Raw genomic sequence first — 144,179 nt, forward strand, 5'->3', positions numbered from 1 at the left:
TTTGCACTATCTTAGAATACTTTATTCTGTCTGAATGTTCATTCTATCAAACCCTATGCATAGCATTACATTTAGGCAAAGCAAATTGAAAGACAAATGATTATGAGTTAATGATTCACTTTCTTTCAGAGACTGTTAGAACAGGGGTCAGCAAACATTTTCTTAAAGGGTCAGGTAGTAAATATTTTAGACTTGCAGTCCATCTAATTCTGCAGTTAGGGAAAGCAAACACAGATTAAACATAAATGATGGGTATGGTTTTGTTTCAGTAAAACTTTATTTACACAACAGGAGTCTGCCCATTGACTATACAGAGTTTGTGGACCCCTATGTTAAATGACTCCAATTTTAATGGGATGAACAAAATGGATGAGATAAATTTCAGGTAAATTTGGCAAATTTACCTCTTTCCTTTTAAAAACTTTTTTTTTTTACTATAGAAATATCCATATTCCTGTACTAACATAACGACTTTTAAAAAATGACAAACTCTAGCATGCAAATTAAAACACATTTGGCTCTGTAATAAGCTGAACAACTTAAAAGAATCCTCGTATTTATTTTTTACACAGCACAAATGCAGGTGACACACAGTCCATATTTTCCCACAAAACTTATAAAATTAACAACTGAGAGTCTAAATTCTTATAATCTTCTGCATCGCTCCTAGCTATACGCTGTATGGAATCCATTCCACAGCAGCAGAGGAGAACCTTAACTTTAAGCACCAAGCTTCTGGCATTACAACAAATATTTTCTTTTCATTCCCTAGTACATGCAGTCAAACTGCCTATGAATAAATACCAATTCACTTTAGTTTCAATGGAGAAAGGAAAACAGTTGGGAAGCCAACATTATTCTTAAGTCTAAAAGTGATTCCACCTCTTTACCTTGTATTTTCTTCCATAAAAATTTTAACTTTTAATGTAGTTATATTAAATAGGAACATAAATTTAATTATGAACATAATCCCTTTCAGATTCATCTAACAGTTTAGGATGTTCATAAATCCAGAGGAAAACAAAAACATGATCTCTAATCTAGTATAACCTGGTAATTTTTATTTAAAGTTAAATTTAGAATTTTATAGCAAAGTAATACAGTCTGTGTGTCCAAATTATGGTTCAAAAAATCCTTAATTTATGAACATTAAGATACAATGCGAACCCCAATACATTTCATAGAAGTGTGTGTTTGTTTTCTGAAGCAGGATTCAATGGGCATTTTTAGATTTTGCTCACATCAGCCCTATATACCCGAAGATTACTGGATCCACTAAATGGACAATGAAAACTGGTTGAGGCTGCTGCTGAATGCTTCAACAGGAATCTGATACACAGACACAGATTTCATTGTTATAGTCAATGCAACTGAAGTCTTCCTTAAAACTGTGCTCCTGATGGGCTGAAGATAGAGTAATGGACTGTTAGTTCTTTAAGCCAAAAATGCATGGATCTACTGTACAAAGGCTTCATTCTCTGCCTGTAGTTAGCAACTTGAGGGCCTTCTGTAGATTCTGCACAGCAGTGCTGACATCTTCATATTGCAAAGCACTGCCAGCATATTTGCAGTATTTCTGGGCTCTAGCAAAGTCCTCTGGAGTTAGACGGATCTCCCCTAGAAGAAACACAGAGTCTTAAGATATCTGTAGGAATCTAGAAAGTATTCTGTTAGGTTAGGTAAATGCTTACATTTAAAATTATAGAAAATATTTAAGGTTATATAAAAACATGAAGATTTTTTTCAACCCTAGGTGTAAATATTTAACTAAGTATTTTCATGCTTTTCGCTTTTTTCCTTATTAACATAAACCATACATATGCCAATACTAATAACTTTTTTGAAAAGATTTTTAATCCGTAAGTCAAACTAGAAGCCTTTCTATTTTGATAAATTAATAGCAAAAAAATTATAATCTGTGTAAAAAAATGACAGTGGCTTTGGTGTTTATACTAGAACAGTTAAGCCTCTCTTTTCATGGAATAACACACACAGACTAAACCATCTGACCTTTATCTGAGCTAAAATATAAATATAATTCTCTGTAAAAAAAAATAACATTTAAAAAAATTACATAAGTCATTTAACTTTTTTAGCATGAAAGTATTTTTTGTGCCCCCATATAAAAATCTTTACAGTTTAATTATCATTAATATAAAATTAAACACATGAACAACCTTTATAAATTATGTCCAAAATTTATTCTCAGCAAGTTTTCCAATTTCCAATCACATATGATTAATATGGGTAGAATCTGAATAAATAATCTGGGTAAAACCCAAAAAACAACTTCACTTAATCTAAAGTTTTGAATATATATTTCTAAAGATGAAATTAAAAACTGACTTTGTGTCCTGAATTTGAAATACCATTTTCTTCAGAATTCTTTATAAGGATATTAAGAACTGATCAGAAGGCTGGGACACAGAATATAACAAACAATATATTTCAAATTCTATTTATAAATGAACAGATTTTTTATATATATATATATTTTAAAGACTTTATTTATTTTACAGACAGATCACAAGTAGGCAGAGAGGCAGGCAGAGAGACAGGAGGAAGGAGGCTCCCCGCTGAGCAGAGTCTGATGGGGGCCTCGATCTCAGGACCCTGGGATCATGACCTGAGCCAAAGACAGAGACTCAGATAATATATTTTATATATGATTTTATTTTGTATTTAATATTATTTTTTAAAAGATTTTAAAATATTTAAAAAATATGTTTACAATATATTTTAATTCAGTTTATAAACATGTACTTATAAACAGACTATCTTTGTTTAGTTGCTTTCAATTTTGCTATTACTTAAGGATTTCAAAGTAGGTAGTGTCTCCAGGTATCTAGACTCTAAATTCTGATCCAAATCATTATTTTCTAAAATTTTCAAGAGTTCTGAAACAATGCATCCTAAAGTTTCTAGGTCAATGCCAGGTACCTATAAGAACTGAGTAACTTTAATGAATGAATATAAAAATGCTGTCCGTACATTATTTCCTATATTTTAAAACAGAGTTCATACAGAATTAAACATCAATGAAATTCCATATTTTAAGATGATACACATAGATCTACGTTACAGTAATTAGCCCAGTGTGTTACATAAAAAGTCTTCAAAAAGTTGTTGAATATTATTAAAGATCATAATGGTTGGTCTTTACTGTTGTGAATTAAGAGATTATATATTCCAACTTTGACAGACCTTGTTTCAATTTTCCTGCATTTCAGTTTGCTTAAAAAACAAGAAAGACAAATCAATAAACTAGTAAAATGCAATCATTGCAATCACCACATTGCATCACCACTGCAATGCAATCACCACAAATCTTTTAGTATTTTAGTGCCTTGGCATTTGTTACCTATTAAACCTAAAAAACAATTAGTCTGCTGTTGTTCTGTTGAAAATTTAGTCAGGACACTTTAAGTTTATTTTTTTTTATTGAAAATACCTACTAGATTCTTCAACGGTTTCTCCAAATATATTAAGCAAGTTTCTAGTCCTGTAAAGCTATACATCCTATCTAGGTGAGGGAAACAATGCTGAAAATTGAGTTTACCCCACTACTCATTTTGTGCTTTAATAGCCTGTCTTCTTATCTCAGGGCAATCTTTAAATATATAGGGCAACCATATAGAATTTATTGGACCTGCTAGAAGAAGGTGCCATGGTTAGAACTCTTATTTTTATAGCATTAGCCTTAGCAATGTTTTGCTGACATACCACTCATTTATTAATGAGATGTATGTAGTGGAAAGAACTCCATTACTATCTTAGTTTTTTAAGCTAAACTTATCCACCAATGATAAAACTATAAAACACAAATATTGCACTTTTCATGAAATAACAATTTCAATATTCAGAAAAAGTGAATGAAAATATTTTAACAGAAAAATATCATTACAGATGTGTAATACATATAGCTTATAAACATGTATGAAATTACATAACTATCATATAAAATATAAGCAAATAATCACCAACTTAAGGACTCAGATACAAAATGTAAGTTATAGATTTAAATAGAGATGCTAGACTTATTAATTAAAAATATAAAGAACTTAAAAAGCCATGTCAGATAGTTATGTTTGCTATTCTGTAACACTTCAGGTTTCCCTTCGTTTAACAAATATCATCTAATCGGGTGCCTAGGTGGCTGAGTTGGTTAAGCAACTGCCTTCCGCTCAGTTCATGATCCCAGAGTCCCGGGATCCAGTCCCACATGGGCTCCCAGCTCTATGGGTAGTCTGCTTCTCCCTCTGACCTTCTTCCCTCTCATGCTCTCTCTTACTCTCTCTCTCAAATAAATAATTAAAATCTTAAAAAAAACCCCCCAAAACCCAAATATCATGTAAAAGTCATTAATAATAAGACATGTGATTAAAATTTTAAATTAAATAAAAAGAAAATCTGCTTAATTATGATTTTTAACTCAGCATTTGAGAACTAGATAAAGTAGAAAATACATAAAAGGAGAAGAGAACAACTGTTCAATTTCAGTATATACAAAATAGTAAATACTGCTTAGTGCACCCAAATAAAAGCTGTTTTTTTTCTATTATTAAAATTTACTAGAGGCCATATCAGACAGACCAGAGAGAGAGCATACAGTGGACGTAAAAGGTGTCTGAGGGATTAAAGAGGTTGTCTAAAAGAATCTCTTTTCTGAACTCTAAGCTTAATACAGTTGCCGATGGTTTCAGAGAAGACTATCTTCATCACAGGGCTGCTTTTCTCCTCTACAGGGCAGTACAAGAAGGCAGAAGACAGCTACAGCTATTAGTCAAGTTCCCTTTCACTGCAGAAAGCGCCTGGGTCAGCACTGGATCAAAGATAACCTTTTTGGTTTTAAGAGAAATCTCTGTACATTCAGTAGACATAAGCATCCATTTCTAAGACTGATTTATCTAATGTCATGATAGATCACAGGATACTTAATTTTAAAAATTTCCAAAATGGGTCTTTAGAGATTCCTACTTACCTAGGTAATTTTAAAAATTCATGTCAGGGACCTTGGATATCTGATCCTAGTGTACTCTACTGTCCTCTGACTTGAATGGAAAGCATGGGCAGAATAATTGGGGAATCACCTGATATGCAGTAAATCTTGGTGGTAAAGATAAAGCTCAGAACAGAACCCTTATATCCAGGCATTACCAAGATATGTTCCTTAGAAATGGCAACACTAGAATGATTAGAGGTAGAATTTGATTAAGTCAGGCGCTGTGCTAAATACTTCTCAGATATTCCATTATTTTTTTTTTTACAGATTTTATTTATTTATTTGACAGAGAGAAATCACAAGAAAGGCAGGTAGAGAGAGAGGAAGGGAAGCAGGCTCTCCGCTGAGCAGATATTCCATTTAATTCTCAAAAAAATTCAGGAGGTAAGTGGTTATTCACACTGTAATACTATATAGAGAGGTGTAAGTTAAAAAAAGAAATGTTCTGCTTCAAGTAATTCCATTCTCCTTTCCACAGAAAGCCACAAATTCACTACAGAAATGTTTAACATATTAATACTAACACACATACACTATGGGTATTAAAGGTGATAAATACTAAGCACTAAAGAGAAAAATGTAACAGGAGAAGGATTCAGGGAGTATTTATTAGAGGTGGTGGTAACGAGACAGTGATGGTTATAAAACTATTAGTTCTGGTCTGAGTATTATCTAGAATTTTTCTATGTACTTAAACACATACATCCATGCAGGAAGAGAATTTTAATATTTTTTTTCCTAAATAGGGTCATACTATACATAATGTTCTGCAGCCTATTTTTTTTGTTTGTTTTTGTTTTTAACTTAATATGCTTAGGAGATCTTTTCATGTCAGGTACTATATTGTGTGTGTGTGTGTGTGTGTGTGTGTGTGTTGTATGTATTTTAATACCTAATCAGCATTCCATGTGATGAATGAACCATAATATCCCAATAAGCACTTAAAAGATTATTTTCGACTATTACGATGACGTTGAAATAAAAGATCCTTGTAAATTTTGTGCCTATGTCTGAGTATTTTATTAAGATGGTGGAATATAGCAGGTTCAAAAAAATTACATTTGCAATTCTGACAGTGACAGAATCCTGCTGAAAAAAACTTTACTAATGTACATTTCCCACCAACAGCATGTGAGAGTCATTCCTTAGGTTTTCAATGACACTATAGATTATTGATCCTTTAAAATATTTTTTTATCTATTGACATAAACCCAAATCATTCTAATTCTCAATTTCCCTAATTAATAATATGGTTGGGAAAGCTTTTATGTGTTCACTGCATATATGCATTACCTATCATATTCTCTGCCTGTTTTTTTCCTACTGAATTGAGTTTCAGTTATTCATTTGTAGGAGCTCTTTATATACGCTCTGGACATTACTTCTTTATTTTTAAATCTCAATTTCTCCTGGTCTATTAGTTGCATTCTAACAATGTAATGGGGAAGAAGGAGTATTCTGTGGTATGAATTTATCATTTTTCATTTGTCAAACCTGTTAAGATACAACTAAATCAGATACAAGTATTGAGAGATAGTATCTAATATATATATTTTTCTCATAGCCAATTTTTCTTTTTTTTTTTTAAACATCCTATTTGAGAAAGAGAGAAAGAATGAATGGGGAAAGAGGCAGAGGGAGAAGCAGACTCCCCACTGAGCAGGGAGCCCAATGCGGGGCTTGATCCCAGGACCCTAAGATCATGACTCCAGCTGAAGTCAGACACTTAACTGACCGAGCCACCCAGGTGCCCTCTAGATAACCAATTGTTCTAACATCACTTTTGAATATATATTCTTGCCACACTGATCCAAATGCCACATTCATCATTAATTTAATTCTTATAACGTGTGGTCTACTTTCCAGAGTCCCTACTCTGTTTCACTGATCTATCTTTTTTCAGATATTTTCACATCAGATTTTAGGTGGATCTTTTAAAATTAGGTGGGACTCCAGAGGGGAGTCTGGAAACCAAGTTTAACAGAAGAACATAGTATCCATTGGGCAGGTTATTTGGTCTGTCTACTGATAAGATAAATATATTCCATTATGTTCTTGGGTAATTTGCCAGTTTATAACAGGTTCCTTTTTGTTTTTTGTTTTCAACTATGGTCAGTTCCTCTTTTTGGATAATCTAATCATTTAGTATAGATAAGGAAGAATCATAATCATAAGATATGGTAATTTTGGACTAAAGTAATCTAGTATCAGCTTCCGTGATAGCTTTAGCTATATGTTTGTGCCACTATATCCAGCAGTATACCACAAAAAAGGAACTGTAAAAAAAAAAGGGGGGGGGATACCTTCAAATTTAGATATTTTTGATAATATGAAACAATCCTGGTTCACTGGAGAATCTAGTGAACACAGACATTCAAAGAAATGTGTAAACATTTCACTATATAATACTTTTTTTTTTTTTAAAGATTTTATTTATTTATTTGACAGAGAGAAATCACAAGAGAGGCAGGCAGAGAGAGAGAAGGGAAGCAGGCTCTCCGATAAGCAGAGAGCCCGATGTGGGACTCCATCCCAGGACCCTGAGATCATGACCTGAGCTGAAGGCAGCAGCTTAACCCACTGAGCCACCCAGGCGTCCCCACTATATAATACTTTTAAGGTATAATTAGAAAACAACACCCAAAACAAGAGATATAATATGTCTCAAAAAATCAGTCAGCTGACTTACCCTGGGAAACCGTACTGAACAGTGCAGGATCAATAGCCGGAACAGTCTGCGGAGTAGGCTGGATAGTATTACTTGCTACACCTGCATCAGAAAACCACAAATGGGCATAAAAATTATACCTCTTAATTATACACCTGGAAAATATTTAAAGGATCATGAAGGAATTTCCATTTCCTAATTACCTTTTTGAAATCTTAATGAATTTTTTTTTTTAAAGATTTATTTATTTATGGTGCGCCTGGGTGGCTCAGTGGATTAAGCCGCTGCCTTTGGCTCAGGTCATGATCTCAGGGTCCTGAGATCCAGCCCCGCGTCGGGCTCTCTGCTCTGTGGGGAGCCTGCTTCCTCCTCTCTCTCTGCCTGCCTCTCTGCCTACTTGTGATCTCTCTCTCTGTCAAATAAATAAAATAAAATCTAAAAAAAAAAAAAAAAAGATTTATTTATTTATTTGACAGAGATTACAAGTAGGCAGAGAGGCAGGCAGAGAGAGAGGAGGAAACAGGCTCCCCACAGAGCAGAGAGCCTGACGCGGGGGTCGATCCTAGGACCCTGAGATCATGACCTGAACTGAAGGCAGAGGCTTTAACCCACTGAGCCACCTAGGCACCCCGAAATCTTTATGAATTTTACTCTGACACACTTATTTGAAGTTGGAGCCTGGTAAAGAAAATATGCAGGAACATATATTCTGAGTGTTTACATACACACATGTGTAATGCAGATGGTGGCATGTCTGCATACTATACTATTTCATGCATTTTTCACTAAGCTTTAGCAGTGATTCTCGATTGATGTTACACATACACATGTATATATTATATACACATATATATACACAAGTTCATTTATAGAAAAAGTTAAAGAAGTGTAACTCCAAAGTCAGCTTTCACACAAGTTTTAAATTGACCAATTCAATGACTATCTTTTGCCTGATTTTTTTTTTTAAGATTTTATTTATTTATTTGACAGACAGAGATCACAAGTAGGCAGAGAGGCAGGCAGAGAGAGAGAGGAGGAAGCAGGCTCCCTGCTGAGCAGAGAGCCCGATGTGGGGCTCCATCCCAGGACTCTGGGATCATGACCTGAGTCAAAGGCAGAGGCTTTAACCCACTGAGCCACCCAGGCACTCCTTTTGCTTGATTTTGATAAGTGCTAACCAAATATATTAAAGGATCACCACCCAACATTAACTGTCCCCTCAAAACTTACTTTTAAAAACACGTCATTACATTAAAAAAAAAAAAGGAATGCAAGATTTGAGAGGGATCTTCAGAGACTACCTAGTCAAGCCTAGTGCTCTGAAGGAGCTGTACCTAAACCATAGGTAGGTGATGATTTATTTCTCGTATAATGTTAAAAAAAAAAAAAGGTAAGTCTACAACCTGCTCACAGATAATTCTAGATATCAAGCCATCCTTTGCTAAGTAATTTGTGTTTGTGCCGAAATTAAAATTTTTGAACAAATCTCTTTCCCTATGGAGAAGGAGTATTTTTATTGACCAGCGTATTGTATTAACTTTTAAATGCTTATTAGTACATCTTCATATAATTAATTACGCAGGCACTATTAATTAATAAGAACAAAACGGAATTTGCAGGGAGAAAATTCAGTTATGTAGTAAAATTTTATTTGAGCAATATTAAAAAAATAAGTAGTGACAGCAGAGGCTGCTAAACACGCCTCAAGCAGCAGTAAGAAGATGCTGCTTCCATTTGTCTTGATGCACATGAGCCAAGGCCCGTCCTTACGGCAGCCATCATGACATATTCCCCTGGGGGCCTAGTGTACAAGCCCAACATAAGCTCATAAATACTTGTTAAATTAGTAAAAGTGGCTCTTAGTTTACGTTATTCATTTATTTTTTTTAAGATGTTTTTCTTTCTTTCTGGATCTGGAAAGGTCTCATTTGTCAATTCACAAATGGACAGCAGCTCCAAAGACTGCAATATGTTGGGAGTCATGTGACCATAAAAACATTCACGTGGAAGAGTAGAACTGTGTTGGAAATTTCTTCCTTTCTATTATTTAACAAAATAGAAGTGTCAACAAATAACTTCTGGTTAAGTTTTAAGAAGATGGTTACATAGTCCATTAAATGGGATTAATACACATTCAAGAATTAAATAAACATTACAAGATTTCTAATTAAGTATCAAATTTAAATTGTTCTATACTCTACATAGTCTGGGAATTCTGAAAAGGGAGAAATGGGTGTTGGTTAAAAAACTAGAGAAGATTATCCAGAATTATAATTAAAAAGAACCCTTAAAGGAGTAGCATTTGGAGAGGCAGAGAAAAAGGGAGAAAGCCACACTATCTCCAAGGAACGCTATAAGCAAAGTTAAGAAAATAGGAGGATTGGGCTGAGTAAAACCTCAGTCTAATCAATGGAAAAGAGCGCTGACAGAAATGGTCAGGACAAAATATTAACAACTTTGGAAGCTGTATAACAGGAAAACTCAAATGCAGTACTTCTCATGCATAAAAGAACAATAGAAGAGCTAAGTTTTTGATCTACATATGATAAGCTGCATTTATAATAAAAAGGCCAGCATGAATTATAACATAATTCTAACATTTAACCTATTTAGGTTTATTACCGAGATCTTCTTCCTCAATATTTATAGGCTGTATAAAGCATGTGTTTCAAGAGAAAGGACAAACCATCCACTCTATCGCCTCCTCCAATTGTCCACAGTGGTTAAAGCACAGAGGCCAACACTCTGCCTGCTTAAACAATCGCTCTCGCTGCCCTCCTTGCAGCCCCTGTGCTTTTTTGTGGAAGAACTAAAAACCGTATATTAGTACATACTATTCTTTTCAGCTATCTTGAGGATTTCCCTTTGATAAAAGTGCATCCTGGATCTTTATATGAGGGAAAGTAAATCAATCTTAAAGTGAGTAAGAGGGGAAACATCTGCTATATTTATAAACTAAAAATGTTATTTCATTTGCTATTAGCCAACTGAGAGTCTATTTTTTTAACTGTTTTAAATATAATAGAAAAAAGTAGATGTCCATGTTTTACATAGCCCATGTTTTAAATGTAATAGAAATAAAAATCTGCCAGCTAAGAGGAGATTCCAATATCTCAAACCAATTTTAAGGGGCAAAATATTGTGACAAAAGTAGATTCTGTTTAACAGAGATTTAGTTCCTTGGAGGGAGAGACATAGAAAAGGAGGTGCCAAAAACACGAAATCAGAAAGATATGGGTTCAAATTCTAGTTCTGTCATTAATAAATATGTTTATGTGTTTATTTTCATGGGATAATTGCTTAATTTCTTTACAGTGTATGAATTAGGGATAGCAATATCTAATATAGTTAATACAGTTGCTGTAAAATTAATTTATAAAATAACTATGATAATTTTGTAAATGCTAAGCCTGTAAGAGTGTACATAAAGTAACAAGACAGGACCTCCCTCACCCTAAAGAAGTTCTCCAAGGTTTTTGGTTTTATGTGCTCACTCAGAGAAACAAAAAAGAAAAAAAACAACAAAAAAAAACAAACCAAGGCTCAAGCCAGAGTTAGCTGGAGCAAGATGAATTGTTCATGCCAGAAAACCTTCTAATAGAAGACTACCTCCTCAATATCTAAGTCTATGTATGTCAAGGATATTCTAAGCAGGACATACTGTTAGTGTGAACATATGAAACTACTAAGATGTTACCACTTATATAAAAGTAGCAATTTCATATTTTTCAACCGAATACAGCCCTCCCAGAAGTAAGATTTCTCTCTTCTATATGCACACTGTATAACTATATATAAAATATATGTATGTATGTGCTTGTACCAGAATTTTGCCCTACAATATGTTGTCTAACATGGTAGTGCTTTTAGACAACTTTTTTTTTAAGGTCAATATCCGACCCCCAAAGGTGACACTTCCCTTGATTCACAAAATGATTTTAAGTGTTCATTAGCTTGCTCTTAAATACCCTGTATTTGGCACAGAGATAGGAAGGAAGAGGAAAAAAAGGAAAAGGAAGCTAATTTGCTGAACACTGATTTTGTGATTAGGCACAGTTAGTGAATTTTCAAACTTATTCTCTAATAATTAAAATCACCATGAGAATATGATTTAATTTCATTTTAGAAAGAGGCAAAACCTAGGTTGAGAGGCTGCATAACATTTGAGTTTGTGGTTTAGAAAGGAGCAGGAACTAATAACCAAAACTGTTTGACTTCGAAGTGCATTTTATTCTCACTTTGCCCTTCTATAAATATGGTATATCAGAGGCTCCTGGTTAGTGTTTAAATTCACTAGAATAGAGTAGTATTTACCTAAGGCAAATGCATCTAAGTAGCTGGTATTGCTTTTATTAATCTACACTGGAAATACTGAATATTTCTGTAAGAAAATAAAATATTTATAATAGTGTTCTGTGAAATTTTACTTACAAAACAAACTCAAATTGGTTTGTCTAATAAACTCATCATACAGACCATAAAGCAAAGCAAAGTCAGAGTAAAATATACAGAATGATGACACAAAAGAGATCAGTGTTAAAATAATCACATTCATCAATATTCTTCAAGACAAAAATAATAGCCGTATTTGTAGATAATACAAAGTTAAAAGTTTGAAAAGAGGAGGAAAGAAACTAATAAAAACTGGTGCTATGATAGTCAAGTAGAGAACTTAAATGCTATTCAACTCATGCAAAATGACCTAAACTGAGGCTGAAAATTTCAGTCAGTAATGGTGTGGTACTTAATAGAAACCTTAGAAATTAGGGCTCAAAGAATGATTTTCATTCTATGAATTAAATATTTTGAAATGTTTATACAGTTTACTACCACAGATTACATTTATGCTGAGATAAAAGAAATATTTTAAGAACAATTTTTGGAAAAACTTCAAGATGCAAATTATGGCTTTAAATGCCCTTCTATTTGAAGGTAAGGGCAATACTTTGTCAATAATACAAGTAAATGGAACAGTATCTACAATTTTAAAAATTATCCTTTATTTACTGATACCCACTCATTTAATAGAGACTAGTGTTGTTAGATCTTTTCCATGAAAAACAGACATACAAAGCTGATTTATTCAAAGATAGTAGCTATCACTTCCCTTTTTTCCTTCAGTCAAGTGTTTATAATATTAAAAGAAATAACACACACTCCTTCTTTTCAGTTGTCTGTGATTCTACTGCTACTGAGATTTTGTGCCTTAATGTCTGCTCCCTTCATTAACAGTATCTACGTTGAGGACAGAGATTGGGTGCTAAGGAAATAAGGCAAGAAAAATCAAATCTTGCTGATACAGTGGGACACTGATCAAAACATACTATAAGAGAAGACCCGCATACCTCAGTACTACTCTTGAACAGTGAAGGGAAAGGTAACAGACGGGAAGAAAAAGAAAATAGTACCACACACGAAAAGCACAGAAGCTATTCTTGGTAATAAAATATAGAGTTTATAGTAACGTTTGTAGATGTTTGGTCATTTCTCAAAAAACGAAAGGAAAATTAACATTCAAACTTCAACAAAAAGGATGTAACATTGTTTTGTGGGTTCAAATAGAATTTAAAGATCTTATCATGCTTTATGACCATCATGCTTAGGCATAAACACACTAAAAAGTGCAGTCCTTATTTATGAAAGGAGAGTTCAAAACTTGTTAAGCTTTAATTTCCTACCTGTGCTGTGAGGCACTTCTGCTGGCGTATTAGCAGGAGCGTGAGCGCCGGGAGGAATCTGTATTCCAGTGAAGCTGCTTGACGGCATGCTGCTTGGATCATAAGCTGAAGATGATGGCTGAGGTGGCTGAGTCGGCAGGGATGTTGCTCCAGCATCTTCATTTTCTTCAACATCTATTATATAATATATATGTAAAGTTAAACTAGGTATTTTGAAAGAAAAATGCCAAACATTCTTATTTTGCTATACAGACATGACAAACAGATGTTTGGATGCAATTCTATTTAATGCAATTGATAAGTAAGCTCTAGCTCTTAAAATAATAGTTTTAATTGTTTTCTTTCCTTTTATCACTTAATTGTGCCTGACAATATGATTGTCACTTCAAGGTAACACTTTATAATTCTATAAAATCTTTTCTTTAAACTTACGATAAACGGTATTTTTGGCAAAACATGTCACATTTATACTATCCATAGCCTATTTTTCTGACAGCTGCCCTTTACTCTTTTCATCATTCAACTAGCTATTAAATGATTACCTATGTGTTTGCTGTTCAAAGTATTAGGTTAATCAACAAAAACAAAGGAATGAGATTTCACAGAGCTACCTGCACAGAAAGGAATAATAAGAGAATTTGTGTAGAATCACTTCTCGGCCTTTTGGCTAAGATTAAGTGTAGAGACTTTGTGTTTTTAAGTTCTGAAGTTCAGACTTAAAATATACTATCTTATTAGCTGAATTTGAAAGCTACTCTGGGAAAATTAAATAGTGACAGTCTATTTAAAATAAGTCATTTTTAGTAATCTTCATAATTTAAAATGTAAGTGAGAGCAAGAGATTTCCGAAATCAATTTATTTCCTATCAAATTTTTAAATAAGTTTTTTTGTTTGATCGTAATATATTACATATTCAATGTGGATAATTTTAATCAACCAAAAAACCCCTACCTATTCTGAGATACACATTTTACTAAGTAAGCCTGTAGATGTATTTATACTTTATATACACTAAAATAATTTTCTCCTATATTAGAGAACTCTAACATTCATACGGCCTGGGAAGGAGCCCCTCCCTCTACTTTTTAAAGGCATTAGAAAGTGACTAAATGCTGGTAGAAACTAGAGTGAAGATGGCCCTTTGGAAAGAAAATCTCACCAGGCAAGGTTTGCTTTCATGTGGGTTTTCACCTGCAAGCACTCAACAATCTGTGCAAAAGAAAGAGTTGCAGAGAAGTGAGCCTTGAAATGTGTGTATAAACCCCAACTGAATACTGTATGACCCTGAACTATGCATGCACACTCCGGGAAGATTCTAGAGGCTCCTGGTGAGAGCAATAGCCTTAAAACTGAAAGAAAGACACGCAGTGTTTGAGTTCAGGCATGTTAACTTCCTGCTAGAACAAGAACCAAGAACTTGGAAGAGGAAGGTGAGAAAATGCAGGGGAGCTACAAGATGTTATCAACAATAAAAATTAATAGAAATATGGGGTGGGTAGGTGGGTGGGAGAAGAAAATATGACCAGAGTTAGGAGAAAGTCTACAGAAGACGATCCTCAAATGACCTAGATATCAAAATTAGCAAAAAAATAACATTAAAGCGGGTTCAAGGACATAGAGAAAAATGTAGTCATAATGAATGAAAGAGGAAAAACTCGGGGGACCTGGGTGGCTTAGTTGGTTAAGCAAATGCCTTCGGCTCAGGTCATGATCCTGGAGTCCCAGAATCAAGTCCCACATTGGACTCCCTGCTCGGTGTGGAGTCTCCTTCTCCCTCTGATGCTCTCTCTCCTCTCATGCTTTCTCTCTCTAGCAAATAAGTAAAATCTCAAAAAAAAAAAAAAAAAATCTTAAAAAAAAGAAAGAAAGGGGAAAAACTCACCGGGGGGGGGGGGGGGACTGTAAGAGGAGACAAAAACAAATGGGACTAACAGAAGACAAATGATAAAAATGACAGAATTAAATCTAGCTATAGCAATAATTACATTAAATGGACCAAACACTATTTTAAAGAAGGCTGATGTTGATAAACTAAACAAACATATGAACAAAACCCAAACCAACCTATATGCTTTAAGACTCAGACATGCTTACAGTAAAAGGATGAACATGGATAAACTATTAAATACCAAGCAGACAAAAGCTGAAGTAGCTAAATCCAGTAACAGACACATAATGTCTCTCTGTGCAGATAACATGGCTTTCTACAAAGAAACTCCCAAGAAATCTATAAAACAACCACCAGAATAGGTAAATTTAGCAAGGTTGTGCAATACAACATCATTATACAAAAATCAATTGTATTTCCTACACTAAAAGTAAGCAAGGGAATGAAAAAAAATACTTGGAAACAAATTTTAACCAAAGAGGCACAAAATCTCTACTCTGAAAAATACAAAATACTGTCGATACAAATTAATGAAGTCTTAATAAATGGAAAGATACACCATATTCATGCAATGAAAGACTCAATTTTGTTAAGGTATCCATTCTCCCTAAATTGATCTATAAATTCAGTGCAGTATCAATCCTAATTTCAGCTGTTCTTTAACAGAAACTGAAAAATCTACTCCAAATTTATGTTGAAATCAAAGGACATAGAATAGCTAAGAACATCTTGAGAAAGAAGAGAAGAGTTGGAGAACTTGTGCCACCTGACTCCAAGGTTTATTGTAAAAAGGTAGAGGGCCGTGTGCCATTGGTACCAACCAGAAAAACATACCAATGTAATTGAATAGAATCCAGAAACAGAATCACATTTAAAAGGTTAATTGAATTTTTGACAGAGGAACCAAAGAAATTCAACAAGGAAAGGAAAATGCTTAACAAATGGTGCTGGAATAATAGGCTATCCTTATGGAGGAAAGAATCCTGAATCCAACCTATCTCACACTGTATGCATGAAAAAAATTTAAGGTCTTTCACAAACAAAAGTAACAGCTCGAATGATAAGTCTTCAGGATTAAAAATATGAAAGAATTTTTAAGGTAGAGATAGATAAAGATTTCATAAGACATAAGAAGTAGCCATAAAAATTTTAAAATTATAAACTACATTTTGCAGGATTAAAGATTTTTGGTAATTAAAAGAAGGTAAAAAAACAAGTAGAGAAGCAATAGACTGGGAGTAAATATCTGTAAAACATGCATCTGACAAAGAACTTCTATTCATAATTTGTAAATAATTCTATAATAAAATGACAGCCCATGAAAAATGGGCAAGTTTGTTAATGGTTACAGAGGTACTCACAACAACTGAAAGGTAGAAACAACCAAAATGTTCTTCAATGGATGAATAAATACAATGTGTATATGCATACAATGGAATATTGTTCAGCCTTTGGGAAGAAATTCTAAAACATCTTGTAACATGGATGAACCCTGAAGACATTACAATAAATGAAATAAGCCAGTCACAAAAGGGCTGATACTGTGTGATTCCACATACATGAGGTACCTACAGACAAAGACAGAAAACAGAATAGTGGTGACCAGAGGCTAGGAATGGATAGGGTAAAGGGGGCTTATAGTTTAATGGGTATAGAGTTTCAATTTGAGGAGATAAAAATATTCTGGAGTTAGATGGTGGTGACAGGCTGAATAATATGAATGTGCTTTTTATGCCACTGAGCTGTACATTTAAGTGATTAAAACAGTAAATAAAATAGTTATGTATAATTTACCACAACAAAAAAGAACGGGCAAAAGATTTAAACAGATACTTCACAAACAAATATATATGAACATTCAGTAAACACATATAACAGAGTTCAATATCATTTAGCCATTGGGGGGAAAATGCTAATTAAATCACAATGAAGAACTACTATACATGGATCAGAATGGCTAAATTTAAAAATACTGACAATACGAGGTGCTATTCAAGGATACAGAGGGATAGAAATTCTAATGCATGGCTGATGAAAGTATAAATGGTACACTGACTTTAGAAAATGGTTTGGGAGCTTCTTATATATATATATATAAAACCCAACAGTTTTATTCTAGTTATTGACCCAGCACAATGAAACACATGCCACCTCTTTACATATAATGTGAAGTATGTCTAAAAACCAAACGCATTTAAATGTCAAGCAGCTTAATTCATCATAACCTCAAACTAGAAACAGCCATACATTCATTGGCAGATGAACTGATAAACATATTATGGTATCCATACTACGAAATACTACTCAGCAGTAAAAAAGAGTGGACTATTGCTATACAAGACACCAATGAATCTCACAGATACAGTGTTGAAAGAAGCTGGGTGCAAAACACCACCGTGGGATTCCATTTACACAATGTTCTAAATCAGACAGAACTAATTTTTGATTAAAAAAACAACTAAATTAGTTGTTTCTCAAAGTGGGAATGGAATGGGAAAGAGTATGATGTAATTTGGGGGAGGGTAATGGGAATGTTTTTTATTTAGAGGGTGTGCGTGTCAAAAGTCACTGAGTCACTGAATTACATACTAAGCAAACAGTAAACTTTTCATTTGTATCAGTAGATGTTAAAGACAGTGTGGTAATTTTTTATTAAAAAAACAGGGTATTTACATGGTCTCAAAAGGACTTATTCCCCAGTTCCCCAGTAACTTATTAGTAACACAAACAGCTTATTAATAACAAAGGGAAAATCATTTTAAAGTGTAATAACCCAGAGAATACCACATTACTTGAGTGATCAGTTAATATCACCAATATTTCACCAATGTTATATAACCTTCCAATGTGACATAGGAGACATAATCTCACCCTGGTGTATTTCTGCTAAGCATGCATAACTGTAATCTAATTATGAGGCAACATCAGGCAAACCCAAATTGAGGGACAGTCTATAACTAACCTGTACTCTTCAAAAACACTGGGCCAAGAAAGACCTAGAAAGGCTGAAGGACCATTCCAGGTTAAGGGTAACTAAGGAGACATGAAAGTCAGATGCAGTGGTTAATCCTGGACTAGTGCCACAAAGGAGATTATTAAATCAACTGAATACTTTTGAACAAAGTACTGAGAAGCAAAAGAGCATATCTTCAACTCATTTTCAAATACTTCAGAAAGTGTATATATGTAAAATTATATCCTCTTGTAGAGCCATAAACCATTTCTGAGGAAATACTGTAAAAAGCTATGACATTAACACTAGATTAGGGAACTTTAAGATTACATTTTAGGTGACTAATATATTGACTTATTTTATATCTCCTATGTTCTCCAATTACAGGTCTTAATTAGCAGCAAATATTTACTGAGACTAAAAAATGTTGAAGTTAACTGTATCTTAGGGTTTTGTGCTCGCTTCGGCAGCACATATACTGTATCTTAGGGTTTCCCCAAAGAGGGGAATTTTAGATTAGTAGAAATATGATAAAAGATACTACATTTTTATTGAATATAGGTTAATAACAACCACTTAAAAATAGCATCATTTTGCAGACTGAGTTGACAGACATGCAAACCTAGAGTTTGAATGTTAACAGAATTCCCTTCAGTTGAGCCTTATTTTTTTCCTGGAACACTGTTTTTGTACTAATCATATGGTTTCCTTATGTACTTTTTGACAATATGACTTAATTCCACATAGCAGTATTTTCAGACGTATCTTCCCTTTTTTCTTACTCTAAGGTGTAATGTTCATTATTTTTATGGTTTTACTAGAAATATAATTCCAGAATAACGGAGAATTAGACTTTTGTTAAACATAATACATTTACCCCTAGTGTTAATTTAAGAACACAAGAGAATATAACGGTATACTTGGAAAAGAAGAATCAAGGTTTTTAAGAAGACTTTTCTCTTACACATTCAGATTTAACGACATAAACTATTTAAGAGCCATAAACCATTTCTGAGCAGACACTGTTAGATGTTATGACATTAACACTTGATTAAATTACCAGGTTACATTTTGTTCTTTTGAAAAAGCATAGTGAAAATATCCTTCTCTATATTTTAAAGGATTATTGGTATTCTGTAACTCCCAATTTTCTACTACTTAGAGTTTCTATAAAAACTGAATAAAAATAATGAAAGAAATTATAAGCTCCATGTAAGCTTAATTTTTGGAAAACATAACAAAAATTATATGTATCTAATTATCTAGTAAGTTAGTATTATAAAAAGCCTAAAAAACCCATATCACAACAGAAGAGTTCATGATAATAATTAAAATGTATACTTTCAAGGACATAAGTTAAAAATGTTAGTATTAGCAGTCACTGAAAGAATATCTAGAAAAAATAACATTATTTATTAGGCATATTAATATATCTAAAATGACACATCTGAAATGCTACTAAAGCCAAATATGTTTAAAACAAAAAAATATATTTGCATGGTATATTTAAGAATATATGTATAACCACATACAAGAAGTATCTCCCAAATCAGATGTTAGAAGGTAATGATAAGTACAACATGATTGTATTTACTACAAATACGTGTGTGTAAAAGGTTACTTAAATACCATCAGGTAATAGAAGTTGTTCAGCTTCAATTTCCAATTTAATGTAATTACTAAATGTGAAGAAATGTTTCATCTTTGGCCTTAGTTCTTAAAGTATCCATCCGGCCTGGGTGAAGAAACATTTACTTTGGCTTCATTTCTTGCTTTTAGGTTGACAACTCCAAAGTTCTTTTAGCCCAGAATTTTCTCCTGCAATCTTTAGATGAGTATGTAATTGCCAGCTGGAGTTCTGCATGTAGTAATCAAATGAGCATCTCAGTATCTTTTCTTGATTTTTCCCACCAAACCTGCTACCTTGTATTAGTCATTTCTTTGAAAGGCTGGAAACTTAGGGATCATCATCCATTTCCTCCCTCATTAAAGTGTTCTATGTTCTACTGATTACATTTCCTTCTCTTTATCCCCATGTCAATATCTCACCCGGGCTTTTGTTTTTTTATAATTTAGATCACTAACAGCCCCTGAATTCTTCTCACAATCTGCAGAATTATCTTTCTCCAATTCACTCTCAAAAATCACCCCTCCCCCATATACACTGATTTTATAGTCTTAGCCAGATCTCAATTTGCCTCCCTGCTGCTTTTGAAGTGTTTTTGTTTTGCTTTGTTTTTAAAAATTTATGCCATCCTTCCTTTTCATTTACCCAACTTAATTCAACTTTTCTTTTGAGACTCAGCTCAGGCACAATCTCTTATTACCATGTACTATAACTGCTTATTAAAACTTTTGTACCCCGTGAAGATTTAAGCTCTTGTAAGGATCATGTCTTTTTAAAATTTTTTTTTTTCAATTTTAAGATTTTATTTATTTGACAGAGAGAGAGAGAGAGAGAGACATAGAGAGAGCACAAGCAGGGGTAGTGGGAGAGGGAGAAGCAGGCCTCCCGCCAAGCAGAGAGCCCGACGTGGGGCTCGATCCCAGGACCCTGGGATCATGACCCGAGCCAGAGGCAGACGCCTAGCAACTGAGCCCTGGTACCCAGCTAATGCTGACAAAATGACATTAAAAAAGTAACGTTTCTTTAAAAATGAATGAAAAACAATTACATTTTAAAAATGCAAGAACAAGGATATGTCCTGGGAAGTGGGAGTTCATTCCAAATTTAGGTCTCTACATCATATCTGAAGCACAGAAATGTACCCCATAATATTGGTACTATGTTCTCAAGAGAATGTGAAATTAATAGTTTTAATGACTGGCTGAGAAATTTTCTTGTAAAACCGGTTGAAGGGAAAAAATTCATCTGCTTAAATGCAGAACAAGAGCATAGACTTTAGAATTAGAAGATCTGGGTTCAAATCCTGAGTTTCATTAACTAGTTATTAGAGCTTGAACAGGGATGCCCAGCTACCTTCAGAAGCTATGAGAACTAAATTAGCTAATATATGTAAAATATTTAGCACAATGCCCAATATCAAGCGTTCCATAAATAATAAATATTAACATAAATTATGAAAGTACTTTATTAAGTGCTATATATTTTATAAGACTTCATATACATACATAAAATAGTTCTGCAGAAGTTCAAAGGGGAAAACATCATCACAGATAGGCAAGATTCAGATAGGTAAAAAAAATAAGCAATTTAGGAGGGAGGAATGGTTTTATAGTTAAAGAAAGAGATGAAGGTCTCTTTTCATCCAGCTCTTAACATCTATGACTATAATAAAGAGAATATATAAGTGCTATGAAATGAACTGTGTCCCCTCAAAATTCACATGATCAAGCCCTAATCACCAATGTGACTATATTTGGAGATAAGCTCTTCAGAAGGTAACTAAGGTTAAATGAGTCATAAGAGTAGAGTCCTATTCTAATAGAATTGTGGCTTTATAAGAAGGAAAGATCTGTTTCTCTCTTGGTCGTAAGAGAACAAAGAGAAGGCTGATGTCTGAAAGCCAGGAAGTGGGCACTCAAGAGCAAAAGAACCCTGCTCCACTTTGGTCTTGGACTTTCCAGCCTCCAGACCCCTGAAAAAATAAATGCCACCCCAGTCTATGGTGTTTTGTTATGGCAACCTGACCCACCCAAGACAATACAAGAGAGGAACAGAAAATAAAACTGGTAAAATAGGTTGATGCCACATTGTGGTGACTCTTGCTTGTAGCCTGAAGATCGTGGGTATTTTCTGGTGGATACTTGTTAACAGTAGGACAGACATAAAACATTCCTGATTACGGTCAGTATTAAAGTAGGAAAGGAAGTATGTAAACAACACAGGCACTAGGTATAAAAAAAAAATGAAGAAACAAAATACCAAACAGACACAGGACTCAGAATAAGAGGGCCAGGATTCAAGTTCTAGTTCTGTTTCATGATTCTATGTCCTTAGGCAGGCCCTAACCCATATGGGATCTCAACTTACTCCTGTGTACAACAGTAATAACATAAACTATCCCCAAGGGATTTCCGAGGGTATGAATAAGCGGAAATGATCTGTAAGCTTTAAGACACTATATGAATGCAAGGTATTTATTACAGAAAATGACTGTAAGAAAAATTCTATGTGAAAAAGACTGTTAAAACATTAGATAAGGACATATCATGAAGTGTTTTTCACAAATAGATAACAAAAAGTTAACCTGAAATGCTGTATGAAAGCTTGCATCTCTAGAAGATAAACTGCAAAATAATTTAGAGTATTCATATATAAAACTGTAATGTACCTTTTTCACCAAATGGCATTGTAACATTTTAAAAAGTCCTCTAAATAATAAACAGAACAAGAATGTTTTCTTGTCTTCCCCACTTGTTCTCTCCTCCCATCTCCTTTGTCTTTTAAAGGCAGGTTTATTGAGGTATAATTTACATATAATAAAATTCATACATCTTGGGTATACAATTTTGACATAAAGCTTATACAATGTATAACCACCACTTCCCCAAGTCTTTCCCATGTTCCTTTGTGGTAAACCTCTCCCTCACCCCAAGTACTCAACTTACCTGATTTATGTCCCTAGAGCACTGCCCTCTCCAGAAAGTTATATGAATACAATCATATAATACATATGTAGCCTTCTGTGTTTTGGCTTCTTTCACTTAGCATAATGCTTCTGAAATCAGTCCATACCATATTGCTGCAAATATCAGTAGCTGATGGTATCTGGATTATATTTCCAGTTTTTGGTAATTACAAATAAAGCTGCTGTTAAGTTATGTATAATCTTTTGTATGGACATATGTCTGCATTTCTCTTGGGTAAAAAAATACCTTGAAGTGGGGTTGTCAGATATTGTGTCAACTGTATTTTTAATTTTTTTAAAAAAATTTTTTCTTTATTTCTTATTTTTTATAAACATATCATGTATTTTTATCCCCAGGGGTACAGGTCTGTGAATCGCCAGGTTTACACACTTCACAGCACTCACCATAGCACATACCCTCCTCAATGCCCATAACCCCACTCCCCCCTCCCAACCCTCCCTCCCCCCAGCAACCCTGTTTGTTTTGTGAGATTAAGAGTCACTTATGGTTTGTTTCCCTCCCAATCCCATCTTGTTTCCTTTATTCTTCTCCTATCCCCCTAACCCCCCATGTTGCATTTCCACTTCCTTATATCAGGGAGATCCTATGATAGTTGTCTTTCTCCAACTGACTTATTTCACTAAGCATGATACCCTCTAGTTCCATCCACGTCGTCGCAAATTGCAAGATATATTTTTAATTTTATAAAAAACTGCCAAACTGTTTTCCTTTTCTTCTCCCATGAGTAATGTGTGAGAGTTCCAGCTACCTGGCATTCTCATTAGCACTTGGGACTATCGGTTTGTTCAATTTTAGTCCTAAATTCTAGTAGGTATGATATAGCTTGCTATAGTCTTAATTTGTTCTTCCTTAATGACTAAAGATTTCAGCATCATTTCATGTGCTCATTTCCTACCCATTCATTCTTAACTGATATATGGAAATACTCAACATAGTTGTTACATTTTGTTATGGATACTTAATATGTACAATATATTACTATGCAGAACTGCAATATAACTGTCATTTGAAAAACTGTGAGGACAGCACATATATGTAAAAATCACTAAAATGGCCCATAAGAACTAAATTATTAATTTCAGTGTACATTCATTTGCTGGGCATTGAGAAAATTGAAAAAAAAAAAAAATCTAAGAGGATTAATTCCCATGGAAGAGTAGTGCCAACAAGCCATCCCCAGAACCAGGAACAGCTGGTTTCACAAAAAAATTTCTAGAAAACAATTAAAGGACAGGAAATTCTAAGGTGATTCAAAATGTTCCAAAGCATAAAAAAATACTAGAAATATTCAGATTATACTTATGGAGTAAGCAGAACATTGACACCCAAAAGTAAAACTAGACCAGTCTTACTTATGAATGTCAATGCAAAAATCCTAAATACAAAACCCAAAACCAAAAAACAGAGCCACATGAGGTTTATTACCCAATGTAAAGCGGTAACAATACAGCAGTAGTGAAATGAATCTATTAATATAAGTAGTAGTGAAATGAATCTATCAATATAGCAATTAAAAAACCCAAAACAGAGCCAAGTGAAGTTTATTATTATTAACATATGATGTATTATTTGTTTCAAGGGTACAGGTCTGTGATTCATCAGTCTTACAAGATACACAGCGCCCAAGCGAGGTTTCTTACAAAATGTAGAGCTGGTTCAATATTAGGAAATCTTTTAACAGAATTCACTACAGAAACAGATCTAAGGAGCTGGATTAGGCTGGTATCAGCCAACTCTGGCCAACAGGTTGGCTGTCTGTTTTTGTAAGTAAAGTTTTATTGGAACAGAGACATGCTCATTTGATTACATATTGCCTATAGCTACCTCTGCAGTGTAAGATCAGCTGAGAAGTTGCCACAAGACCTCATGACCTAGAAGCCTAAAATATTTATTATCGAGCCCTTTAAGAAATGTTTAAGAAATGTTTAAGAAATTCGTGCATTCAATGACCATTTTCACAGATGCCTAAAATTTGTATAACAAAATACAAGGATCACCTAGAATTTTAATGCAGATTACAGTGATTATTCTCCTAATAGTTAATTTCCTTTATGTTTAATCAATAAAAACAAGTGAAAAAGGTCCTTCCTTTTCTTTTCAATTACACACTAACTGAAAGGTGAAGTGAAATGGTAAGACCTTTATTTTTTCACAATTTAATTTTACAAAACTACTTATTATGTAATGGTTAATCTTTCATGCATTTATTAAGTCAAAACAAAACTCAGGTGCAGAAGTGTCTATATTACCCATAGTAAAAAAAAAAAAAAAGGAGGCTATATATTCCTATTTATTTGTAAATTCATAAAAAATCATCTGTAGGGGTGCCTGGGTGGCTCAGTGGATTAAGCTGCTGCCTTCGGCTCAGGTCATGATCTCAGGGTGGTGGGATGGAGCCCTGCATCGGGCTCTCTGCTCCGCAGGGAGCCTGCTTCCTCCTCTCTCTCTGCCTGTCTCTCTGCCTGTGATCTCTCTCTGTCAAATAAATAAATAAAATCTTTAAAAAAAAAAAATCATCTGTAAAGGGACACAAAAAACTAGAATACAGTATTTATTTATCTGGGTTTGGTAGAATCTGGCCAAATGAGGGATGTGATGGAAATGAGAAATTCATTTCATTTTTTTTATATCCCCTATAAATTTTGAACCATGTGAATGTACTACCTACCCTTCGGACAAAAAAAAACAAAACAAAACAAAACAAAACAAAACACAAAAAACCCTCACCTCAAATAGATATGTAAAAATTAATAGTGTCCTTTGTGGTTTGGGAATATTTTATAAATTATAAATGGATTACCTGTTCTATGTAAGAATGAAATCTGATTACAGTTAAGAGATGGCCAGGCCACCTTGTTGATTAAGACAGATATTAGAGCAGTTTGGCCTTAATCTCTCACTGTCCCTAAATTTACTTTATACCTAATTTTCATGGATTTTGGACCTGATGGAACAAAAGAAAATGTACCATTTCTTCAAAAAATCATGGATAATATTCTGAACAATTATGATTCTACTAAGCCATTTTACTTAAATAAGTAAATACATACCATTATCTTCTTCAATTCCAACAGGCCCTGCTTGAGGAGTCTCTCCATTCTTTAAACAATTATGGATATATGTTGCCTTCCACCTTGCATATTTTCTGTGTTTCACATTCTAGAAGGAATATTTTTATATCAATATTAAATTTTATATCAATATTAAATTCCAGTAACAAGTCAAATAAAAAGATACATTTATGATAACCTATGGTATTTCTGAGATAAAACCCATTTTTGCATGTTACATCTCTGAAACAATCTGGCAACCTCCCCATCCTACCACTGGATTCTACCAAATGTCTAGGGCTCAAGAGACCATAAAAAGCTATCTTCCTGAAGCACATACCTAGTTCTTGCTTATGATTCTGTACTTCAGAAAAGGTCGGCAATGGAAATATGAGAGTGTCTATCAGCAAAACTTGTAAATCTTATGCACAGGGGAGAACCAGGCTAAATGATGGAATTCCAAAATTAATATAAAGATATACAGTAGACTGAGCTATTTCCACCAAAGAAAGAAAAAATGGATCTGTACAAATCTATAAAAACACATCTGTGAAAACAAAAGGAAAACTAAGATGATGCAGTGGTTAAAACAAACACTAGACAGATAGCTAAGCAAACTTGACCTTCTAACCCTATAGCATGCTACTTACCCGCTCTGAATCTCAGTTACCTCAATTCCAAAAAGGGGAAAATAAGACCTCGTGAGGTTGTAAAAACTGAAAATATCAGTAAAGAACCTGCTAGTTGCCTTTTCTTCTTTTCTGCCTCAAAATTTATGCTACACACTATAAAATTAAGATAAAAATCTGCCTCAAAAATATAAAAAAGTAAAATCTGTAAGAATTTTGGAGGGGTAATTTTTAGTTTATATTTTTTAATTGACATTTATGATACTCAGGGACTGGTATCAACTGGCAACTTGTTAGAAATGCAGAATCTTTCAACACATCCCAGATCTCGTAAATCAGAATCTGGACTGCAACAAGATCCCCAGGTAATCTGTATGCACATTAGAGTTTGAGATAAGACACTTTTCATTATGTTGAAAACAACTGTAATGTGCCTTTTGCAAAGACCCACTAAGTCACTGGTAAGTAATAAAACAGCATATAGCACAGATACTTAGTTGAGTATCTTACGCAAAATTATCTAGATACTACTACAGATTAGTATATAGAAATCTAAAAGAAGTAACTCCCAAATCCCAAATTACCGAATTTGTATCACATTTAATTTCCCTTTTTTTTAGTCAAACAATCCTCCTCTATATTCTACTAAAAACAACTTTCTACACTGATTACCATTTTCTTCCATTATATATAATTTTAATTTAAATATATAAAATTATATATTATTATATTAATATTTGTCATTAATATAATTATTTTAATTAATATAATTATTAAATAATATATTATTATATATTATATTTATATATAAATTTAAATATATAATTATAATTTATTATATTATAGATAATAAATTATAATTTATTCTACTTCACAAAGAAACTTTTTAGAAGTATCCACATTTAACTTTTCACTTTTTCACCAGTTAATTCACTCTAGAGAGAAAAAAGTTTCTTTCGTTTGATTTTCAGCACATAAAAAGTCAGAGAATTTGAATGTGCCATGCCTTTTAATGGCAGTGAGCCCACATGTACCAGCCCCCACCTCACTTAAGTTGTTAGTTCACTTCAGGAATGCGCTCAATGTCACCAACAGCCCTCTCCCTGCTGGCAAATCCAACAGACACTTGTAGGTATCATCTTACCAAACCTCTCAGCAGCATACAAAACATCGAACCATTCCAAACTCTGAAACACTATTACTGGTATTTGTGACACTCTTGTTCTCCTGCTTTCCCTCCTGTCTTTGGCTACTAATCCTCTATCTCATCTCCAGATAAAATTACACACCCTGTACTAGCACATACTTAAAAATGGGTGGGCTCAATCAATGGATTCACATACAATTTTATTTTTATTTTTTTTAAATTTTATTTTATTTTTTCAGTGTTCTAAGATTCACCGTTTATGTACTACACCCAGTGCTCCATGCAATACACTTTTAAATATGAATTATGTTTTTATATAATTAAATAGTAGGAAAGCCACTTAACTAGTGAAGGGAATTACTTCAAGTTTTCAGCGATTTAAAGTTTCCCTATTTTTGGGAAAACCTAAGATACAGATAATCTCAACAATTTTTATGCTTTGTAAATAATTGCTATTAGTTAACACCTAAGATAGGCAAAAGGGAGATATAAAACAAGTCAGTACATTGACTTCTCCCCTTAGAGAGCTGATCATCTTGTTATGGATACAGATTTAAAAATACAAAACAACAGTACTATAAAAATATAGTAGGTAGAAAGTACTGAACTTGTTTCTTTGGTTAAGTCCACAATAATGGACAGCTGATAAAGTAAAATGGTATGTTAGCTTGGTCTTGCGGGATGGGTACAATGGAAAGTAGTAGTAAGACTATCCTGGGGAGAAGTAAAAGAACAAACAAAGGCAGAAAGGCAGAAGAAATGAAGTATTTAGAGAATGAAGGTGAAAAAGTAAATTTGCCATAGGTGGAAGATATACCAGGGACCAGCTGAGTAAGATAAATCCAAGACAAGAGTAAAGTTGTGGACCAGCATCTTTATAGTACCTTACAGGTTCTGAAGCACTTACACATTTTTCTCTTAAATGGTCCTCATAATAACCTTGAAATTTACGCAGGTCACAAGGCTCTGAGATATTAAAATACTGGGTCAATGAAGTAAATACAGTTTAACCTAGAATTCAAGGCCTTCCACACTGTGGATACTGTTTCAGTCTACTCTACTTCCTACTATCTCCCCTCAATCCAGATGAGATTCTTTCTCACTTGCAGTCTTCTCTCCTGCTAGTCTTCCCATTAAACATGGTTTCCTCTTCCAACAAAAGTCTCCATAGGCTCAGTTCAAATGTTTGCTCTCTTATCAATTTCCCTACCAGCACATAAATTAATCATTTATTCAAGTCAGTTACAGATCCTAAGTGCTGGGGATAACATGATGAACAGGCAGGTCTGAACTTTGGAGTCCAAAATGAAAGCTAAGCAATAATTTCCACCACTGTACTATCTAAAGTCTGTATTTTCTTCACCTTTCTCTCTTAGGATTCTGCAATCCCAATATTATAAATAGGAGCAAATGGCAGTACAAAAGTAAATGACTTACCCAAAGTTGCACTATTTTGCAGTGAAGCCATCCATTCATTCAGGATTACCTTAATAAGCTACAAGTAGCACACTACAATTTATAACTCAGATGGGAATATATGAAATAAGGTAAAACTGGCTTTAAAAGGTCAGCTACTTAATGCATATTAATAGAGGATATAATTTGGTATATATAAAGAGGACCCTTTTGAAAGAAAATGAATAAACTGCTTAGGAAAGTTTAATTTGCCTTCCTTTGGGACCTTTAAAAATAGGACAGATTTTTCTTGGCTCAAAATAATTTAACACCATGTAAAGACTAAGCTGGGTTAAGTTGTATTATGACAACTTTAGGAGGTTCCTTCATTCCTAATTTCATAGTAAAAAACAGGGTAAAGATGTTTAAACCACGTTGAGTTCCTTCATTAGTATGTGAAGTTTAAAGACATTACTCTAACGTGAGATGGCTTCATTTTAGTAAATACATTTTACAAAATTTCCCCAGAGCAGATAAATCAATACAACTGTTTATTTTTTATTCTGTACTATTTTCAAGACACCACCACAAACTGGAACTTATAATACTTCACAGAAAATTTTGGCAGTTGTACTTAAAATTAATTTGCTTTTTAATTTTGTTTTCTTTAAAATAAAGGATGCTAGATATCAAAGAATATTTGAAGAGGAAAATTTCAAGATGTCAATATTTTTGAGATCTTTTAACTCCTTTTGGCTGATTTGATATCCTTTCTGGGAAACAGGAATTACAAAAAGAACTTTTACTTTTGTCCCTGGCCTCTAAGTTCCTGTTTTGTAACTAGATTGATGAGTATCACTGAAAACTGCAAATTTTGGCCATGACAATCAGTGGGAGTAAGAATTTTCATTTGATTTTTAAATCATGTGCATTTGCTACACTGAAGAATGACTGGTTAGCAAATGCCAACCAAAGGCTACAACAGGGGTTCTCAAACCCGGTACATATAAAAATCACCTGAGGACATAATAAAAAAAATAAATTCTTAGTCCAAACTATGGAAAATCTGGTAAAAATCATTTTCTATTACCAGGCCAAAAAGCCACTTTGAAAGAGTATGCTCCTATTCTGTCTCTTGGATTTTTGTTTTGAACCCACCTGGTCAAGTGTTTATTCTACTACAATTGCTTTTGTCAAGGTTACAGATTACTTTTCTCTTACAAAATCCAAAGCTTAGACATCATCCTACTTGACTCTATCAGCATGAAAAGTTGAGTACTTCCTCCTCCTTGCAATGTCCTTTCACTGGGTTTCCTGGTTATCAAGGTCTGCTGGGTGTTTTTGTTTTTGTTTTATTTGTTTGTTTTGTTTTTGCCTTGCTGGGTGCTCCTGATTCTTTTTATCTACAGAGTGGGGAACCCTCCACAGGCCTCAGTTCTTGGACTTCTCTTCCAACACTTTTCCTGGGTGATCTTGTAATGTAATGTAATGTAAAGTGTAATGGTTTTAAGTATCACCTTATGCTCCAACTCCCAAATTCATATCCTCTGCTCAGTTTTCTCTTGTGAACTTTCAATTCATCTCAACAATTTACTGTATACCCGATAGTTCAAAGCATTCAGAGTTCAACAGCAACTTTTGATCTTCTTCCACTAAATTTATTCTTCCCCATGTCAGTAAATGGCATTCTTGCAGTCTTTCAAGCCCAAATCACTGGAGTTATTTTTAGTCCTGTATTTCTCTTACAATCTACCAACAAATCTTTTAAAGTCTGTCCACTCTCCATTCAAAATATATTCAGAGTCCAACTACTTCTCACCACCTTTCCTACTGCAAATTTTGATCTCAGCCAGTATTACCTTTCACTTTGATTATTTAAAAATGAACTAATGGGCCAACTTACTTTCATCCTTGACCACTAGAAATACTTTAATTTATGAAATGCTTTAAAAATAGCACTTAAATCCCATCAATTCTAGCTGAACTCCTCACCCTTACCTCCTATCAGTCTCCTCTCTCACTCCAGATTCAACTACAGTATCTTCTTCACTGATACTTCTTAAACTTGAATAGACCCTCTTTACTATCTCAAAAGGTTTGCACTTTGTCTCGCCTCTTCCTGAACATCTTTACATTTCATTCATTCTCTTATCTTCTTCAAGTGCATTGCAAAAATGTTGCTTCTCAGTGAGGCAATTCCCAACCTCCTTACTGAAATGAACTTTCCTAACCCTACCTTGAGTTTTGCTAAGGCACTTATCATCTGACATACTATACATTTTGATATATTAATTTGCTCACTGTCTCCACCAGAAGACTGGGATTCCCATGAGGGCAGGGATTTTACTCATTGCTGCATTACTTGTGCCTAGAACCATGCTTGATGTATAACAGAGCTTAATATTTGATGATGAAGGATAGGATAGCAGATTCTGGAATCCATGTTTTTTTTTAAATCAAATACCCAAATGATTCTGAAGGTGGTTGTCTTGGAACCACACTTTGAAAAACACTGAACTGGAGTAAAACATTTTTGCTAATGAATAAATGTGAATATTATATATTATACTTGAGTACACAGTTTGACTTAGGCTTGCAAAGAAGGGTTAGTGGCCAGGGCTGAGGCGGTCAGTGAAACCCTCTGAATTATATGCAAAAATGCAATACATAAATGCAGGGGAGAGAATCCATAGTTTTCATTAACATTTCAAAGCAGTTAATGAATCAAAAGGAAGGAATTATCTCCAACTGGGTAGTAACATCAAAGAAAATACTTAGATATTCTTAGTTCCTCAATTCTCCCAAATATAGTATATAAAAAACAAGGGCTCTATTGAACTCCCAGAACAATGGACAAAATACAATGAGAAATGCTTGAAAAATACATATGCAACAAATTTATTACCACAATGACTCCAATACTGAATTATTTGTTGTCACAAATTACATGTATTTCCTATGGAGATTTAATCAACATTTAAAAAATATATAAAATACATGCATATATATATATACAGTTCTCTTCTCTCTCTATATATATATAGTTCTGTGAAATAACTTTTTATGCAGTTTTATCAAGCTTAGGAAAGTTTTGCCATAAGTACAAGATACTCTCACATACCTTTCACAAGTGTTTGCATTTTTATCTACCATTAATATATTTTGCATATTTATGCATATATTATTGCATATTTATGCATATATTAATATGCAAACGGTATCACACTTTTTTTTTCTGTACCATTTAGGATTAAGTTGGAAGTCACTGTGCCTCTTATCCTTTCTTTATATGAGTATTCTATGTTATTGCAGTCCAAACAACTTCTGTCAATTGTTCCAATTATGTCCCCCATAGTTACTACCTCCTTGGGTTTATATAATTTAAGAAGTTTGCATTATTTATTTTTCATGTCTTTTTAGTCTTTAATTTGAACAGCCTTTGTTAATGCTTCTTGACCTTCATGTTTAAAAAAAAGGGGGGGGACGCCTGGGTGGCTCAGTGGGTTAAGCCTCCGCCTTCAGCTCAGGTCATGATCTCAGGGTCCTGGGATCGAGCCCCGCATCGGGCTCTCTGTTTGGCGGGAGGCCTGCTTCCCCCTCCCCCTTTGCCTGCTTCTCTGCCTACTTGTGATCTCTTTCTCTCTGTCAAATAAATAAAATCTTTTAAAAAAAAATCAACCTAATTGTAAAACATCTATTTTTTAGAATTTGTCTGATATTTCCTCGTGAATAGGTTCAGATTATCCATTTTTATCAGGATTAGCACTGAAGTGATATTTGTCTTTCTCACTTCATCTTACTAGAAAGCATATGGTATGGTTTGTCCCAATACTGGTTGTGTTATGTTTGATGATTTGGTTAAAAGTGGTGTCAGACACCATGTTTCTCTATCAGAGACTTATTACTTCCTCCTTTAAAATAAGCAATTTGAGGGAATAGAGACTAAAGTAAATATCCTGTTCTTCATCAAACTTCCCACCTATTAGTTTTAAACCTCATCAATGATTTCTACCTTTATCATTATTCTGTATTTATTAGAATTCTATTATAAAGGGCCTTCTGTTTTTCCATTATTCATTCATTCATTCACTCACCAATTCGTTCATGTATTTCTCTGTATGTTTCAGTATAGACCCATCCATTCTTGTTTTACTCGACTAGTTTTCACCTATTAGTATCATTCTATTTTGATGCTCAAATTGTCCCTGACGTGGACAGTGGAAACCCTTTCCAGCTAATTCTGGATCCTTTTGATATGTCCCCAAGATCATAGGAAGATTTTACTTTCTGGACAAGACAAAAGTCCAATTCATCTAATACCTGTCCTGACCCAGTCCTAAATTCAGCCTTTTCTGTAAGAGTCCTGGCTCTTTTCACAGATGAATGGTATTTAGAACCCAAAATAAGACACTGGGGTACTCTCACTGCTATCTGGTGTACCACTGCTTCCAGGACCCTCTGATACAGACATAAGAACTAAATTTTATGTGCATGTAAACACACATCTATGAATGTATGCTCTATGTATATACACAAATATACATACTGTACATATATACAGTTATAGTATACATATATACTACCTATACTACTACATAATCACTATACTACCACATGTATCTACTTTGCTCTGTCAAATATATTTAAAAGCATGAATAATATGGACATCTCCAATTCCAATCCAAAGCCATTAACACAATCTAGTCTTCTCCCATTCTAGTCTAACTTCTTTCCCCAGAAGTAAGAAACCTAGCTCTCTCAATATATTTACTCATTTGCTCAATCATAGAATACAGAGTAAGCAGTTTTAAAACTGCCAGCCCAATAGCAATAACAATCAAATACCAACAATAGTTCAATATTTAGCTATTTGCAGTAATATTGACATACCTTGAGATACATATATCTTGTATATAATTTAGGTAGTTCTGACAAATAGATATACCTGTATAAAATATCTCCTATCAAAACATAACACTTCTGTTTTCCCAGAAGGTTCTTTTGTATTCCTTTTCAGATCAATTTGCCCTCACCCCCAAACAGATACAAATCCTAACTTTTTCACTAGAATAGATTTGTATATTGGATTACTTTGTAAGAAGGGATCAGTTTGTATTATTTGAGTCTTCTTTTGCTCAGCATAATCCCTTTAAGAGTCACCCATGTTGTAGGGTGTATCAGTACTACCTTTTTAGATCTCAGTACAGCACAATTCATTTATCAAGTCCTCTGTTGGTAGACATCTGAGCTGTTTCCAGCCCTGGGCTATTAAGAATAAAGTTCCTATGAGCTCTCTTGAACAAGTCTTTTTCTGGACACAGGTTTCATTTCTCTTGGATAAACACCAAAGAGGAATTGCTGGGTGAAAGAATAGGGTGTATATTTAACATCAAATTAAAAAAAAAAAAGAAAAAAGAAAAGAAAACATCTTCTCCCAAAGTGGTTATAACATTTATCATTTTCACCAAGCAATGTATGAAAGCTCTTTGTTTTTCCACTTTCTAGCCAGTATTTGGCCAGTCTTTATTAACTTTACTGTTTTTAAACTACTTATTCTAACGATGACTGAGGGAGTGCTAATATCTCAAACTATGATTATCAATTTTTCTGTATTTTTATTTCTATCAATTTTTATTTTCTGTAACTTAAGACTTATTTTGTGTACATGTATAACTGTAATATCTTACTGATGAACCAAGCCCTTTATTGCTATTCAATGTCCCATTTTACTTCTACTAACACATCTTCCTAAAGTTTACTTTGCCTAATATTAATGTGTTCACTTGGAATTTTGTTTACTTAGTATTTGCATTAAGTATTTTCTATCCTTTCATTTTCAAAATATCTGTGTTTCTGTACTCAAAAGGTATCTCTTGTAAATAGTATAAAGTTATAGCAGTATAAAGTTATGGCTTTTTTTTTTTTTTTTAAAGATCTTATTTATTTATTTGACAGACAGAGATCACAAGTAGGCAGAGAGGCAGGTAGAGAGAGAGGAGGAAGCAGGCTCCCTGCTGAGCAGAGAGCCCGATGTGAGGCTTGATCCCAGGACCCTAGGATCATGACCTGAGCCGAAGGCAGAGGCTTTAACCCACTGAGCCACCCAGGTGCCCCGCTTGTTTTTTTTAATCTAGATTGAAAGCCTCTTTTTTAGAGTTTTGGTCCATTTAGATATATAGTATATACTGATATAACTATATTCAGGCTTAAAATTTGCTAATTGTTTTATATTAGTCCCATCTGTTTTTGTTACCCTCTTTTCCCTTTTTCTGCCTTCTTTTGGGTTTACCAAATATGTACAGGTATAATAATTTTTACTTAATAGGCAGATATCTCTTAAAGAAATGAAGGAAAAGAGAAAATATGTAGCTTTTTAAAAAATATATCTATCTACAAACTATGTTCAGTGAACTTCACACCTTCCTCTAAGTCCAAGTTGCCATCTGTTATCATTTCCTTCAGCCTAAAAAACTTTGTTTCTGCGGTTCTTTAGTTCTTTAGAGCAGATCTGCTAGCAATGAATTAATTTGCTGAAAATGTCTTTTATTTTACTTTCGTATTTCGAGGACAGCTTTGTTCGAAGTAGAATTCTGAATTCATAAGGTTTTTTTTTTCCTTCTTTCAGTATTATACATGTCAATTTCATTATCTTTTGCCACCACTTTTTAAAAAAATGAGAAGTCAACCATCCTTCAAAATAGTGTTACCTTGTGTGTAATGAGAATGTATTGGTTGCCAAGACTGCTCTTTCAAGATTTTCTCTTCCATCACCCAACTTCACTGCTTTGCCTATATAATGTTCTCAGGTATGGTTTTTATCTTACTTGGGATTCACTGAACTTGTTGGATCCAATTTGGAAAATCTAAGTTCATTATTTCCTCATGTATCTTTTCTTCTACATTGTCTTTCTACTCTCTTTCTTGGGACTCCAACTGCACATGTTGGACCTCCACATATAGTAGTATAGTATATAATGCCTATTTTTGAATAGATTCATGTTAAATAAATATATAAAACTGAGCAGTTTAGGATAGCTTCCATTAAATTTTTCATGTATTTGTTGATGCCCTTTGTAAATATAGCCCAATAAAACATTACCTATCTAGTAATAAAAGCAAGAACTTGTGTTTTTTAAGCATTTGCTATTTACTAAAGGCTTTACATACATTTCTCATTTGAACTCTAGGAGTACTTGACAAAACAGGTCATTACAATTTTCTTCACCTTACAGACAGGGGAACAGGCTTACATAATTCAAGTAATTGACCAAAGTCACACAGCTAATGAAGTTGCGTATGGACTTCGGAGGCCAATGTCTACAGTATTCTTAGTCACATTATCCTAACACTGCATGCAAACACATACCTTCATTCACAATTAAGTGGCAATTATTACACAGAAATGAATTCAAAGTATATGGAATTCCTACTCTAGTAAGAGAGATACTACCCTTATATTTTTCTGTTATTCTAAGAATGAGACCCTCAGTGTACATACAGTAAGAGCATGAAAACCTAAGGTATGGTGTATGTCCTGAACACATCCTTTTGTAAGCACATCATTTCTCCTGGTCTATCATGGTTTTCTAGGTTACCAATGAGATGTGGCTTAGTTCAGAATCTTTCAGTACAAATGGATATTTTAAACAGATTACCTCTTTCCCAGCCTGTGATTCATATATATAATCACTGCAGAGATGTTACAAAGCTCTGTTTCTGAGCAGGGAGAGTCAGATTGGTATATAAACAGGATTCCCTGGGGGCTTCTAGAGAGGGCTCTAGTTCAGTGCCAATCAAAATGTGGTCCCACTTCCAGTGTCCAAAGTGTTTATGAGTTTGTGACAAGACTGTACAGAAACTAAAAGCCTTGAGGAAACCTGTTAACAAATTGGCTTGGATTTTACAGGTCTCCTTTTAAGTTTCACTTTTCTAGTAATTCAATAATTACTTGTATTTTACAAAACTATTAGTTGCAATAGAATGGAAATTACAAAGGAAAAAAAAAAGGCTGGATGTTCATCACACAAAGTGAGAATACTGTTCTGGGCCATGGCATGTGCGGACAAGGTACTTTTATTTTCCTGACTCTTGGTTTTCTTACTATAATTCAGAGCTGTAAAAGATGAAGTAAGGTATATCTAAATTGTTTAGGCATAGTGCCAGGCAAATGGCAGGAGTGAAATATCTTCCCCGTACTCTGTCATTACTGTACCACATAGGTCCTCATAATTAGTTATTTTGCTTCTCTTCCCACGTTAGAACACAAGTTCTGTGAGGGCAGGAAAGCATACCATATTCATTTGATTCCCCCAAATTAGCAGAAACTCAGCAGATGAAAACAGTATTATCTTTCAGCTGCAATTTTTACGTTCTTCCTAAATTAGCAGTATTAAACCTAGACAAAAGACTACAAAGGAAAAAGGCAAAATGCTCTCTGCTCCTGAACATGCTAAAAGTGAAACAAATCTAAAATACAATAAAAGTCTATCAACAGTATTGGTCATGAATAGACAGCACAAGATGCCATAGGAAGAAAACAAAATATTTATGTTTTGAACATCCCTTGTTCTAAAATACAAAATTATAAATTTTACTATATATTCTGGTGATTCTATCCCTAAAACTGGGACACTGGTTTCTATATAGCTATAGAAATGCTAGAAGTTTATACAATAACATATTTAAATACTGAGATGGAAGTATAAAAGGCACAGTTAAAAGAGTTAAATAGGTATAACTGAAACAGAGATAGGAGAATTTAAAAACAGAATAGTGGCAGATAAAGTATTTTTAAAAAAGAGTTGTAGACTAAAGAAAATACAGATTTCATTTTTGTGCAACTATGAATAATGATGTGAAAAATATCAGGAAATAACCAAGAAAAATGCTGTGAGTAAAAGAGATCTATTAACATTTTAGAAGACTTAGGAAAGAAGTTCTGTGTAAACAAGTCTGAACATTATCTCCATCTACAGATAGAAAAATGAAAAGCTGAACTGTAGCAACATCTGCAATATCAACTATCAGCCATTGGTTTTTACTCTGAGATTTCACTTGGCAATAATTTACATTTAATGCCAAAGAAGATGTAAGAGTAGAATGAGACAAAGTCCCCTCTTGAAAGGACTGCAGTATAATTTATTCCAAAAAATAATCCACAAAACTTAATGCAGCACGTTACACTATAATATTCATAGAGTTAAGACTCTAAAGGTGGAACAGTTGAGAGAATAGGGAAATTCATGTAAGGGCAAGAGTAATGTAGCTGACTTAAAGAGAAGGTAAGGCTTACACAAGCAGGCTAAACACAACAGTTATCAATGGCAGAAACAGGGCAGTAAGGGAGACCAGGCTGAAGAACATAAAAGAGGACTGGGAAGAAGTACCATAGATAGGAGCCTGGACTTGCAATGCCAGGAAGTGAACAGTGCCTGTTAGGTCCTTGAGGAAAATATGTTGTAGAGAAAAAGAACCCCAAATAGGAAAATAAATTAGGTAAACTGTAGTTATGTAGCTTGTGAACCAGTGGACTTTTTAAAAAAGACTGGAACATTAGCTGAAAAGAATTTAATTAGAAGACTCAAAATCTTCACATACACATCCTACAGATGGCCCCAGGTGTTCAGCTTGCCCACTCCCCATGTTGCAATGTTAGCTTTCTTCTCCCTTCCTCCTACTAGAAATTTGTTTTGTGCTATCATATTTTCAGTGGGTCTAACTTTTTCCTTGCATTTATATAACCTCCTAGAGTTTTCACTCCTCCTTTTGTAGCTTCTAACCTAAAACTGTTTTTGGATCTCTCCTTTTCTTTTTTTTTTTTTTTTTTTTAAGATTTTTATTTATTTATTTATTTGACAGAGAGAGAGAGATCACAAGTAGGCAGAGAGGCAGGCAGAGAGAGAGAGGAGGAAGCAGGCTCCCCGCGGAGCAGAGAGCCCGACGCGGGGCTCGATCCCAGGACCCCGAGATCACGACCCGAGCCGAAGGCAGCGGCTCAATCCACTGAGCCACCCAGGCGCCCTTTTCTTTTTCATCTTTGCTTTTTGTTCCTTTTTTATCACCTCTCACACATGTGGAACATACACTCCTAGAGACTGGTGGAGCTGCAGAAGACCTCAGAGATCTGCTCATTCAGACTTCCCATTTTACAGAAGAAAAAACAAGTCCAAAGAAGTAAAATGACTTCTTGGTTTAGAGTTCAGTGGGGCTTGCCTCTAACGACTACTATCTCTTTTAAAATAAATTCTCAGAGCTGATAGCAAAAAAATGTAGTATTTTAAAAATTTTAGAAAACATTAATGTAAAAACCATTGGGGAGGGTATGTGCTATGGTGAGCACTGTGAAATGTGTAAGCCTGATGATTCACAGACCTGTACCCCTGGGGCAAATAATACATTATAAGTTAGTTAAAAAAAAAAAAAAGAGTACAGTGTTATATTAAAAACCACCACTTGTTTATAAAGATGATAAAATTATGAGAATTTTAAAATGCACAAATAAAAATTATGAGACAGTTATAATGCCTTTCCGCTCCCCATTTTCTGTTGTTAGAGATTTTAGTGTTTCTCAAAAGAGCATTCTTTTAGAAGCAAGGAAAACAACTACTTTGAGGAAAGTTTTAGTTTTGTTAAAAAGCTCTGGCATATTCTCTAGTTAAATGCAGCGCTGTACTTACCTTATCAATGAACAAATAAGTTAAAGAGTCTTGAACTATATCTATAGGAGGATATATTAAAAAAAAAAAAAAAATCTGCCTACCTGAAATCCTTAACCTCATTCTTTTACCACCTTTCTGTTTCCTGTCTGTGTGTCTGCTAGTGTTTTCCAAGTACAGGATGTAACTACAGTGGAAGTGGAAAGGAGGGAATGAGTTAAAACTGCTAAATGCTTTGAGTAGCCAGTTTATACCCATAGTTTTTACAACAGCTCATCTTCTTAATAGTTATTTTGAAATAAATGTTACAAGAGTTTGTGCCTTGTTTTAGGCACATCAGGCTTAAATCACAGGTAAATATGTATAAGCCCCAGATTTTCTTAAGACAACAATGAGGAGGGGTGCCTGGGTGGCTCAGTGGTTTAAGCCACTGCCTTCGGCTCAGGTCATGATCTCAGGGTCCTGGGATCGAGTCCCGCATCGGGCTCTCTGCTCAGCAGGGAGCCTGCTTCCCTCTCACTCTCTCTGCCTGCCTCTCTGCCTACTTGTGATCTCTGTCAAATAAATAAATAAAATCTTAAAAAAAAAAAAAAGACAACAATGAGGACTTAGGGGAAAGGCTTGATACCAATCACCATACTGCTCATCTGTACTGATGACAAGCTGCTGAAGTCATAGCTAGAGTGGATTTCTCCCTATTCCACTAAACCAGTGGAGCTTGGTTTACAATTATTTGACATTTCACACCATCATTCTGAAAAATCTAAATCTCAGTAATGACAACAAAGATGGCATTTCCAGACATGGAAAACAACAGAACAAAAAAACAACATTAAAAGTAAGAGAAAAGAATCTGTAACTACGCTGATAAACTGGTTGGCCTAGGGATTATGTCAGTGACAGATGAAGAGTCTCACCCATATTCTACTTTCCTTGTTGGCTGACTATGTATTTAGTCAACCTCAGTTAATGGGCAAATATCAGTTCACAAGTCATGTAAGGATAAGATCACTGTATGATACTGAATATGAGAAACATCAGCACTGTGTGTCAAGCAGTTTGTAAATTTTGATATGCACAACTTTCCCTGAATTTCCAAATTTGCATGTTGTAACATGTGTAAGTTAGTGAAAAGCACCTACATGTAATTACACACTAGTTGTGCATATACATATTTGTTGATTTAAATATGCATGACTGGGGCACCTGTGTAGCTCAGTGGGTTAAAGCCTCTGCCTTCGGCTCAGGTCATGATCCCAGGGTCCTGGGATTGAGGTCCACATCAGGCTATCTGCTCAGAAGGGAGCCTGCTTCCTCTTTACTCTCTGCCTGCCTCTCCGCCTACCTGTGATCTCTGTCAAAAATAAATAAAAGCTTTAAATAAATAAACATATATATATATATATGCATGACTTACATGACGACTTACATGATGAAGGCCCAGGGAATAACATCAGCCCAATAAAATAACAAGAACTTCCCTTTCAGTCTGGTCTTAGAATGCCTAACTTCTTTTCTCTTAGCCATTTCAGATCCTTCCAGCTAGCTGGGTCCTTTAACCACCAACACAGATGCCATTTCCTACTTTAGTTTAGTACCAGTGCAAGGCAGAAGAGCTCAGGTAGCAGGCTGCGTGTAAGACAGGAAAAGAAAAGAGTGTCAACATGCTGGGAAATGGCCCTTTACTCTGTTGCTACATATATTCGTTAGCATGCTCAGTCTCTACAATCACCCCTACTCCTTTTGAAGCTCTCTTGTTTGCCCTATTCAGAGTCCCTGCCTTAGCTGCTATGTTCAAATAACTAAGGAAGTTGTTCTTTGTTAAGGACACCTAAATATAAACCTATATTTTTTTCTGAAATGCAGACGGAGCCCACGCTAATTATGTGTGCAGGTTATGTATGTATCTTTTAAGTTTTTTTTTTTTTTTAAACAAAATCTGCATTACTCACTTAAGATTTCTAGATAGTTTGTTTTTCCTGTATCTATTACTTCACCTGTTATCTGGGGTCCTCATGGTTGGCACCTGTAAGTTCAAACAACTGTCGTCTTCCTTCTGGGATAGGGGAGCAGTTCCCCTAAGTAACAGCAGATGGGCGAGGCAGGGAGAACCCTCTGGGAAGTACGGGGCAAATGGCCCTGCTAGTCTGGCGCTCTGCCGTATCATGATCTTTGCTGATCTCCTGAGTGTCTCCACTTCTTCTTTTTTTTTTTTTAAAGATTTTATTTATTTATTTGACAGAGAGAGATCACAAGCAGGCAGAGAGGCAGGCATAGAGAGAGAGAGGGAAGCAGGCTCCCCGCTGAGCAGAGAGCCCGATGCGGGACTTGATCCCAGGACCCTGAGATCATGACCTGAGTTGAAGGCAGCGGCTTAACCCACTGAGCCACCCAGGCGCCCCTGTCTCCACTTCTTTATTCCTGTATTTGTTGTCTTCCTCTTGCATTTTCAATGTTAAGTATTTACCAGAATGTTTACTTGGCCATCTTCTCTATCAAAACTATCCTCTTATGTGAGGGTGTGTCTAATCTAACTTGAACTGTCATCTCTGTTTTGCAGATTCCTTGTCTTTTTATTTCCAGGAGTTTTGTGCTGACTTATGTTTGTGCTGACAAAAATTTATAATAGGTCTGAACACATTATTTTTCCTCAAGTAAAAAACCTACCTTGTAAAAAGTTCCACAATAATCATTAACTAGTTCTTTTGTCAAATGACTTGTAGTTCTTCCTCAGCCTAGTTCATTCCACAGATTCCTACCATACAAAGCACCTCAGAGTACAATCCTTCATTCAAAAAAATCCACTAACTGAAGATGCTAGGCCTTTTATTGTCTGATCTGTCTAATGACTTATTTTTTAATCTGAACCCATTATTCTCCTTTACCCTACCAGGTACTTTCTAAAGCCATACTGAACTCTCTAAAACTTTAAAGAGGACTAGTCCATCATCATGTTTAAACCACTGCTGTACCCTCAAGTAGGTAGTACAGCGCTGCACACAGAGGAAAAAGAACTCCAGATCAGCCATAACACAAGATGGGAGTAGAGAGGTTGCTAAACAGAGCGGATCCACAGAGCCTTCAGAATACAAAAAAGGAATAACCGCTGGGAAGCATTTTAGGTTTCATGCTCCAGGTCTCATTTTTCTCTTGTATAACTCTGTCTCAAGGCAACTCAAAAACATGACTTTTCGATGGGTTTCAGGTTAGTGGAATAATTGGGAAATGCTGTGTGGGCAAGACCAGGGATGCCTGATGTTTTGAAATAAAAGGGACAGTCCCGCATAATAAAAAAATGCTATTCACTGGACATAACCTTGAAATGTTCTGCACATCTCTTTTGCAGTAATGCAAAAATCTAGCTTATAATCATCAATCCCAGAGCTTAACTTTGTTTTAAATGTAGAGTTTTTGCAGTTTTGCTATATTATCTTATGAAAATGTAAACATCTTACAGATCATACTTTATTTTGTTTGAAATTTTACTATGAACTGCTCATCATTTAGGAAAAAATCATGTCACAGAAAGCAATACTTTTCATAAATTTCAAATCATTAATATAACATATCTTTATCAGTTTCATTTGTAGCTCTTTTTTTCTTTTTCTATTTCTAGATTCATATCTCCTCTCTCAAGAAACACATTTTCTATGCTAATGGAAAAGCATGCTACAGTGAAAACAACACTGAACTAACAGCAGTGAGTTGTTTGTCACTTAGCCTCAATTTGCTCATATATAGAATGAGCATATGCTCTACTTATCTTAGAGGTTAAGAAAAAGAAAATGCTAAAATGGATATGAAACATCTCAGAGGATAACAAATCTGTGTACTTTACAATGAAACAAATCATAATATTCCTGAATAAAAATGAAATAGGAAAAAAAAAAAACCAAACCTAAAAGCATCTGACTCCAGTATATGGACCAAACAACAGTGTAGAAATTTAATAGCAAACATGATTAGTAATATTTAAGCACTTAATGAAAATCACATGCTAAACCCATGCTGCCCAACACAGCTGTGCATTTCCTCAACTGTAAAATTCACACTAGATTTAAGGAACTTACTACCAAAAGTAAATCATTAAGAATTATTTCATCTTCTTACTTTACAAATGTGGCCCGTAGAAAATTTTAAATTACATTTTTTTGCTTACATTACACTTCTGACAGGCCTGCTGCTCTAAGAAAGCAATGCAGCTACAACACTCATCGACAGCAACAATACTGAGCTCAGGCTACCGAAGCAACAAAGAGTGTACACTCACTTCATCCGTGAGTTCACCAAACACAGTTATGACATCTATTAAAAGGCTTGCAGTATAGAAGGACTTGATCATGTTCCTAAAAGAGAAGAAAAAGCTGGCTTAGTTAAATGAAAAACATTAAGCTGCAGAATTACTCATGTAACCATAGGGGGAAAAAAAAAGTGTTTACAACAGTACTCTGAAATAAATGTTTTAAATAAAATTAGATTTCAAGAACACAATGAAGCTCTTTCTGTAATCTGTTATTAGGAGAAAGTAATAACATTCATATTACAAATAAATATACTACAGCAAAGTTTTATAGTATACTTTTTATTTATTAAAAAATGCAATTATAGGGGTACCTCGGTGACTCAGTTGATATGTCTGACTCCCGATTTTGGCTCAGGTCATGATCTTAGGGCTGTGAGATTGAGCCCTGCTCTGGGCATGGAGTTTGCTTAAGATTCTCTCTCCCCCTCTCCCTTTGCCTGCCCCCTCCAACCGCTGCCCCCCCAACACATGCACACACTCTGGGGCCGGGTAGCGATTACAGTATTATCTGAATCTGTATCAAGCTATGTACATTTCTTTTCATTTAAGTATCATTACAATATAATGACAAATTATTTGAATTAGCAGATTTTGTGACAATTTTAAAAAGTCAGTATCACTGCACCAGGCCGTTGCTGGCTAAAATCAAATCTTAGATTTAACCAAATGTTAAAGAATGGCTAATTGGGGTATAATTACTGAAAAAAATAAATCTATCCTGGCTATTTTTCTATCAACCATTTTCTCTAAAAAGACAGGCTTGTTTTTGTAATGCCAATCATTCTGATATTCTATAAGTAATTAAAAAAAATCTAAATCATTAATCAAGAAGTTTAAAAGCATCCAATGCATAACGGGTAATTCCAGTTATACAGTAACTAAACTTACAATTTTAATTTTTCTCTTGCTTTACTTACTTGTGAAATCGTCCAGCACGATCTTCATTATCTGCATACAAAAACATTTTCAAAGCATAATTCTCCAAATGAGCAGAACCAACGATTTCTTGAGTAATAGCTTCATTATCACCCAACTGTTTCTTAAGCTAAAATTAAATCAGATACAAAGCTTAAGATTTTGGATTCACAGAAATGTATGCTTAAATATAAATAATCCTAAGCACCATTTTAGATTTTTAAAATTATTTTATATTCATTTCAGTAAAAGATATATCAATGAAATCTTGCAAAAACTGCTGTATCAGCCCAAGGTTTTTTAGAATAAAACCCAATGTTAACAAAATTTTGAAGACACACTCATGATAACCTGAAAGGATAATTTAGCTCTAAAAATCAAAGTAACTAAGAATAAAAAGATAATACACCCAACTATCTATGTAAAGCATCAGATAAGTATTTCAAAATAACAGCCAATAAACTATCAGGTGTCCTAAAAATGGAATTAGGAAATTCTCTAATCATGATTTAAAATTTTAATTTGTTGCCATTTCAATTTCTATCAAATATTAAAAAATATGATTATGGAAATCATTATATCCTGAATTAGTATCGCCTAGAGCATACTGTGTAAAACAGATCTAATTCTATAGTATGAGATCACAAACTCAGAAAAGGATTTCAAAAGTTTTTAAAATTTAGACAAATATATACCTCGTTAACACAATTCACAACTGTAAATTTTCAGTCAGTACATCCTTTTCCTACACATATAATAATTTAAAATATTTTAAACACAACAAACTAAGTTCCTACTTACTCCGACTGTTGTACTAGAATGAAATGGCTTTTTGGGATATTAGATCTGAGTACCACACTAACTGTTTAAAAATGGCTTTTCTCAGAAACATTATAAAGTAAAAAATTAAATTTAAAAAAGGCTTCAGGATTCTTTATAAAAATCAGCAAAATAAATATTCTCATTGTTACAACAGAATAACATAAGTTCTAGAAGAGATTTAATGTTGGAATTTAAGGATGTTTTAGCTACAGCTATATTTACCCTGAACAAAAACAGGAAAAAAGCCCACATGTAACACTAGTTTACTATATCCATGTTATGAAATGTTTTAATTGTAGATTTAATTCTAGAAAAAAATTGGGAATATGTCACTTTACCTCATCTTCAACATGAAATATCTGGCAGGAAAAACATACACTCAGTTTTCCAACTGTATTCTAAACATTATAGCACAGGCAGATGGGAGAGACTCACCATGGAATAGATTTATACTACCTGTTATTTAATTAAGATAATAATAAACTCTTGCTGAGTCCCTTTACAAATTGATTTTATATTTTGCTTATTATAAAGAACTATTCTGAGTTCTGTCTTATCCATAAGATAGTTTAGTTATTACTGTTATACTGTGAAATTAATAAAGAGATATATTCTATACAAAGTCTTGTTAGCAATATGGTTTTATAAATGTACTGCTATGCGTGAGACACATTCTTCCTCTCACTCCCTAACCTCATCTTCAAAAAAAGAATACTCGAATTTTTCCTGTATCTACAGAAACCACTTTAGAAGTAGAAGGACAGACAGGCTTCAAGGGCAGCTGGATTCCCATCAGTGGCGCCTCTAGATCCAATCGGTGGTTAACAGTAGCAATGACAGGGACTCTGGGTCAGAAAGCCAGAAACCCATACCTAACCAAGTTAGAACCCTACTGCCCAGGGCTATTTCATGTAACTAGGTTTTGATCTGAGTAACTTTCAACATTTATAAAAGCTCTGGGATGACTATTATAAATGCTCTGATTTTTAATATATCTAAAATTCTCTCTACAAAAAATAATGCAACTAGTCAAATATTTAGGTTTCTAATTCTCTTGAGATCACATAACTAATTTAAGTAAATAAAAGGCTGCAGGTATTAATATAACAGCGTCTGAAGAAATAAATTACCAGGAACAGACCCTGACACTGTTAAAAGAAAAGCCAGGACAGGTGGGCAAGGGAGACACAGGGTGGAGTCCTGATTAAGTTGAATTATTACAGCCATTCCTGTCTTCTTGCACTGATACCCAATCCAACTCATTCAGTCTTCCCTGGATTGGTACTTCTATACGACCTGTGAAATTATGACATGGTTCAAGAAGATGACTCATCCATTAGTCACCTACCACATTTCTGCTAACAGGGAAGAATGCCTGGACCATGAAACTATCTTCTCCTGGTACCAAGAGTGAGACAAAGAGACTATAGGCAATTGATACTACTTCCTTCGTTGTCCTTCACTAAATAAGTAGACCATTTCATTATTGTAGGAGCAATTTAAGAATTCCCAAATCAATCATCCATGTAAATGTATGATGTAGATTAGAAAGGGTTTGTCACTTATGAAAGAATGACTTAAAGGTCATCTACAATAACAAGACATAGTGGTATATGCAAAGACACTGAAATCTACTTTAATATGCGTACAACTCCCTTAGCAGTAAGATATAAATGAAAAAACTGAGTCAAGGCGCCTAGGTGGCTCAGTTGGTTGAGTGTCTGCCTTCGGCTCAGGTCATAATCCTGGGTCCTGGGCTCGAGCCCCGTGTCAGGCTCCCTGCTTTGCTTGGGGTGAGTCTGCTTCTCCCTCTCCCTCTGCCTGCTGCTCCCCTGCTTGTGCTCTCTCTCTCTGTCAAATAAATGAATAAAATCTTTGAAAAAAAAAAAAAAGCGTGTCTAGTTTTTCCTCAGCTGTAATGACATTACTCGATGGCTGCCAAGAGGAAAAACTAAAATGGCAAAATACACATAAACGAATATAATAAAATGCCACTTAAAACAATCAGAAAATAAATGATCAGTGTTTAACTTACAGCTTCTAATTGATCCATCAGCTTTGATAAAAATTTACGACAGTCAGGAGTTTTACTATCAATCTTCATTCCAGTTTGCATTGCATATAAACGACCTACAAAGAAAAGGAAAATGAGATGACCTGAACAATTTCCATTAGTGAATGTTTAAAATATACATTCTTAATAATAAATAATTTAAAATCTAGGTGAATTTAGAAATAAAACTTTAAAAATAAACTTTGGAAAAATAAACTTTATGGATCTTATTTACAAAAATAAAGAACACACAAATATTATCCAACGAATGTAACAGATTCATGATAATAGCAATTTTTTTTTAATCAAGTAAAGTCATCTCTTTTGGTACTATGTTAGAAAGAAAAAAAGGACAGAAAGAAAGAAAGGAGGTAAGGAGGGAAGGAGAAGGAGAAGAGAAAAAAAGACCAGGTCCTAAGCTGTTAAAAATTAAACCTATAATTTAATTGGGAAGTTAAGGCAACCAGAAAAATCACATGTACAAGAGCACTCACCAAGTGCCCAAAAGTGATACTAATAAAATATATAATATGAGCTAGAACACTAGGAAATATATCTTGAGCTGAGGCTAACAGGGAGAACTATTTAAGTTACTTGTATATATATAAAAAAAAATACACACCGTTTTTAAAAAGTTAATAAAAACATTAGAGATAAGGCTAAAACTAAAAAAAAAAACAAAAAACCAAAACCAAAAACTAAAACAAAACAAATAAAAAAAACCCCAACACTGTGACACCATGATCTTAATAGTTTTTCCAGTGACAGGAGCTATGAAAGGTCTGGTGGTAATTGTTACTATTGGTGTGTACATACACCACCTATAATTTACTCTTATATTCTCCAAATATGTCCTGGAAATCAGTGACAGCACTATGGATAAATCAGTCTAATGAAAGCACATTTAGGTGGTTTCCAAATGTTCATTACTACAAATCTTGTTAACCATACCTTCTTGTGCTTGCATTCAAGAGTTCCCTGAGGCAAATACCAAGAAATGGAATACCCAGGTCATATACCTGTATCTTTTTCACCTTTGAGAGCTACTCTTAAACTGTCCTCCAAAACAGATTACCAAAATGCAGTTATAGTTCCAACATATGCAAGCCCCATTTCCTCAAACCCACAAAAGCAAACAAACAAAAAAGCCTGGTATTATTGAACTTATCAGTCTCAAGATTTACCATGATATTTCATTTTCACTACTAAAAAAGTACTGCATATTTACTGGATAGATCTATACCCACCTTCATGAGTTAGGAGTAGCTATCAAAATAAAAGAAAAAAAAATGTGCCAAATTTCTCTTGGGTTGTTTGCTTTTCAACAAACTTTCTTGTGTCAGTTCTTTACACAGTATAAAGGAGGGATATGTTTCTCCCCTCAGATGGCATCTTATGAACACCATCCCCCCTTCCCTGCTTTATTTTTCTTTCAGCATGTAATCATCTTATACTTATTAATCCACCGTCTCTACTTCAACTCAAATTTAAACTCTGTGATGATGGCAATTTCAGTCTATTTGGTTTGCTACATACCCTTGGCATGTAGGATAGTGCTTGGCCTTCGATAAACATTTTCTGAATAGATAAATACACGGAAGAAAGAATAGCTCATTCTGCCCCGCTGATTTAAATGCCACTTTTATCATTCATTATCATATATTAAGCTTCCATGGGATAAAAAGGCCCAGTTCTGTATATTGTCTATCCTGCTTCATTAGTCTACTGGCTTATCACTACTTTATTTACTAGAGCTTTAAAACATAGCTTGGGTATCTGTTAGGTACTCTCAAGATTTCCAATTCAATTAAGGCTACTCGATATCTTCTTTAAATATGTATTAAGATACACATGAGGGGCGCCTGGGTGGCTCAGTGGTTTAAGCTGCTGCCTTCAGCTCGGGTCATGATCTCGGGGTCCTGGGATCGAGTCCCGCGTCGGGCTCTCTGCTTGGCGGGGAGCCTGCTTCCTCCTCTCTCTCCCTCTCTCTGCCTGCCTCTCTCCCTACTTGTGATCTCTATCTGTCAAATAAATAAATAAAATCTTAAAAAAAAAAAAAAAAGATACACATGATATACAGTTATTTATTGTGTTTTTAATTTTAAAAGCTTTATCTGAAGAAAATACTTTTTAATACTTAGGCTTTTAGGACTATCTCCTATTACAGAATTTGGTGTTTAATTTGTTAATGCATTTATTTTAGCATTATCAAATTCAGGGTTTGATCCACCTAGTTATTAACAAGAAAAAAATGGAGTTCCTAAAGTACTGTAAAAATTTATATTGCCACACAGTACAAAGAATAAGGTGCTTCTGTTTTCTCTGCACACCAGCCAGCACTGGGCATCACTGTGACCCAAAACCAAATTCTAATCTAAAAAACAAACAAAAAAATGTTCATTTTAAATGTCTCTTGCTTTGATAACAAATGTGACCAAATCTTCTTTTTTCTTCTTCTACTTTAAACCAGTCACATATATATTTCTTTAAGCAACATGGCTGGGTCCTTTACCCATTTGTCTCTAAGGTTTTAATCATCCTCCCCACAGCCCCACCCCATAGCTCCTAAAGCATGGCTGAACGCTCTCTCCTTTTAAACCAGTCACATCTCTTTTCAGCTGTTTAAGATCTGTGCCTGTCTTAGCTCCTTTTCTTCTTATAACTGAATGAACTCCCTAACACTTCTTTGTGAGCTGTTCAGGTTTCTTCTCCCAGTGTTTTCTTGGATTTCTTCTTCTACAGTGAATCACATGAGCTCTTTTGAAAGCAAACATACTGGTTGCAAATATCATGCCATCTTTCAATTTCTGAATGCCGTTTTAAAACACAGAGACGTGGAGTCAAGATGGCAGAGAAGTAGCAGGCTGAGACTACATCAGGAAGCAGGAGATCAGCTCGATAGCTTATCTAAACATTGCAAACACCTACAAATCCAACGGGAGATGGAAGAGAAGAGGAACAGCAATTCTAGAAACAGAAAATCAACCACTTTCTGAAAGGTAGGACTGGCGGAGAAGTGAATCCAAAACGACGGGAAAATAGACCACGGGGGGAAGGGCCAGCTCCCGGCAAGCGGCAGAGCAACGGAGCACAAAATCAGGACTTTTAAAAGTCTGTTCCACTGAGGGACATTGCTCCAGAGGCTAAACCGGGGTGAAGCCCACGCAGGGTCAGCGTGGCCCCAGGTCGCTCGCAGGGTCACAGAAGGATCGGGGGTGTCGGAGTGTCGCAGAGCTTGCAGGTGTTAGAACGGAGAAGCCGGCTACAGAGACAGAGCTGAGGACTGAACTCTCAGCTCGGGGTTACCTTGAACTGGTCGCGGGCTGGGTGAGCTCGGAGCACGGCTGGAGGCTGGAGATACGGGAGTGACTGGGTGCTGTCCTCTGGGGGCGCACTGAGGTGTGGGGCCCCAGGCTCTCGGCTCCTCCAGACTGGAGACTGGGAGGCCGCCATTTTCATTCCCGTCCTCCGGAACTCTACAGAAAACGTTCAGGGAACAGAAGCTCCCAAAAGCGAACCCGAGCAGATTACTTAGTCCGGCCCCCGGTAAGGGCAGTGCAATTCCGCCTCGGGCAAAGACACTTGAGAGTCACTACAACAGGGCCCTACCCCAGAAGATCAACAAAATATCCAGCCAGGACGAAGTTCATCTATCAAGGAAAGCAGGTTCAATACCTAGGACAGCAGTGTAATTCCAGAGGAGGAGAAAGCAAAGCACGGAACTCATGGCTTTCTCCCCATGATTCTTTAGTCTTGCGGTTAATTCAATTTTTTTTTCATTTTTTTTCTTTCTTTTTTCTTCTTCTGCTAAATTTCTTAAAACTTTTACCCTTTTCTTTTTTAACGTTTTTTGACTAGTTTATCTAAAATATGTATTTTTTTTCTTTTTTATATTTTTTCTTTATTTGTTTTAGCTTTTTAATTTTTTTCTTTTTTTTTTCTGAACCTCTTTTTATCCCCTTTCTCCCCCCCTCCCCACAATTTGGGGTCTCTTCTGATTTGGTTACAGCACATTTTTCTGGGGTCCTTGCCACCCTTTTAGTATGTTATTTGATCCTTCATATCCTCATATCTGGACAAAATGACAAGGCAGAAAAAATCACCACAAACAAAAGAACAAGAGGCAGTACCGAAGGCTAGGGACCTAATCAAAACAGACATTGGTAATATGTCAGAACAAGAGTTCAGAATGACGATTCTGAAGGGTCTAGCCGGGCTCGAAAAAGGCATGGAAGATATTAGAGAAACCCTCTCTGGAGATATAAAGCCCTTTCTGGAGAAATTAAAGAACTAAAATCTAACCAAGTTGAAATCAAAAAAGCTATTAATGAGGTGCAATAAAAAATGGAGGCCTCACTGCTAGGATAAATGAGGCAGAAGAAAGAATTAGTGATATAGAAGACCAAATGACAGAATAAAGAAGCCGAGCAAAAGAGGGACAAACAGCTACTGGACCACGAGGGGAGAATTCGAGAGATAAGTGACACCATAAGATGAAACAACATTAGAATAATTGGGATTCCAGAAGAAGAAGAAAGAGGGGAGCAGAAGGTATATTGGAAAGAATTATTGGAGAGAAATTCCCTAAAATGGCAAAGGCAACAAGCATCAAAATCCAGGAGGTGCAGAGAACCCCCCTCAAAGTCAACAAGAATAGGTCCACACCCCGTCACCTAATAGGAAAATTTACAAGTCTTAGTGACAAAGAGAAAATCCTGAAAGCAGCCCAGGAAAAGAAGTCTGTAACATACAATGGTAAAAACATTAGACTGGCAGCAGACTTATCCACAGAGACCTGGCAGGCCAGAAAGAGCTGGCATGATATATTCAGAGCACTAAACGAGAAAAACATGCAGCCAAGAATACTCTATCCAGCTATTTTCAATGAGGCTATCATTGAAAATAGAAGGAGAGATAAAAAGCTTCCAGGACAAACAAAAACTGAAAGAATTTGCAAAAACCAAACCAGCTCTACAGGAAATACTGAAAGGGGTCCTCTAAGCAAAAAGAGAGCCCAAAAGTAGTAGATCAGAAAGGTACAGAGACAATATACAGTAACAGTCACCTTACAGGTTAATAATGGCACTAAATTCATATCTCTCAATAGTTACCCTGAATGTTAATGGGCTAAATGCCCCAATCAAAAGACACAGGGTATCAGAATGGATAAAAAAAAAAACAAAACCCATCAATATGTTGCCTACAAGAAACTCATTTTAGAAGCAAAGACACCTCCAGATTTAAAGTGAGGGGGTGGAAAACAATTTACCATGCTAATGGGCATCAGAAGAAAGTTGGGGTGGCAATCCTTATATCAGATCAATTAGATTTTAAGCCAAAGACTATAATAAGAGATGAGGAAGGACACTATATCATACTCAGAGGGTCTGTCCAACAAGAAGATCTAACAATTTTAAATATCTATGCCCCTAATGTGGGAGCAGCCAACCATATAAACCAATCAATAACAAAATCAAAGAAACACATCAATAATAATACAATAATAGTAGGGGACTTTAACACTCCCCTAACTGGAATGGACAGATCATCCAAGCAAAAGATCAACAAGGAAATAAAGGCCTTAAATGACACACTGGACCAGATGGACATCACAGATATATTCAGAACATTTCATGCCAAAGCAACAGAATACACATTCTTCTCTAGTGCACATGGAACATTCTCCAGATTAGATCACATTCTGGGTCACAAATCAGGTCTCAACCGGTATCAAAAGATTAGGATCATTCCCTGCATATTTTCAGACCACAATGCTCTGAAGCTAGAACTCAATCACAAGAGGAAAGCTGGAAAGAGCCCAAATACATGGAGACTAAACAGCATCCTTCTAAAGAATGAATGGATCAACCAGGAAATTAAAGAAGAATTGAAAATATTCATGGAAACAAATGATAATGAAAACACAACGGTTCAAAATCTGTGGGACACAGCAAAGGCAGTCCTGAGTGGAAATTATATAGTGGTACAAGACTTTCTCAAGAAAGAGGAAAGGTCTCAAATACACAACCTAACCCTACACCTATAGGAGCTGGAGAAAGAACAAGAAAGAAACCCTAAACCCAGCAGGAGAAGAGAAATCATAAAGATCAGAGCAGAAATCAATGACATAGAAACCAAAAAAAAACAATAGAACAAATCAATGAAACTAGGAGCTGGTGCTTTGAAAGAATCAATAAGATTGATAAACCCCTGGCCAGACTCATCAAAAAGAAAAAAGAGAAAGGACCCAAATAAATAAAATCATGAATAAAAGAGGAGAGATCACAACTAACACCAAAGAAATACAGACAATTATAAGAACATACTATGAGCAACTCTACGCCAACAAATTTGACAATCTGGAAGAAATGGATGCATTCCTAGAGACATATAAACTACCACAACTGAACCAGGAAGAAATAGAAAACCTGAACAGGCCCATAACCAGTAAGGAGATTGAAATAGGCATCAAAAATCTCCAAACAAACAAAAGTCCAGGGCCAGACGGCTTCCCAGGGGAATTCTACCAAACATTTAAAGAAGAACTAATTCTTATTCTCCTGAAACTGTTCCAAAAAATAGAAACGGAAGGAAAACTTCCAAACTCATTTTATGAGGCCAGCATCACCTTGATCCCAAAACCAGACAAGGATTCCACCAAAAAAGAGAACTACAGATCAATATCCTTGATGAACACAGACGCAAAAATTCTCACCAAAATACGAGCCAATAGGATTCAACAGCACATTAAAAGGATTGTTCACCACGATCAAGTGGGATTTATTTCAGGGCTGCAAGGTTGGTTCAACATCCGCAAGTCAATCAATGTGATACAACACATTAATAAAAGAAAGAACAAGAACCAAATGATACTCTCAATAGATGCTGAAAAAGCATTTGACAAAGTACAGCATCCCTTCCTGATCAAAACTCTTCAAAGTGTAGGGATAGAGGGCACATACCTCAATATTATCAAAGCCATCTATGAAAAACTCACCGCAAATATCATTCTCAATGGAGAAAAACTGAAAGCTTTTCCGCTAAGGTCAGGAACACGGCAGGGATGTCCATTATCACCACTGCTATTCAACATAGTACTAGAAGTCCTAGCCTCAGCAATCAGACAACAAAAAGAAATTAAAGGCATCCAAATCGGCAAAGAAGAAGTCAAACTATCACTCTTCGCAGATGATATGATACTATATGTGGAAAACCCAAAAGACTCCACTCCAAAACTGCTAGAACTTGTACAGGAATTCAGTAAAGTGTCAGGATATAAAATCAATGCACAGAAATCAGTTGCATTTCTGTACACCAACAACAAGACAGAAGAAAGAGAAATTAGAGTCAATCCCATTTACAATTGCACCCAAAACTATAAGATACCTAGGGATAAACCTAACCAAAGAGGCTAAGAATCTATATGCAGAAAACTATAAAGTACTCATGAAAGAAATTGAGGAAGACACAAAGGAATGGAAAAATGTTCCATGCTCCTGGATTGGAAGAATAAATATTGTGAAAATGTCTATGCTACCTAAAGCAATCTATGCATTTAATGCAATCCCTATCAAAATACCCTCCATTTTTTTCAAAGAAATGGAACAAATAATCCTAAAATTGATATGGAACCAGAAAAGACCTCGAATAGGCAAAGGAATATTGAGAAAGAGAGCCAAAGTTGGTGGCATCACAATTCCGGACTTCAAGCTCTATTACAAAGCTGTCATCATCAAGATAGCATGGTACTGGCACAAAAACAGACACATAGATCAATGGAACAGAATAGAGAGCCCAGAAATAGACCCTCAACTCTATGGTCAACTAATCTTCGACAAAGCAGGAAAGAATGTCCAATGGAAAAAAGACAGCATCTTCAATAAATGGTGCTGGGAAAGTTGAACAGCCACATGCAGAAAAATGAAATTTGACCACTTCCTCACACCACACACGAAAATAGACTCAAAATGGATGAAGGATCTCAATGTGAGAAAGGAAACCATCAAAATCCTTGAGGAGAACGCAGGCAGCAACTTCTTCCAAGGAACATCACCCAAGGCAAGGGAAGCAAGGGCAAAAATGAACTATTGGGATTTCATCAAGATCAAAAGCTTTTGCACAGCAAAGGAAACAGTTAACAAAACCAAAAGACAACTGACAGAATGGGAGAAGATATTTGCAAATGACATATCAGATAAAGGGCTAGTATCCAAAATCTATAAGGAACTTAGCAAACTCAATACCCAAAGAACAAACAATCCAATCAAGAAATGGGCAGAGGACATGAACAGACATTTCTGCAAAGAAGACATCCAGATGGCCAACAGACACATGAAAAAGTGCTCCACGTCCCTCGGCATCAGGGAAATGCAAATCAAAACCACAATGAGATATCACCTCACACCAGTCAGAATGGCTAAAATTAACAAGTCAGGAAATGACAGATGCTGGCGAGGATGCGGAGAAAGGGGAACCGTCCTACACTCTTGGTGGGAATGCAAGCTGGTGCAACCACTCTGGAAAACAGCATGGAGGTTCCTCAAAATGCTGAAATTCTATAGAACTACCCTATGACCCAGCAATTGCACTACTGGGTATTTACCCTAAAGATACAAACGTAGAGATCCGAAGGGGCACGTGCACCCGAATGTTTATAGCAGCAATGTCTACAATAGCCAAACTATGGAAAGAACCTAGATGTCCATCAACAGATCAATGGATAAAGAAGATGTGGTATAGATACACAATGGAATACTATGCAGCCATCAAAAGAAATGAAATCTTGCCATTTGCAACAGCGTGGATGGAACTAGAGGGTATCATGCTTAGTGAAATAAGTCAATCGGAGAAAGACAACTATCATATGATCTCCCTGATATGAGGACGTGGAGATGCCACATGGGGGGTTAGGGGGGTAGAAGAATAAATGAAACAAGATGGGACTGGGAGGGAGACAAACCATAAGTGACTCTTAATCTCACAAAACAAACTGGGGCTTGGTGCGGGGGGAGGTGGGGTTGGGAGAGGGGGAGGGGGGTTATGGACATTGGGGAGGGTATGTGCTATGGTGAGTGCTGTGAAGTGTGTAAACCTGGCGATTCACAGACCTGTACCCCTGGGGATAAAAATACATTATATGTTTATAAAAAAAATAAATAAAACACAGAGACGTGAAATATCTATGTACTCAAAGCTATTATTCCCCGCCCCCCAATAAATTCCAAGCTTGGAAAAGTTCTTCTATCTTGAAGGGGCTAGGTATTCAGTTACATGATTTTTCTAGTTTTTCCTATGGTTTTAATTTTTCAAATTTAACTCTTTAACTTGCATTTCCTCTCCTCCACAAGTTACTGGCACCTATCTCAAATACACAAAAAATGATGCAACCTTTCTCTAATGGTTTTGTGGTTCTCTCTTTATTATATTTTTACTTTTAAAAAATCATTTTTAAAAACACTATTTGAGAGAAAAGAGAAAAAAAGAGAGTGTGCACATGCAAGGGGGAGAGTAGCAGAGATGGGGGGACAAGTGGACTATGTACTGAGCACAGAACCTGATGTCGGGCTTGATCCCATGACCCTAAGATCATGACCTGTGCTGAAATAAAGAGTCTGATACTTAACTGTCTGAGCCACCCAGTGCATATTTTTCCTTTTTATGTTTCCTGGTTATTTGATTTGCTGAGATCAGAGATCAAATGCTACCTCTAGCCATGACAGTATCTCTAACTAGTAATTCTCTTTTTTTTCCTCCAAATTTACTCTTGCTATTTCTCCCTGTATTACCAAAATTTTAGCAAGAATTTTATGTGTTCTTGCTCTTATTTTTAAGAGGAAAGCTTCTGCTTCAGAGTAGGGATCAATTCCATGCCAGGTTGCTCAAATCTCCCCTAACAGAGTCCTTACCCTATACTATATTGAAACTGCGGCCTTTGGGGCCCAGGGATTGGCAAGAAAACTGACTAGAGTGTGGGAAAGAAAATCAGCATTTCTACTGATAATTTTTAATCATTCTTTAAAAAATTTGTTTTTGTATCTTTAATAATACAGGTAGTACTTCTATAATATAGTATTTGTACATTTACATAATTAGAGATTAATTTCTTTAACTCATATGGATAGGTGATCATAAGGTTAAAAATCACTACTCATTGCATCCTTTCTCCTCTCATCTATAAACTATATTTTCTTATCCCAACCTAGCCCATACCTCTTCCACAGGGCCCCATTCTTTTACCATAATCCCTGGAATTACTGCTTTACAATCAGCAAAATCCTATGTATCTCCTCAGATTCCTTCTCTCTCTGCCTTAACTAAACCCTAGATATCACTGGAAGAAATCCTCTGATATTCTTTCTACATCAGGATTGACAAGCATGACTGTTTTTTTCTTTGCATCCCATTGTTACTTTCTCTCAGTATCTTCTAAACACACTGGTCTAAAGTAAAGCTCAAGCCCCTGTCTTCTACCTGATCTCATTAATGCTTGTAACTGACCGAGGACCTCAGGGTCCTTCCTTGTCCTTCCACCATCTTGAAAATTTGCTGTTCACATGGATAATTAATACTTGTGGCAGAGACTACTAACTGCCCACATTCTTTCTTCCTACCTTCTTTGCTAACAAGACCCATACACTATTAAGGGGGGTTGTAATGTAGCTAGTCAAAATAGTACATTTCCCTGTATTCTTCAAAGCCAAATATGGCCATTCAACTAAGACTGGTACCATGTTATCAGAAATTGTTGGGAGAGAATTCTGGAAGTAATCTTAAAGGGGAAATGATAGCAGGGGAAAGATCTTACTGACCCTTTCCCTCTTCTGCTTCCTGCTGCCTAAAATAGACACGGTGTGACTGAAACACTAGTAGACATCGTAGACCACAAGGCAACTTTGGAAATGGTTATCATGTATTTGCTTGTAGATTTGAAATTGGTAAGTACTTGGGTCCCTGATGACTTCATGGAATTGACACGTTTTGGGTACTGCCAACATCAGACTTTGTTTTAAAGGAGGGAGTTCTTATCTGACTTAGCTATTGCCATTTTGGATTTTCAGCAGTAAGAAAGCAAATCTAATCCAAATTAATACACAAAACAATGTTCTCAATTCTTGCTGACCCTAATAATTGTATGTACTCTCCCATACAAGCCACTCATTCCATGATTAAATCACAATCTCAAACTGCTCTACCTCCAAAATCAGTATATTAAGCACCAAATCTAAACACAATTTCCATTTTTTCCAACTTGAAACTACGCCTAATACAACAGGTGGCCAGTTCACTGGTGTCTATTTCTTTATTGAAATCAGTCTTTTCTCCTTTAATTACCTCTGGAACCAGCTCTGGTTTTATATTTTTCTAGAACTTTATTGCCTTACCCTTAAGTTTTTTTTTACTATGTTCCTCTGGCAAAAGGACACTCATTTATTTAAACCTATCTATCCTCTTTCTCTATGCCTATAGATAAGCAATAGAGACCACTAGCAGATGAGCACCATTATAAATATCATAATTATCACCCTCAAACGAGCTTAATGCTTGCCTTCCCAACCTCCCAAATGACTATTTCAAACATACATCAATCTCTTTAAACAACCACCTCACCCAAAAACATGCATAGAAAATTTAATGGACGTTAATTATTCACTACCTATATATACTGTTAGCCAACAGGATGTCATGATAATGTGAGGAAACACAGTACAGTTTCATGTTTCATGGTCTTAGGAGGTCTTTCTCCTATCTTCCTAACAGAGTAGTGAACACTGTATGCATCCTACAGTCCACGGAGTGTAGGTTGTTGAGTGCAGTTGGTGAACCAACTTTGGAGATAAATGGCTATTCAGCACAGACAGGTTGAAAAAATGAGTCCAATTATTAGGATCACACTGGCTTTAGCGGAAGCCATCTAGGACTACAGAAATTAATCAGGCACTTTTCTTGTTACCAAGAGAAAGTGATTTAAGTGATTTATCACATGTAAAAAGTACAATTCTCAGTTTCTACTTATCATTTTTAACTACTTCTATTGTTTACAATAAAAATGGAGACTATCTGTATCTACTTTGAAGCAAAAATCAAATTATTCCCAATTCATATCACCACAACCATTATCATTCTCCCTCACAACACAAATAAAAACAAGGCTCAGCTCTCATCCTTTAAACGTTACCTTAACACAGATGGCTGTTATCTGAAATACAACGTAATGATAATATAGTTAACTGGTTTCACCCACATACATTTTCTTTCTTGGTTTACATGCATATTTAGGTCTTTGCAATTACTAGGACATTATTACATAACACCTTTAATTAAAGAACTGGGAAGAATCACCTCAGAATTGGAAATATTTAGGATGAAAATGGCCTGGCTTTAACATTTTTTAATATCTCATGTGGTTTACTTGTTAAACATAGAAAATTATCTTCTGATACATTTTTAACATTAATAAAAGAAAAAAGGCCTTAAATCTACTTGTAAAAATTAATAAGTACACCAGAAGATCTTTTTGCCATAAAGGATGGAAAAAAAGAATCACTTTCATATAGAGCTCAAGGCAAGTAATTCACTGTAGCAGCGGCAGGATGATGAAAAATTAATGTCTAACATGGAAAATTACCTACTAAAACAGAATAAATATGTAGCTAAAATCTCTTATAAGAAAATATATTTGATTTATTTCATCAAAGAAATGTGTTTATTTTTATAAATAAATATTATTTGAAGATGAGTAATGAGGCACATTTGCAAAAGTATTAAATACTTTCCAACCTAACTTTAATTTAATGTGAGGCAATTTAGGAGATAAATATTTACTAATCCTGAAGGTATGTATAATTCGAAGTTCCATAAAATCTAAACATTAACATTCTAACACATCCTTGCTTATATATAAGAAATATAAAACTATGAAATGCAAGCTATAAACACACAAAAAAGATATATAGAAGCAATTATGAAGAGAGATGCTTTGATAGGTTAAATAAACATGGCACTCAAACATTATGTTTTCAACTTATGTTTAAAAGACTTCGTTCCAACAAATAGAACTGAAAATACTACTCTATTCATAAGCATACTGTAAATACTTACTGTATGGTTAGTATTAGCTTTTGTGAGGGACTTCTGAATCAAAGATAAAAAGTAAACTGTGAATGAGTATCTACTAATAAAGGATATTTACACTGCTCATTCCTTCATTAAACAACTATTTTTGGAGCTCCTGTCATAATACAGTAGCTTTAAGAAAAAGTGAGCTATTCCTGAGTTCTTACTAAAAGATTATGCTGGTACAGAGCAAAAGCTAAGTGACTACTTGATTACTAAAATGAGACCAGATTCTAATTCTGGCCGTGATGGGATAACTAGACTTGACATTCCACCATAAACAACAAAAAAATAGACAAAATGTATGAACTACTTTTTCACAAACAGAAATAGATGGAAAGACAATGACACCAGAAGAAAGGAAACAAATGAGATGACTACACCAAAGATCAGTCCAGCATTCTTCCTGGAGGCACATTCTAAACTAAGGAGTATTGGGGGGAGGGAGGGAGCTCAAGGAGAATACAGTTCAAAAGAGCTGAGAAAACAGACTAAAGCTTAGAATGACTGAAGGAGCTCTAAGTGGAGGGGCAGAGTTCTGAAGAAGAGAAGCCATGCAGAAGAGCCATCCCAGACAGGGATAAACTAGAGGCTAAACTGAATACTACAAGATGCACACGTAGATCAGAATTCCACGAAGTCAGAGTGAGTGGAAGCTGTGAGCTGGACTGTCCCCAAAGCTGGGATGCATTCAAGTTGCAACCAGGGTGAAGAGTTCTAAATGCCTACCCAAGATATTCAGTAGAGACCCCAAATGGTAGAGTATGCTTTAGTAGTAGGAGATTATCCTGTCCTTAAAGCTACTTTTAGACTTGCCCCCAAGCTAAAAACAAAGACAGGAACATATCACACTTAACTGTAACTAACTTGTTAGCCAGATCGAATTTGAAGTTCAAAGGCCATACTATCCAGACATTCAAGAACTTAAACTTCACTATGTCCTGCAACCAATCAAAAATTACTATAAATGGCAAATAAGCAGGAGAATGTGAACAGCCCAATTAAGACTGAACAATGACAAAATGACAGAAACAGCTGTGACATTAAATCACTTGGAAATCATGAACAAGTATTTAATGGAAACCATGAATAAAATGAGGAGAGAAACAAAACATGCACAAAGGAACACAAATGGGGCACCTGGGTGGCTCAGTGGGTTAAAGACTCTGCCTTTGGCTCAGGTCATGAATCCAGAGTCCTGGGATCGAGGCCGACGTTGGGCTCTCTGCTTAGCAGGGAGCCTGCTTCCCTTACCCTCTCTGCCTGCCTCTCTTACTACTTGTGATCTCCATCTGTCAAATAAACAAATAAAATCTTAAAAAAAAACAACAAAAAAAAACAAAAACAAAGGAACACAAATGGAACGTCTGGATATGAAAAATTTCTGAAATGAAAAATTGACTGGAGAGGACACCACAAAAGACTGATTTCAGAATGTAGCAACAGAAACTACTCAAAGCAGGAAAAAAAAAAGGATTGAAAAGAAATAGAAGATCAGAGTCTCAGTGAGTTAGGAAAAAATATCAAAAAACAGAAAGAAAAGAAAAAAATGTGGAAGAAAAATATAAAACAGAAAAATCGAAATTCCTTATCCAGCAAAACTATCTTTCAAAAATAAGTATGAAATAAAGTTTGTTTCAAACAACAGAAATTGATATTCAAACAATAGAATTCAAACAATAGAATTGATTCAAGTGAATTAAGAATTCATTTGTAAAGCTCTTCAACAGGACAGAAAAATTATACCAGATTATGTGGGAAAATATTTCAAATTTTATTTCATTTTATAAATTTCTTCTTAAAAATGACAACTAAAGAAATTAAAACGCAGATTAGGGCTTATGGGCTTATGACATACTGATAAGTAAAATGTATGACAACGATAGCCAAAGGACAGGAGAGGAAAAAGAAAATAATGTTTTTACATTGAATGTGAGGTGTTATGTTATAAGATGATAGGCTATGATAAGTTAACATGAATGCTAAAGCAACCACTAAAAAAATAAAAGAAAGAGGAATATCTAATAAGCCCATAGTGGAGGCACAACAGAATCCAAATTGCTTCCAAAGAGAAGCAGTAACTAAGGTTCAAAAACATCTAACAACCAAAAAACCTGGACAAGCCACAGAAAAATAAATGCCAGATTGAATGAAAGCAGGAACTTAAGCAATGAAACCTCTTATATAAGAACATGCTGCTAGAGAGTCAGTTTTCACTTTGAACATCAAACATAATTGTCATAAAAAATGAACCTTACCAAAGATGCTTTAAATCTGCATGAATGCCAAAGAAAGATAATGACAGTGAAGGCCGAATTACTTGACACCACTGATCCTGTCCCTTTAACCTTAGGAACAGGCTGAGTCTAAAAACTGATTTACTTTACTCAAAAATAGGATTAACTATTAAAATGACCATTTTTTACAAAACAGAACTCATGTTCCCAGCATGTCTGCAAAAACAAATATAAGGTAAATAAATGGATTGTTAATGGATAAATCAGGTATCTAACCTTTTGTGTTTTCATTATTAACCTGTCACTGCTATAGTAAAGTATCCTGAGTCAGCCTATAATAAAAAGTAAGTACTGAGACAACAGAACTATGGACTTCAATTAATCACAGATTCAGAAAACAGTAAAAAAAGTGGAAAATTGCTTATATTTTATTGGTTTAGTTAAGTTTGTCTTCTTGGCTTTAAAAGATCCAATTTCTGTGTGATTAACTACAGAAAAAATAATAGGCAACTGATTATTAATCCTGAAATCTATCTAACTTAACACATCTATTAAAAAATCCAGTATTATTTAGCCTTTAAACTAAATTAAAATTTTACACTGTAGGTCCCGTAATATCTCAGAATTGAAATGGCCATACCTATTTACAACTTCCTGAATGACTGTATTTAATTTTCCAGTGATTATATAAACAAATGACCCTCAAAGAGCACTTACACACCTTCATTCAGTCTGTTAATTATACACTGTCACCCCCTAGAGGAAACTCTGAAAAATCACACTTGAAACTATGTTTAACTGAACATTTGGTTAAACCAAATCTCAATGGAAGGAAACTTTATGGGTTTAGCTTTATCTACAACACCAAACCTAACAGAATCAAAATATGTATCAAACTGTGCCCATATTTAGCAGAGGCTCAAAATTTTCCTGGCTTCATTAAAGGAAAAAATAAAGAGACAAACACATGTTGCTCAGTTATGTTAATAACTCGAGCCTACCCTCCTTTTCTACTCTTCACTTATTAGAAATCTCCCAGATTACTGCACTGCCCTTCTGCCCCCCTTTCATTCTTCATCAGTTTGACTCCGTCCTTTACCCTCACTCACTCCATAATTGGTTTTCTAATTACTACTTACTGTCAACAATTTTCCATATAACTCTTTTTCATGTAGCATTTACCATTTGGTTCCTGGTTCCCTTACTTCCTAACAGAAGAACCAGGGTGACTGCAGGATTCAAATCAGATATACTGAAAGAAAGCACTGTTAGAAATGCCGAGAGCTACATGAATGTTAGTTGTCTGGTTTCTTTATTCAGTGACAACTGTGTGGTTATAGTTCCCTCTAGGGACCACTGCTGCCTTAAAATCCAGGTAATTTAATAAACATTTTTTCTTTTGAGCACCTTTTCTTTACTATTTAACTATCTCCAGTGGCCCAGCACCGTAAGGCACATTAAATAAATAAAAAGCCCCCAGAAGAGTGCAAGTCTGAAGTTTAAACTCTGGAAAAGATAGTAGATAAATGAAAAGCAATTAAGGTAGCCTTACAAGACACAATGAGGACACAAAAAGGAAGCACTTTTCCAAGTTTAGGAGAAGGCCTCCCTGAAAAAGTAACATTCAAGCTGGTACCTAAGGATAAAGTGGAGTGGGGGTGTTGGGGGCCGAAACAGTTGTCAAGGCAGAGGGAATACAATGTTGGAAGGCTTGAAGACAAGAGAAAATGAGCAAGGTTCCAGAAAATTCAGCTTGATTAGAACGGCTATAGATGATTCAGGATTCAAATCACTAAGGGCACTTATACATGGAGCAACAACAATACGTGGCTTTTAAAAATGAATCTGTCCTTAATAAAGCTTCTGTTTTGCATTTTTTATGGTATGGACATGTTCACTTAGAGAACAGAAAAAAAAATTCAGCTTGATTAGAACGGCTATAGATGATTCAGGATTCAAATCACTAAGGGCACTTATACATGGAGCAACAACAATACGTGGCTTTTAAAAATGAATCTGTCCTTAATAAAGCTTCTGTTTTTGCATTTTTTATGGTATGGACATGTTCACTTAGAGAACAGAAAATAAACAAAAAAGACAATCAAAAGAAAACACTATCCATGAACCCAAAAGCCACAATCTTTTTCTCCAAGTATATACATATTAAAAAGTTCAATTCATATTATACATATAATTTTATATCCTGCATTTTCAAATAAGCTTCTTCCCATGTTACAAAAGATGATTTGTAATTCTTAACTGATTACATTACTTTCCACCCAGTAGATCTGCCATAACTTAATTAACCATTTCCACAATGACACTTGCATTTTTCACAAATGCATAAATAATCATCCAGAGGACTCCACATAAAATTCTCAGTATATTTGTGATTATTTCCTAAGCAAAAACTTTCCAAAACTAGAATTACTGAATTATACATATTTTTACAATTCCATTTTGCCAAAATACTTTCCAAAACTTTGTACCAAGTCACACAGCCTTGTCAATGGAGATTTCACCACATATTCATCTGTGTTACTGTTACAATTTTACAACCAAAAAAGTAAGCAATTTTAATTTACATTACTAATTAAGCTCAATGTTAATAATTAGCATTCCTTCCTTTAGTAGTTAAACATACATACTCTTTGTCCCTTTATCTATAAGGATCTTATTTCTTATAAAACAGTTCTGTATGAGTGTTTTATATACCAGGATTCCAGTCTCATCTACTGGAAATATTTTTCCTTGCAATATTTTTTTAAATTAATACTGTTTGTGCCATAGAGAATTTCTAAATGTTTCCAGACAACTCTATTATTCTTTTACCTTTTTTTTTTTTTTAAACTAAGCACTTAAAGCAGATCTTCCTAGCAGCTAAAGGGATTATCTGTTTGAAGTAGAAACTTGGAAGCTCTGTCAGTAATTAGGGATAAGATGAGGCCATGAGGGGCGCCTGGGTGGCTCAGTGGTTTAAGCCTCTGCCTTTGGCTCAGGTCATGATCTCAGGGTCCTGGGATCAAGCCCCGCATCGGGCTCTCTGCTCAGTGGGGAGCCTGTTTCTCCCTCTCTCTCTGCCTGCCTCTCTGCCTACTTGTGACCGCTCTCTGTGTCAAATAAATAAATAAAATATTAAAAAAAAAGATGAGGCCATGATATACCAAAGAAACTGAGTTGACAAGTAAAATTTTAAAAATTTAATGACTGAGACATATGAGGGAATTGAGAAAGGTTAAATTTATAATCTGGGGCACTTGGGTGGCTCAGATGGTTAGGTAACCAACTCTTGATTTTTGGCTCAGGTCCTAATCTCAGGGTTGTGGGGAGTCTGCTGCTCTCTCTCTTTCTCCCATGCCCCTCCCCCAAGCTCGTGCTCTCTTAAAAAATTTGTAATTTCTAGCTAATAAATTTTCACATCTGACAGAAATGGGAGATATTCCAGAAAATGTTATTTAATATATCAATACTAGGCCAAAAATATTTCAAACTGAAGAAACTGATCAATATAAAAAATAATTTCCCTCCAAAAGCAGAAAGTTCTGTTTCATCAATTACTTTTCTTTAATCTAAAAAAAGAGATAAATCTGTGTTTTAATCCACATCAGATATGAGAACCTTCATAACAGTATTAAGGAAGCTAGCTAGCATGATACGGTTACTGAAAATCTGACAATGGTAACACATTAAAAAAAAAAAAAGGCTGAATCAGTGTTACTTAGGAACTCTTCTTGCAGGAGAAAAACAGAAAAAATAGCTACAACATAAAGAAAAATACATGATATACAGAGTTTACACTAACAGCACGACATAAGAAAAGAAAAACTGATAAACAGGGTACTATCAAAATTAAAACTGTGTCTGTGACACCCTGTTATGAATACAAAAGAAAAGCTACAGACTGGGAGAAAATATTTGCAAAACAAGCACTAGTAACTACAATATATTAAAGTAAACACAAAAAGAGGGGAGGGGCAAAAACAGACAATATGCTGTAGGTGATATACATATAGTAATAAACACAAGAAAAGATGTTAATTTCAGTAGCCATCAGGTAAAGAAAATTAAAGCCATGATATCAACATCTATCAGAAGGACTAAAATAAAAAATAGTGACACACCAAATGCCAGGAGGGTGTGGCATAGGGTTGAGGGATGGGTGTGGCTACAAGAAGATGGGTGTGGCTACAAAAAAGTAACAAGTAATTCTTGGGGAACTGTTCTCTATCTTGACTATGGTTATATAGGAACCTATCCCTGATAAACTGTTTAGAACTAAATAACACACACACAGGAACAAACATAAAACTAGGGAAGTATGAATAAGACTGGTGGATTTTATCAATGTCAATATTCTGGTCATAATATTTCAGTATAGTTTTGCAAGTTACTACTACTAGAAGACACAGGGTAAAGCACATGATCTTTCTGTATATTTCTGACAAATTCATGTGGCTTTACAATTACCTCAAATTAATAAGTTTATTAAAAAAAAACTAACGGGATTCTTTCTAGGAATGGAGGGGTGTTTCAAGTAGGAGGACATTTACTGTTTTTTTATTACATACTACAATAATAAGTTCAAAGAAGTAAGCATAAGCATACTAGCACTTGCACAAATAGTGAAGAAAAGTAATTTGATACACATTTTAACATACATTCCTGAGTTAAAAAGAAAACAAAAGACCAAACAAAGAAATATAGAAATATTAAGGTCACAACTAAAAAATGATGGAACACTAGAGTATTCACACTAAGGCCAGAGATAAATCATTTTTGGAAATCATATAATTGAAATGGAAGAGGCACAATGGGTACATCCTGAGAACATACCTATGACTTAATCTAAAACTCATTATAAACACAGTAGGGTAAGTTATAAAATACAGAGCACTGGGATTCTTTCCATTGCATTTCCTCACTGTAATTAGAACATTTTTAAAAGCCATAAATTACTATAGTTACTATATAGTTCATCTATTCAATCAACAAAATTACACACATCCACTGTGTCTTAGATATTAAGAGTTAGAAATTCAAAGATCATCAACATAAGACATACTTCTTACTCTCACAGAGCTTACACTCTAGTGAGTGTAGAGAGATGGCATGTATTAAATATTTATGAACGTCAGTTATGTGCCAGGTGGTGAGAGAAAACAAGATATTAATCCCTCCCTGTCCTCCAGGAGAATCCAGAAGATTAAAGGGTAAATCAGAGTTTATAACACAATATAATTAAGATGAGAGGCACACTGGAACAACTTCCAGACAAACCATCCCTATGAGGTAATGAAAAGCAGCTTACAAAAAGTGTAATTTGTACTGAATCAGTAAGAGTAAGCTAACCAGGTTAAGAAGAAGTCAAGGGATTCCAGGCAAAGAGCAGCAGCATACACAGAGCCTTAGAAGTAAACGACAGTATAAAGCTTTACCAGTCAGCAAATACTTTAGCAAAATAATCTTGATTTTTTTTTTCCTCACCAAAAATTCTTGCACTAAGATAATGTATCTCTTCACACATCTTTAAGTTGCTATTTACCACTTTTCATCAGCTTAAGTAAGTATAAAACATGTAATTTCTGTACATCAAATACATATATCTAAAATTTCTATCATTCTTTCAACTGTATAACAATTTGATATAATTCTAAAACACAAAAGCTCTTTAAGCATCAAAAATAATACATTTTGTTTTTAACCTGTACTTCCATTTACATATCCTAATGAATTTTATTACAAAAGAATGTATTTGTATGCTCAAAATCCTAACTTGATTATACTTCTCTACAACAACAAAAAAATGTATAAAAATTGAAGTATAAATTTATCAAAATTTCCTGTGAGATAAGATACTAAGTGTTAAAAGTTTTCCTCTGGATTTCCTCTAAGTATTAAAATTATGTAATTATTGTAATGCATAATTGATCAAAACATATCAATGTTAGACATTTCAATAATCATTAAAAAGAAGTAAAATTTATTGGAAATGCATCTTACAAGGAGCTAAACTGTGTATGTAGGAAGCAATACGATTTACTATCATACAGAACCAGAGTAGAGCATTGGTTCTGTTCCCACTTTCATTTTTACAAATTTAAGATGAGAGAAAATTCATTCACATAAAACAGCAGATGAGAATGGAAGTTTTATCACATCAAAATCATTGAATTCTTTTAATTCCTTCTGGGTTATAGGCTAAAAAGCATATAATTACCTATCATCAAATATTATTTTTAATCATCTCTTACCTGACATTTCACATAGGTCAGCCTCAAAATTTGTTTTAAAACTAGAAAAGGACTTGTCACTCCTCATTAGAGTTATTCATTTTCTCAATTTTGTTAAGCAATACAAAAAAAATGTTACAGATTCATCATTTTCTTTCATGACATCGAGACAGGATTATTCTAAGACACTGAAAGGATTAGGAAAACTGAAATACTGTTCATTTCAACATCCTCTGGCAAAGAAAACAAAACAAAAAAACTCAGAACCAATTTAAACGTCTTTCTCTTATCACTTGTTTTAAATGTATTTCTGAAAAAACAAAATACCTCAGAGCTGATGATTGCACTCATTTGAGAATGTCTACCACAGAATATTAATGGCAAAACCTGCTGTTAATGGCAAACCAGCCAGCCAGTGGAGGCTTACTTTCTCAGAAGACTATCACATAATTTCCCAATTTGAATAAATATGTTAGGCCATGTCTGCTTTCACCTCATTTCAGCTGAATTCTAATTCCAAAATTTCAGTAAGCCACAGATCCTTAAGTCACTTGGATGAAACAAGGTACTACCCACTTCAGCATTTCTCTTTGGTTTGGCTCTTAGATCAGGAATGATATTCTTTAAAATAATGAATACAAAATGTAAGGGTTAGCTCATTTCATGATAACTCTTACATTTAGGGAATTCAGAACAATGCAACACAGCCTGGTTTTAACATGAGGCTCTACCCTTAACAGATGTATTTGTAAGTGTAAGAGACTTTGGAAAAAGACTTTTCCAATGTGGTCTTCCCATGTCCTCCTCCCCACAGTTAAACCTTCTCATACTCTCTTGTACATGACTCTGGTCCCAAACCGTTCCTCTCTACCCTCTGGATAAAATCCCAAATGATCAAACAATGGCTACTAATATCTAAGAACAATTCCTTCTCTTCCCCCTTATAAAATGTTCTGTCCTCATTCCCCAAATTAGAATGTTGCTTTGACATCCTTTCTCATGCCCTGCATTTTCAAATAAAGGCTTATTCTTGGTTCCAATTTTCTTCCATATAAAACAGGAAGGAAAGGATGCTCTCCTTAATACCTTAATTAACAGAGACTTCACTATACCAGTAATTTGAATTGTCCCTTTTTTCTGGACACCCTGGAAAGTTTTCCACATTCCTTCCCAGGGCAATATGCCATAAAAAATACTCATGATACATGAGAGCATGCTTTTCTTCTTTAAAGTAGAAGAGCATTTGTGAACAGGATGTGGGAAAAGAGAAGTAGCATACTACTCTACTACCCTGATCAAAGGAGCTTTGTCAAAGAAACAGAAGTTGAGAATTGGGGAGGTGATTCCTGTAGAACTACTTCATACTGAGGTTTGAAGAACACTGGCTGATATGTATAGAGCACAAATCACAACAAGTTACCATGAGCGGTCTTCTGTTACACAACAGAAATCAGACCCACACATATGGCAGTTACAGGAATTATGAGAGAGCAAATTTAAACAAACTTTTTAAAGCATTTAAAGAAATAAGAGTTTAAGAAATATAGTAACAAAAGACTATCAGAAATGGCTATGCTAATTTAAAAACAACAACAAAAAAAGAGAACATCCAGAAATAAAAAAGGGAAACACAAACTCAATAAATGCGGGATACAGTAGGATATGTGGAGGTGAACACAGACACAAAGAAATTATACAGAATGCAGCACAGAGAGAAAAAGGGATACAAACTATGAAAACACTGAGACAAATAAAGGAGAAAAGTCCAACACGTCTAATCAAAATTTCAGTAGAGAATACTTAAACAGCTAATAGTAGAGAATTCTCCAGAATTTATGAAAGACACCCATCTGTAAATCCAGGAAGCCAAAGTCAATCCTAAAGAAGGCAGATGAAAAGAAATCAAGTCCTAGAAAATCAGAATATAAATTGTAAGAGTGATAAATTGGCTATACTTTAAAATTAAGAACTTTTGAACACCAAAGGACTTCATGAATAGAGTGAAAAATCAAACTATGAACTTGGAGAAGACATTCGCCATGCATGTAACAAAGGAGTATTATCTACATTTAAGAAAAGACAAGCGCTGAAATTAAAAAATGGACAAAAGCAATAAATAGGTATTTCAAAGAGGAATCACAAATGATAATTAACATATGAAAAGATGCTCAACCTTATTAAGACTCAGTGAATTGCAAATTTAGCTTCAATTTCATGCTCACCAGATTGGCGAAAATTAAAAAGTCCAATAACTTCAAATATGGTGGGTACCTTGGTGTTCATTTTATTATTCCTTAAGCTATAAACACATTGTATGTGTTCTTTAATATGCATGTGCTTTATAACAAAAAATATTTTGTAAGTACCACTGGATTTAGCAATGAACATGTTTGTCTTTGGCCCTGCCGAGAGCAGTTTCAGTGAAATAAAGGGGATGAAAAGCAGGCTGCAATGAGCTGAAAAGGCTCTATGTGATAGGAAGGTAAAGACAACACAAACGACTATTTCAAGCTTAACTTTGAGGTTAGGCAGACAGAACTATAACTTTAGGACAATGTCACAGTGAGAGCTTTTTTAAAATTTAATTTTTTAAATAAAGGAAACTAGGGCAAATTTAGAAAGAAATAGCAGAAGGAAGAGGACGATGACACAGAAAATAAAAGCCCCTGGCTATTCACAAAGGTATATAATACGGAGCTTATGAACAGCAGTTAGTTTTAGACAGGAATAAGGGTTCCAACTTCACTGTTATAAAAAAGTATCTTTCTGACCTTATCATATCACGTTTCTCATCCCTTTACATTCTAGTTACAATGGGCTCCTTTATCCTCCTTCAAGCACGCCCCTGCCTCATGACTTCTGCATATGTTATTCCCTCTATTGAGAATACTCTTTTCGAATGATGCAAAGCCTGCCTTTCACACCTTTCAAGACTTTGCTCAGATATGAACTCAGTGAAGTATTCCATGAGTACCTTGAAAGTGAAATCCCCTCCTCACCCCTTCTACCCTATTCCTAGTACTCTTTATTCTTTTTCCCTGCTTTATTTTTCTTCAAAACCTTCTAATATTCCATATAATATACTCATTTTATTGTTTAATCCCCTCTTCCCCACTCGCCCACAAGCTCCATGAACTATAGCCACAGTGCCTGGTAATGCTTGTACACAGGAAGAAACTCAATATAATACAAGGTGAATAAATGACTAATAGTCCCTACTCGAGGAACTGGAAGAACATATATAATGGAAATAATACTGTATGACCTGAACAAAATGAAGTAAAGCCTAGAGAGTAATCAACGTACTGCCTACAGAAGAGATTACATTGAAGTTAGATCTTGAATCATGAGTTTGTGAAGTGGGAAAAAAAAAGACAGACATTCCAAGAAACTAAGAACACGGAGGTTTAAAAGGGCCTTGTACACTTGAGAAATGAAAATGGGGTACTAGAGTATGACAGGGTAGACAGTAGACCAGATTTTAGCGAACCTTACAATGTTCACAGCAGAGGACACATTATACCGAGTTTTCAACGCTAAAAACCCTTTATAGAAGATTATAGTTGCTGGGTCACTCTTCTTATTTGCAGTCAAGTTTAAAGTTTATATAGAACTATTGCAAAGAAAAAAGTTTGAACAACCTTATTCTGTTCTCCAATTGTAGACTGTATGTCTCACAATCAACCACAGTATTCCTACTAAATGTCTCAAACCCAAGTATTCAAAGAAGTCAAGACAAAAAATTCTCATTGGTGGGAAAATGGTCAAATTCAAGGGCTACTTCAATTCAAAGACTACTAGTCTCCATTTCACCATTTATGAGTTTTTTAATGGGCCTGACTGTTGTCATACTTAACCTGCACTTATTACTACGTTTTCAATTAGTCTACCTTCCTTCTGTCCACATCATTACTGTCCTTGGGACACAGCTTCGTTTTCGCTCCAACACAATTACTTAACCATCCAGGTTATTTTCGATACAGGAGACACTCTGGAGCACACACACAAAACCTTAAGACAGTGTGTCAGCTCAAGTGCCCAGGTAGCCAGTTTAGGAATACTTAAAGCACAAGACTAAAGAGGTGGCAAACACCAACTTTTAAGTTTTGCCTCTCTGGGGTCTCCTGCGGGGGGTGGGGGGGGAGCACGTGAGATGGGGGGCAACCGTGAAAAGGGCGGGGCTCCACTGTGTTCCCAGGGAAGGCCAGAGGTCAAAGCGCAGGTCTAAAGCTGAAGGGGCGGGGCCTGCCTTAAAAACCAAAGGGTGGTGTGTGGGTTCTGGAGGATAAGGAGGGACACGGCGACTCGGAAAGACTCACAGTAATAAGCCACCACAGGGTCCCGCTTGTCATGTTCCTGAGCCGTCCTCAGATGATGCTGTATGCTCTTAAACTGAAGGGGGAGTGGGGGCAGCGGAGCAAGCGCGGCCATCTCTATTCCAGGAATCACCACTTCCTACTCGCGCGCCACCGACACTTCCGCTTCCGTCTGGTAGGTCGCGCGCACGAACGCGAAAGGCAAATCCCGCCCACTCTCCCGTTGCTCAGCGACAGCAAGTCAACTACGGGCTCCCAACAGGGACAACCTCAGTGTACCTCGCTCTTGGTGGTTAGAACCCAGAGAAGGCTAAGCGGCTCCGCGGTTGTGCGGCTTATGGCACCAGCGCTCTCTGCTGGCTGCGGGTGGGAGGGAAAAGAGTTTTTGTTTTGTTTTACCTTGTCGTGTCCCTCCTGCCTTTTTTTCTTTTCTCCCTCTCTCCTTCCGTCCATCCTTCCTTCCTTCTTCCCTCCCTCCTTCTTTCCGCAATACAGAAGGTAGAAAAGGGAAAGCAAGAAGAGAATAATGTTTGTTGATTGGGAAAAAGGGCAAAGGCGTGAATTGCCTTTAGTATCATTCAGAAATTATCACTCCCAGTTTTCCAGATTATCTTAATAATTTCCTTAGAAGTTTTTCTGGTTTTAGAAACTTTAAATTCAATTACTGTAGAGGATGAGAGGTAATTGAGTTCTTCTTTATTTACACATTGGGTAGAATAGCCAGACTCTTTTAAACTTACATACTAAGCACATTAAGCTTAAAGAAAATTGAATTTTTAAAGATTATTTATTTATTTATTTGACAGACGGAGATCACAAGTAGGCAGAGAGGCAGGCAGAGAGAGAGGAGAAAGCAGGCTCCCTGCTGAGCAGAGAGCCAGATGCAGGGCTTGATGCCAGGACCATGCCCTGAGCTGAAGGCAGAGTCTTTTTTTTTTTTTTTTTTTAAGATTTTATTTATTTGACAGAGATCACAAGCAGGCAGAGAGGCAGGCAGAGAGAGGAAGGGAAGCAGGCTCCCTGCTGAGCAGAGAGCCTGATGCGCCGCTCGATCCCAGGACCCTGGGATCATGACTGAGCCGAAGGCAGAGGCTTTAACCCACTGAGCCACCCAGGTGCCCCATGAAGGCAGAGTCTTTAACCCACTGAGCCACCCAGGCGCCCCAAGATAATTGAATTTTTGTTCTGAACTGGTGAATGAATAATCTGAAGATCATTTATTTCTGGAGGATGATCAGTAATTTGCCAAATATATTGACTCATACCATTGTCAGCATCAACTTTTCCTTCTACCATTAATGACTTCAGTTCTTTTTCTCCCTTCTCCATCCCATTCTGTCATTTTCCAGGACTTTACGCTTTATTGGCCTTGTCCAATAACCTTCATCTTTATTGCTTTGTTTTCTCAGTTCCCAGTTTTGAGGATTCATCTTAAAACTAGTTTTCATTGAAATCACACCATCACCAAGGAAAAAGATCCGACCTCTGAAATTTGTCATGCCTGCTCTTCTCTCATCACTAAACCATCTTCCCCACTCCCCCACCCCTGCAGAAACTGCTCTGTGTCCTCAGTATTAACCCCTATTCCACATCCTTTGTCTGTTTCTGCTTGCAGAGTACATTACCTTACTGGGTTTGCCCCCCCTCCGACAAGAAACTGAGTTCTGTATTCTCCCCAATCTCAGTAACATTCACTACCACCTGACAATGTATGTGTTATGGGCTGAATATTTCGGTCTCCTTAAAATTCCTATGTTGAAACTTAATGCCCAATGTGATGGTACTAGGAGGTGGAGTTTCTGAGAGGTGATGAGGGCAGAGGCTTTATAAATGGGATTAATACCTTTATAAAAGAGACCCCAGAGAGCTATCTGGGCCTTCTCTCACGTGAGGATAAGATACAAAAGCAACATTCTGTAACCTAGGAGAGCAGTCCTCACTAGAACCTGACCATGCTGGACCCCACATCTTCCAGTCAGAAGAGTTGGATTGGTAGAGGAACTAAAGCAGAGTGGGATAACCATAAATGCCATCTGTTTGTCCTTATGACTTCTCATTTATTCTTTTCCTATACTTGATTGTCAACTGTTGTTATTCTTGAAGTTCACCTAAGAAGTTTTTTTTTTTTTTTTCCAAAGACATATCTAGGTCTCACCCCCAGGCACCCCAATGTAAATGTCCTGGGTTGGAGCCTAAATAGCAGTATTTTTAAAAGGGCTTCAGGAAGTTTTAATGATTGAGGACCAGTGCCCCAATGAATCATCAATATGTGGGTGATGTTTCAAGTCTTGTCCTCTCTCTTGAAGCTAGACTCTCTGCGGTGATTTCCTTGATCAGAACCTGCAATTCCTGCACCTGAGATTAAGGTCATGAAATATGAATTGTTTTACCCCACCTCTGCTACAGCAAAGTAATAATAACTAGCTAGCATTTGCTGAGCTTTCTATTATGAATCATGTATGTTTCTAGGGATTTAGCATCAACTCATTTAATCTTTACCACACCCTATGAAGAATGTATTTTTACTTTCATTATTTTGTAGAAAAGAAAAATGAAGCACTTAGACATTATGTAACTTGCAGCAGATCACAGCCAGCAAATATGAGTGTTTGATATTAAAATCCTTTTCCTATTGGATGATCCTATGTCTGAAAATTATGTGTTCTATCCCTAGTGAAGGCTCTACCTTCCTGTAATTCTCCAGATCTCTCCCTTTGGGACTGGAGAGTGTTCAGGTCCCTTTCGCTTTTGCATGTGTTCTAGGAGGAAAGGGACAAAATAAGTAAGTAAGTGAAATGGATTTTACGCCATCTGCCAAGACATGCTCTCTTCTTTCCAAGTACTGTACTCCCGTCGTGAGAGGACTATTGATGGGGGAAGAAAAGTAACAGGGACTGTTCATAACAGCACATTAAAATTACGGTGTGAAAAAAAAATATTAATAACTTGAGATTGTTTCTTCTTCTTGATGTTTTATAATGAAGAAATTACTATGAAGGAAGACCTAAACTCTCCTTCATCCAGCTCCTAAGAGTTGCTGAAGGATCTCACATCCCCCTCCAGGTTGAGGCTTAAATCTTGGCTAGTTAGGGAAGAGCATAGATGGAATTAACCCGTCAAGCTACCTGGGCCTGGCATTTTCTTTGTGGGAAAGCTTTTGGTTTTAAAGATTTTAATTATTTGTTTGACAGAGATCACAAGTAGGCAGAGAGGCAGGCAGAGAGAGAGAGGGAAAGCAGGCTATGTGCTGAACAGAGAACCTGAAGCGGGGCTCGATCCCAGGGCCCTGAGATCATGACCTGAGCTGAAGGCAGAGTCTTAACCCACTGAGCCACCCAGACAACCCTAGGCTTTTGATTTTAAATGTTATTTCTTTAATAAGTATAAAGATACTCATATTTTCTGTTTAATTGTTAAGTTTTTAGTAATGTGTGCCTTTCTAGGAATGTGTTCATTTTATGTAAGTATCAAACTTATTGACATAATGTTGTTTATGATGTTTCCTTATGAACATTTAAATACTCTTTTGTGATGTCCTTTTTCATTTATGATCTGGGTCATTTTCATTTTCCCTTTTATTATCCCAACCTGTCTAGTGAGAAATGTATTGGTTTTACTAATCTTTGCAAAGAAACACTTTTTGTTTCCTTGATTTTTTTTCTATTGTCTTTCAGTTTTCTACAGTTTTCAGGTTTTGTGTTTTTTTATCTCTCTCCTATTTAATTTGTATTTAAGTTCTTTTTATAATTTCCTAAGTTGAGAGGTTTAAGTCATCTTATAACTTATTTTTTTCTAATAGAATATTTATTTATTTATTTTTAAGATTTTATTTATTTTGACAGAGAGAGAGATCACAAGTAGGCAGAGAGGCAGGCAGAGAGAGAGGGAAGCAGGCTCCCTGCAGAGCAGAAAGCCCAATGCGGGGCTCGATCCCAGGACCCTGGGATCATGACCTGACCCAAAGACAGAGGCTTAACCCGCTGAGCCACCCAGGAGACCCTCTAATAGAATATTTACAACTTCTAATATTGTCGATTACTCTTCTAGCTGCTTTCCACAAATTTTGAGAAACTGTGTTTGCATTAGTATTTGTTTACTGTAGTTTTCAATTTTCCACATAATTTCTTCCTCGAACTATGGATTAATAGAATGATATTGCTAGTTTCTCAAATACTTGTGCATATTCCTGACCTGATATCTTATTTTTATTAACTTCTAGTTTAATTCCATTCTGACCAGCTCCCGTACTCCATATGATTTCATTCCTTCAGACTTTCTTATGACCCAGCAAAGAGTCCCTCTTGGTGAATGTTCCACATGCACATGGAAAAAAAAATGTATAATCTGCTGGGAAGGTGAAGTGTTCTCTAAATATCAATAAGTGCAAGTCAGTTATTAATAACGTGTAAGTACTCCCTCTCCTTTCTGTTGTTCTACTTCGTCGATTGATTAATGAGAGAGGGGTGTTGAAATCTCTAATTGTAACTGAATTTATTTCTCTTTTGAATTTTGTCAGGTTTTGCTTCATATATTTTGTTACCCTTTAACTGGTGACATAATATTTAGAATGTTTCCTAATGAAATTTTCCCTTAATCATTATTAAATGTTTCTTTTATCCCTGTCATTCTCCTTTGCCTGAAACTTACTTAGTTTCCTCATATTGCAGCGACTTCAGCTCTTTTATGCTTTTGCATGATATATCCTTTTCCATTTTTTTCTCATTATCTATTTGTAAAATATTTGAAAGGTCTAAATAATAAATCTTTAAATATTCAAAAATATTTAAAGTGGTGTTCTTGTTAATTGGTCTAGCTTCTAAAAAAATGCATCCGGACAATCTTTGCTTTTGTTTAGGTGTGCAAAGACCTTTTATGTTTATTGTTACTATTGATATTTTTAGATTTAGATACTGCCTTGTTATTGCTTTCAATTTGCCCCATCATTTTTTGTTTCCTTTTTCTCTTTTTTGTCATCTTCTGGATTAATTGAATATTAATTAACTAATTTTATGATTTTATTTAGCTTCCTTTGTTAGCTTTTTAGGCCAAAATTTGTTGTTTACTTTACCAGTTATCTTATAAATTAAAGTATATATCTTTAAATTATCACAGTATACTTCCGGTGATAACATACAACACTACATGTAAGAATCTTATAATAGTGTATCTCATACTTACTTTGATTCACCAAATTTGTCTATTTTATTATTATTTTCCTTTACTATTTTGTATTTATAGTTTATGGTTTTATGTTTGTTTTTGAATTTATTAACTGTATTCTCTACCTTTATTCTTATTAGAGTATTTTGTATTTTTTAGTATTATTTTGAAGTTCTTTTCTTTTACTTTTTAAACTACACTTACTATTTCTTTTTAATAATAAATGTATTTTCAGCTGTCAGTTTTCTGTGTATTATAGACTTGCACCTATACCATGAGTTTTAATATGTATTATTATTATTATGAATGCTATTCATTTATAAATACAGAAAAACTACGGTTTAAATTACCTTGTTTGATCCATGCGCTTTTTATGAAATATTGACAGTCTTAATAATTTTTGCTATATTTACATTTTGGTTAGAAAAGTCAGTTTTTATACATATTTTATATTTACACTGCATAAATGTCATATCTATATATGTCATTTATTATTCATGAGTATATAGCTGTGCTAACAATCCTGATATAGTTACCAACAAAATGAAATCATAAAATAGTAGATCAGTAAGGAATTAAAAAGATTATCCAAATCAGCTCTCTCGCTAGATCTGTATCTTTAAACATAACAACATGTACTGTTTGCTGAAAGGAAGCTGAGGTAAGCAGGGTTTCTGTGGTGACTTAGAAATGCCATCACCACCTGTCCAGTGAGGAGATAGAGTCCAGGGGGCAAGGAGACTGTATCTTGCAGGACAGAGTATCTTGGGCGGGAGACCTGTAAAGCAAGAGAGCTCCAGAGATCTGTGAAGGGTCTCCAACTGAGTCCTGCTCGGTGTAACATCTTTAAATATCCTTTAAGGAAAAGAACTACTGATAAGATTGAAAGAAACATTATCCAAGATTCACACACGATTGAGACTAGTTGCGTTGCACAACAGCCAAGGTAAAAAATCTCGTTACAAAGAGTCATAATTTGGGAGCACCTGGGTGGCTCAGTCGTTAAGTGTCTGCCTTTGGCTCAGGTCATGATCCCAGGGTCCTAGGACTGAGTCCACATTGGGCTCCCTACTTGGTCGGAAGCCTGCTTTTCCCTCTGTGCCTCCCCCTGCTTCTGTTCCCTCCCTCTCTCGCTGTCTCTCTCTCTCTCTCTGTCAAATAAATAATAAAATCTTTGAAAAACAACAACAGGGATGCCTGGGTGGCTCAGTGGGTTAAGTCCCAGGCTTTGACTCCGGTCATGATCTCAGGGTCCTGGGATCGAGCCTCATAACAGGCTCTCTGCTCAGCAGGGAGCCTGCTTCCCCCTGCTTCTCTCTCTGCCTACTTGTGATCTGTCAAATAAATAAATAAAATCTTAAAAAAATAAAAATAAAAATAAACAACAACAACAACAAAAGTCATTCTTTGACAAGGTACTGGAGGATGAATTAGAATAAGAATAAATCATTGTTTCTCTATGAGTGGGCAATGGTATTAAGAGGAAGCCTATTGGTGTTTGAGGGCCAGGGGAGAGAAAAAGATCTTTCCTGGGAAAAATCCTAAGAGGCAAACCAGGAGAATGTCCTGTACTACTTCTCCCTTCTTTCTTTGGGAAATAGAGATCTATTCCCCTTCTTTCTTTGAGAAATACAGACCTATTTCTTGTAGCTACAGCAATTTATATAGCAACCATGAGTGCAATAAACAGAGTGTTTGTGTCCCCCCTAAAATTCATATTTTAGAATCCTAACACCTCATGTGATGGTATTAGGAGGTCAGAACTTTGGAGAGTGGTTAGGTCATGAGGGTAGGACCCTCTTGAATGGGATTAGTGCCCCGATAAAAGGAACTCCAGAGAATTCCTTCACCTTCTTTCTACCATATGAGGATCCAGGACAAGTCTATAACTCAGAAGAAGGATCTTACCTGAACTTGACTGTCCTGTGCTAAATAAATAAATAAATAAATTCAACCAGCTTGAAGATAGAATTTTGAGAGTGGTGGAAAGATAGCATTTCCAAAATACTGAAGGATCATCTGATAGAGTACTCAGAAAGGGTTTGTGTCAGTAAGAGTTACACTGGTTCCATCTAACAAAACTTAAAAGGAAGCACAGAGGATCAATCATTTCCAAGAAACTTAACTGTGCCCCAGAATAAAGTTTAAGAATATTTATGGGAAGACAAAAATATCCTGCATCCACCAAGGTAAAACACACCTTGTCTGGCACCGAATAAAAAAATTACTTCCAAAGGTGCAGGAGAATAGATCCAAGATAAACATGTTTATGTTTATAGGAGGATTGGTGAAAACAATACACTGTGGATGCAGACAATAAAAGATGGGCTAGCTACAGAGAATTTGACAATAATAATAAATGGGACGAATCATTGTTGCTGTTTCTTAGCACATAGGGTCAGTGATTCTAAACAAAGACAGTGAATAAATACTCCTTTTCAGGGTGGGCTCTTCCCACAGCATTCACTCTTTAAGATGCCACTGGACCACTCACTAAATATAAAGGTACTAAATCTTGGTTATCTTTGCCTAGGAACTCTTAGTACAGTACATGTTCAATAACAGATACTTAGCTCTTTGTTGAATGAAAATAAGTTAGCTCTTCTCCTGTGCTTTGTATGTGGAAAAAGCCTCAATGATTTAAAATCCTGAATCTAGAATTCATAACATTAAACAAAGGCTGAAAAATGCTTAAGAAAAATTTGAAAACCTCAGTATTTGATTATACTGTCTTTGCTAATAAGGTGTCAGTATAAAGCAGTCATATATAAAGATTTTAAATGATGTCAAATAAAGGTGATTATTGGTAAGACATGCAGATAAAAAGAATACACTGAGCTGGGGTGCCTAGGTGGCTCAGTGGGTTAAAGCCTCTGCCTTCGTTCGGCTCAGGTCATGATCCCAGGGTCCTGGGATGGAGCCCTGCATCAGGCTCTCTGCTCGGCAGGGAGTCTGCTTCCCTTCCTCTCTCTCTGCCTGCTTCTCTGCCTACTTGTGATCTCTTTCTGTCAAGTAAATAAATAAAATCTTTAAAAAAAAAGAATACACTGAGCTGGTATAAATTTCTCTGAAATGATTTCATAGCACTTCAGGAAGTCTAACTTAATATAAATATAGTTTTCCAGTTCCATAATCTTGAACATAAAAGCTACAGTTATCAGGATATCTGTAAGAGGTATTTTCTTTATTTTCCAACAAGAAACAAGGAAACCATTCACAATATTTACCATAGCATTTTAAATTTATTTGGTGGCTATATTACCATATTATTTAATGTTAAAATGGTCAGGAAAACAGTATAATATTAAAAATGTAATTACTCCATTTCTTTAAGTTAGTGATCAAACTACAGAATGACTTTAATAATTAATTTACAACTTTTGTGCTTAAACAAGTTACATTTTATATGAATGCAAATATAATAATACCCTCAAAGTTTAGCCAAAAGGGTTCAGCCTTTACATTTAGGAGATCTGAATTCTAGTGTGGTTATATGACTTTGGGCATATGTATTAACCTCTCTGAGATTCAATTCTCCACTTTGTGTAAAATAGATAATAAAAGTTTCTCTGGTCACAAAATACTGTGATTATTTGAGATGTTTTGTGTGAGAGAACTCTGTAAAAGTTCTATTTTAAAAAGTTAACATTAGTTCTGTATGTATTTTCTAGTAGGTGACAAAATTAAGACAGAATGAAATGTTTGTTCAGGAACACCTGCCTCAGAACTTAGTATAATGTTTTATATTAGACATGAAGTTCAGACACACTGGGGTAAGTTTAAAGAACAGATACTTTTGTTTGAAATTGAGACACTCACTGAATAAGATGAAACTGACTAAAAATGATTGGTAAAGAATTGTGGCGTGACAGTAAGTAATTACCCTTTTCGTCATTGCCTGATTAGAAAGCAAAATCTTCTAAATATGATCTCAAAAACTTCAGCAACACATAATACTACTGTAATCACAGTAAATGCATACATTGCAATAAGAAAAATGGTCTTCTCAAAGTGTTCTGGCACCATGCATTTTATAATAGTAAACTTTTTCCCAAGAGATCCAGCATCACACAAGTAGAGGGGTTTAACTTGGAAACCAAAGAGATGAATCTGAAGCCAAAATGCTATCACCTCTAGACTGATTCTTAGTAAAACAGAGAGGATATAAATCACAGTGTAGACAGGCTTTTGAAGAATGCATTCTTGATTGATGCTTTTACATGCAGCATAAAGATGGAAAATAGCTCCAGGAACCAGGACAATCACCAGTTGTAACGCCCAGAACACCTAAAGTATGTCAGAAATGTCTTAGTCAAATCAGTCGACCTATTACCAAAAACACATGAAAGAGACTGACTCTTAACAGAGGCAAACTTAACAATTCTAAGTTTCATAAGTCTTATGAGGAATAAAAATAATATAAGGAAGATAGTGATGTTGACCATCTTTAATTACTAAGATATAGTCCTATTTTGCTGTCATCACCTACCAATTATGAATAATAATGAAGCACTTTATTTTAACAGCTACCTAATTTCCATTTTCTGATTACAGGACTAGAATATAATTATAACATCAATAGATAACAGAATTCTGGATATGAAGGAAACTCTTGACCAACTCAAATTTTTTTTTTTTTTTTTTTTTTCTGGTCTAAGCCTGGGCTATTCATTTATTTTTTTTTTTTCAGCGTAACAGTATTCATTCTTTTTGCACAACACCCAGTGCTCCATGCAAAACGTGCCCTCCCCATCACCCACCACCTGTTCCCCCAACCTCCCACCCCTGACCCTTCAAAACCCTCAGGTTGTTTTTCAGAGTCCATAGTCTCTTATGGTTCGCCTCCCCTCCCCAATGTCCATAGCCCGCTCCCCCGACCAACTCAAATTTACCTGAAACATACAACAAGTTAGAGAACAAGTAATAATCCTAGAAATAATACCTGTTAGAGTATTCTTCATCTTATTATGATTTTTTTTTACATTTAAAAAGAAAACAGTTTTTATCTGGTGTAGAGGAAGGTTTACATGCACACAGAAAACTTACTTGTGGAGTGATTGGCCTAAACTGATTATAACAGAAGAGATTTATTTCTCTTTTGTCTGGATCACAACCGAAGTGCAAAGCCTCATTCCCATAGACCGCAAAGCCTAACACCCCAAGGAAGAACATTCTTACTGATCCAAAGAAAAGGGTGTGGAATTGACCAATCACAGTTGGAGGCTTCACCTGTTAACGGTTTTAGGAGAGAAAGATGGTTTGAAAACAAACATTAAAGAAGTACATGTTAAAGGATGTTTTCATTATCACATTTTAAAATATTTAAGATTCATGAATTTTTGAAGCAAGTTAGAATTTTAGACCTCATTAAGCCCAATGCAAATTCTGTATCATGAGATTGCTTACTCCTTTGCACTCTGAAAATATGAAATGCTAACAGTCAAATAAAGACATGTTGCTAATCAAATGTATGATATTGGAAATATTTAAAAAGCTTTAAATTCAATGACTATCCTTCCTATCCCTGTAATCCTTTTGCAATAAAATCAAGAGAATCTTAGAATATATAGGATCGCTTTTAGAAAATTAGATAATAAATTTAATATTAAACTCATTAGTATGCACACTACCTCAACAACCAAAGGATGTTTATTTAATTGTCATTACAGCTTATTTTCCACTTCTTAATTATCAGATTGAGAAGAGAGTGGCTAAACACTAAAACACTAAAACTTTAGTTTAAAACACTAAAGCTGAAAGTAGTTCCTGAATTATTCTAGTTATAGTTTTAAATTCAGAATATTTTGAAGCATACAATTGATATTTATATTATTCTCCATATATAGAGGTTCTTATTCATCAACACTTAATGCAAATCAGGTTAAAATATAAGACAAGACTCCAACAATTGTTTTTCGTTCATTTGTTTGTATAATACTTACACATCCTTCATAGAAGTTTTTGATGTAATTCAAAGACATGTCTCAGAAGTTGTTAGCCTGGCATCCCTGTGGGTTAATTCTTGACCCACATTGCCACTTCGTGTCTGCCAGAATCAAACTCATATTCTCTCATGACTCTTACAGCAGAAAACACTTACACTGCAAATTTCTTTCCCCTCCTCCTTTTCTTTCCTTTTTTTTTTTTTTTTCATAGATCTCTGGGGCCCCAGTCAACTTTCCTATCTCTGTCCCAAAACAAAACAAAACAAAAACAAAGAAAAGCGGAGGGCATGTGGTCAATGTAATAATCCCTTGACTCACACTGTCAGCAGAGCCAGCCAGCCAGATAGGAGTGCTAGCAAAGCAAGAGGCCAGTCTAACAAGAGCTCTGAGCCCTCAATGTCTCTCAATTACCTGAGAATCGCCTATATGTTAATCAGTGGACTTTTTAAAAAAGATTTTATTTATTTGACAGAGAGAGAGAGAGATCACAAGTAGGCAGAGAGGCAGGGAGAGAGAGATGGGGAAGCAGGCTCCCCACTGAGCAGAGAGCCAGATGTGGGGCTAGATCCCCAGACCTTGAGATCATGACCTGAGCCAAAGGCAGAGGCTTTAACCCACTGAGCCACCCAGGTGCCCCTAATCAGTGGATTCTTAAGCTTAGAGTTTTCTCCAAAATGTTTAGTGATCCTCCCCACTGCCTCCATTTAGGTATGTCTGAAAAGAAAATTACATGGGAAATCTTCCTGGTTCTTGTTTACTTTCATGGAATAGGATTAATTTCTGGGACATTTAAGAAACTGTAACACAGGTTATGATAGCTATTACAGCACTGAATATTACTCATATATTGTAATATTTGTCTTTTTGCTGAATGCTTACCGTGGACATGGAAAAACCTGCAGTTAGGTCTCTTTTCTGAGTGAAAAGATAGAGTACTGCCAACCAGGATGAAACCAGGATCTGGCAAAAATTATGTGAACAATCCTGCCTTCTCTTCTGTCTATCCCTCAGTAAATACACCAAGTGCTAGATATTGTTATGGGTGCTGGGATGAGCAGGAGCCAAAACAGACAAGGAGCTGCCTTCCAACTGATCCATCTGTATAGTATCTTCTACCCACCTGTGCTTCCATACAGACAATGGTGGGTCAAATCTGCTTATTCACCTGCCTTCCTCATCTTTGTTTTGTTTGTGATCTGTGAAAGTCATAACTCTAGACAAGTTCACTGTTTTCCTTAGCAAATGGAGAAGTGATTGTATAACCCATGCAATTATAGCCAACGGGCAAAGGGCCATATCCTTGTTGAATCAGGGTATTGTACTGGATAGGGGAAATAAACATGGATAATGTAATGATTTCTCAGAGCCATTGGATGAGAGAAATTGCTGTATATTCTCATCTTCGCAGAAACAGAATTCCAGGTTTGCTGTCTACTGATGCCTATGAAGGGGTATCCAAAAGCAAAAACTATCTTTTGCATGGGAGGAATTTTGCTTTGACTTCTACCATGTGCAATAATGGATGTGTTTGTTTAGACCATCACACACTAGGGTCAAACATTTAAAATCATCAAAGTCTTCCCATGTTTTTTCAGAGATGAACAAAATTAGCTTGAACCTTAATTGCATGTGTAGATGTAACTAATGAAACACAGTTTCATTTTCATTGTTGGGATCTATGAGGGACCAAATAAATAATACTGCTCTTCCCTTTATAGCTTATGATTCAATCGAGCCATAAGACAAAAGTATAAAGTACATAGAGGCCAAAATGTCACCCTTATTATACTCTTATTACCATAAAGATTGCGCTGGAAGAGGGACATGGTTTATCTCTTCGGGAAAGTGTGATTCTTAGGCAGACACAGGTGCAGGCCTCATCAATGCTGTATCCTGGCTGCCTTTCCCACATGAAGTGACTTCCTGCCTCTCTAAGATTTATGCATGAGAAGAGCAGAGCAAAACTGCTGATTTTTGTGGACAACTGGCTTCCAAAGGGAAAATGCTAAGAAGTAAATGATGAATGCTCAGTTTTACCTTCCAAATGTGAGGTCAACTCATCAGCTAAAACAGTGGCTATAGTGACCCTGGCCTCATGTTTGGCAATTGGTAGGACTGTTAATTAGGATGACAATCTGAGCTTCTTTACATGCTAACAGCTGACAGTACTAGAAGCAGCAAAAGAGGGCAATCCCCAACGTGCAAGCATTATTTAGTCCTCGGCTTGCTTCATGTTTGCTAATGTTCCATTAGACACAGCAAGTTACACTGTCAGCCCAAATTTAAGAAATAGCTACTACCTCTCAATTGACCTGCAGTCAGATTGCAGAGGTATGGGTACAGAGATGGGAATAATTTGTGACTGATTCTATGTTCTACAACAATATGCCCTCTGATCACACATATTCATGTCTCTCCCACATATCTTCACCTCATTTCAGCATTGTAAAAGTCTCATCCAATCATAACATTAAGGTTGAAGTACAAGGTTTTGTGATTTGCATCATGTGAAAATCTGGATGTGGCTGATATGTGGTTCCTTAGGAACCAGAATCTAAAGAAAGAAAAGGAAAAGTTAACTTCCACACAACGTTAATGCACAATAGTGTTATAGGGATTGAAGGACTCTGACGCCTCCACTTCCAATGTGGGAGAACAGGAGGCACACTGCTGTTACTGGTCCATAGCAATTTTGAAATTTTGCATAGGACATAATGCCAGTACTCCCTCTTCTGAAGGCACCGAATATCCCTTGATTAAGCCATAGTACTAGTTTTGACAGATGCTCCCCAGTCTATTGTACAGTACTTCTTGATCAAAGTGGTTTCCTGGTGCATTGTTGTCAATAGTCTGCGGCTCCATCCTCTGTGTTCTTAGCTGAAAACATCTAACCTTTTTCATTAAAAAAATGGTTGCATTTGAAACTGAGCAACATCCTCAGACTGCCCCCTGCTAGGAATCTGGAGGACCAGAAGGCTTTTTTTTTTTTTTTTAAGATTTTATTTATTTATTTGACAGAGAGAGAGATCACAAGTAGGCAGAGAGGCAGGCAGAGAGAGGAGGAAGCAGGCTCCCTGCGGAGCAGAGAGCCCGATGTGGGGCTTGATCCCAGGACCCCGAGATCATGACCCAAGCCGAAGGCAGCGGCTTAATCCACTGAGCCACCCAGGTGCCCCCCAGAAGGCGTTTTTACAGTTTGACTAATATTATCCATTTGATTGAAACTAGTAGTTGTTTTGCTTTTGTTTGTTTTGTTTTGTTTGCTGGTACAACTCTCTTAATCACTTTTTTAGTTTCCAATGTATCTGTTTTAATGCACTTAGTTTGAAAAAAGAGTTATACCCTCAATTATTTTAAATAAAGGATAAAGCTTCTCTGAGACCATGCTTTTAAAGATTTCTAGAAAACTTCTGTTTAATGAGATTTTAATTAGTCATGTCTTAAATATTTTGAGTTTTATCCAAGAATGTTATAGTCATACTACTGATTTGCTTTTTAATCTTACATTAGGAATTTTTACCTGCCAGGGACACTAGAAATGAAAACAAAACAAAACAAAACAAAAAGAATTCCCATGTAGCAAGTCCTGATCCCTCTATATTTTCCCCAAATTTTGCCTGCAATTTCATCTCTAGGTCCCTTCAGTAGGTCACTGTTCTCTTCTTATACCTTATTAAAAGTGGCTAGGAAAAACAAACAAACAAAAATGTGGCTAAGAGTACCAAATTGTTACTTTTAGAGTTCTTTCTGGATTTCTCCTTAGCCAAATCCAGATTTTCATCAGTATGTTTTTTTTATCTTTCATGTTATTTCAGGTGACTATTGAGCTCAACAGTCACCTGAAATATAATATAATATAATATTGTCTTCATATTATATTATAAGAGTCACCATATTTCTGGCCTGCTACAGTTATTTTCTCAATGCTTTTCCAGCTTCCACTAGTATTTTCACATTGCTTTTCTTGCCTTTGGTAATAGTTTCTTTGTTACTTTTCCAATTTCTGCCTACTGAAGATGTTACTGCATTTTTAGAGTTTGTTCTTGTAGTGTCTGACTTTTTTTTTTTTTTAAGATTTTATTTATTATTTAACACAGAGAGAGCACAAGCAGGCAGAGAGGCAGGCGGGGGTGGGGGTGGTGGGGAAGCAGTTTCCCTGCTGAGCAGAGAGCCCCATGTGGGGCTCGATCCCAGGACCCTGGGATCATGACCTGAGCCAAAGGCAGAAGCTTTAACCCACTGAGCCACCCAGGCGCCCCGTGTGTGACCTTTTGTACCAATATCTCCAATATCTGTATCAGTGGAGACTTTTTTCATAGCAAGTCACTCTCAAATTTAATAGCCAAAATAGAAAGTATTTATTTCATTCATGGTTTAGGAGACTATTTCACCTAGCCTGGACTGGTTTAGTAATCTCTGCTGAGTTCCTGCATGCATATATGGTTCGTCAACAGGTTAGCTGCCAGGTGGATTATCCAGGGTGACTTAACTCGCATGTCTGGAGGTTGGCAGACTTGGGCCAGAGTGATTTGGGTGACTAAGGCACATGTCTCTTGTCTTTCTGAATATTGGCCCAGACTTCTACTTGTGGGGATTACAGAGTTTCCAAAACAGAAAATTGAAAAGGCCAAAAGTGCAAGAACTTGTGAAGCCTCTGCTTGCTTCAGAGTTGCTAATGTCCCACCAGCCAAAGAAAGGCTCATGGCAACCTTGGATGGATTCCAGCTTTTAGTAAGAAGATCTGAAGTTATATTTCAGTGGCAGGGATGTGGAGAGGTGAAGAATGTATAGTGATTTTACAATCAACCCCATGACTGGGGGCATTATGTAAAAAAATATAATATTCAAGAATCTTGTTTGTTTCAAAATGCAATTTGGGAATCAAAGATATGTACATTCTTCCTAGAGAATCAATTAATGAAAACTAAAGTTTGGGGCCATGCTTGTATGCTGTCCACTGAGCCTTCTTTCCTGATGTGAAAAGCATATGAGAAGAACTAGAGTAGATGGGAAAAAACCCTCTTATAATAATATATTAGCCTATGGGATGGTTTCTATCTGCTATTAAGTATTTTTAAAAAAATTATCTCCCCAGAGTTCTTACAACTTTGTGAGATATATTCTCTTACAGGTCTATTTTACAGGTGAAGCCCAGAGACTGTAAGTAATTTACCCAAAGTTACAGTTAGTAGATGGCAAAACCAGGGGGTCAAAGATAGTGAATGAATTGCTTTTTGTTAACCGGTGAGCTATAGGCACATGAGAATATTATTGGGGTGATTGTTAGGACCCTGAAACATGAGGAATTAAGGGAAAATAAGTCTGGACTTTCTTATTTTCTCCTGCAAAAAGCTCAGGGGTTATTAGTCTGTGGAGGTTGGCCATTTTCCCATTCCCTTGGCCTGTTCTCAATGTGAAGAGGAAAAGCCAAGCAGAGAACTAACACAGTGTAATATGTGCCAAGGGAGTACTTGAGAAATGTGAATGACCCCCCAGAAATGATGTCAGCTAAATTTCTTTCTCATTTGGTATCCGTGTGAGGAGGAAGGACCACATGAGCTCTGGAATCAGAAAACCTATGTTTGGACCCTTGTTTCACCACTTGGTTAGATCTGAGATTTCGGGAAAAGTTATTTACTGTCTCCGATTCTCAGTTTCTCTAACTGGGGTTGATGGTAGTATTTACCTCACAGGGTTGTTGTATGAAGATTATTAAAAGTATTTGGGAAAACATTCCTCCTGTGTTTAATAAGACCCTCAATCATCTTTTTTTTTCCATTACTTTTTTTTAGTTATTCAGACTACAGAATGTTAAATTAATTATCCCTTTTAAGAAAGGAAGAGTCACTGCTTTCTTCAACATAAAGAATGTTTGTATTGGCCATGAAGAACATTTTTGGGAAAAATGGATAACGTGCAAATCCCACTTTTTAAAAAAATTTTGTTGAGGTATATAACATATAACATTATGTTGGTTTCAGGTATACAATGTAATGGTTTGATATTTGTATATATTTCAATATGATTACCACAATAAATCTACTTAACATTTGTTACCATACATAGTTACAAAAATTTTCTTTCTTGTGATAAGAACTTTGAAGATTTATTCTTTCAGTCACTTTGAAATATGTATGTTTATTTTCAATGTCTTTCCTCTGTCTCTGTTTGATCTTTTTTGGGAGGGAGTGTCTCTTCCTTTAGAGTCTACTAAGATACCAAGACAAGTGGGACTGAAGCCCAGGGAAGCTTTGAGTAAATTTAATTACTAAAACATACCTCTACTCTCCCAGCTCCAAAGATTTTAAAATGAACAGATCACCTCCATCAATTTCCTGAGTAATTGGCCCCGAATTTGAAACTATAGTACCAGCTTGCTTGCTTAAACTTGCTTAAAGCTTTTCATTTTAGCAGAGGAGTGAAAACAGATTCACATCTTTTCTACTTCTACTGTTACTACTACTAGTGCTTTCACACACACATACACACCACACGTACAGATGCATACACAAATTGCTGACATTTATTGATTACTGCTATTTTCCGGCACTACTCTAAACTATGGGAGTCATGTGTAATCTTTTGCCAGATATTCTTGCAGTCCTAAAATTTCTGAGATTAAAAACTTTGAAGACCTGTGTGGTCTAGCCCAGAAAGGGGAAAACCCTCTAATTTTGCACACAACTCAAGGTAGGACCAAATGAAATAACTGTAGAAAAGCACTGGTCAGGATGACTAACACATAACAGCCCATAAATATTTTTCATTATTACTCTTTACAATCTGCTCTAAATTAGTACTTTAAATCAAGTCAGAGGTATTGCTTAGAGCTATGCTTTTCTACGTATTTGTGCTTTTTCATTTTCATTTTTTTTATTCACCCAGTAAATATTGAATACCTAGAATATCAGCTGCTATGTACATTGTTGGGAATGTGTGAGAATAATAAAGCCCCCACCTTCATCGACCTTATAGGATAGTAGGGCATGTGTGCTTGTGCATATATATATGCGTGTGTGTGTATAAATGTATGTGAGTCACATGTATAGTGCTCAATATGCTTAAAATAAAGCATGATTTATATTTAATCCTTCAGAGTACGGTCACAAACTACCTCGGCTTATTTCACATCTGGCAAACAAGGAGAAATAATCTCTTCATAAGTTTCCTCTCTAGCATCCTTTGAGTCTCAGAGTTTTGCATTGTGCTATAGTAATTTACTGTCCTCCTCATGAGATACACATGACTGTTGAATGGGATAAAATAGAGATCAATTTAGGTACTCCCAGTAGTAGATTTCACAGAAGGACAGCTGAGATAAGGCAATCCGGACAGCTGCCTCAATTCATAAATCACAATCCTTAACCAATGCACATCTCACTGAAATCTCTGACCTGCCAAAATTGGGTTTGTCTTTCTGCATGAATGATTTATATTCTCTGGAATGGATCTGGGGATGCCTTAGTGGAAAGGGTCAATAACCAATCATGTTATTTTAGGCAAATGATTTAACTTGCTGGGCTGCATTTCCGTGTCTCTGAAAGGAATAGGCTGGATTCCACAATCTGTAAATAATTTCACACATGGTTTTATGATTCTAAGTCTTATAACCATACTTGGAGCTATTGTACTTGCTGTGAGAACTATTGTGAGTAATTTGTATGTTACCAGTAATTGCTTGACCTAATGGTTAAATTGAAAGCCTCATTTTTCTTCTTCATCAACGAATTTGTACATTGCATATTTCCAATATGGCTATATTGCAGTTTCTAGTTATATAACACACATGCCTTATTTCTTTTTCAGATGCTTTAACCATACAGTCAAGCCCCTAGAAGAATACAGTCTACAAGTCCAGAAGACCTGAATTTGTGTCCTTGTCTACCATTATAGTTGTTGTTTACAAATTTTGTGTTAACTCTACAAGTTTTAGTTTTTCTAATTGTACAGTGTGGAAAAGAACTTTTACCCAAAAGATGCTTAATTAATGAGAGAATATATGAAGTAATTTCTAGCACAATGTCTGACACGTAATTGATTTCTCAATAAATACCATTTTTGCTCTTGTTATGGAGACTAGACTCATTGTATCAAACTTTAGAGGAAGTATACCAAATAGGTGAACAAAGAATTTGAATACAGCTTGCAATGAAAATGCCTCAGGAAAACTAGCTAACAACTCAAAACCTCATTCTCCTCAACCGCTGGGATTTGTAGAGTTCTCTGGATCTATGGATTTGTTTTCAACAAATTTGGGGGAAAAATCAGCCATTATCTCTTCAAACATTTTTTTTGTCCTTTTCCCCTCTTTTTCTGGGACTCCAATTACATAGATGCTAGAGGGCTTAATATGGTATCTGATCCTCTCTCTGAATGCTTCTTCTTATTGTGAATAGTTATTATGTTAATGTCACTGATATTTTCTTCTACAGAGTCTCATCTGAAGTTAATCCTGCCCAGGACATTTTTCATCTGGGATACTGTATATTTATATCTAGGACAAGGGTCAATGAACTGTAGCACCTGGATCAGCCACCGTTTTTGTAAAACAAAGTTTTATTGCAACATAGCCATGCCCATTCATTTATGTATTGTCTGTGGTTGCCTTTGTGCTACAAGATCAGAGTAGTTGTAACAGAAATCATATGGCCCATAAACCTAAAATATTTACCATTCAGCCATTTAAGAAAAAAACATGCCAACCTTTCCAGGGCCAATCCTGCTCTAGAAGTTGAATGTAGGTCTTTTAAATTTTTTATTGATTAATGGATTGATTTTATTTATTTGAGAGAGAGTGAGAGAGAGCACAAACAGGGGGAGGGGAAGAGGGAGAAGCAGACCCCACTGAGCAGGGAGTCTGGCCTGGGACTCCATCTCAGGACCACAACATCATGACCTGAGTAGAAAGCAGCTGCTTAACTGTTTCAGCCACCCAAGCACCCCTTACCACCCCCACCCTTTTTAAGATTTGGGTCTTTTTTTAATCTTCCATTTCTCAAATCATCATGTTAATATTTTTCTGTACTATTTTAAAGGTAGGTGGGATATATTTTAATAGCTATTTTGTGTCCTTGTTTGTCCATTCTAATGATCAATTTTTTCCTCATTATGTTTTATAAGTTCCTGTTTTTTGTATGCCTCTTAATTTTTAATTGAATTGCTGACATTTTGTTGGTTGCTGTATTTTGTTGATTTCCTTTCAATGGTGTTAGAATTTGTCCTGGCACACAGGTAGTTTACTCGAATCAGCTGGATACCTTTCAGGCTTGATTTTAGCATGTTAAGATGGGTCTGGGTTAGCTTGCAGTCGGGCATATCTAGACTCACAACTAAAGAATTATGTATGTATCCTGTGTATTCTACAGGATACACATTGCATTAAAAGTCTTTCCATGCTGGGTGTGGAAACACAAATTATTCTCAACTCAATTTTCACTTCAAATGTTTATGGGTGGTTTTCTCTGACCTTGGAAAGTTTCTTCTATGCATGAGAGGATTTGTACTCAGTCAAAGCCTCAAATGGACCCCCCTCTAGAGTTCTCTATTTAGCTCCTGGCTCTACAGTACTCTGCCCTCCAAATTCTAGCCATCTTTGTCTCTTCAAACACTGATTTTTGATTCCTCCCTTCAGTGAGGCCACTGAGCGATGTTAGGGTTTCCATCTTCTGAACTTGGGGGAGAGGGGTCACTAAGAGACCTCCAGGGAATAAGCTGGGCTTGTGTGTTTTATCTCTCTCCTCTAAGTGACTTCAATCCTGTGCTAATTGTTTTCCAATGGCTGCCCCAAATTTTACAATGATTGGTACTTTTTTGGGGTCCAGTTTTCTTGTTGTTTAAAGTAGAAAACAGAAAAAAAAAATCCAATTTGTACCACTCTATTTCTACCATAAAACAAAAGCCCTTAAACCTAGTTTCATCGTTCTCAATACTGTTCTAAAGAGTAAAGATCATGGGATCTTTGAGTAAATATAATTTCAATTTTGCAGTATTTGTAATATAGTACATCTTACTTTACACTTAAAATTAAGTCAACAGAATTCTATCCAAGTGTCAAGTAGTATACGGTAAGCCATAAGTCAGGCTGTGTTGATAGTTTAGTACAGTTGCTGAGAATGAAGGAGTCTGAAATGCTTCATTGCAAGTTCTGTGACTGACCAATGGTGTCATATTAGATATGTTTCTGTTTTTATTCCTGGGTTTCAAATTCCCAGCTATAACAAAAAATAATAATACATACCACATAGAGTTGCTATTAGGATTGAATGTGATAGATTATTTAACATAATATCTAGCATTGTAAGTTCCAAATTAACATAAACACTATTGTGTTGTTGTTGATATGGTTGTTTTTGAGAAGTTGTTCTTTTGTTGTACTGAAGATGAGTCTGTAAGACTTTAAGTGCCCACCACGCTAGAGTTCTTGGAAATTCTTTGCGCTTTACCATTCGGATGAAAGTAGACCAATGAATTCGGCAGCAACCGACTACTCTTAGGGTACCAGCCAAAGCCATCCATGAATTGGCTTGATTTAGAAGGCTAAGCCTGATAAGGTCTTCTTATTTAGATGGGGTTAGTCTGTTTGAGTCACATCTCCCTTTGTGGTATGATAAAGGCTATGGCGCTTTTCCTACATACCAACCCCTGGCTGCTAGGAATATTGGCTGCTGGCAATGCACAACTATATTCTTCACTGAGCCTAGCCATCTGCTGCAGGGAAATGTCTCACCTGAACCTGTGTTCCTTCCCAGAGGGTGACATGCAGCCAGAGACTGGCCGATGCAGAGCTAAACAGTCTGCTCTCATTTTGTTTCAGAACAACTTTGAAGGGCATCCAGCTTTTGGGATGATGGAAACTTCAGGTGCAACCACTTTATAGGAATTTCTTCATCTGCTCAGTCCTGCCTTCCTTATTTCCTTCTGGGGTCAATTCCTAAAAGCATTCTTCAATAAACCTCCTACATACACATCACCATCTCAGAATTTATTTCTATGGAACCCAGCCTAAGACGCTTGGGGAACATGACTATGAAATACACACAAATGAGAAATGTTGTATTCTAAAGGCAGAAAACCCATTGCTCTGGCCCTTTCCGAGACCTGACATAGGCATCTGAATTGGGAGTATTGAGAGCAAGGGTTATAGCTCAGATAGTTCCTATGCCTCCCTGCCCTGGGATTCTTAACTACAATATTCTGACTCTCAAATGAATGTGGAAATGTTTCACCTTTTAAAATGGAACATGTTTTCCTGAATACATCTTAAGCCTGATGTACCTGACCTTAAAGAGGAATAAAGTCTATGGAGAAAATGTAGAAGGGGATGCAGTAGTTAGAACAACTCATCCCCTGACATTAAAATAATAATAATAATAATAATAATAATAATAATAATAATAACAACAACAACAACAACAACGCCATAGGCAGCCTATGTGTTTCTCCCTCAGCTGTGCCTGAAGATGGAATATTTCTTGGCCATCAGATTCACATTAACCTCCCCAAATCTTCTAGACCCCCTGACACTTTTTAAATAGTAATTATACCCCAATAGATCTTTAGTCATCGGCATTTCTCCTAAGAATGATTCCTACATAAACCTGAAGGGATAATATGATAATTTGTCAATGAATAGATTCTTCATTATGAAATAACCTGTATTCTTACAAACATAATTTTGGAGGGCTCTTATCTGAAGTTCCCACAAATTGCTATCAGCAAATGAAAAACTTTAGCATCAGGATTGGCTATGTGCCCATAATTAATATTCTTGGTAATAACTTAGTGATGACTGCAAATATAGATATATTAGCATAACCTTTCAACATGTTCAGGTTTTCATGTGATTTCAAATTATTTCAATGCTAAAAGAGTTAGTGAACATTATGACATTGTAATTCGATGCTTTAGATTTATTACTTGGAGGGTTATTTTCATCTTTCTGAAAAATACTGAATTATTAAATTTGTGCAAGCCAAGTTTTATTTTTTTATTTTTTGTGAACCAGGTATCTGTGGGGAGGTACCATACCTGACAACAAATGGTTTTATAAAATTGTTTGCTGTGGAGTCAAACTCAGAAAGCTCATGCTTAGTCTTACCCTTTGTTGGTGCTTATACCTGATTTCACTCAATTTTCATCAACATAAGTTCCATAAACCAACAATTTGTTGTAACTTTTCAGTGTTGGACATACTGAGAAATTGTAAATACGTCTAACGTAAGCTTCAAAGTGGGAAAATTAATGACTGTATGTTTGGTCTGGTAGGGTACTCTAACTGCTGCTTAATTTTAGTTTATGTTGTATCATATTTTGTATTTTTGAAACACATTGCATTCCTTTAATTTATGAAATGCTTATAGAATCAAACTTCCATGCATATATTCAGTCTTATGTGCACAAGCTCCAGATTACTGAATTAAAACCTTGTGCTAAATTGTTGGGCTATCATTAGAATTTCCATTCCTTATTCCCTTTGTGACATGTTACCAGGGAAAATTCATTGCTTTGAATAATAATGAGCTTGAGACAAATTTAGCTTTTGAAAGCTGATTAATGTCTTTTTCTGTTTTGAACACCTAATATATAAACCACCTTTGCTTCTTTTTATAAAGAAAATTTAATGGCCATTTTTCTAGGAATTCCTACTTATTAAGTATTGGAATGTGCTAATTTATCTTTAAAATGTTAATATAGATGCTGGGATGGAAATGTACTGGAGCTAGTAAAATATGAAACCATATGTGAGATGACATTATTAATATGCTACTAACTATAATTATTTGAGTTTTATGAGTCATATGAACTAAAACCATCGCATATTCTCTGATAGTTTGAGAAGGAGTAATTTTTCCAACTTTATATGTTAAGGGTATAAACTTCTCAAGAAGTATTAAAAGATCCTATGAATATCTAATGATCTTGTCATCACTAGCATTCTTGGACACTTCAGTGAATGGAAACCAATACCATTTTTTATTGTTACTGGGATACAAATAGTGTAAGATGAGTTTGTGTGGCTGCAAGTTTCTAATAGCACTTTTTATCCGTAAAGTTAAAAAGGGATTTCTTATTTTGGGTGAGGTAACAGGTTTCTAGTAATATTAATCATGATAATGTTAGAAGTTAATTTATTAAAAGCAATTATATTAAGGACAAGGATAATAATGATGGGGTTATTTGGCTAACAGTGATTAAAATTTACAGTAACAATAAGCTGAAAGATGATTTTGTGCCAACAGAGCTGTTAAAAACATGTAACACTGAATTATGAATAGAAACATAAATGGATAAGAAAATAAAAGAATAGCTCATAATACTGAGTGGAAAATTGCTCATCAGTTATCAAATGACACATAAAGATCTGGTGAAAAAACAAGATCTTGCCGGGGTTAAATTCCCTGGAGTCAGTAGACACAGCAATTTGCAATTGAATGGTATCACAGATATGCTATAGAGACCTTCCATTGATTGCTGATTTTTCAGAACTGAAAAGCATCAACAACCTATTAGGGTTTCAAGACTTTAAGTAGATGTATGGTTCCAGTAATTTATCCTTGAGTCCTTTATAAAAGGATCTACGGATAGAAATCCTTGAAGTTCTCAGTTTTCAAACAAGATTTTTAATAACTCTTCTCACCCCCTTGGAGCCAAATATGCTATGTACAGCTTCTTATAATAATTGTAGGCTGAAGATGTATTTTTGTGTAGATGTGTATATGTGTTTGGGTAAATGTAGTTTTTTGTGTGAGATTAAGGAATTGCAGAGAGCAACAGGTATTGAAATTCTTTCTTTGATTTAACATTTCTGTGAAAGTCCAATTCAAGATCTTTGGATAATTTTTCACTACCATTGCCCCTATGTCAAATTCCAAAAAAGCTCAGAGTTTTAACTTGATGCCTACATGAAAAAAGTGCTAGGAACTAAGAAATTTTAAAAAAGGAGTTCATAGGAAGAAAGAACAATGCTTTTCTAGTGATTTTCTAGTGATCATCTCTCCTCTCCTGTTCCTTTGCTTCTACTAGAGTAGTTCAGGTCCGGTATTCGTAGTTTGAGACTGTCTTCTTATTGTCATATTGCCAGTTGTCATATTACCAGTTCAAGCTTCTACACCCAATGCTGGAGTAATTGTTCTATATATGGTTTTGTTGTTTCCCTCCAAAATCGTGTTTGCCTCCCAAATTTTAATGACCGTAGTCTACACACCTTAATTTAGCTTTTTGAGTATTCTACAAGTTGGCCTTTTCAGTCTGTTCTCCCATTCTTTTAGAAAAATCTATGCTTCAGCCACTTGAGACCATCTCCTATACTTCAGATGTGCCTTATTTCCTTTCCATATATAGATCCTTTCCAGAAGTGCTCTATTTTATCTTCCCACCATACTGTTTATTTTCCCCACTAAGGTCCTATCCATTTGGGAGGTTAAATTTAATTTCTTATGTCTATGATTCCATTCCTGACCAACCGAACCAACAGAGAAATTTCTCTCTGAACTTTTAAAACATTTTGCAATTCACAGGGCTAATACTAGGCTCCTTGACATCTTTGAACAAATTAGAAAAACCCATTCCATTTGGAGAGACAGTCCCATAAGCGCACAGCATGTTGAGCAGACTATGACTCTAAGTGAAGCAGGAAAAAGCAGATGGAGCTCCTTCCCAGAATGTGGGGCTTAATGAAGAGATTCACCAGGCTTCAGCTCTCTTTTCTGTCACTGTGTAGCTGGCTGACCTTGGGTATATTATTTTACTTCTCTAGATTTGGTCTTCTTCCCTGAAAAAGGGATAACAGTATGGAATTCATAGAATAATTATTATTATTATGAATATATTATCTATGAATATATTATCTATTATTATTATGAATATATTATCTATGAATAATAATTATTCACATAATAATAATAGAGATAATGAACATAGATTTTCTAGCTGGATGTTTGGCATATAAACCCTAATCGGTAAATTGTAATGACCTTTATAATTATTATGTTTTACAGTACCATCCTTAATTTCAGGGCTAGTCTGTTTTTCTCCTTGAATTAAAGTTTCAGGTATGGAAATTAAATATCTTTGTAGACACAAATGCATTTTTAGTTTTTTGACTGAAATGTTTACTGATGATCATTATCAGATCAGTACCTCCTAAATAAATATAAACAAGACTACATTTCTTAAACCAAGATGTTATTTTCTCTTGCAGTTGACATTACTCGATACATATGGAAATATAAGACCAGAGACAGAAAATAAATGTGAGGAAGTAACAGTCTTATTAATACACTGATCTTGATTTAAAATTGTGATACATTTTGAGAAAGACATTTGTTAGTTTGATCAAACATTCCCACTCAACTAATGAGAACACTTTCCATTTTCTGAAAGACAATTTGTGAAAAAATATCAGATTACTGACCACAAAAATGTCAAAACCACCTAGTTATCTGGAAAAAACAGTGATAGAGATGATTCTCCATACAACACCAAAGAGAAAGACCTTAGCCTTGACCCATGGAGATTGCCTTTAAGGCGGCAAAGTAATTTATTTTTCCAAGCTAGACTCATTCAAATTCTTGTCTTCTCTGGTAATATTGCTGCAGGTTATATGCAGTGGGCCAAATTCATATCAGTCTTTTAACCTCTCCAGAGCTCTTTGTAACTGCGTGGTGTATTGGTTTTGATGGAATTTTTCCTACTTCGTAATTGGGCTCTTCATGCTGAGAAACCTCTGGGGGATCTGGAGGGACAGCAGGGAAGATGTGCATGTAGGAGGGAATTGGACCAAATGAAGGTATCTGTTAAACCTTCATATATTTCCATTTGGAGAGTGTATGTGGCTTTAATATTTGGGCTATGTTTGTATTTATAAAAATAAGAAAACCTCCATGTGAAAGGGAAACATTCAAATAAAAATGAACAATTCAGGCAAAAATGACAAACCTTTGAATGTTTAGAGATTTTTGGATGCTTCCAAATTCAGTTCGTTGCTTTTTATGTAATTGGAGGCTGTGGATAAGAAAATTAGCAACATCAGCATTGTTTGATTCCTCAGTCCTGGTGTTCTACCTGTACCATGTATATAGTTGAAAAAAAATGAGTATAATGAATTCATTTAATCAAACATATGGAATTATTTCATTTTTATTTTAATAATTATGATTTTATATTGTTTTGGTTTTTATTAAGATTTTATTACTTCAGACATGATCCACAGGTAGATGGTAATAGATGGTAAAAGAACTGAAGTTTGTGAGAGGAACTTCTCTTGCACGAAGTCATTCTATTTCATGAAACTCACCAACAGTCAAAAGTCAATGAACTTGATGCATAAGGACAGTAAGTCCTTCATGTGCTTCATGACTCAGCAGTTGCAGCAAAATCAGAAGTTTGAATCACCAACTCCATTTTCGATAATGAAGTCTTCTTATGCATATTTAGTGTATGAGATTCAATGCATTTTTAGAACTGAAAATTAAATATGACTTTACACTATAAGATTCACTCTTACTTTTGTTTTTTAAAAGTGACAAGATAGAAGAAAGGAATTCCAAACCATCAGATGTAAGAAATCTCTTTCCAGCAAAACAAAATATTTCAGTTTTTCCAAATGCTTAAATCAAGTGAACCTAAAGTAGTAGCCTAGCTTGTATCATAAATTCAGCTATGGCATTTTTAAAATTTTGGAAAAAAATTAAAAATAAAACTGGAGGGCCGCGTGGGTAGTTCAGTGGGTTAAGGCCCCTGCCTTTGGCTCAGGTCATGATCTCAGGGTCCTGGGATCAAGCCCTGCATCAGGATCTCTGCTCAGCAGGGAGCCTGCTTCCTCCTCTCTCTGCCTGCCTCTCTGCCTACTTGTGATCTCTGTCTGTCAAATAAATAAATAAAATCTTAAAAAAAAATAAAAGAAAACCAAAACTGGAAATGCCATTCCATTATGAGTTCAATCATATAGAACAATTTTACATTGTTAATGTTCTGTGGTTTGAAAATATTTTTGCATGCATTATTTTGATATAATTTACATTATAAATTCATGACATGGGTAAGGCAGCTTTGGCCAAGGTGAAGCCTCTATTAATCAAATTAAGCATTATACTCATATAAATAAAATTTAAAGCTGATTCTTTTTCTGACCTGACATTCACTGCTCTGGCTATTGAACCTACACTCAAGTAGCTCAGATGAAAAGAAAATGCTGGAGATATAATAATTCTATTGTCATTCTTTCGTTATTTTGATTTTGTTCTTTTTGTGTTTACAACACCCGATTTATAACTGAGATTTACAAAATGTGAGCAGCACTCAGCAGGTGGCGCTAATGAGACACAAAATATTGAATCCTCGCCTCCTACAGACGGAGATTAAGCAGTTTAGTAATTAAGAATGTTGGGTTTTAAGAGCAGCCTGGTCGCATTGTTTCTCATCTGAGCAGTGCTGACGCTACGTCAAATCATTTTAGAGATTTATTCAATCCCTTCTTTATACTGAGTTTGAAAGTAATATTCATTCTTTCTTGTCTACTTCGTAATATTAAAAAAAAAAAGAGAGAAACTTCTTTCACCTGAAAACTAAGCCTCATCGTTTTCCCCTATGAACTTTCTTCCATTCATATGCTGGAGGAATGGGAAAAAATGAATCATATTGTGGTTATTCTTTTAAGCACAGAATATGGACTTCAAAAGAGATTTTTAGGAGCTACTAACTCCCAAGAAATTAAAGTCCTCTTTATCTTTGAGGGACACTTGGCAGATTATTTACCAGATCAACGTTTAGGCCCAGTGTTCCAAGGTGGAAAGTTCCTTTGTTTTGTGGCTCTACTAAACATTCAGTATGAAAACTGGACATAATGTGGCATTAAATGAAAAATGAATTTTTCAGAATAAGGAAATTTAACTAGAGAGGATGAAATTATTTGCTTATTTTGTCAATTTAGCAATTAAGCTACACAAATAACATCTGCTCATGTATTAGAAAGTGCCTTGCTGGCTTCTGACCAAGTTATTTGAGAGGTATCTCACCAGGAAAGACAGAGTTGAATTTTAAATGGAGAATTCAGCAGTTTACTAAGAACATACAAATGTGTGTTCTCTGAAGTCACATTTCTACACAGGTTATATGGTCATTGACATTTCTGGTATCTTAAGTTTTTCAAAGCTCAATTTTCTTCCAATAAAAACCAATCTCATCCCAAGTCTACGTTCTAATTTGAATAAGGTGATCAATTTCACATTTTTGTGAATCATATTTGAAACTAGCCATGCATAAAACTACTTCAAAAAACTTCCGTCTAATGGCTAAGGTTTAAGAGACTTCCACATAAAGGAAAATTGAGTTATTCTTTTTGTAAGTAACATTAATGATTGGAAACTCATAGAAATCACATTATTATATACTGTGGTGATGGTTACACAACTGTGAATATATTAATAATTTAATTGTACAATTAATTTAGGGGGTCCATAGATTTTCTATACATGCTTAAGCAGTAAACGTGATAAGCTACTTTACATTCTCCTCTTCTTTCTTCAAATCAGAGATTATGCCTGTTGTATTCATTGCCCTTTCTCAACAAAAATGACCTCTTCCCAGGTACCAGATTTTGTTGTGCGTAATGATGTAAGCTAAAGGCCACGCAGCAGTGAATTCAAGTATTTTGTGGGCATAGCCAGGATCTTTGATCATTTACAGGATCAAGTTTCCCAATGGGAGGAGTCTGCTAAGACAGCCAATTAACTTCTTAGTAGGCTTATTTGAGAATAATTTAATATATTTCCTGTCTCCACAAGTTCCCTAACTGAGCATGATTTATTTTGATCTATCCGTGTGAGCAAAGTTATTAAGAAGATGGATGTGAATTATGATGTGGGGAAAAAGGCAGAAGAAAAATTTCCTTCCTACCTGTAGCCCATTGACAAGTCCTTGAAACAGACAGAGTGACATTCCTCTAGGGACTCAACTGCCTCAATGATAATACTTAATACTTTGCTAATGGCAAAAGGCAATCCTAGCCCGACTCCTCATCCCCTCCCCGTGCCCCGCTCCGCAGGATCCTGTAAGTCTCATTTAGTGTATAAAAATTCCTTTGGAAACGTCGTTTATCTCTAAACTCCCCAAGATATGTGTTGGCAATCATCCCCCAAGCATATGGCCGACTGATATCCATCTGAAGGGTCTCATGACTAAGGTTTTATTAGATGGTAATAAATGACCTTTTACCAATGATAACTAGCCCCCTCAAGGTCCTGGAAACCTTGCTTCCAAAAAAAAAAAAGACTTACGCTATCCTTAATCCTCTGCCGACTTGAGAGTATATAAGGGTTACTCATGACCCCAGTGCTGCTCTTTCTGCCCACGGGTCCTGTCCCCGTGCTTTAATAAAGCCACCTTTTTTGCACCAAAGACATCTCCAAGAATTCTTTCTTGGCTGTTGGTTTTGAACCCTAATGTCTTTCTTGCATCAAATTACTTGCCCTATTTAGAAATGTTCATAACTTGTGGGGTCCATAGATTTTCTATACATGCTTAAGCATTAAACGTATAAGCTACTGAGGAATCTTCTCTACTTTTTCCTCTTCTTTCTTCATCTTCTTCTTAACACCTTTATTGGTATCTAATTCTCAGCATATCATTCATCCATTTACAGTGTACAATTAAATTATTAATATATTCGTAGTGTGTGACCATCACCACAATCAATTTGAAAATATCTCGTCACCCTCAAAACAAACCCCATATCCATTAACCTTTTCCCATATCTTCTCCCAGCCCCTTCCCTCTAACTCCTGAGTCCTAGGTAACCACTAAACTTTTTTCTATCCCTATAGATTTGCCCATTCTGGACTCTGCATATAAATTTTATACATTTCATTTCATTTATAAATGGAATCATACAGTACATGCTCTTCTGTGATTGGCTTTACTTAGCATAATATTTTCAAAGCTCATCCACACTGTGGCATCTATCAGTACTTGATTTCTTTTTAATGCCAAACAATATTCCATTGTATGGATATATTATATTGTATTTATCCATTTATCAGTTGAGGGACATTTAGGTCGTTTCCACATTTTGGCTATTATGAATAATGCTGTGATCACAAAGGGTTTGTGTAATATATGATTTTTTTGGGTAAATACTTAGGAGTGGATTGCTTAGTAATATGGTACTTTTGGTATCCTTTTGAGGAACAGCCTGACTGTTTTCCACAGTGACTGTATCATTTTTCATTTCTACAAGCAATGTATGAGCATTTGAATGTCTCCACATTTCTGCCAAACTTGTTTTTGTTGTCTTTTTGATTATGGCTATTCCAGCAGGTACAAAGTGGTATCTCTTTGTGTTTTGATTTGCATTTTCCCACTGGCTGATAATATGGAGCTTCTCTTCATGTGCTGATTGACCATTTTTATATCTTCTTTGGAGAACTCTTTGTATTTATATATCTTCTTTGGGTTTATTTAGATCTTTTGTACATTTCTATATATTGAGTTATGTTTTGTTGTAAGAACTTTTTATATAGTCTAGATATGATTTATAAATTCTATTCTGTGTATCATCTTTCCACCTTTTTGAAGGTGTTCTGGAAAGCACAAAAATGAAGACCTTCTTTCATATCTGATTTTAGCAGTTTGAGTTTTCTTTTGTTCTTGGTCAGTCTAGCTAAAGTTTTATCAAGTTTTTTGATCTCGTCAAAGAATGAAGTTTTAATGTTACTGCTTTTCGCTTTCATTTTTCTGTTCTCCATTTGATTAATGTCTGCTCTAATTTTTATTATTTCCTTCCATTGGCTTGATTAGTTTAAGTTGTTCTTTTCATTGCTTTAAGATGAAAGATTAGGATATTACATTGAGATTTTTCTTCTTTTTTAATATAGGTGTTTAGAGCCATACATTTCTTTCTAAACACTGATTTGGTTGCATTTTGGTAATTTTGGTTTATTGTATCTTTGTTTTCATCTTAAAATATTTTCTAATTTCCATTGTGATTTCTTTTTTTTTTTAAAGATTTTATTTATTTATTTGACAGAGAGAGAGATCACAAGTAGGCAGAGAGGCAGGCGTTGGGGGTGGGGGGAGGAGTAGGCTTCCCCCTCAAGCAAAGAGCCCAATGTGGGACTTGATCCCAGGACCCTGAGATCATGACCTGAGGCGAAGGCAGCGGCTTAACCCACTGAGCCAGCCATGCACCCCTCCGTTGTGATTTCTTATTTGACACATTGGATACTAAGGAATATGTTGTTTAATTTCCACATATTTGTGAATTTCCTAAATTTTTTGTTATTGATTTAGAATTTTATTCCATGGTGGTCAGAAAACATTTATGTTTTTAATGATTTTAATAATTGTACATTCATTGATGATTGTTTTATGGCTAGCCTATGATCTATCCTGGAGAATGTTTCATATATACTTGAGAAGAATATGTGTTTTCCAGTTGCTGAGTAGATTGTTCTAATGATGTCTGTTAGGTCTAATTGGTTTACAGTTCCTTGTTGCCACTCTGTCTAGTTATTCTAGCCATTACTGAAAGTGAGATATTAATATCTCCAACTATTACTATTGAATCTTCAGTTTCTCCCTTAAGTTCTGTCAATATTTGCTTCATATATTTTGAGACTTCGTTGTTACATACAAATGTGTTTAGAATTGTTAAATATTCTTGATAAATTGACCCTTTTATTGTTACAAAATGTCCCTCTTTATCCCTAGTAACCCCTTTGGTTTAAAGGCTATTTTGTCTGATACTAGTGTAGAACTCGAGCTCTCTCGTGGCTGCTGCTTGCATATTTCTTTTTCCATTCTTTCCCTTTCAACCTATGTGTACCTTTGAGTCTAAAGTGTGCCTGTCTTATGCAGAGTTAGATTTAAAAAAAAAAAATTATTTACTTATTTGAGAGAGGGAGAGAGAGCACAAGCAGGGAGAGGGGCAGAGGAGAGGGAAAAGCAGACTCTTTGCTGTACAGGAAGCCTGATATGGGTGGGGCTCCATCCCAGGACCCCGAGATCATGACCTGAACCAAAGACAGATGTTTAAACACATGAGCCACCCAGATGCCCCGATCTTGTTTTTTAATACACTCTGCCAATCTCTGCTTTTTATTTGGATTGCTTAATCCATTCACCTTTTATGTTATTGCTGATACAGTTGAATTTTGTGTGACAGTTTTCTTTTTGTTTTTTGCATCTCATACTTTTTTGTTCTTCTGTTCCTCTTTTACTGCTCTCTCTTGTATGAAGTAAAATTTTTCAGTTTAACATTTTAATTCTTTAAATAATGATGCAGGAGAGCTAGGTTCTTGTCTCACAGAGTCGAAGAATGAGTCTGGAGGACAAAGGAAAGTAAAGCGATAGAAGTTTATTAAGTGAAAATACGGGAAAAGCTCTCAAGAGTGAGAGGGGTTTGGACAGGGTTGACACTGAAGGCCCTTAGGGTTGGTCTTTTATAGAAAGCTGACCTGGGAACTTGAATCCTTTTAACATCTCTGTTGATATCACCATTGAACAAGGACTAGTGATAACATCTTCAATGGCTTTCTCACTTTTTAGGTTCTGGTTATTCTTTGTGGGTCTCCGGTGATTATCATAAAAAAGACACATGCTCTACATGCCTAGGGCAGGGTGGGCTGGTTTGTTCCCTCATCTCGGGTTTCCCCACACCTCCACATTTTGGGGATTTCTGTGAGCCTGATCACAGAGCCCCTTATCTGTCTTTACCTACCTAACCCAGTCTGTCCCTTACTCAATAATTTTTTTACTATTGTTTTGTGTTATTTTCTTAGTGGTTGCTCTAGGCCTTACCATATATATCTTATCAGAAACTACTTCACATTTATATTAAATTAATACCAGTTTATGTGTAGTAAAAGCCCAATAATACATTGTTCTAATTATCACTTTATATAATTATTCCTTTTAAATATGCTGGGAGAAGAAAAAAGGGCAAGTGTATATTTATTGTTTGTTAGAGTAACTTTCCTATTTACCATTCCTGGTTCTTTTCATTTGTTCTTGTGGATTCTCTTTATTTGTTCTTATGGATTCCTTTAGTGTCTTTTTCTTACTCCTGTATAGTTCTGTTTCCACCCACCTACTTTGTGCATTAATTGTCAAATATTATTATATTCATATGTATTATAGGCTAAATGATACAATTTTATGCATATAGTTTTATACAATTGCTTATTAAAATAAGTTAAAAGAAGAAAAAGGAAGAAATATGCACAAACTCTTTTTTCTAATTAAATTTGCCTACATTCTTTGATTTTTCGTGAGGGTTTGAACTACTGTCAGGGTCATTGTCTTTCCCAGTGTCTTTCAGCTTGAACTTCCTCATACTCTGTTCCTGATACAGTAATTTCCCTTAGCGAGAGCTTTCGAGCTCCACTTTCACAGTTTATCTCTTCCTTGTGCAAAATCTTTTTCTTGTTGAATGCTGTTTTGAATATGATGTACCTTGGTACAATTTTTTTAAAGCCATAGGTGGAATTTATTTAAAAAACCAAAAACAATCCCAAACAAGACTTCTTTTGACATCAAAATATAGAACAGATAATTCTATCCAGGAGTTCTTATGGATATAAATATCTAGGTTAAATGCAACACCTTGTAAAAAATATGATTTTATTTTATTTATCTTTTTTAAAACTATATTTAGAGTATTTTTTTAAAGATTTATTTTATTTTAGAGAGAGAGAGAGAGGGAGGAGGGGCAGAGGGAGAGAGAGAATCTCAAGAAGACTCCTGCTGAGCGTGGGTCCCCACACAGGGCTCTATCACAACCTATGAGATCACAACCCATGAGATCACAACCTGAGCTGAAATCCACAGCGGGAAATGCAACCAAATGAGCCACCCAGGAGCCTCCTTTATAGAGATTTTTAAGTGGTTTTAGATTCACACACAACAAATGAAAGTTACAGAGATTTTCTCTATATCCCCTCCCCTCATCTGTGCACAGCCTCACTATCAACATCGTGCAAGGGTTGATACATTTGTTGTAATTAATAAACGTATGTTTACAGATTATTATCACCCAGAGTCCATAATTTACATCAGAGTTCACCCTTGGTGTTGCATTTTCTATGTCTTTTGACAACTGTAGAGTGACATGCATCTGCCATTTTGATACCATGCAAAGTCGTTTCACTGTCCTAAAAAGTCTCTGTGCAGTGCTTCTTTTCTTCTGCATCCTCTCTAAGGTAACCTTTGGCAATTACTGATCCTTCTACTCTCCATACTTTTGTGTTTCCCAGAATATCATATAGTTGGAATCAGGAAATGTGTAGCCTTTTCAGATTTATTTCTTTCACTAGATAACATCCATTTATGTTTCCTCCAGGTCTTTTCCTGGCTTGATAGCTACCTTTTTTGGTGCTAAATAATATCACATTGTCTGTATATACCATAGTTTATATGTCCACTTACTGAAGGTCAACTGGGTTACTTCCAAGTTTTTGCAATTATGAATTAAGTTGCTATAAACTTCCTACACAGGTTTTTGTGTGGATGTTATGTTTTCAATTTATTTGAGTGACTACTAAGAAGCACAACTGATACATTTTATAAGAACATACTTAGTTTTGTAAGAAAGTCCAAACTGTATTCCAAAGTGGCTTATCATTTTGCATTTCCAGAAGCAATAAGTGAGAGTTCCTGTTGTTCTGTATCCTCATTAGTATTTGGTATTATCAGTATTTTGGATTTTGGCCATTCCAATAGGTGTGTGGTGGTATCTCATTGTTGTTGCTGCTGTTTTGAATTTAAGTGCTTTTTATTTTTTGACCACCAACATGACACGTTTTTTTTGTTTTTGTTTTTCTTTTTGTTTTTTTTTTTCCTTAAAAATAACACCCCCACTCCAAATAAATCTAGGTCAAAATAAATGAAGAGCTCAAGATGACTTTGTCTAAATCCTGATGTTGTGTGTATGAAAAGCAGCAGCCAGTTATGACAACAGGCAGTAACAACCAAAATCATAGCCAAATGTGTTAACATATTTTTACATTTAAACCAGCCTTAAAGTAAATCATATATGGGGTCACACCATCCTCACTGTAGTTCAGGATAATAACCATGTTATCTGGATTCATGTATTCACCAATAAAGAACTGCAAGGATGTGCTTGATTTGTCCTATAGCCCCTGTCATCAAAGGTTTTACTCTTTCTGGCCTCTGTTCTTTAAGTTTGCCTTTGATTGATTTCATATAATCTTTTCATGTATTTCTCATGGGTTTCTTTTGTAAATCTGGTTTTTTGCAGGTGATGGTTCATGACAATATCAACATCACTGATTACTGTGTTTTGGGTCCCTTTGTCCTTGGGGCCTTCTGCGAAGGCATTTTCACCAATGAGCACCTTATCAATGTTACCCTATGTCTTACTGGCCATATTCCCCTCCACCTCAGGCACAACCCAGCTCATCATGGCTGATGAGATTCCAGTAGATGATTATGACAATGGCTGGAGAGAGTCTATGGTAGTGCTAGCCTTGTAGGAGCCTAGAGCTGGAAGTAAGTGGGATGCAGCCAGAAAGGCATGCTGGGGTAAGGGGTAGTGGGTAGAAAAGTTCTCTGTTTGGATTTTTTTTGCTTGTTTTTTAGTCGGGTTTTTGTTTTTTTATTGTTGAGTATTGTGTTTGTATTTTTGGATAACAGTCATTTACCAACTATTGTCTTAGAAATATTTTTTCCCAGTTTGTGGCTTGTCTTCTCACTTTCTTTACTGTATTTTTGCAGAGCAGAAGTATATGATTTCGACTCATTAATTTAGTCAAGCTTGTCAATTATTTCTTTATGCATTGGGCTTTAGATGTTATATCTAAAAAAATATTGCCATCCAAGGTCATCTAGGTTTTCTCCTATGTTATCTTCTAGGGGTTTTATGTTCTACACTTAGGTTGATGGTTAATTTTGGCTAAGATATAAGGTCTAAGTCACAATTCTCTTTTTTTTTCTTTTCTCTTTCTTTCTTTCTTTCTTTTTTTTTTGCATGTGAATTTTTTTCTAGCACAATTTGCTAAAAGACAATCTTTGCTCCATAGTATTACCTTTGCTTCTTTGTCAGAAATTAGTCAGTTGACTATGTTTATGTGAATCTATTTCTCTACTCTTTATTCTGTCCCATTGATTTATTTGTTTATTCTTTTGCTAATACCATACTGTCTTGATTACTGTAGTTCTATAGTAAATCTTGAAGTCAGGTAGTGTAAGTTCTCTATGTTCTTTTTCAATGTTTTGTTGGATATTTTGGGTCTTTGGCTTTAAGTAAACTTTATTTACTTTTATGTAAACTTTAGATTCACTTTGTCAATATCCACAAATTAACTTAAGATTTTAATTGATATATCATTATAGATCAAGTGGGGGTAAAAGTGATATCTTAAAAATATTAAGTCTTCCTATCCATGAGTATGGATTATCTCTCCACTTATTTCATTCCTTTATTTATGTGATTTCTTTTATCAGCGTTTTATAGCTTTCCTCATATAGCTCTTATATATGTTTTTCCAGATTTGTACAACTATTTTATTTAGGGAGTGCTCATGTCATGTTTTTAATTTCAAATTCCACTTATTTATTGCTGCTATATAAAAAAGCAATTGACTTTTATATATTAACTGTATCCTACAATCTTGCTATAATCACTTTTTAGTTGCAAGTTTTTTTGTTGAATTTTTTGGATTGTCTCCATAATCATGCCACTTTTGAACAATGATGATTTTACTCCTCCTTCTTAATCGGTATGCCTTTCATTTCTTTTTCTTGTCCTATTACATTGCTAATACTTCCAGTACATTGTGAAATAAAAGTGGTGAAAGAGAACATCCTTTCTTTGTTCCCAATTTTAGAGGGAAAGTTTTCAGTTTTTTTCTTGGTAGAATTTCCTTCATGTTTCTTCTGCTTGGGGTTTGCTTTCATCAAATTTGAAAAAATCCTGGGCCACTATTTTAATTTTTCTTTCTCTCCAGTCCTTCAGGGACCTAATTACAGAAAGATTAGGCCACTGAATTCTTTCCACAGTGCATTGATACACTGTTCTTTTTTTTTTTTTCTTTCAGTTTTTTTCCTCTCAATATTTTATTTTGGATAATTTCTGTTATTATATTTCAAGTTCACTGATCTCTTTTGCAGTGTTTGATCTACTCTTAATCCTATGAAATTTATTTCCCATCACTTTGTTTTTTCCTCTGTAGAAATTGAATATGTCTTTTTAAATTCACCATTTCTCTATGTTAATGCTGATTTTTCTTCTTCCTTCTCAAACACAAGGTTAAGGTTTTAGTTACATTTTTGACATCTTTATTTATTGTATCATCTGATACAATTGTTTGAATCATCTGACAAATTGTTTCTTTTCTTTTTCTTCTTTTGTTTTCTTTTTTTGGTTGAGATTATTTGCATGAATTTTAAACAACAAAGAATGTTTACATATACTTCTGAATAGATTTTGTTCAGTTTAGGGCAATGAAATGTATAATATATATTTTATAAACATTGAAAATTTCAGTATTAAAAATGTGTGCTTCAATTACATAGAAATTACATTTTTTCATGCAATTTTCTTCTATTGGAACAATGAGATACAGTGGACTTTGAAGTCAAATATATTAGACTTCAAAATACAGTTTTACTAAAGTCTTTAGGAAATTAAGCAAGTTATCTTACCTCTATGAGTTTTGATCATCTCATATGTAAAATTAAGATTCAGATATGTACCTCATAGAACACTTAAAACAATAAATTAGATGTGACTCTAAGGTACCTAATGTGATGTATAGAACATTGATGTATAGAACTTTTTTAATAAAAAAAATGTTTTTAATAAAATAAAATTGTCTGTTTGGTAGATGTTTATTCTGATGTGTACTGATTCTATACAAATGAGACAATACCCATGCACCTATATGCAATTTGGTGATATATCTAAATACATACATAATTATAATAATTTTATAATATTTTAATAAAATATCAGTAAGGCTATTATTATTAAAGCATTCATTATCTCTCCAATCTCATAAACCTAAGACCTTGAGTAAATACATATGGATTCACTTAAAATGCAAGAATTCAATTCTAGGTACCTCATTTCTGTAATGTCAGGCAATTGGATATTTATTAATCCAGATTTTAGATTAAACATTTTTCTCATCTAAATGCTTAACATCATCAGACACAGTCAGAAAAGAGTGTGTATATTCATACAGCGATTTAGACTGCAATTTGTTTTCACATAAAAAAGGTTAGAATGGAATAGTTGCAGTTTAAAAGTGAGAGATTTCTTAATGTAGAAGATTGCTTTGGTAGTTAATTTATTTTGCATAATAAGACTGAATGATAAAAGATAAAGTTTAAATAACTTTGAAGATAAAATTCCTAGAGACATTCTCAACTTATATGTAATATTAATTGCCTTGATATGTATGACATATAAAAGTGATTTATATACATATACATTTATATACATTATATACATTCAAACTTATTTTATTTAGCCAACCTCTTTTTTTTAAAGATTTTATTTATTTATTTGACAGAGAGAGATCACAAGTAGATAGAGAGGCAGGTAGAGAGAGAGAGAGGGAAGCAGGCTCCCTGCTGAGCAGAGAGCCCGATGCAGGACTCGATCTCAGGACCCCGAGATCATGACCTGAGCCAAAGGCAGCGGCTTAACCCACTGAGCCGCCCAGGTGCCCTTATTTAGCCAACCTTAACCTAATAACAAATTAAGTAATGAAATCCAAGAAGAATATGATAATGACTTGTAGTCAAGTTAGAAAACATAAAATTGACTACAGTGCAAATGTTTATCTTGCCTAATGAAACTATGATAACTAAATGCTGTTACTGATCAGAAATATTTGAACAATTGCTTACATTTTAGAAATGGATTGGCACATTTCATCAGCTTATGGCTAGATCATTGTAGATAGTTCTTGATTAATTTTCTTTTTATCACACAATTTTATTCTTTAGTAACCAAGAACCAGCCTAATGTCATTTCTAACAAAGAGTGTTATTTAGCTAACTTCAGAACTGTGCCACTTCTGAGAAATTTACATTAAACTCAGATGGTGTTAATTTGGAAAGTCATTTTGGTTTTGGGAATACCCTGTTTAAAATAGTGTTATTGGGGGCCTGGGTGGCTCAGTGGGTTAAGCCTCTGCCTTTGGCTCAGGTCATGATCTCAGAGGTCCTGGCCCCCACATCTGGCTCTGCTCAGTGGGGAACCTGCTTTCCTCTCTCTCTCTGCCTGCTGCTCTTCCTACTTGTGAGCTCTCTCTGTCAAAAAAATAAGTAAAATCTTTAAAAAATAAAATAAAATAGCGTTATCAAGGTAATGGGGATTAAAGAGTACACTTATCATCATGAGCACTGAGTTATGTATGGAACTGCTGAATCGCTCTCTTGTATAACTGAAACTGAAAAATAGTGCATTATATGTGTATTGAGTATACATTTAGGGGTAGCATTGTTCAGTCATAGGCACTCATATGTTCAGCCTTAGTAGATATTGTCCAGCAAGTTTCCAAAAGAAAAAAAAGTTAGAATTCACTTTGGAAAATTGTTCATTTCTGCGAAAGTTGAACATATTCAATCATTGTGATAAAAAAAAAAAAATCTACACCTGACATTCAAATGTGCATCAGAAGATAGGCAAAGAATATTAATGGAAACATTGTCCAAATTAGCTAAAACCATAAAGAATCCAAATGTCAACATTAGAAGAGGTAAATACAGTGGCATGTTTATATTGGAATACTCCATGGCAATGAAAAATGCTACACACATGGGGCGCCTGGGTGGCTCAGTGGTTTAAGTCGCTGCCTTCTGCTCAGGTCATGATCTCAGGGTCCTGGGATCGAGTCCCACGTCAGGCTCTCTGCTCTGAAGGGAGCCTGCTTCCCTCTCACTCTCTCTGCCTGCCTCTCTGCCTACTTGTGATCTCTCTCTGTCAAATAAATAAATAAATAAAATCTTTAAAAAAAAATGCTACACACAATATCATGAGTGAGTCTCACTGATATAATGTTGAGAGAAAGAAACTGGACACAAAATTAAATACTTTATGGTTCCCTTTATAACATGCTCAAAAGCAGCAAACTAATCTTAGATGATAAAAGTTAGAATAAATAGCAGCCACTGTGAGGGATAAGAGTGAGATTGTAGGTTCTGAGTGGTGGTTAGATTAAGCTGTACATTTAGGAAATGTGTACTTATGCATACCATATTTCAATAAAATATTTTGAAAACTAATATGCCAGCTGTTGGAAAGAGTTTCCTTATTTGGGGTGAAAAAAAAGGTTCAAGAAAGAAGAGTGGGGAAGGAATTCCATTCTTTGCTCCATCCTCTGTCACTCATTCTCTTTCCTAAATCCAGTGTTCCAATGCCAGGACCTTGCCAGCTCAGCTCCTGAATTGGGAGGTTGGCAACCGTCTGGGGCTCCTCCCGCTCGGAGGCGGGTAAGGATGGAACTATGTAGGGGCGCAGAGTGAAAGAGAGGACTCAGATCCCTTCCAATTCCACACATTTCAGTAGGAACTGCAGAAACAAGAGCAAAGCTGTGGAAAGAGCAAAGTGCCCGCCGCCCGTCTGCTATTCCCACAGCCTCAGCTGCGGTTCGCTGGGCATCGGCAGGAGGACTTCCTCCCCTCCGCGCCAACTGTCGGGCAGGTACTTTTATTAATTCCGGAGGGATAAATCTTCTTTCACAGCAGGACTGTTCTCCGCTAGTTATAAAGGAAAACAAACCGCTGAGGATTAGAACAAAGACGCAACTGCTTTGCCTTTTTCTTTTTTTAAATTTGGAGCCAGCAGGCGCCGGTGTGCCCCTCCAGAAGTGAAGCACCTGAGCGTGGGCAATCTTCTCACCAAGGCCCAGTCCTCTTTGGGACGTGGCAGTGTGACTCGCTCTCCCCAGGCAGTAAACTTGGCCCTGTGAGAGGGAAATTGATTAAGCCCAAGTGTGTGGTGCACTTGTCAGGGCACCAGGGTGCATGGAAACTCCAGTGGACTCTCCCGGAAAGGAGAACATGCCCCCCAAGTCTCTTTGCAACCTCTCCGAGACCGTGGAGGAGAATCCGGGCGACTTGGTCCCCGGAGTGTCGGAGAGAGACTTCCTGCCACCCTCCGACGGGACCGGCGCCAAGTTCGCAATCCGCTGCGTGATCCCGTCCCTCTACCTGCTCATCATCACGGTGGGCTTGCTGGGCAACATCATGCTGGTGAAGATCTTTATCACCAACAGCGCCATGAGGAGCGTCCCCAACATCTTCATCTCTAACCTGGCCGCCGGGGACTTGCTGTTGCTGCTCACCTGCGTCCCAGTGGATGCCTCGCGCTACTTCTTTGACGAGTGGATGTTCGGGAAGGTGGGCTGCAAACTGATCCCGGTGATCCAGCTCACGTCCGTGGGGGTTTCCGTGTTCACTCTCACTGCCCTCAGCGCCGACAGGTGAGGGCGCAGGTAGTGGTGGTGTTGCCTGGAAAAGAGGTGGAGAGGGGGAGGAGTGCCCCTTGGCGGGGGTTGGCGGGGGGGGGGGGGGGGGTTGGAATGGCTGGGGATGGGCAAGCAGAGGAGAGTGTATCTGGGAATTAGAGTAAAAGGAGTTAAAACGGACTGAGTTGTGAAGCTTGAAAAATATATATAAGAAAATTATGACTTTTAAAATAATTAACACTGCGTTAGTTTGAAAGTAGTTTTTAAAGTGCATATCCTGGTCTTCCTACTCCCCTGCACACACTTTGGAAATCTTTATTATCTGTTTCATAGAAAAGCTATAGAATAATTGCAGTGAAACTACCATGTAGAAGTTTTTCTTGTGTGCCCAAATTAATAACCTGATAGGTAAGAATGACTGGCTTAATATTAGAGGAATGTTTGATTTTGAGTTTTTTTTCAAATATGAGGAAATATTGTTTACACTTATTAACTAAATTCTGTTATTTACTTGAAGTCAAACAACTACAATAGTAAATTCTCTTCAGACAGATGACTACACATTTTTGTTTTAATACCTCAAGTCAAGTGATTTCCACCCTCACTCCCAACAGGTAGGTACCAAATTTTAGTGTCTTAAAATGGTGCTGTAAAGGGGCGCCTGTGTGGCTCAGTGGGTTAAGGCCTGGGGCTCTCTGCTCAGCGGGGAGCCTGCTTCCTCCTCTCTCTCTGCCTACTTCTCTGCCTACTTATGATCTCTATCTGTCAAATAATGAATAAATCTTTAAAAAATGATGCTGTAAAAATAGATTTTTGATATCAAATCTGCTTTTCACATATATTAATCGTGGGGAAGTGACCATTATTCTACCTTGCAGATCAGCTAAGTTCAACTGTGTCATTCTCTAGGTGAAGATACAGAGGCCCAGAGAATGTAAATTTCACTGGTAGAGCAGAGAGAAGAATCCAAGTCGGCTGACTCCTGATTCAGTGCCCCTACCTTAGTCTTTCTGTGATCATGCTCTTAGGCATTTAAGCAGGAAGGATGTCAGGATGAGGATGGTGATGAAATGTCCAGTTAGGCAACTGTGCATGGAACCCTGGTCTAATTCCCTTGAGGATAGGATATGGACTTATGCTATTCAGACAAACAATTGGACTTGGATGATTAAGGTGTTTACTCTCCTCTTCTTTAATTTACATCTTGATCTTAATGGAAAATGAGTCCATCTAAATTTCCTGGTATTTGCAATAATACCCCTCCATCACTCTGGCATTGAAGAGCTCTTCTTCACTGAGGGAAAGACAATAATCACTGGGGAGTTGAGAGCACCTGTCTTTTTAAACCAAATATTATTGACTTTTTGGGTTGTGTCATATTCTTTCTAAAACCACATTCCTATAAAAATAGGTGACTTTGGGTAAATTATGCACCTCATCTTGCTAATAGGACACCATTTCTATTACCTTTCATGAAGTTTTCTTTGACTCCTATAATTAAAATGTGACTTTTTCATTTAGCTACCCTTCCTTATCGGGCCTATTTTAATTAGAAAGTTAAAAAAGTTCTACTTAATGATTAGAATAAAACTTAATGAATAGCTATCATTACAATAGTTAAAATTACTATCATTGTGCTTTTATTTCCATAAGTAGCAAGATCCAAGGCTTGAGTTTATTTCATGCCACTTTTTCTCAACCTATTATCATAGAGACCCACAGGTAAATTGGCTCTGACCAAGCTGAGAGAACACGCTATTCTTCACATACTGACTTTTTCAGTTTGTTATGTGTGGCAGGTACTCCGTAAATGAAGCACAACGACTTATACTAAGGATGATAAAAAGTGGGTTACCTTTTCTACTTGGTCCAGGTTCTACTTTGCCTTTTAGTGCTTGTTTGGGAAATATAAACTAAGTAACTGAAATCACTAGTGATGAAATGACCCATACATTCCAATATTCAATTAAAGTGGTTTGGAAATGTTTTGCTGGATATTGTCTACATGTGTTCTTTTCTTCCAGAACACAGTAATCGCATGTTGATAAGTACTTGATCTCCTCACATTTTATTTAAGCAAATGTTTTGATTTCCTGTACAATTTGATTACAAGTAGAAGATGAATCTCCCTTAGCACTGTACTTTTTGTGTGTGAGTTTATTACCCTCACAACACTATGAAGTAGGTATTAATATTATTACCATTTTTAAGTAAAGAAAACTAGGTCTTGAAATTAAGCAACATTTTCATGATCTGATAATAAGAAGGATCTAGCGTTTGAGCTCAGTTCAAAGCCGTACTCTTCACATTGAGCCGTGTTATTGCTTTTCTAATCATAAGAAATTATTAATGATCTTTCCTACTAATGATAGGAAAAGTTCAGTTTGAAACAAAGCACCCAAGAGTAAAAAAGCAAAAATGATTGCAAAAGCTGAGTCATGGGGCACCTGGGTGGCTCAGTGGGTTAAAATCTCTGCCTTCCACTCAGGTCATGGTCCCAGGGTCCTGAGATAGAGCCCCTGCATTGGGCTCTCTGCTCAGCAGGGAGCCTGCTTCCCCCTCTCTCTCTGCCTGCCTTTCTGCCTACTTGTGATCTCTGTCTTCAAATAAATAAATAAAATTTGAAAAAAAAGCTAATTCATTAGATTCAACAAAAACAACAGAACATCATATATGTGATTGTAAAATAAATGTCTCAAAGTCAAAATTAAAGAGTAGTTGTAGCAACAGGAACACTAAAACAAAAGAAACACACACACACACACACACACACAATTCAAAACCCTGTTATTAGGGTTTTTAAACAACAAGTTTTAATTCGATTGTTTGTTAAACCAAATATCCTGTTTTCATGAGATGGCTTGAATGTCTTTGCTTAAGAAAAGAGAGAGAGTTTAGAAGTAGAGATCACAGTGATGTAGAAAAAGGAAGAGGAAGATAATTCTATTTCAGAAAGCATACTGGAATGTGATGTGGACTTCAGTGTTCTAGAGCAGAGACTGACATAAGAAATATAATACTTGTGAATCTACCTTGGGGCCTAAATCACCTTGATCAGTAGGGCCAAAGGGTTGTGTGGGTGACACTTTTGGTACTCAAGATTATTATCCTTGGCTTTCCAAACTTTTATGAGAAGTTTCAACTGATTCATCCTTTGGAAAGTTCATTTCTGTCCACTGTAGACGTGCCTCAGAGCCATATCACAGCCAGAGTGGGTCAAGGAGATAATAGTGTGATCCAGGGGGGTGAGAGTGGTGACTTTTGTTTGGTTTCTACTTTTATCTTAATGAATTTTTTTGTATTTTGAAAATGTACTTGTTTGCTTGCTCATATTAAATAGATAATTACAGACACTTGCATAGTCTCTCTGTGGTATTATATTTTTAACAGTTTTACACACACACACACACACACACACACACACACACTCTCACACACTCACATGTGTGCTGTGACACTGAGTAGTTTAAGTCCCATAAATGTACTTTGTTTATGGCTGGCATTATAGATCTCTCCTTCACTATCGAATACAGTAGCTTCATTTCCAAGCTTAGAATGTAATTTCTTTGATTCTTGAAGACCTTTTGGCCTCTAAAAGGCCCTAATTAAAATGCAAATAGCTTTTAAGAATGAGTTCTTTTTCTTTTACAGGAAAACTTTCTCAGATTCCTAGTGCTGAACTGCGAACTTTATAATTTTATATATTTACAAATGTAAAACTAGACAACAATTCTTATTCCTTTTTATGTGTTAACTAAAATGCATTTATAAATCAAATATTAAAAATCTATAAAATAATAAAGGTGAGATTAATATTAATTTAATGTATTGGATTATGTTGTTTTTCTAATATTAAATAGTCAAAATTGGATTGAAAGCAAAAGTAATTTTGCACCAAATCTGACTAAAGTATTAAAATATTCATGATTTCAAACTTCTGTTTGCTTGCTGAAATAATCAGATTTAATTCCATAACTGAGCTGGTTCTGTTAGGTATGAACCTTGAATCATTAACATTATTTGGATATTTTACCAATGCAAACAGATACTCTCTTCAGTATAATTATTTGTTAAAATAGTGGAACAGATCAAATGTAGGCCCTGGATCTACACTCCCTAGGCTGGAAGAAAAGTTTTTAGTGGTCTCAATCCAGTGATGGGGTGGGGGTGGGGGGGGTGGGGCGAGGAATGCCCTAATCTGTTTGCTGGGACCAAAGCTCAGATACTCATTAACCAGTTGGCCCCGCCTGCAGATGCTTTCTCCTTTGGTCTGGAGCCATGGGTAGCATGTGATCCTTTGATCTGGAGTCCTGGATAGCATGCACTGCACTGACATATATATTTCTTAGTGTATTTCTAAACTCTACTGGAGAGTTCAGATTCCCCACTTGCCCTGATAACCCAGTTTATCAGAGTGAGGACTTTCTTATTGTCAACTTGTTCCAAAAAAATTTAAGGGAGCTTAAAAATAAAGATACAAACAACATACAACAGAAATAAAAATGGGAGGAAACCCAGGTAGAGGAAAAATAAAAATCTGAAGACTATATGGTGACTTATACTACCACAAAATGTGAGTCACATGTTTGCCTGCAAGCTTTCTGGCTGCCGATGCAAAAAGGACATTTTTTTTCCCATTACAAGTGCTCAATGTTATTTTTATATAGTCATAAAACAGGATAAATTATAACCTGCACTTAATTTATTCATTTTTAATTTGAATATGTGCTTTTTTGTTAAACAGAAGTTGCTATATTTGACTCCAATAAGTCAAATATTTGACTCTAATAAGTCAAATGCTTCTATCTTATGTCCCTTTTTCTTTCTCTTTAGAGAGACTCTAAATACCACATTGGAGGTACTGGATAATTTTTACAATATTCACACTATTGCCATAACTTATACATGAATTTATAGTTTTTGAAGATTATTTTGAAGCTATTCATCACCTTGATCTGAAATGTTTGGGACACGCTGTAAGTAAGAAGGAACGCACCAGGCATGTGGGTGTTAGTCCTACATCTGTTAGGTTCAAATGTTCTAGTTGGAGAAGGTGATAAAATAGTGCAAAACACGTGCTCATAAAGCGATTATTTTCTTCATTTGCAAATTAAGAATAATGTCTTCAACTGCAGGGCTGAGGGACTATAGCTAGGATCCTATTATTTCCCTACCTGGGTTTTGAGCAGAGAAAGACCAAAAGAGGAGGGACACTTGCATTGGTGAGGCAGCTGGTTAGTGAATTCGGCCTCTGGGGGTCTACCCATCCTGCTACTCCATGTTGCAACATCTCAGACAAGTCTTTCAGTTAATAATTTATACTGATTCTGTTTGGCCCACTTCTCAGTGGAAATAAAGATGCTCTAAGATGTACCTGTCAGTCTTTTCCCTGTGATGTTACATTTAAATAGGGGCCCATCTGCTCTGGCTGAGCCAAGAAGTCGGACAATGAAGTTCAACAACACTTCCCTTATTGTTAGTTGTCCCAGTTGTACAGTTCCTGTTTGTGTATTTCAGGAATGAAAATAAGAATATACTTTTGTTCTTCCAGTTACTGATTCCTCAGGAGGGTTGACCAGTCTCCAAAGTCTTTAAAAATTTTAATTACATTTTTATTTTCTCATTTTCAAGTTCTTTTTTGAAAAAAAAAATTAAAACTTGAGTATAGTTGACATACAATGTTATATTAGTTTTAGGTGTATAACATAGTGAGTCAACTTCTCTATTATTCTATGCTCATCACAAGTGTAGCTACCATCTGTCACAATGTAATGCTATTACAATAACATTGATTATATTTCCTCTGTTGTTCCTTTTATTCTTATGACATTCATCATGTCTTTATATCTGCTCCCCTCCTTCACCCATTTTCTCATCCCCTCACCTCCCTTCCCTTGGGCAACCATTAGCTCATTTTTTGTATTTGTAGATCTGCTTCTACTTTTTTATTGTTTTTTTTTTTTTTTCATTTGTTTTGCTTTTCAGGATCCACACATGAAAGAAATCATATGGTATTTATCTTTCTCAATCTGACTTATTTCTCATAGCATAATACCTTCTATGTCCATCCATGTTGTCACAAATGGCATGATCTCATCCTTTATTGTGGTTGTATAATATTCCATTCAATATCTTTGTGAATGCCTCTGATTTATTGAGGTTCTGGGCAGTATTTTCTATTTCCAGTTACTCAGGGATCTTCAATGGGAACAAGAATAAATGCTAACCATTTATTTATCCCTAGCTTTTCACTTGATTTATCTATTTGACATTAGGTTTTGATTTTTGTCTTCTGCAGATTTTCATTAAGAATATTTTTTCAACTTTCAGTGCAGACCTTCTTTACTTTTATTGTTTGTGGAAATTTGGGGGGGATATTTTGAAAATGAAAATTTTAATAATTGTAATTTACTTTAAATTAATTTTTGGAAGAGAATCACATTTTAAGGGATAACCAAGCATTAAACATCTCACGAGAAACCAGTTTTAGATTATAAGACCATGATCTAGAGATGACTGTAGGCATTTACATTGATTTGATGAAAATGCAGTTTTTAGAGATGACTCAAGAAATATGAAATGGGAGCACCTGTGTGGTTCAGATGATAAGTGTCTGCCTTCAGCTCAGGTCATGATCCCAAGGTCCTGGGATCAAGCCCCATGTCATTTGGATCCCTGCTCAGTAGGAGCCTCCTCTCCCTCTTCCTCTGCCAGCTGCCCTGTGTGCTTGTGCTTTCTCTGTCAAATAAATAAATAAATAAAATCTTTAAAAAGGTATGAAATGTTACTTGCTAGTACTATCGAGGCTTAGTTTCTCCCATAAAAATGATCATTAAATTGAGAAAACGTGATTACAGACATTAATCGTCTTTCCACTTAAAAATACCACTGACTTTCAAAGAACAAGGCGATCAAATGTCTAAAAATAGAATAGAGAAAGCATTTAATTTTTCAGTTGTATCTGCAATGTGCAATAAACTGAAAAAATATAGACTCTGAAGTCATAAGATAGTCTTTTGTGAATCCTGAGTCATCTGCCTACTGGCTATCACTTCAACCTCATTTGATCCCTTAATCTCAATAATCTTTTCTGTAAAATGGGTACTTTAATTAATTTTACTGCACAGGATTATTTTGTGAAATGACATAATTAATGTGAAAGCATTTTTAAATAATATGTAGCTATATAACCACTTATACTATGTCAACTATGTGTCTGGATGACAAACAACCTATTCACTCAAAACAATACATATTCATATATGCAGTTCATTATTAGATAATAGGCACTGAAGTGGAGAACAAAATGAGCCTATTGAAAAATTAATAGAAATGAGCTCTCTACCTTCTATAGGCTTTCTCCAATTCCTTTAATCATAGACTGGCTAGTTCCAACCTGTTGCCTTCACTAACATGATTTGTCATTGTCATTCTACTTGTGACACTTTCATATGTCATTTAAATCATACACTTTAAAAAAAAAAGATTTTATTTATTTATTTGACCCAGAGAGAGAGGTCACAAGTAGGCAGAGAGGCAGGCAGAGGGAGAGGGGGAAGCAGTCTCCCCGCTGAGCAGAGAGCCTAATGCGGGGCTTGATCCCAGGACCCTGAGATCATGACCTGAGCCGAAGGCAGCGGCTTAATCCACTGAGCCACCCAGGTGCCCCTTAAATCATACAGTTTAATGGGTTAAAAACAAAGTAATTGGTAGGGGGGGCATAAAGAACAAATGGAATTGCTGAGCCTCTGTAATTGAATCTGGTATTTCTCATCCTTTCCAAAGTTACATCCCACTTCCATTCCATTATTTTTAAAAAAGATTATTGTTTTAGACATTCTGTTCTGTGATCTTGAATAGATAATTTTAAACAGTAAGTTTATTAATTTTATTCACAATAAGCTTTACTGCTACAAGCTATAAATATGTTTAAGACGTGTGGACTGGATGTCATATGCAACTAATGAATCATTGAACATTATATCAGAAACTAATCATATACTATATGTTGGCTAATTGAATTTAAATTAAAAAAATAATGAAACACGGTGTGAGGCACTTGGATGGTTCAGTTGGTTAAGTGGCTGACTCTTGATTTTGGCTGAGGACATGATCTCAGGGTCCTTGGATGGAGCCCTGTGATCAGGCTCCATGCTCAGCAGGGAGTCTGCTTGAGTATTCCCTCTACCTTTCCCTCTGCCCTTCCCCTGTTTACATGTGCACACGCGCTCTCTCTCTCTCTCAAACAAACAAATAGATCTTTAAAAAAGAAAGAAAGAAAGCATGATGTGACATATTGTTAAGGGCATGCCTCTAATTCTTTTTTTTTTTTTAAAGATTTTATTTATTTGACAGAGAGAAATCACAGAGAGGCAGGCAGAGAGAGAGGAAGGGAAGCAGGCTCTCCGCTGAGCAGAGAGCCCGATGCGGGACTCGATCCCAGGACCCTGAGATCATGACCTGAGCCGAAGGCAACGGCTTAACCCATTGAGCCACCCAGGTGCCCCGCATGCCTCTAATTCTTAACACTGAACTTTCACTGGATAACCAATACTCTCCACTGATGAATGCGTGTCCTTTGCATCAGGCAAGTTCATGGGGGTCTTGTGGAAAGATGCTCATGGCCACAGTCAATCTTCTTAAAAAGTGGTTTCTTTCTTTTTTTTTTTTTTAAAGATTTTATTTATTTATTTGTCAGAGAAAGAGAGGGAGAGAGCGCGAGTGAGCACAGGCAGAGTGGCAGGCAGAGGGAGAAGCAGGCTCCCTGCTGAGCAAGGAGCCCGATGTGGGATTCGATCCCAGGATGCTGGGATCATGACCTGAGCCTAAGGCAGCTGCTTAACCAACTGAGCCACCCAGGCATCCCTAAAAAGTGGTTTCTTTTTTTTTTTTTAAATTTTTTTTTTAAGATTTTATTTATTTATTTGACAGAAAGAGAGATCACAAGTAGGCAGAGAGGCAGGCAGAGAGAGAGGAGGAAGCAGGCTCCCCACGGAGCAGAGAGCCCGATGCGGGGCTCGATCCCAGGACCCTGAGACCATGACCTGAGCCGAAGGCAGCGGCTTAATCCACTGAGCCACCCAGGTGCCCCTAAAAAGTGGTTTCTTAAACCTGGTTTATATTTAGAATTATTTGAAAATCTTAGTAAAATGCAGAACCTCACATTTTTACGTCCTAGAGACTCTGTGCCAGTAAGTCTGGGGAGAAACCCAATACTGTTTTCAGCTCTAGGTGATGCTGAATATATTGATCTAGCTTGGGTATCATTGGACTAGACTGTATATCCATCTCTAACATCCATTCTCCCCTTAACGTGATAACCAAAAACCACCCCACTCTACCAAAACTACTTTAAAAAAGTGATCTCCTTGCTGCTCAGACCACATTTCCTTATTAGTTTAACAAATGTTCACTGAGAAATTACTATGGGTCAGGCATTGTGTTATGCACTTTAGATACAACAGTAAGCAAAAGAAGGTTTCTGTTTTTATTTTTAGAGGTAGTTGACACAGAGGGTCTATACTTTTTGAAATTTTCTTTCTCTTGCTTCCACAGTACCTTTCTCTCCTTTGTCAGATTGTTCACATTTAAACTCTTTGTTGCCCTCTGATGAAAGAATGATAAGGAAAAAAAGAAACTATGGATAATGCAACTAGTAGGTTTACAGAAATATGTAGGTGGAGAATTTGAGATATTGAGATGACTTTATACAAGCTAAAATGATCTAAATTTTGTTACATATTTTGTAATATGATTATATTCTATTACCCTTTACATTAAATTTAGACTATACACAGATATGATAAGTGCAAGATTCAAAACAAAAATTAATGAAGAAGCCTATCGGTTCATTAATATCTAAGACATGAGGGGCACCTGGTTAGCTCAGATGGTTAAGCATCTGCCTTTGGCTCAGGTCATGGGATAGAGCTCCACATTGGTCTCCCAGCTCATCGTGGAGTCTGCTTCTTCTTCTCCCTCTGCCTCTCCCTCTGTGCTCTCTGTCTTTAGGTCTCTCTTTCTCAAATGAATAAATAAAATGTTAAAAAATATTTAATACATGAATGGTAATTATATTTTCTTTAATCCCTTTTGATTGATTATTTTCTAGTTTTCCATTAAGGATACCTTTCTGAGACTATCTGAAAGAAAAAAAAATAATGCTTTTCACACATGTGTTATGCTACTAAATTTAATGGGATAGTTTGCATACTGAGGGACTGTTTCATTCCTACATTTTTATAAATATTTAAAGGAAAGATGATTAAACATGTCCTTACTAATTTGCACTGTATTGCTTGACTTTTTATCCTTTCAAAGATGTATGTACATGAAACATTAATGTAAAACTTACTCTCTGACAATTATGTGAATATTTAAGTACTAATAATGACACTTCAGTAATCTGTTGTTGTAAACTGTGATTTCTGGCTTTATAGATTTGTCAGTACTCCCCCTTTCCATTACATGTATATCAGTTAGGGAAAGATCCAACGTCTATTTCCCTTCCTTGCAGGACATGACCAGTAATCGACCATGTTGGAAAGGCCTTGTCTACCCATGTCTTATATTCCCACTAGGTTTCTTACTTCTAAAGCAAGAATTCTAGATCTGTTGCTGGTTCTACTATGGAAATCTTGTCAGAATGAAAGAGTTATAACTTTCATTCCTCTTCACAGTTTCCCTAACATGCTTTATGTTTATGTGGTTAGATGTGGGGTGGGAATAAAGGTAGGGGAGTGATGTTTGTTTTCCCCCCGCTCCTCTTTTTTTTTTTAAATTTAAATTTTACTTATTTATTTGAGAGAGAGAGAGAGAGAGAGAGAGGGGCAGAGGCAGAGGGAAAGGGAGAAGCACACTCCCCGCTGAGCAGGGAGCCTGATGCTGGGCACTATCGCAGGACCCTGACATCATGACTTGACATCAAGGCAGATGCTTAACTGACTGAGCCACCCAAGCACCCCTGACTTTCCTCCTTTTTAAATCCACAAAGGAAAGTTCAGAATAGTCTTTGAGTTTTCTGACAATCTAACAAGGAGAGCTAGTTAATTGATCAATTTTTAGTAATCATCACCCTTCCCCCAAACTTCTCTGGTCTTTTCTCATCTCTTCCATGTATAAAAGAATTTATCATCAGCTTTTTGTAATTTGATCTGAAATATTAATTGGTAGGTAGTAGATATCTAACTTTTGAGGAGAAATTCTAGCATAAGTCTTTGAATGTATTAGTTATTTTGTTTTTTGGTTTACTATCTATTTTAATTATATTTCTGTGAATTTCAAGAACAGCTTGCGATTAATATAAAAAAAGGGGCACCTGGGTGGCTCAGTGGTTTGGGCCTCTGCCTTTGGCTTGGGTCATGATCTCAGGGCCCTGGGATCGAGCCCTGCATCGGGCTCTTTGCTCGGCAGGGAGCCTGCTTCCCCCTACCCCCTCTGCCTGCCTCTCTGCCTGCTTGTGATCTCTGTCTGTCAAATAAATAAGTAAAATTAAAAAAAAAATTAAAAAAAGCAAAGAGGGACATCTGAACATACAAAAAGAAAAAATGGATTCACAGCGAAAATGATATTTATTGGTACTAAAATATAGTTACTGGATTCTGTGAGGGGAACAGTACTCCCCTTTCCATTATATGTATATCATTTAGGGAAAGATCCAAAGTCTATTTCCCTTCCGTGCACGATACATGACCAGTAATCGACCCTGTTGGAAAGGCCTTCTCTACCCAGGTCTTATACTCCCACTAGGTTTCTTACTTCTAAATAGTTATCCACTTGGATTTTAGTATGAAAAAAAATTTTTTTTTGCTTGAAACTTTGGAGAAAGTGTGCTGTTATTATTGTTACCTATTATTGAAACTATATGAGAAAGAGACGTAAAAAAATTTTTTTCTGAATTAGTTCCATAGACATATAATAAGAACTTATATTCATAAGAATAGTTTGCTATGCAAGAGTGACTTGAAAACTAGGAAGAACTTCTAGAAATTAAAAATATGATAGCAGAAATTTAAAAAGTCAGAAGAAAGAATGAAAGCTAAAGCTAATCAAGTATGGTAGAAAGTAAAACCAAAAAGAAGGTGGAGATTTGCTGATTAAAGTAGAAGACTTAGAGAGAGGAATTGAGATTCAAGCACTGGGACTCCAATTATCCAACAAGATAGTGGAAGAACCTTTTTTTAAAAAGTTAATTCACGAACATGGAAAATTATGCAAACAAAACTGATCAAGTAGCAACTATAGGTAAGTCAGAGACATGTTTAAGAAAGAAAACATATTACTTAATCTTGCAGTGTGAGATACTTGTTCAGTCATCATAACAGTGTAGTGACTACTTTATAAACATTTAATATAGCATACTAAATCAGGAAGTTGGCGATGTGAGGAATAAAGGTGATATAAGAGAGAAAAGTCTTTAAATTCCATAACATGATGTTGAGAGCAAATGTCTACAATATTTATTTCAAGAGACAGTGGCAGAAGGACATTTCTTAGACATATGGAGGTCATGATGTGAAATTGGTTCAACCCAGGAGCAGGACCTGAAATGAAATCAGGAGCTTCTATTTTTCTTTATAGGCTTGTAGTGCTTTCTGATTAAAAACAAAAAGAAATACAAAACAAAACAAAAACCTCTTTGAATATATTAATCTGATAAAAAAAAAAAACAACAGAAAAAAACCAGCTCATTCTAGTTACTGATTGTAATTCTTCTTTTAGTTTCTTAAGAACATCCAGTCAAACCAAAGGGGGAGGGAACACATGCCTACTGTGTTTTGCCATGTGCAAAGTCTGGGTAAAATAAATGCATTATGTATGCTACTTTATTTAATTTGCTGTCAAGACCCTTTGCTGTTGTTCTACTTTAAAATTTATATGTTTCCTGTTATACATGGGAAGACTCTAGATAAAAATATGGTTCTTCTCTTATTGAGGGCCTGGGAATGACATTCGATACAAATGAGGAAGGAGAAAGAGAGGCTCCCTTCAGGCTGGGAGCTGTTCCTCTTCTGCAGGCAATGGGAAACAGCTTGAGAGGACCTCAGAAGATCTTACCTGCTTATTATGGTTCTTGAAATATTCTGAATTGTTTAGAACACTAGACTAAATCGAATGTAAATAAGGAGAACGTACAGAGTCATGGCATGGTTAATATCTGCTAATTGGCAGTCACGGTAATAGATGCTCTCTCCTTTTTTCATAATCAAAAACTTTGAAAGAAATGTTTTTATCTCCACCTTATAGATGAAGATCTTAAGTGATTTTCCAAAGGATATCAGAGATAAGACAATGGCTAAGATTTGTTTGACTAAAATTACTTTTTACCATATTGTGTTACCTTCTAGGTTAACTGGAGCTGAAATACTTTCAGAAAAAAAATAAATAACTTGATGTTCACACATAATTTTGGTTTGTTTGCATTATTATTACCCTAAAGTGTGTGACTGAGTTAACCATTTGGATTGTTTAACCCCTGTGTCCTGGATTGTGGTTCCTTTTACCATTATGATGCTTTTAAATAGGAAGAGAGGATTTCATGAGGTCTCCACATAAAATAAATTAGAGCTGCAAAGACAGACTGTTATTTCATCTTCAGTTCTTACAGTTCTTATGATTGAATTATGGCAGAAATCCCAGTTTAGATTAGTCTGTAAGATTTACTGATGTCCTCAGGAGAGGACTGGACTCAGCCTGGGGGACTCAGGCTCAAAAGCCGAAGAAGAGTATCAAGATAGAACTCAGTAACATTATTTTGTAGTCATTTTGTAATTTAGGGTTGTTGTATATTATAGCTATTTCGGTAATGATAACTTTTTTAAAATGTAATGATTTAAATACAAATATTCAATAAATGATGGTACTTTGTAGTATTATTGATTTAGAATAAAACTTGTGAAATAGGTAAGCAAATTAATACAATTTGGGGAATGACTGTTTAAAATCTTTCCCTTTCTCTTTCCTATCTTCTGTGCTAATAAGCAGTGGAATGACTTGTACACAGACAGACATCGGGGATACAGTCTTTCATACACTACAAAACCGCTAGCGAGTAATGCAATATTTGCAAGTAGCATCTCCTTCCTCCTCTCCCCACCTACCTCCTTTCCTTCCTCTCTTTTTCTCCTTCCCTTTACATTTTCCTTCTAAGAGAGTGATGTGAGGCGTGTTGTCTTTCCAGGTACAGAGCCATTGTCAACCCCATGGACATCCAGACATCCGGGGCAGTGCTGTGGACCTGCGTGAAGGCGGTGGGGATCTGGGTGATCTCCGTGCTGCTGGCGGTTCCAGAAGCTGTGTTTTCAGAAGTGACGCGCATTGATAGCTTGGAAAATGGCAACTTCACCGCGTGTATACCTTACCCTCAGACGGATGAATTACACCCAAAGATTCATTCAGTGCTCATCTTCTTGGTCTATTTCCTCATTCCACTAGCTATTATTAGCGTTTATTATTATCATATTGCAAAGACCTTAATTAAAAGTGCACATAATCTTCCTGGAGAATACAATGAACATACTAAAAAACAGGTAAGCTTGGTAGGGTGTGTGTGTGTGTGTGTGTGTGTGTGTGTGTGTGTGTGTGTGTTCCAGGTGTGTGGGTCAGATGCCTTAACTGCTATTTTCTGTTCTGTCTCATGGGTTCTCAGTACTGTGAAAGATTAGAACAGGGTCACAGTGCAATGGATTTGCATTAGCCTGGACTAGAAGGGATGTTGTGCCCGGAGAAGGAGGGGTGGAACCTCTCATATGTGGCCATGTTACAGCTCTGTAGAGGTCCAGTGAAGCCCAGTTTATCAGCCATCTGGGCCTGGAGCTGTTAAAACTTAATGTCTTTGAAGGCTTTTCCTTACCTGTAAATGTTTATGCAAAAAAAAACAACATAAACCAGAAAATTAAAATTTCAAGTATAAATTTATTTAATTATTATCTCTCCTCCCATTAGCCCATTAAGGATGACAGAAAATCTGGGAGGAGGATTCATCAGGAAAGGACTGTAGGACACAGTCTGGGAACTGGGGATGCTATTTGGGTAGGATGACAGAATGGGGCTCTGGGAACAGAAGGCAGAGAACAAGGGTGAGAGTGATCCAGAGGTGGCTGGCGCTGAAGTCATGCTTTCTTTAACTCGACTTTATAGCTTGTCTTATAAAAATAATTTGCTAATTTAAAAATTACAGATGCACCTTACACAGTCTTTCTTCCTTAAGGAATATACAGAGATACTAACTTAAGGTAAAACAAATTGGGTTAATCCACAAATAGCTGGAAATACTGTCTAGTGGGACAGAGTTTCAAATTGGGCTTTTGTGGACTCTCAGAGAGGAACTTCTTCCAAAGGATTTTGTAGGTACAGGGAGGTTTGGTTAGGTCTTCACCATTTTAAAGGCATGTTGAATGGCAGATCATTAAAATTGCTAGGTTGTAAATGGAGCCACAGACTGGGGCGTTGCACACTTCAACAACAGCAGAATCTCGAGAGAGTTCTTGCATGGAAGGTGACCTCTATTTATTGATGACCATCAACATCAGAGATCCAACTTCTTTAGAAGCCAAAAAATCAACCATCACTAAAATAATTATAGATAAGTTAATAGGTTTCTTATCTAAATATCTAGCATCATTGAAACAAAAAAATTCAGGCCATAGGTTCAATGCACTTTTTCCTTTGCCCTCTGATCCAATTTGTATCTCAATTTGAGTATTTGAGTTTTTGCTTTGGTTTCTAAAATTGAGTTCCTCTTACCCTCCCACCTCTACTTTTGTTTTTTTAAATGGCCTTAGTTCTGCCTTGTTTTTGTGAATTTCTCTATTGGGACTTATAAACTCTGGCTGGGTAGCTAGGCTTGTTATCAGTAAGAAGTAATCTCAATGCCAATAGCTTACTTGTGCATTTGAGTCTCTAAGTATAGGCTGCCCTAAGATTGTTCCACCCATGTTCCACCTGCTAGGGTGGACACTGCTTCATAACCTAAATTTCACAGTTGAGTTTCTTAATATTGCCAGGTTGCTTAACTCATACCACCAGGATACATCTGGGGATACCACATTTCTTTCCTCCTCTTTACTGCATCTTTATTTGCTTCCCCGGTTCACCACTCACTACAGTTTTCTTTTGCATATTCTAATTCACTATCAATAGTTTTAGTTCAGGAAATATCATTTTGCCTACTATCAATATCCTTTGATAAATTATGTTTTCACATTCATGTTGCCTCATTTAAATATTTAAGGAAGCAAGACAAATATGAGCTAAACCTTGAACTCTAGATGTTAGAAAATGATTTTTAGATTAAAAAGATTTATTTCCAATACTTGAATTTTGTCTGTCACATTCCTGAAGGCTTTATTATAAAACAGTAAATGCAGTATGTAAAGTTTAAGAAAAGAAAGAAAATATCTTTTTATTTTTAAAGGTAATCTAATATAGTAATACTTACAGGATTGATAGTTATATCAGGTTTTGATTTATGTGAATGAGAAGTTTAAATCTCAAGGTTTTTTTTTTTTTTTTGGTGGAATAGGGATTTAAAAAGTCATGCTGTATTTCAATTACCCTGATTAAAACAACTCTAATCTTAAGTACATTGTATGCTTCATTAATTCAGTGGATTTAACACAAACTAATGATTTATATTTAAAGTGAACACAGTAGATTAAGCAACAGGAAAGTAATTAAAAATAAGAGAGAATTTTTATAGGTCACAGTTTTAACATGAAGACATAGCTATTTATTAATAATTAATCATCTAGTCTTGTAGAGACTGTCGAATATTTTTAGATGAAAGGGTATAGTGACCAAAATAGGCTTTGCCAAACTGTTGAAATCATCACTTTGTTGAGGAAAATAATTTTTGTGTTTTTAGATGCATTTGCATGCCATGGTAAATTTTACTTTTTGCACCATGATGTTTTGCGTGTGGATGGTTCCATTTTCATTGTAACCAGCGCAACTGTTTCCTTGTATTTGCAGATGGAGACACGGAAGCGCCTGGCTAAAATTGTGCTAGTCTTCGTGGGCTGCTTTGTCTTCTGTTGGTTTCCAAATCATGTTCTCTACATGTATAGGTCTTTCAATTATAATGAGATTGACCCATCTCTAGGCCACATGATTGTCACCTTAGTTGCCCGTGTTCTGAGCTTTTGCAATTCTTGTGTCAACCCATTTGCTCTTTATCTACTCAGTGAAAGCTTCAGGAGGCATTTCAACAGCCAGCTCTGCTGTGGGAGGAAGTCCTATCAAGAGGGATCAACCAGCTACCTTCCCAGCTCTTCTGCAGTGCGTATGACATCTCTGAAAAGCAATGCTAAAAACATGATGACCAATTCAGTTTTACTAAATGGGCACAGCATGAAGCAGGAAATGGCCTTGTGATTTGAGCCATTCAACTCACTATGTGAATTGAACTTACTCACCTTTCTATCTCCACTGAGCAGAGCAGAAAGAAACAACTTCTTCATTCTTACTATTGCTCAGCTAATTCATGAGGTGATTTCATGACTGACTCAGAAAAGGCAAGACAAACACAGCTAGCATTCTTCTCTGAACAGGATTTTAAATTACATTGAAAAAAATATATATATATCTCACATTAAAAGTCATTAAGATGCAGTTCCACATGTGTATAAATTAGTATTGCTTCAGGATTTAAGCTGTTGTTAGAACCAACTCTAATGTATTTGTCTTAAATTTGTTTTATCTTGAAGCATGAAATGAATTCCTATATTGACTTGATGATTCAGTGAGGGTAATAGTCAAACTCCTATTATTTGAAATGCAATAGTATAAACAAATTTCCTGGTGAGTTTTATTCATAAGCAGTGAGTGTATTTATCTCCTTTGTTTAAATAAAATAGAAAATTCAAAATGTAGAGCTTAATCACAAGTCCATTATATTAATTTATTATGATCCTTTGTGTGATTAATCATAATTTATAGAGATAGCTTATGTTTGTAACTTTTAGGTGTACGATTAAAGGTATGAGGACATTTGATTATGAAAAGTAAAATAGATATCATATGAATATGATTGATTTTATATTATGAGTGTGAAATAGTTATTATATGTTCCAAAACTGTGTCTTAGAAAATGGCATGGCCATTTTTGTATAAATTGCTAAGTCCCTGAATATGTAGATGTTTCTGTATGGATACAATAAGATTAGTGTAATTCTGGGGAGTTCAATTTGACAAGTGTATGAAATCTCATTTAAGTAAGTTTACTCCGCATAGTACCAGTTTTTTCTGAATAAATATTTTAGATATTTCATCAAAATGCAAACATGGCCTTTATTATATTCTAAAAGCTACCTCTTCTTAGATTTGTATCTGTAAGTCTAACATTTGAATTAATGTATTTCATACCATTTCTTTTTCCGAATTTGGTAAATAGAAAACTCTGTTAATAATTAAGCTCTTTCCTAAACACCCCTAAGCCATACTATTTAAGATATGAAATATTCAATCGTATGCAGCAATGGGAAAAATAAACACAAGAAAATTGCCTATGGTGGTTGATAATAATAATGGTAAGGAACATTAATCAAGGGTTTTCCCTGTTCTAGGCATAATCCTAAAGCTTTATGATTTTTATTTATCTAATTTAATACTCAGTATAAACCCTAACATACAAAAGAGAAAGATCAAATTTCTGCAAATTTTTTTTGCAAAATTCGTGCAAATTTTGAACAATTATACCCAATCACATATTGTCAGGGCACTAAACTTAGGCTTTATTCAGTTCATGATAAATTCATCTCTGAAATATGTCCTTTCATTATCTTTATTTTATAGATTAGAAAACTGAGATCAGAAATATTTTTTTTATAATTTTTTTTAATATTTTATTTATTTGACAGAGAGAAATCACAGCTAGGCAGAGAGGCAGGCAGAGAGAGAGGAGGAAGCAGGCTCCCCGCAGAGCAGAGAGCCTGATGCGGGGCTTGATCTCAGGACCCTGGGATCATGACCTGAGCCGAAGGCAGAGGCTTTAACCCACTGAGCCACCCAGGCGCCCCTGAGATCAGAAATATTAAGAAAGTTAAAGAGGTCTTTCACAGCCTGGTGGGCAAGGTGAGATCTAAATCCAGATGCTTCACCACAGTGCATACACCATTATTCTGACACAATTCAGAGTTGTAATTCTCTTCTATCTCGATTAGTTGTCTTTAACCTTTGCAAAATTTGTTGATCTACTCACCACGAAGGTGCAGAATATTACACACAAATTATTCATGGACTCTGTGTGCCTTTAAATGTTTTAAGCCTCATCCATTAAAATCTAAAGAACCAAGGGTAAGCCTTAGTCCACGACAATCTTTCTCTTTTCTAGCATTAAGGTGATGGTAGAAGTATGTATTAGAAGTATACGTAAGAATATTGCAAGGTATATGCAAATATATATATATATATATATACACACACACACATATATTTTTCTCACATAAATGTAAGGACCTATTTAACAAGAGGCTTTCATTAAAGTTAAACGGTCACTGCTCTCCTTCCCCCAGGGGATTTACTTGGAGACAAGTCCCAGAAACCAGCCTCAGGTAACAAAGCTCAAATATAGGGGTGGATCAGGCCAGGTGGAGACATCCAATCAATGCAGGGATGCATACTGTCTCCCTGGTTACCAAGGAGTGTGGGCCCCACCCTTTGGGAGCCTTTTGGGCGCCAATCCCAACCAAGGTGATAGGCTGAGTCAAATGTCTACTAGGGTAAATTGTAACTCAATTGGTCACCTAGCATCACTGTGGCGTTTCCTGTGTGTGTTACAATCTCATTGGCCACATGTGCCTGGCCAGGCCTGACTGCATGGCCCTTGCCCTTAAATGCTAGTCTGTGAAACAGAGAAGGGTCGCCCTCTCTTGTAAGAGGTGCGTCCCTGAACGTTCGGTTAGATTCTTGATGCTTGGCACGAAATAAAGCTTTGCTTGACCTTCGCTTTATATCAGTCTCACTCCTTTAATCACGGACCCGTTATTGGGGCATAACAATATACACACAAATATATGAGATATATGCTATATATGTATGAAACTATATATATATGTATATATGAAGCTAAAGAGATATACATAACATCTTTATAAAGTCCTGAGAATTTAAAATTTACAAGAATAACATTTTTATATAAACTGTTATCTGATTTGTTTTTCGGGAATGGAAAACATTTTTTCAGGAGATATTTTAGAAAAATTTTTTAATTTATACTTATTTCGTTAAAAATATTTTTCTCTAATGACACTAATAGAATAATGATAGTACCAGACTTCAGTTTTCCTCCTTTAAAGAAAGAATTTTAACAGTAGCCACATGTCTGATTATACAATATTATCAATATTATCAAACTTTTGTCTGCCTTTTATTTTATTTATTTTTTATTTTATTGGCTACATTTAAAAATTTCCTTTCTGGTTGCTGTTAATACTGAGTCAGAATTTCTTTTCTTTTAAAGATTTTATTTATTTATTTGACAGAGATCATAAGTAGGCAGAGAGGCAGAGAGAGAGAGAGAGAGAGGAGGAAGCAGGCTCCCTGCTAAGCAGAGAGCCGGATGCGGGGCTCGATCCCAGGACCCTGGGATCATGATCTGAGCTAAAGGCAGAGGCTTTAACCCACTGAGCCACCCAGGCATCCCGAGAGTCAGAATTTCTTAATGTTGAGCCCTGAAGTTTGGAGACTCTGTCAATACTTAGAACTCTATTCATAAATTAAGCAGGTTTAAGATTATCTGTTCAAGCTTTGTGTTGAATCTGGCTGTTGTGCTCCACTGCTGGATTATAACTGTAAGGGCCTATTCAGCCAGAGCAGCCCCACCCTGGTTGAACTGCCATTTTGTTGTAAAACTTAAATTGACTTTGCCGCTCCCGCCCCACCCCGGGAACTTACTTAAAAACAAGTCCCAGAAACCAGTCCCATGTAACAAAGTCCAAGTACAAGGGTGGGTCAGGCCAGGTGGAGACATGCGATCAGTGGGGGCGCATACTATCTCCTAGTGATGGGCTAGTTTCCATGTCTACAGTGGGGTGAATTGTAATTCAATTAGCCACCTGTGTGTGGCCAGGCCCAACCACAGGGCCTTTGCTCTATAAAAGTTAGTCTGGAAAGCAGGGAGGGGTCGTCTTCTCTGTAAGAGGTGCAGCCCAGGCCGGCCAGTTTGATTTCTGATGCTTGGCACGAAATAAAGCTTTGCTTGACCTTCGCTTTGTATCAGTCTCGCTCCTTTAATTATGGACCCATTATTGGGGTATCCAATTTTGGGGGCACCCAACTATAATCCTAATTATAATAATAATAATGATTCTCATTTTCAAGAAGGCCTGTGAACTGCACCATTTTCTCAAACATTCTCTTTGGAATAGATACCTGAGAATTAGTATATTAGCATGTGTTCTAGATACACCATGATGAGGGCAAATGTTTAATATTTACTTTTATCGTATACTTTGTAAGTCAAACAAAACTCCATGCCTAATACACACAAACGAGATTGAATTTGTATTAAAATAGAGCTCAAGCTTTGGCATTGGTTGGATTTTATATGTTTAGTTTATACACGCTTTACATATTTATTTTTGAACTATTTGTATGTATTGCTGGACATTCGAAGACTGTTTTTATTACTAGAGAGTGAAAATAAAAGAAGTAAACCCTAAATTTATCTATGAAATCAAACTACAGAAAGAAATCAAGCTAATTACGCGTATTAGTCAGAGGTAGAACAAAATGAAAAACCAAATTTGTTAAAATAAACAGAGTGAAACAGACCTTTGAAAAGGTAATAAGTTCTTGATTTGTATAATTCCATTTAGTAGTATCTTATCTCAAAGTACTATTAGGAAAAAGTTTATGTCTAGTGTGGTAATATCTGCCATAATGGAGGCAAATTTCACCCAATTATGATTTTTCATGTAGATAAATGTCCTTTTATGTTAATCTCTTCTTTAAACAGGTGTATTTCAGAAGAACTACAGTATGATAGGATCTTTGCAATGCTTGGGACCAGAGAACGCTCTCTTTTCATTGTCTTCTCTGTAAAATGGGGTTCACAGTATTGTAGGGGTTAAATTGGGTAATGCACGTACTCAAATCCTTCCTGGCATAATAATAAGCATTCAATAAGAGTAGCTTCTTTTATTTTATTTAAAAGTTATCTTTCTTCATGTAGTAAAGTAACAAAATTTACTAAAAATTTACGATGTGCTAGATCCCATATTTTATAGGAATGCCTCAAAAGGCAGGCATTATGCTGGTTCTCATTCTATGGATGAAGAAACTGGGGGTAAATAAGCAGGTAGGCAAAATGGAAGAGCTGTCGAACTCTTATCTATCTGACTTTAAATTCATACGTTCTATCTCTGATCAATAATGCCAAGAATCTGGAATTCAGGTAATTTATTGGAAGACAGAATGGAAGTTAGAAATAAGCATGAGAATATTTTCTTCCCTGGAATGTGGAAGTTACCAGAAGATGGAGTACAAAAACAAATGGGTCTTTAAGTTTATGTTTATCATTTTCATTCTAGAATAAGCGTAATAGCTTAAATTCTGGGTCACCCATATGAATTTTTTTTTTTTTTTTTTTTTTTTTGAAGAGAGAGAGCGCTTCTGGAGGAGGCTGGACAGAGGGAGAGAGAAAGAAAATCTTAAGCAGGTTCCACACCTAGCACACCTAGCAGTGAGCCTGATTCACAAGCCAGAGATCATGACCTGAGCTGAAATCAAGAGTCAGGTGCTTAATTGATTGAGACACCCAGGCATCCCCATATGAATATTTTTATAAAAATAATCTCATATATAAAAATATAGGACCATAATTTCTGCCCCCAATTTCTTTCTCTATTTTGTGCATGATATATAAAAAAGAAGAAAAATAACAAAAATTAATGGAACTTATTTGATACCAAAACACATTTTATTTGACTATTTGCTTGTTAGAACATGTCTTAAATGTTTATGTGACTGTATAGAGCTGTAAAACAGTTAATGGCTTCTGAACAAATATAATTTTTCCATTAATATTTTATTACTGGCTTCATTGCACACACAGGAAATATTTCCACTAAATTTCTGAGAAATAATATGTTTCAACCATTAAGCTTCTCTTAGAATAGAATAAGCATGTGTATTTCAACTTTAAATAAATTAATATTTGAGCATGTTTTTCTGAGACTTTTTTCAAAGCAAGGGTCAAGGTATAAGTAAATATGGTCAGCTTTAGTGCAGAAAATTATTTCTTTTGTAAAGTTATAAAAGAATAACAAGAGTGCTAAAGAAAGTCTGGTTATAAGTGGATCTTTAATGGTTATTGGAAGAAACATTACTTACATGCTGTGGTTACAGCATTTTACACCATTTCATTTTCTAAATTATTTTACCAAGCTATTCCAAGAGCTCTATTTTTTCCATACCTTGTGTCTTACTAAAATTTCAAATGGGAAATTTTCTTATATACAGAGCCAAGTCTTAATCTGTGATGGGTAATTTGTATTGAAGCAGTGTACAGCAAAATTTAACCAAGATTTTATTTCTAGGAACTAATTCTCCTCTTGGGCAACAAACAAATAAGAGTTATGTTTTATTCCTCAGAGTAGAATAATAATATAAATTGAACCCAATTAGGGACCTAAAAAGTATTTTACAAAATATTTAATGGTACTTAAAACTATTTGAAATGAGAAACCTGTAATCATTTGAGGTATTTTGGCAATTGTACATAATCAAAAATGGAAATCGAGTACTACTAGAATGTTCAAATTGTTGTTTTCATATGCTACAAAAATTTAATTGGGAGCATGAGGATGCTTACAGTCTTTAATTTTCTGCTGAATATTAGAAATGTATCTATTCACTTTGTATAGTATTTGGCTGCATTCTTCAAACCAAAAAGTGTAAACCCTAACCAATATGACCCATCTTTCATCAGTTTGCACATTTACGTATGTACCTGTATAAAAGAGCATATGTAAACATAGTCTTATGAGAATACAGAAGTAAGAAGAAGAAACTCAACAAACCATTTTAAGATAATCCTGTTGTCTCCATTAGACTTACTCATTCACCTAAGTTTGTGGTTTTCAGTGGGTAGAGTTAAACTGTGTTTTTTTTTTTTTTTAAGATCTTATTTATTTATTTGACAGAGAGAGATCATAACTAGGCAGAGAGGCAGGCAGAGAGAGGATGAAGCAGGCTCCCCACTGAGCAGAGAGCCTGATGCGGGGCTCGATCCCAGGACCCTGAGATCATGACCTGAGCCGAAGGCAGAGGCTTAACCCACTGAGCCACCCAGGTGTCCCTAAACTGTGTTTTTAACTATATAGTTAAACAACTGTGTAGTGTCTTGCAGATACATAATAAAGTTCAATAGGAAATTAAATTTAGTGTACACTTCTAACATTAAAAACATAAATTTATTCAAATAGCAAATTACCAAGAGCCGTGTTATTTCTCCTTAAGTGTTTAATCAAATAAATCTCTTGGACTCCACAAGGCCATGTAACAGTGCATGCTGGATTTCAGGTGTGCTTGATCTGCATTAGTTTTGTATTTCAGCCTAAGCTATAATAAGCTGTCTGGAGTATTTTTACATTAGAACCTATTTCCCTACTCCAGGTAGATCACCAAGAAGCATATCAATGAAAGCTATCACTGTTTAAATAAAATGATTTGGCATATCTCACCACAGAGCAGGAGGATACATTTTCTTTAGGAGAGTTTATTAGTGAATGAAATCAAGAAATAGGAAATAAAGATAAATGTTTGAACACTGTTAATGCCTTTTAGTTCTTCATTTTATATTGAGCTCAGTTTTAGAATACCATATAGCCTTCTTTTTAGTTAATAAAATAGTACTTAATAAAGTTAGGTTGGAAGTTACAAATATGAGGACAAAAAAATCACAAAGTTCTAGGGCCAAGTTCTATAGTTTTCATAGAACACTATTTTGGTGTTAAGTCTGACATGAAGCTCGATTCCCATGACTTTGAGATCATGATCTGAGCCGAAACCAAGTCAGACGCTTAATAGACTGACAACCCATAAACTGCCTTCTTATATATAACTTCTTGTGAAAAGGCAGAAACTGCCTTTTTTTGTTTATATTCATTTTTATTTTAGCTAAAAATATTCATAGCATAAGATAAAAATCAGAAATATAATTAACAGTGCTTACTTTACTGGGTATTTTTCTTTATCAGGGAAACATAGAATGTTTTATATGATAGTTTTATGCATTTCAAAGAGCATTCTTTTGTATTAATATGGATTATAAGCCATCTTTAATGCATCCTTCATGAAGTTTCCAGAAAATTTAAAAAACTGTCCTTTATAGTTGTGGTCAATCAATATTTCATAAAGTGTCCATACTTGTGAAACAAATCAAGAGGGCATTGTTTATTGTTTTAACTTCCAGTAAAGACTTGGAAGAGGATCCTAAGACTTAAGTAGAATCAGCCAATTAAACCAGAGATAGAGTGGGGACACGTTTGATTTGGAAGTGGCTGTCTGATGTTGGTGTATTAAGAGCAGTCTGATGGAAGGGGACCCATCATCATAGTCATTACTAAAACATAAGAATAAAATCTTTTTTGATCAAGTGGGTATATTTAAGATCAAATATGGAGTCATTAAAAATCACAAAGCTGTGCTCAGTTATGTTATAGTATCCTGGGATGAATAGTTTTAACTTTTTGGAGTAAGATTTCCACTAAGGAAATTTCCTTAAATCTTCCTAAAGGAAGATTTCCACTAAGGGTGAGAAAATAAAAGAGAAGAAACGGGGAGGGATTATTGAGTCACTGTGAGGCTGATTTTCCCAAGAGCCAGGGACATGGGTGTTAGACAGGCCTTGAAGAGGGCCGTGGCTGTGGGCCAGATCTGCAAATTTCACTATTTGGTGGACATCTTCTCTGGACATTTCAAAGTCACCCTAGAGTTGCTATGTCTGAAGCTACTTCAGTACTCCGAACTTCATTCTTCCATTTCAAACTTGATCCTTCTTTCTTCCATATTTTGGTAAATGCCACCTTCCACCCTTCACAGAACGAAGATAAACCCAGGACTGTCACTCGTAATTCTTCTTTCCCCACCTCTCCACATCCAATCCATCAGCAACTCCTGCTGATTCTACTTCCAAAGTGTATCTGGAGTCTTTCACTTTCTCTCCTCTTCAACTGTTAGCACATATTCTAAACAATCATTCTTTTTTTGCCTGGATTAATTCAGTAAGTTCTTAACTGACCTCCCTATTTACCCTAGTCCCCAATTAAATCTGTTCTCCACATTGCAAATAAAAATCATGATACACTTAGATCATGTCACACCTTGACTTTCTAATAGATTTAGAGTAAGATCAAAATTACTTGCTTGGGCTACATGCTCTGGCTCCTGACTACCTTTTTAAATTCATTTCCTACTTAGCTTAGTGAACTATGGCTCACAGGCTCTCCTTTGTGTTCCTGCAGTACACAGACATCTTCCCGCTTCAACGCCTTTGCACTTGTCCCTAATGTCTAGAACTCTCTTTTCTGAGCTAGTCACATGGCTGACTCTTGTCAGAGAGACTATCTGTGGCCAAAATTTATAGCAGCCACTCTCAAATCATTCTATTACATTTTCTTGTCCTTATTTATTTTCCTACAGCACTGACCTTCTTTTCTTTACTCGCTTGTATGGTCTTTCTCCTTCATCTCTAATACAAGTCCAGTAAAAGCAGCCACTTATCTGTGTTCATGTATACTATATCCCCAAGGCTTAAAACAGTTCTTGGACTGTAGTTTAAAATGTAGCTGATGCTCACCAACTAACTGCAGACTGAATAAATGAAGGGTTGAATGGTGTTGGGTTACAAGATAAAGAAGGTACTTGGAAATAAAGAATGGAAGCATTTTGTTCAGTGCCTCAAGGAATCATCCCGCACCCCTTCTTCTTATGGAACTAAATGGAAACACTTCCTTTGAACAAGATTTAGAAAATAATTGATCCGACTCTATGAAGTATTAGGTTCATCATTATCTTTTACTCTGCCTATATCCTCTTCACTATTCTACAATAAACATGGATTTCCCCATGTCAGTTACTGATAGAACTTTATAGCTTTGTATATCTGGTGTCACGGTGCTGGGAATTTCTTACAAAGTATCATTTGGATTATATTTTTCAGGGAAAATGCCAAGGGGATAAAGCAAAACTGGAATATTTTTCTTGAAAATAACATGGGATGCTCATGCCTTTAGAATTTGCCTTAATCTTAAATGCTCTGTGGTTTGAGGTGAGAAGAAAGCTCACAGTTGGTCATCAGGAAACACCTTTTTGGGTATCTCAAGAGTCCTTCTTGCAGGTAAAAGCAGCCACTTTGTGATATTGGGAGCATAACTCTACTATAGATGGATAGTAATCCACTGACTCCCATTATATCTTCATGAAAATTTCTTCCCTTTTTAGGAACTTACAACTAAAAACTGCCTGCATTCTATTTTGCTTGATTGTTCCACTAATTGAGAAATATTTTAAAAAGAATCACTGTGTAATATAATCTTAGATTGTATTCTTAATGCTATACATAGTACAGATAAATTAGTTTTTGAAGATGATTTATAAAAGTTACGAATGCCTATCAAATATTTTCCAATTTAAATGCTTATAGTTGGTTGTAATTGACCGATTAGCATACAGAGGCCAGAGACTTTGGGTCAGATGTGGACATTTGCTATTTTGAGTATCTGCTTTTCTGATATAGTTCTTGAATTGAAAATTCTGAACTTCTGAATGCTGTAAATTCCATACTTCGTATTATTTACCAATCTCCCACCTTTCCGCATTCACTTCTTTTACTCATTGGGATGCATGTTGCCTAAAAATGCAGGGTATAACTGAGTAATAGCACTGAGAAAGGCCAGAAATGTAATTCTTTTTTTTTCCCTCCATCTGGGTGCCAGATGTTTTGTTGATTGAGAGAGACTATTTCAT

At 35.7% G+C, this 144,179-nt stretch overlaps 3 protein-coding genes and 1 pseudogene across 4 annotated transcripts; 1 reads left to right on the forward strand and 3 right to left on the reverse strand.

Moving 5' to 3' along the window:
• Positions 1–255: 255 nt before the first annotated feature.
• VTA1 (vesicle trafficking 1) lies at positions 256–73,821 on the reverse strand. 2 transcript variants are annotated; one of them, XM_046006930.1, is made up of 8 exons: positions 73,673–73,821; positions 47,756–47,850; positions 44,901–45,028; positions 43,951–44,026; positions 25,855–25,963; positions 13,349–13,522; positions 7,692–7,772; positions 256–1,617 (listed from the first exon to the last, which is right to left on the reverse strand). In XM_046006930.1, exons 1-8 carry the CDS (start codon positions 73,782–73,784, stop codon positions 1,472–1,474), a joined length of 921 nt encoding a protein of 306 aa, XP_045862886.1. In that variant the 5' UTR covers positions 73,785–73,821; the 3' UTR covers positions 256–1,471. The 2 variants fall into 2 exon arrangements, with proteins under 2 accessions (XP_045862886.1, XP_045862887.1); XM_046006931.1 differs by lacking the exon at positions 73,673–73,821 and adding an exon at positions 51,080–51,132.
• Positions 73,822–82,720: 8,899 nt separating this feature from the next.
• GJE1 (gap junction protein epsilon 1) lies at positions 82,721–84,810 on the reverse strand. The gene is made up of 3 exons (XM_046006934.1): positions 84,772–84,810; positions 83,876–84,058; positions 82,721–83,116 (listed from the first exon to the last, which is right to left on the reverse strand). Exons 1-3 carry the CDS (start codon positions 84,808–84,810, stop codon positions 82,721–82,723), a joined length of 618 nt encoding a protein of 205 aa, XP_045862890.1.
• A 24,947-nt stretch (positions 84,811–109,757) lies between these two features.
• LOC123942669 lies at positions 109,758–110,158 on the reverse strand (annotated as a pseudogene).
• Positions 110,159–115,803: 5,645 nt separating this feature from the next.
• NMBR (neuromedin B receptor) lies at positions 115,804–133,583 on the forward strand. Its single transcript, XM_046006760.1, has 3 exons — positions 115,804–116,225; positions 130,390–130,738; positions 133,182–133,583. The coding sequence occupies exons 1-3, from the start codon at positions 115,804–115,806 to the stop codon at positions 133,581–133,583; spliced, it is 1,173 nt and encodes a 390-aa protein (XP_045862716.1).
• Positions 133,584–144,179: the final 10,596 nt, after the last annotated feature.

Source organism: Meles meles, chromosome 5, assembly GCF_922984935.1.
Source record: "Meles meles chromosome 5, mMelMel3.1 paternal haplotype, whole genome shotgun sequence".
NCBI lineage: Eukaryota > Metazoa > Chordata > Mammalia > Carnivora > Mustelidae > Meles > Meles meles.

Bases quoted from the DNA above. Each gene is read 5' to 3' on its own strand.
- VTA1 (XM_046006930.1), bottom strand. From the start codon at position 73,784: ATGGCCGCGCTTGCTCCGCTGCCCCCACTCCCCCTTCAGTTTAAGAGC. The intron at 13,523-25,854 runs GTATGTATTTAC...ATTATATAATAG, and splicing joins TGGAATTGAAGAAGATAATG to ATGTTGAAGAAAATGAAGAT. The intron at 7,773-13,348 runs GTAGGAAATTAA...TTTCTGATGCAG, and splicing joins AGAAGTGCCTCACAGCACAG to GTGTAGCAAGTAATACTATC.
- GJE1 (XM_046006934.1), bottom strand. From the start codon at position 84,810: ATGTCTTTGAATTACATCAAAAACTTCTATGAAGGATGT. The intron at 84,059-84,771 runs GTAAGTATTATA...AACCGTTAACAG, and splicing joins AAAACTTCTATGAAGGATGT to GTGAAGCCTCCAACTGTGAT. The intron at 83,117-83,875 runs GTAAGTTTTCTG...GACATACTTTAG, and splicing joins TTAGGCCAATCACTCCACAA to GTGTTCTGGGCGTTACAACT.
- NMBR (XM_046006760.1), top strand. From the start codon at position 115,804: ATGCCCCCCAAGTCTCTTTGCAACCTCTCCGAGACCGTGGAGGAGAAT. The intron at 116,226-130,389 runs GTGAGGGCGCAG...TTGTCTTTCCAG, and splicing joins ACTGCCCTCAGCGCCGACAG to GTACAGAGCCATTGTCAACC. The intron at 130,739-133,181 runs GTAAGCTTGGTA...TTGTATTTGCAG, and splicing joins ATGAACATACTAAAAAACAG to ATGGAGACACGGAAGCGCCT.